Source organism: Mesoplodon bidens, assembly GCF_964165515.1.
Source record: "Mesoplodon bidens genome assembly, chromosome: 11".
NCBI lineage: Eukaryota > Metazoa > Chordata > Mammalia > Artiodactyla > Ziphiidae > Mesoplodon > Mesoplodon bidens.
The window spans coordinates 56,283,649-56,405,544 of NC_138167.1; the positions used below are offsets into that span (position 1 = coordinate 56,283,649).

Below are 121,896 nucleotides of genomic sequence, written 5' to 3' on the forward strand. Positions count from 1 at the left end.
GGGTGTGGAATAAGCTACCAGAAATGAAGAAATAAAGTGCTTGTAATCAGAAACGGAATGCTCTAAGTTTGAGAAGTAAACAGTAAAATTTTGAAGTAAAATAGTCCCAAATCAAGCTAATTATAATGCACTTTCCTCAGTTTCAGAGGTTAAATAAGGAACTATGAAGCCAAGGTATCAGACAGGCCAGAAGTAGACATAAATGAATGTGGCAGAGGATGAGAGGGATGAAGAAGGTGACTGACCAGGCATCAAGTGGGATAGGATGTTATGATGGAGGTCATAAACACAGCAATAAGGACAGGGCTTAGATGTCAAGGTTCAAAAATAGAGGTTGGTAGAGAGAAAACAATAGCCTAAAAAATGACAGTAAAGGATAAGAAAGTTTTTCAGGCTGATCATGTCTTCAGGTGCAATTCAGATTTCAATTAAGGTAACGAATTGGAAGTTCAACTTGAGAATCAGTCTAGAACAATAGGAGACTTTGCTTCCTAGTAGAACTAGGAAACAAAGTCAGCAGGGAGTGGCTGAGAGAGAAGCAAGTACACACAGCAGGAAAGTAAAGGGTTAGTTTGAATAAGAAATAAGCATTGCTCCCTGCCCACATTCCCCATCACCCCTTTCCAGGTGACCCTTCTAATCCCTAAAATTACCTGTTAGGCATTATACCCCATTTTACAGATGTAAAAAATCTGGTTCTGGAATTTGAATCTTGTCCTAACTGCAAAATCTAAAGCTTTCTACCACAACCTACTTACTCTCAGTGGTTTTAAACTGTTGCTGCGCCTTCAAGGACTACCTGGAAATCATATCTGACATATGAAATGGGTATGAAACACATTTTTTAGGTATATTTTACATATACAACATTATATTAGTTTCAGGTGTACAACACAATGATTCAATATTTGAATATATTGGCAAATCAACACAATAAGTCTAGCTAACATCGGTCACCACACATATTTACGTTTTTTTCTTATGATAACTTTTAAGATCCACTCTCTTATGCAATACAGTATTATTAACTATAGCTACCATGCCATATATTACACCCTCATGACTCATTTATTATATAACTGTAAATCTGTACCTTTTGACCCATTTTCACCTCACATTACCCCTCACCCCTGGCAACCACCAATCTGTTCTCTGTATCTATGAGCTCTTTTTTGTTTTTGTTTTTTTTTAAGATTACACATATAAGTGAGGTCATATGGTATTTGTCTTTCTCTGATTTATTTCACTAAGCATAATGCCCTCAAGGTCCATCCATGTTGTCTCAAATGGCAAGATTTCCATCTTTTAATGGCTGAATACTATATATATGTATATACTATATATATACACCACATTTTTCTTTATCCATTCATCCATTGATGGATACTTAGGTTGTTTCCATGTCTCGGCTATTGAAAATAATGCTTCAGTGAACATGGGAGTGCAGATATTTTTTCAAGTTAGTGTTTTTATTTACTTCTGATAAATACCCAGAAGTAGAATTGCTGGACTGTATGGTAGTTCTATTTTTAAGTCTTTGAAGAATCTCCAAGCTGTTTTCCATGGTGGCTGCACCAATTTACATTCACACCAACAATGCACAAGGGTTCCCTTCTCTCCTCATCCTCGCCAACACTTTTTATTTCTTGTCTTTTTGATGATAGTCATTCTAACAGATGTTAGACGATATCTCATTGTGGTTTTGATTTGCATTTACTTGATGAATAGTGATGTTGTGCACCTTTTCATGTACTTGGCCATCTGTATGTCTTATTTCGAAAAATGTCTATTCAGATCTTCTGCCCATTTTTCATTCAAATTGTTTTTTTTGCTGTTGAGTTGAATGCACGATGTGTTGCTCTTGAATTATATTCAGCTCTAAGAAGTTTTATGTGAGCTTACATATCTTATCCACCTGTTTAAATCTTAATTTTTTTTTCAAGAGAAACGTGTTGGATTCTTTTACTTAATGAGATTAAGGAACTTCCAAATACCTTCTAGATGATCACATTGAATTTCTGCAACTATACCCTAAAACCCTAAGTTAATATTTATATTGCACTATTTTTCAGGTGTGAAAATGAAACCAAATTCAAAACAGAAGAAGTATTTTGGGCTTACAATTTCTGCCCTACTCCATACTCCTGGACTGCACTTCTGGGCCTTATTTTATATCTTGTTTTCTTCGCACCTGGTAAACAAAGGCTTTGTCGTTATTATTGTTATGTTAATTAAATTGTCTCTATTTAGAGGAGAAAAACTCTTTTAAATTACTTACTACACTTACTGAAATTCATTTTGTATTTCTCAGGAATGGGACCAATGCCTTGGACTGTGAATTCTGAAATATATCCCCTTTGGGCAAGAAGTACAGGAAATGCATGTTCATCTGGAATAAATTGGATTTTCAATGTTCTGGTTTCATTGACATTTTTACACACAGCAGAGTATCTTACATACTATGGTAAGAGAATATTTTTTCCAGCTATAGTTTCATTTTTATTTTCCTCCTCTATTTTTAGATATTCTATCATTTGTGATTGAAAGATTAGATGGTTATATTTTTGCTATTATAAATTCTCTATATGGCTTTCTTATTCCCCGCAGTCCTTGGAAATGTTTCTGGGAAAAGATAAGAGGAACTCTCCTTTCCTAAGCAGTATTGCTTATAGCCTTCACCCACCCACCTACACTTCAGACCCAAACATCTCCCACCTATCTCCCCAGTTGGAAATCTTCACAGCAAGACCTTTAGTTTAATGAAAAAACATAAACAGAGAATGGTAGAAAACTGCAGGAGTCTAGGGCTAATGCTTGAAGATGTCTCATAACAGGGATGGAGTGGTATCCAAGAGTGGAAGTAGGGTTAAAGTAGCTCCCACAAATGTTGTGCTATGAGTTATGCCTTCCACTCTGTCATCTGTGCTGTTCAGGCCAAAGCATTTCAGGATCCACTGAGACCAGCACTTACCACTGCCAGAACTATAAATGTGGCAGAAGTGTTCAAGTGAAAATGTGTGGAGACCGTAACTCGAAGAAAACCATCTTGAGAAGTGACTGAGTTAGGAAAAAACTTTGGGAAGCTACTTCAAGTTTATCTTTCCTAAAATGAAATGATTTTGGCTTTTTAGCAAGAGGATTTCTTCACTGTATGAGTTTATAGCTGTGATTGGATTCTAAATGATGAAATAGGAGGTTTTCATTCTAATCTTCTCATGAGCCTCTGTGATTGTATATTGAATGCCTATTGCTTAGTCCATTCTCTGATTCCCTCCCCCATCACTCACCTCATCTCACCTCATCCCATGTTCTGGCTACTTATAATTCCTTTTTGTAAGAACAGGTTTATTTGTCAGCTCCCCTACCCCACCCCTCACCACTGGACCATAAATCCCTTGAGCTTAGGCCAGGATTATGCTTTGTTCACCGTTATATTCCCAGTGCCCTCCAGGGCATCCTATTCACTTAATAAGCACTCAGAAGTATTTGTCAAATGAATAAATACACGGATGAACTTTTAGATGAATGGTGAATATGAGGAAACATTATAAAAGTCTATTCCTCCTCTCTTCTGAACATGCTGAATTGATATTTACTTTTATTTAAAACTATTTATCTAATGCTTTTTTTATCTTTATAAAACTCCTCTCTCTGCCGATCACCATTTGGGACATTTAGAAATATTTATTTTCTTGGAAAGGGAATGTACTGGCATTTTTAACTGGATATATATTTAGTATATTCAGCCTTATCCCATTTGGCAATTAAAATGTTTTACATAAATGTGTAAGCTTATCTTCCTAACAGCATAAATATGAACACAATAAATATTTATACATATTTTCTGATTCTTGAGAACACTTAAATATTTGAAGATCTAAATATAGACTAATATCTTGAGAAAGCATTTTTTTAATGAAAGTCATAGACCAAATAATAAAAGTCTTTGTGGTAAGACCTTTGATAGCAAAGCACCTCTTCCTTGAATAAATTCTGTCAGAAAAACATGAGGCAACAGAAGCAAAATTTAAATATGGCATAGCCAGGCTTCTTTCAAAAATATCTCCTTGGGAGAAGCTTTTTGCTTTGCATTAAGCCAAGCTTCTATCAGGTCAGCACACTGTCCATTAGGTCCTCACTAGTGGAACAATATCTCAGCTCAGGTTAGATTTTCCCTGTTTATTGCTCTATATTTTAATCTATAGGTTACTGATTTATGTAAGGTATATGTTTATATTCCTGATTTAACAAATATGCACCATAATGATGTATTTCTCTGGAAATATTCATGTCTTCTTTTACTTCCTTTTTTGTTTCATAAGACCTCAAGTTTTTTTTTTTTGTTTGTTTGTTTTCCAACATCTTTATTGGAGTATAATTGCTCTACAATGGTGTGTTAGCTTCTGCTGTATAACAAAGTGAATCAGCCATATGAATACACATATCCCCATATACCCTCCCTCTTACGTCTCCCTCCCATTCTCCCTATCCCAACCCTCTAGGTGATCACAAAGCACCGAGCTGATCTCCCTGTGCTAAGCAGCTGCTTCCCACCAGCCATCCATTCTACATTTGGTAGTGTATATATGTCCATTCCACTCTGTCACTTCGTCCCAGCTTACCCTTCCCCCTCCCCATGTCCTCAAGTCCATTCTCTATGTCTGCGTCTTTATTCCTGTCCCACCCCTAGGTTCTTCAGAACCCATTTTTTTTTTTTTAGATTCCATATATATGTGTTAGCATATAGTATTTGTTTTTCTCTTTCTGACTTACTAAACTCTGTTTGACAGACTGTAGGTCCATCCACCTCACTACAAATAACTCAATTTCGTTTCTTTTTATGGCTGAGTAATATTCCATTGTATATATGTGCCACATCTTCTTTATCCATTCATCTGTCGATGGACACTTAGGTTGCTTCCATGTCCTGGCTATTGTAAATAGTGCTGCAATGCACATTGTGGTACATGACGTTTTTTGAATTATGGTTTTCTCAGGGTATATGCCCAGTAGTGGGATTGCTGGGTCGTGTGGTAGCTCTATTTTTAGTTTTTTAAGGAACCTCCATACTGTTCTCCATAGTGGCTGTATCAATTTACATTCCCACCAACAGTGCAGGAGGGTTCCCTTTTCTCCACACCCTCTCCAGCATTTACTGTTTGTAGACTTTTTGATGATGGCCATTCTGAAGACCTCAGGTTTTGATTCCTTCCTAAACTATACTGCCTAGAAAGGTCTGCCTTGGACCCCATTCAGTAATGTTTATTACTAAAAATTATCATTAAAATGTCACCAGTATATCACTTTATTTATAACACATGTGACTAAATAGATCCCTTGGTGAGCATTATTATTAAAGTTCCTGTGTTGAAGTACTGAAATTCAATCAAACATGGTCTTTAATTCCTCATTTTATATGATTCAATTAAATATTTGTTTTAATCTGAAACTTAATATAGGATTCTAATAAGATATATTTCCTTTAGAATAAAGCTGAGGAATAACTGCACTCTTTAACCATCCTGACAGACTTGTTACACACATTTTTTTCATTTTCATACCAAGGGGGCATAATTAAGAAAGTGAGTTACATAATTGACTTGCCCATTACATGGAGCAGGTCACAGCCTCCCAGGCCTGCCTACACCTCACCTCTGTGGCTTAACCACAAGTCTCACCAGTGAAGCCCATATATGAAATTTTGGCATTTGCCTTCTTTAGATTACTCAGATTTTTATAAAAGGAATAGAATTTCCTTAATGTTATTTGGCTTTGGGAATCTGGTTCACACACAAGAAACTTCATGGCCTTTAAGAATCTTCGTAATCCATGTAATTGTTTTTGACTGTATGAGTTTAGTGCTAACAGATTTGATTTGTTACTTCTAATCATGCCATAGTACCTAAATTGTGAAAGATGATGAATATTTCTCAATGTTATATTTTATAAAGCCAGACTATATTTACTCTGTTAGATATTTTAGAGTTTAGCGTCCTGATTTGGTCTAAAATGTTTTACCCTCTGCACTTATTTTTTTCTGTATTATCAACATGATTACGATCCTTTCTTTGCCCCTCCCCATAGAAGATTCCATTTCTCTTCTTATGTCCACAATTTTGCTTATCTGTATTCAGAACACAGGACTTCATCTCCTATCATTTTTTTCTCAAAATTCCACATTCTCCAAGAGCTAGCTTGCCAGTATCACCCTTTAGATGAAAACATTACCAATTTATTAGTCATGCTGATCTTACTAGCAACTATTCTTCCCTAGTCATTTAGTAGAATTTAATAATGCGGTCTATCACTCTTTTGAGCAACTAACATCCAAAATTCTAATAGGAATGTAACATACATTTTTTCTATTCTTTGCAGTTTAGCCAGGCAGAATTTATTTTCCCTGTCAGATCAGTAAACAAGATCAAGACAATTCAAGAAACTGCTCAAGGATTCAGCCTGCATCACTTTGTGACTTTCAGACCTACACTCTCTACAGAGACATGGTGCCTTTCTCTCACTATAACACTCAGCTATTCATTCCAGATGACCTATTATTATTTTCTGATTATTTATCAAGTATAAGACATAAAAATATATAAACTTGTAGTAAGTGTTTAATGTAAACCAAACTGAATGAAGTAATTTTATTTATTTATATTTGTAAATGGAATTGTATTTTTATTAAAGAAAGAATTTGATTTATGCAGGTCCCACTCCTTAAGAATTATATAGCTTCTGATGATTTAATCTAACAAATTATGTCTTGGTTTAGTCAACCCTTTCATATTTTTCCTAATGTCTCATAGTTTACCTCTGTTTCCCTTTTATTTTCTCATGGCTCCTCATTCCAAAGAGCAGATTCTTTGGAGTGGCCAATTCAGCAGCATTTTTCCTCTGTAGTTTTCCTTGAGTCTTCCCAAGAAATGTTTCTGTGGATAGTACTGAAATGGTTACTTATAGGCCTACTAAACTACTTTATAGGCCTAAAAACTACTTTAAGAAAGTAGTTTTAGTAATGTTTTTCCACATTCTGTAATTCAGCAGAACTGAGAAATACTATTCAGTTCTTTAATTGCTGTACTATTTAGCTTATAGCTTGACTTTCAAATATATCTTCATGACGTCTAGTATAGCCCTTTATTTCAGATCTGCTACCCAGTGTGTTCCATCTGGCAGTCAACAAGAGAACATTCATTCTCTAAACACTCCAATGTGTCCGCACTGTACTAGGAACCCAAAGACAAGCCATAGACTCTGTCATTGAGGAGACCACTTTTGCTGGTCTCTTCCTCAAGCAACTCATAACCATCTTTCCTATACCTGGTCCTGATTTGGGTTGTAAAACTTACAGAATTATAATTTAAACCATAAATATAAATAGGAGCTGAGAAATGATTTTACTTAATGAGGAAACTGAGGTCCAGGGAGGAGGTTAAATGACTATATAGAAATCACATAACAAGACTTAAGCCAGATCTTCCAACTCCCAATCTGATATCCTTTCTCCAGCCATTTGTCTTTTAAGACCAGAGATATCTAGGAATGGTGAGAGGTGGTCATCTTTGGATTATGATTGAAGGTAGATCCAACAGGATTTTCTAACAGAGTGGGTATTGGGTGGGAGAGTAAGAGAAAACTCAAAGTTGACTTCCAGACTTTGGGCATTGACCCATGAATTCAGCAATATCGTCATTGAATGTGGTTCTGGAAATACAAGACAAATGAGCAGGAAATTTCTCCCTCAAAGTGCCTCAAGTCTAGTAGACAAGACAGACAAATATATTCACATAATTATAATACTTCTTGGTTGTTATATACCATTTTGCCTCAGCAGAGTTTTGTGAAAACACAATTAACTCTAACCAGGGGAGTGAGGAAAGACTTCAAAGCAGAAGTTATATCTGAGCCTGGTCTGTCATTCTTCTTGAGTTTGATTACATGACTTGAGTTTAGAAAGACAAATTGCATTATATCCACAGCATTAGAACAATTAGAATAAACGAGGCTGGAAGCAATTTTTTGGTTCCGTCTGAGACCACAGTCATGCATGATTGACCAGAAAAAAAAGTTAAAACCAAGTACCCTTTCCAATGTAAACCTATACATATATATTATTTCCCATTGCAGGAGCCTTCTTCCTCTATGCTGGATTCGCTGCTGTGGGTCTCCTTTTCATCTACGGCTGTCTTCCTGAGACCAAAGGGAAAAAATTAGAGGAAATTGAGTCACTCTTTGACAACAGGCTATGTACATGTGGTGCTTCAGATTCTGATGAAGGGAGATATATTGAATATATTCGGGTGAAGGGAAGTAACTATCATCTTTCTGACAATGACGCTTCTGATGTGGAATAATTGTCAGCTGCTGATATATTTAGTCATTTAAACAAACTTGGGAGAGAAGAACAGCAATTGGTGACCTCACTGCCCTGCTTTTAATCTGGTTCTTTCCACAGTCTAGTTTTGAATGACTTCATATTCTAGAATATTTGATTCCAAGGAAGATACAATCACAATGACTTTTTTTTCACAAGCAGAGATGTAAAAAAAAATCTACAGAGATTTTAAACTAATAGTTATTGAGCAAATGTGTATAATTCCTTCCTGAGATAGTTTAAAATGAATATTGTACCCAGTGACTTCTGTGATAATCCTTTTTTCCTAAGACTATATATAATTATTAGTGGCAATTGAGTCAGTGCTAATCTAGCCAAATCATATATGTGTGATATACTTACAGCAAAGGATTCTGAAGTATGGTCCAAGGGTATTTTCTGTCAAAGCATGGCCTGTTGGCCCTAAATTCTCCTAAGGACACGGAGCTTACCTGTGATCAGCTATTAGAAAGTAAACTCCATTTAAACTTTCATCAACAAATTCAAAAGTGCGTCCTACAGGGGCACAGCTGTCCTTATATACTTTGGATCCCACATTTTGGTTTTCTCTCTCCAATTCATATCTGGAAAGTTCTTCAGAAGCTGACTCTGTATAGGATCATTTGAACATTATGAAAAGCAGGGCTTTTAGGGTTTATTTTCCTACATATTTTTTGCATCAGTGAGAAGTATACATTTGCACAGATTAGCTAGCAAGTTTTGATAAGTATATTTTATTGCTAGAAAGTAAGAAAGAAAAGATTTTTATGGACCTTAAAGACTTTTAACCCTGAGTTAGTCACTTAGGTATGCAACTGTAAACACAAAGTAGCACTAGGTCTTCAACTGTGTTTCAGGGTCAGTTTTTGTTCATGCCAAAATCACCAGATATTCACCAAGCCTTCACTCATCCACTCTGGAGTCCTACTATTTGTGCCTTCATTTGTGTGATATAAATAACTTCTAGCAGACTATCTTTCCCCTTCTTTTAATCAAATAATTTCTGAAACAAGAAAGGAAGGAAGAAAATCAGTGGCAGAAATAATCCTGCTGTTACTGATGTTTGTTTAATTAAGTAGTGGGACTTCTATTTTTCTTAACTTTTTATTAACTCTTCCTAAGGGAATTGTCACATTTTGTTACTTACGGTACTCGTCTTTTTTTTCTTTTAATTCTGAGAGCATAAACTGATTTTTATTTTGCACACCCTTTCTCATTTTACCTGACATTCTATATTAAAAGATACATAGATTTGTCTGTGGGTGTTTCCTTTGTCTCATGCTTGGCTTGGGTTTTTTTCCTCCTTGTCTAAAAATTGGGATTTTCTACTGGAACAGATTAATGGTTCTCATATAATACGTCTTTAAGAGGTGTTGACTTACTACATTTCTACAATATCTTTTCAAAGTGTTCATTGGTTTTTATGCTCATTCATCAATGAACTCTAATTTTCACTCGTATGTTAAGAACTATATAGTATGTACAAAATCACTCACAAAATTACTTGCTAGTTCCAGTGGAAATATGAATGACTCTTCTGTGGTCAGTTAAGAGTACGTACATTTGATGCATTTTAAAATAGCCCTAAATATCTAATAAGGTACTCTTTGGAGTGAAAAAGTGGCTCTCTCTAAATTCAGTATGTTTCTGCCAGTCTCCAAGATGGTTTGGTCTCTCTTGCTTGTTCTTATCACAATGATCACAGCTGAGAATGTAGCCAAGGAGGTTCATTCTCTAAACCTAAAAATCCTTCAGCCAAAAAAGAGTTTTCTCCCTTTGATAATTTCATGTAATTAAAAAAAATTAGAGAGCTTCTTTCCTTGAATTAGGCACTTTGGCAATTGATTTCTAAGGGGATATTGATTTTGATTTTCCCCAGAAAAGCAGATGTGCTTTGATAGAGAAAGTTATTATTCTATCAATATTTCTTATCCCATGAGAAATTTATTATCTGTATAATATTTCACAAGTGAAGCGGAAAATGAACTATTGTGTGGTAAAATATATCAGAATATAATGTGGAGAAAAATTTAGACCCATAAAGTGATCTCTTTAGAAGTTTGCTTTCCTGATTTATCCAAATAATTGCCTCAATTCTTCTCTTTATTGTATACATAGCCTTAACTATATGCTTATACTCAGCTGAGCTGAATGCACAGTAACTTTATTAAAGGAGCACCTGGGCTTATTATTTCCTAAAGCAGAACATAGCCTGTTCTCCTTTACGTAAGCAAATGGTGTTTTCAACTTTATATCCATAAATGCACATAATAACAGGGAAAAATAGCCACAGTTCTCTTTCTCTATTCTCCTCAATTCCTTCTATAAGGGACTACTTGTTATTTATATAGTGATAAAAATAATATTCCATATCTTTGAAGTATAAGACAGAGAGGCACAGTATAAGAATTATTTATAATTTTTTAATAACAACTACTTGAAAAGGAACCTTATACAATTAGGGTATTATTTTTAGATTCAGTGAACATTTATAGTATATTAAAAATTAAATGTTTGAATTTTGCAGGTTTTTAGTATTATGCACCTTTTAAGTTATCAAACATCTTTGGCTACCACTATCAACTTGAAAACATTCCATTTGAAATATCATCAAATATATATTTTGTAGGACAATTTATATATGGTATGATTTGACCTACCATTTTAAAACACATTAAGCATCATGCTTTTAGCTGAAATTATATGTTTCCTTCTGAACATGCTGCAAATTTAATAGAGGTATATTGTGATTTAGGAAAATATAGGGAAGATGGTCATAACCCCTACTGAGGCTTAGCTGGATGGCTGGTGAGATCTGCACCAGACTTGAGAGAATGTAACATTTCATCTGCATCTGAACACATAGGGCTGAATGTGATGTCAGATAGATTTTAAAGAATTGGTATTAATATTTTTCTTAAATATAAAATTTCTTATAATTTTGATTGTTGCACCTTAGTCAATAATTGTCCAAAACATGATTTTTAATGTATATGTAAAAGATCTAAATTAAAACTAGATTTAAAAGGTAATATTTCCATTTGAAATTTTGTTCCCAGTCATATGCAGTAGTTAGTTCCCAGATGGAAAATGCTATGAGAGTAATGCTATCAAGTGCTTTTCATATTTTTATTTTACCACTGAAGCATTTTAATATAAAAGAGTCTAAATATTATTTCTTAAGTTATTCACTCTAAAATAAGAAATCTGTTAGAGCAAAGAATTTAGAAATTGTTTACTATAATTTCAAAATCAGTTATATAGAGGAAGAATTAATAGGAAAAATATAAGTTGACAACTTATCCTTTTCCTTTTATATCAGAAAGTAAAACTGAAATGTACTATAATAATCCATAGATGTGGGGGGGGGGAGAATATTCTAGAAAATGCTCTTCACATGTTATCTAAGAAAGTCTCACTAGTATCATTAGTTTAATGACACTAATATATTTTATAAATACTGTAATACAGTAAGGGGAGTGGGAAATTTGTTCTGACTTTATTTCATCAGCACAGTAATTAAGAACAATAAAATAAGATGTTTTGTTATAATCAGATTTTTTTACTATTCTCTTAGTTATAATATCTCAAATTATACTAAGTATCTAACAACTGACATTTATACAGTTGTTGTATCATGTTTTAAGTTGCCAAATTCAGACATTTTCACTAACTACGAATAAAAGAATGACATACCATGCCGGAAGCAGAGAATTCATAATATGTGCTTTATACCAAAATGTATTGAATTATGGGTAAAATTTACAGCTCATGTGTAGCTTCTGCCTATTAAGAGACTCAGAACTGTTCTCTGCATTAGTTTTAACATCCTGTTTTCTGTCACTTTCTATCCATTTTCTTAGCCTCATGTACAGTAATGTTAAGCTAATTTGATGAAGTGATTCAGGTTGTAGCAATGTATCAGTTTTCAGTTCTTCTGGGTGAGCAATATTGCTGCTATTTTCTAGAAATAGCAATCATTTTAAAATGCCAAACAGCTTACTGCTACCAGCTTTCTTAAACATCATCTCTTAGAGAAGGAGATTTTCATGTACCAATAATCATCAGAGAGGTATTTTGTAAGTGTTAATGATGTTCAGAAGTACATGAAAGAATTTTATCTCATAATTTGCTTGTGAGTGTAAAACAATATAATTCTTATAAATCTTTACTTTGTATGTATAAAACACAGTCTGTTGCACTTGAGTGATTTGGTCTATGGAATGTTAAATATCTACCTTCATTTAGCAGTAATATTCAGGTTTTGATTTTAGACAGTTAAGTCCATGCACTTAATTTTATCATATCTATATAAATGGGAAAAAGAAATATAGCTTACAAGTTCTAAAAATTAAAAACCACCAATATTTTGTCAAGTTTTAAAATTTTAGAATATTTAACATTATTCCATCTCATTTGAAGGTTAAAAAAATGATACTTATATCTAGCCAAAGTTGAAATTTATATTCTACATGTCCAAACTGGTTCCTAGCAGCTTTTGGACTATATCTCACTTGATGTTATAGTATCTTCTATTTGTAATAAATGCTCAAATTTCTATTTAAAAGCTCTAATGTATGTCTAGATTAAATGAAAACACAGGTTTATGCTTTTAAAATGTTTTCAAAAGTATATTTTAATTTCTGAAAGTGCATGTTATATAGTGTTTAATACTCCACATCTTAGCAAATCCAATATAAATATTTATTCCTACATGTGACACATGGGATATCTCTTAAAAATTATGAATACGTATCATTTCCTTCAAAGTCATTGTAGCCTATAGTTGTATCAAAGTATTGTATATTTTATGGAGATTTAGTGATGTATATGTAAATGTTTTTTAAGTTATTTTATTGAAGTTCAATCTTTACATAAAATTTAAATCTTTTTTTAAAAAAAGTGTCAGTGCCAGAACTGTAAATGAAAATAGTCAAATAAAAGTTAAGACAATTCACTACTCATTTGTCTCCCTTGCAGTTTTGTATTTTATTTATTTATTTATTTTTTATTTTTATTTTTTTTTTGCAGTATGTGGGCCTCTCACTGTCGTGGCCTCTCCCATTGCGGAGCACAGGCTCCAGACGCGCAGGCTCAGCGGCCATGGCTCACGGGCCTAGCCGCTCTGCGGCATGTGGGATCCTCCCGGACCGGGGCACGAATCCGTGCCCCCTGCATTGGCAGGCGGACTCTCAACCACTGCACCACCAGGGAAGCCCAGCAGTTTTGTATTTTATCCAATTCTTTTCCTTGGATTTTAGGATCTAGGTAACAAAGTAAAACCATCTACAAAGATTACCTACCTCTATATATTTATGCAATGCTACTCATTTTAATGATATTTTACCTCTTTTTAACCATGGTTAAACTTAACTACCTTTAAAAATATTTTATAATACCTAAAAATTATTGCAAGGAGTTATTCTAAATAGTAAATATAAAACTTTGAAATGAAGTACTCAGAAATCTTTGAATTATTTCTTATTGTTGTCAGAACCAGATGTTGACATGAACCATTGTGTCAGATTGACAAAAATTGTTTATGGTTGTTTCTTTGTAAGTGAAAACAAAATACCTGCTGGATGACAAGTTGACAGTTCTTTTGGAATTCTGCTGCTCTCCATAGCCATTCTGCCCCAACTATAGCTTTTATTAGTAAGCATTATATTATTCTTTGATCTGGGCAGCCATCAGACTTATCTCCATAGTTAGGGTGTGCCATCCTGAGCCCAACTATAGAACTAGTCTGAGTAGATCCTCTGAAGACACTAGATCCACTGTCACTCAAAGGCTTACAATGGAGTTGCATCTTAAGCAAGGATTCTGATGTCAGCAGGTAAGGCAAAAATCCTACAGTCAAAATGACCTTTGAAAATCCCATAAGTTATGCATAAAGTGTCCACTCCTCTGAATACCTGAATAGTGCAGTTCATATCTGTATCAGTGGTCAGAAAAGTCTTCATTTAATTGTCTAATCTTGTGGGGTAAATGTTGTCATCCTTTTGTGGATACTAAAACTTAAGTTCAGAACATTTTGGTGATTTGCCCAAGATCACACACTAGGAAGTGTTTACAAAATTTTTCTCTGCAGTGACTACGCCACACTCTTTCTCTCTTGGTCCTCATTTGGAATGTCTTCTTGTCAGATCCAGGCAGAAAGATTAAAAAATAGACATCATGTTATTGCTGTATTATAACTTAAAGGGTGTGAAGAAAAAGAATCAGATACCTCATTTTAACCTGGACTATAGACACAAATCTTGAAAACCTTTAATTTGGAGATTCTTTTCCAAATATGAAGCAGTATACAAATGGTTTCCAACTTAAAGTGGTACAACTTAATTTTTCAACTATAAGATAATGTGAAAGTGATTCATATTTAGTAGAAGCTGTACTTTGAATTTTTAATTTTGATCTTTTCCTGGGCTAGCCACATGCAGTATGATAGTCTCTCTTGTGATGCTGGACAGGGCAGAAGCCACAGCTCCCAGTCAGGCACGCTGTCACCAGGGTAAACAACTGATACGCTTATAACCATCCCATACCCACACAACCATTCTGTTTTCACTTTCAAAACAGTATTCAATAAATTATACGAGATACTCAACATTTTATTGTAATACAGGCTTTGCGTTAAATGATTTTGCCCAACTGCAGGCTAATGTAAGTATTCTGAGCACATTTGAGGTAGGCTGGGCTAAGCTATGATTTCAGTAGGTTAGTATTAAGTGTATTTTCAATTTAGGATTGGCTTGTCAGGATGTAACCCCATCAGAATCAGGAAGATCTGTATAGTACATTGTTTTAGAGGTCAGACTGATACAAATTATCTAGGTTTGGATGCCAGTGTTTCCACTTACTGCTTGGTAACCTAAATCACTGAGTTACTCTTTGCCTCACCTTCTTATATATAAAATGGAGATGTTACTATCTACCTCATATAAGTGTTGTGGCAGGGAGGGGTCACATTGGTTAGTCATGTAAAGCACTTAGAGGAATGGCACATAGTAAGTGCTGGATAACTGTTAGCTGTTCTTAGTATCATCGTCCATATGCTATCCCTGATGCTAAGGTCATGATGTGCATAGGGACAGGAGCACATGGGTTTCTTTGACATGTCATGCAGGCTGTGTGAGTGTAACAGCCAGGCTCTCTGCTGACCAGAATGGTTTGAACTGATCTCACTGACTATCCTGATACCCCTCTTCCTTTCTCCACCTCTTTTCCATTAGCATCCTCCTGAATGGCACAGCTGATAAGAACACAACCTTCTCATTTTCTCCAGATTAACAGCATGTAATATATAATTTCTATTTATGTGATCTCCCAGCCATGAAAAAAATAATTTAAAAAAAAACCTCAGTTAATTATCATTTAAATTCTTTTCAGCATTTAAAAAATAATTTTGAAATCCTCTCTGACAACTGACATTAACACTTTTACCAATAGGCTATATTGAAATTAAGCTCATATTATTATAGATGCCATGAATTCAACATGAAACATTGAAGGTATTTTTTACCTCCAGTATTTCATGCACTTTTCCACTACACTTACAAAACTTAATTTCAGATGATCTCCATGCATGGTAAGTAAATTTTTTACATGAAAGAAAATATTGGCATGCTTTACTTTTATCAAATAGATATTAAACTCACAAGACAGATCTGATAGAACAGTGGTTCTCAAAGTGTTGTCCCCAGACTAGTAGCGCTAGTATCACCCATGAGTTTATTACAAATGCAAATCTGTGGACTTTACCCGACCTACTGAATCAGATTCTCTGGAATTGTAGCCCAGGAAATTTTTTTAAAATATAATTGGTATATATAACACTGTGTAAGTTTAAGGTATACAAAGTATTGATTTGATACATTTATATATTGCAATAGAAGTACCATCATAGAGTTAGCTAATACTTCTATCATATCACATAACATTTCTTTTTTGTGGTGAGAACAATTAAGATCTAGTCTCTTAGCAGCTTTGAAGTTTATAATACAATATTGTCTATAAAGCTCATCAGGCCTTATTTGTCCACTAATTCCAAGTTTGTACCCTTAATCATCTCCCCAATTCCTCTAACCCCCAGCCTCTGGTAACCACTATTCTACTCTCTGTTTTTACAAGTTCAGCTCTTTTAGATCAGGAAACTGTAATTTAACAAACTCTCCAGGTGATTCTTAAGCACATGATTGTGTGAGAACCATTGCATTAACATTTTGAAATCATCACTTTCTTTCAAATGGTAATAAGCTCATCTACTGAATATTGAACTAATTGAGCAGATTTATCTTCAAGTTACTTAGGAATTCATAAAGCTAAGTCACTGACACTTCAGGGGTGTTGCACATGGTTTTACCTTTGCCTGGTATGCTCATCACCCTATTTGTGCTTCTAATTCTTTTTTGTTATTCAAATATCAGCTCTAAATCATCTCTGAGGCCTACCTTGATTATACAACTTAATTACTCTCTTCCTCTCCATGACATTATCAGGTAACCTTGTTTTATTTTCTTCCAAGTGTTTATCACTATTTGAAAATTATTTTTCTTATTTCTTGTCTGTTTCTCCCACTAGAATATACACTGCATGAGAGCAGGGAACTTGTATTATTTACCACTGACTCTCCAGCACCTCATACAATGCCTAGCATATAATATGTGCTCAATAAATATTTGAAGAATAAATGGATGCATGCATCACAGGTGCTCCTGTGGTCCACAAAGGAACAGTGGAAGCTTTTTCTGGGCTAAAAAATGATGAAAATGACACCATGACACCAGGCCAATATCAACAAGCATGGTTTGAAAATGAACCTCCGTATAGGAAAGCTGTTTTAATCAAACAGCAAATTCTGTGTGGTATATGAATGCATGTGTGTTCACATAAACACATTTGGATGATAAATTTTGTTTGTTATGATTCTTGTTAAAAGAAGAGGAAATCTATTGATAAGAACAAAATTATTAAGTATTAGGATAGCAAGCTTGGGGTGGAATTTGCATGTTTTATAATAATCTGTTTCTATGTTTTCTTTATAGACAACAACTCATATGACACATACTTTGTATACATCATTTTATTCAATCCTCACAAAAACCCTATACAAAAAAGACTGTTATTACCACAATTTTATGAATGAGGAAATAATTGAGTCATAGGAAGTAACATAATATATTCAGTAGCATAACTTGTAGAGTCTGAAAGACCCAGGTCAGTTTCTGTCACTTTTAACCACTTCCCCTTATTGTTGTTGTTTTTTACAATGAGCTGTATCATGGAAAAATTGATACCTGCCTCTACCTGAAAATTTTTGTTCTATTTTCTTCCTGCAGGGTCTCTGGTTATGGATTTAGGAACTAAAACATAACTACTGGATAAAACTGACAGTATAATTTAGAGTCAAATGTGAAAGGATTGGGATTTAGTTAAAGTCAAAAATGATCAGTAATTTCTGAAAACATGCCCAAATTTACATTTATGAGTTGACCCTCAGAATCCTAATAAGTTTCCTTGCTCTAAACTGTTCTCTGTCTGCAATGAATATAGCTACTCCATCTTCTTTTAATTAGTGTTAGCTTGATATTTCTTTCTCCATCCCTTTACTTTTAATCTATATGTGTCTTTATATTTAAAGTGGGTTTCTTGAAGGCAACATATTTTTTGGTCTTATTTTTTGATCCACTGTGACAATCCACTTTTTAATTGGTGTATTTAGACCACTGACATTTAAAGTGATGTAATATCTATCATATTTATAACTCTTTTCTATTTGTTGCCTTTGTTTTGTGTTCCTATTTTTTCTACTTTTTCTGTCCTCTGTGGTTTTAATTGAACATATTATATGATCCCATTCCTCTTTGTTCTTAGGCTTATCAATTATACTTTTTTCCTCACTTTTTTAAAGTGGTTGCCCTAGAGTTTGCAATATGCGTGTGCAACTAATATAAGTCCATTTCAAATAACACTATACTCCTTCACAGGTAGAATAAGTACCATATAATAACAAAATATTCCTAATTTCTCATTTCTGTTCCTTTTATTTCTGCCCTCATTCGTTTCACTTGTACATAAGTTATACATTGAATGCTGTGTTGTTATTATTTTGAATAAACTATTTGTTCAATCAATTATGAATAAGAAAAATAAAAGTTTTTAATTTACCTTCACTCGTTCTTTTTGTTGTTGCCAGGTTTCTGACCTACATCATTTTCTTTCTCTCTGAAGAACTTCTTTTAACATTTCTTGCAAGTCAGGTCTTATGGCAACAAATTCCCTCAGTTTTCATCTGAGAAGATCTATTTCTTCTTCACTTTTGAAGGATAATTTTGAAGATCTATTTCTTCTTCACTTTTGAAGGATAATTTTACAGGATCCAGGTTGGTGTGTTTTTGGTTTTTTTGGTGTTTTTTTGGTTTTTTTCTCTCAACACTTTAAATATTTCACACCTGGTTTCTGAGAAATCAGATGTAATTCTAATATTTCTCCTCCATAAGTAAGGTGTTTTTTTTCCTCTGGCTTCCTTCAAGATTTTTTTCTTTATTTTTGATTTTCTGCATTTTGAATATGACATGCCTAAGTGTAGGTTTTTTGGCATTTGTCTGAGCTTCCTAGATCATTGATCTGTTATCCAACATAAATTTGAGGAAATTCTCAGTCATTATTGCTTCAAATATTTCTTCTATTTCTTTCTTCTCCTTCTGATATTTCCATTACACATATGTTACACCTTTTGGAATTGTCCCACAATTCTTGGATATTATGTTCAATTTTTTAAGTCTTTTTTTCTGTTTGATTTTAGTTTTGAAAGTTTCTGTTGACATATTCTCAAGTTCAGGGATTCTTTTCTGAGCCGTTTCCAGTCTATTAACGAACCCATCAAAGTCAGTCTTCATTTCTGTCAAAATGTTTTTGATCTTTAGTGTTTCTTTTATTGAAAGAATAGATTCTTTCTTAGAACTCTCACTTCTCTGCTCACATTACCCCTCTGCTCTTGCATATTGTCTACTTTTTCCATTAGAGTCTTTAGCAAATTAATCATAGTTACAACAAATTCTCAGTTTGATAATTTCAACATCGTTGGCCTATCTGAATCTGATTCTGATGCTGTTCTGTCTCTTTAAACTGTGTTTTTTGCCTTTTAGTATGCCTTGTAATTTTTTGTTGAAAGCTGGACTTGACATACTGGATAAAAGGAACTCCAATAAATAGGCCTTTAGTGATACAGACATATGGTGTGGATGGAGGAGAAGTGTTCTATAGTCCTGTGATTAGGTCTCAGTATTTTAGTGAGCCTGTGCCCCTGGGCTATGAACTTCACAAATTCTCAGTTGTTTTTTTTTCCCTTAGGTGGACCAAGATGACTATAGGGAACTAAAGATGTGTATTTCCCTTCCTCCAGGTAAATTAGATTCTGATATAGCTCCAGCAGGTTAGACTGTAGTAACTGAGTTTATCTTGACCTTGTTAAGAACAGAATGCTCTGGCCTATTTCAAAATGTTTCCTTTTTCTTCCTCTTGCCAGAAGCCTGAGAGATCTTCCCCAATCTCCACTGTCAGAACCTGGTAGAGCTCTTAGAAGTAAAGCTCAGAAAAGTGTATGGAAGCCTCAGTATGACTGTGACATCCTGGAATTTTTAACTCACACTTTTCCACACTGAGCTTCCATCAATTACAATTTAGTTTTCTCACCTTGGCACTGCTTCCCATAGAGGTTTCTGCTCTTGACTTTTTGCTTAAGTAAATTGTGATTCTCTGTGTCCTCCTGTCTCCAGTTTAGGGGGCAGCAATTTGGCCTGTGACCTCACTTCTCATAGGGAAGAATTGTTGATTTTCTGTTTGTTCAGCTTTTTACTTGTTATTAGGGTGGTGTATAACTCCCAAGCTCCTTACATGCCAGACCAGAAACTAATAAGCTTCTTTGGCTCTATAATATACAATTAGTTTTACTCCAGCTGAGGTAGACACAATACGTTTTTACACACTTTAAGAGACCTTTTTCATACCAGGAGGAACTACTGGGCAAGTGACCAGAAGACACTAAAGCCTTTTCAGAGGTTGTCACAGGCAGGGAAGTCCCTGAGCTCCAAGAAAACTGTAATTTCAGAAAACAAAAATAATTTATTACCTTTATTTTTGAGGTTTAATCAGGAATCTCAGGTAACCTGAAGGTGTCAACAAGGAAGTCCTCAAATTGCCAGATGTTGGAGCTCATGTATCAACACACTTAATAAACATAGCGTAGGTATAACTGGCAGTTACATGACCTCTTCCTCTCTCTCTCAAAAAAAAAAGACGTCTAACTGTGGAAAGGAACCTGAGAGAGTGGCCTTTTATAAAAAAGCCTCCAGCTGAGCACAGATCAGAAAACATTGTCACTCTACCATCACTCCAATTACCAAGCACTATGAATCACGTGATAAAATTTCTCTGTCCCCAGTAATACTGATTCTCCTCAGCAAAATGGAGATATAACATTATAATCATATTCCACAATAAGATGATGATCAGGCCGATTGAATTCTATTGAAATGCTTGTATGTCCCCAGTATTATAGTAGGTCCTATGTAAGGTATTCTTATAAAGGGAAGGATGTGACCCATGAGAAGTTCAAAGTCCAGTTGGAATGACAGAATAAGAGAGATGTAAATCTAATGAAAATTCTAAATGCATAAGACAAATAACTTTCCAGGGAGAACTATAGAAATGAATTTTGAAAGAACTTGAAATGTTTTCTATAAATTAAACATGTTTAAGAATGTAAAGGAGCACTTTTGTTCATGGAACAACTACTCATGTTACATTAATTTTTTTAGTTCATTCAGACAACACGAATCAGATTTCCTTTTACGTGGCTTTAATTTTATTATAAAAAAAATCATTGAATAGCTGGATTTTAAACACTATCCCTTAGTTTGGGGGAAGCAAAAAAACAAAATTTTGAAAAGAGAAAAAATAACCTTCTTAAAATAGCAAGAATATTGTATTTTATTAGCAGATATAGTTGTTTCAACTCCAAATCTCACTTTCTTTCTTTTTCACTATATTACTTCTACAGCAAAATAAGGGTCTCACTGATTCCATCTGGCAATTCATATTTCTAACCACAAGTTATCCTTGCAAGTTAACCCAGGATGCAAACTAAATAAAACCTTAATATTTTCCCCTTTGCTTGGTGAAGTGGCCCCCAAATCAAAACAGAACTAACATGCAAACAAAAAAGGACATTAAAAATTACAACAAATTACAACATTGTTTTAGAGAAAACAGATACCTATCTCCTATTAATTTGATACAAACATTTTGGAAAGCAATATAATTCACACATATTCTAATTCCTAATTCCACTTTCACTATAGGAAATCTGCCATAGGAATTCACCATAAGAAATAAAATTGGTAGAAAACTTATTTGAAGAAATTCTGGCTGAAAACTTCCTAAACCTGGGAAAGAAAAAAGAGATCCAGGTCCAGGAAGCAAAGAGAGCTTTAAACAAGATGAACCCAGTGAGATCCACACCAAGAAACATAATTAAAATATTGAAAATTAAAGATAAAGGAAAAATCTAAAAGCAGCAAGAGAAAAACAACCAGTTATGTACAAGGGAACCACCATAAGACTATTAGCTGATTTGTCAACAGAAACTTTGCAGGACAAAAGACAGAAAGGAAAAAAAACTCCAATCAAGAATACTCTACACAGCTAGGTTTTCATACAGAGTTGAAGGAGAGATAAGAGTTTCCCAGACAAGCAAAACCTAAAAGACTTCATGGCCACTAAACCAGCCTTATAAGAAATGTTAAAGGGACTTCTCTAAGCTGAAACAAAAGGCTATAACTAGAAATTTAAAAATATATGCAAGAAAAAATCCTCAATAGGAAAGGCAAACAAACTAAAGGTAGTGGATCAACCAGTTATAAAGCTAGTATGAAGGTCAAAAGACAAAATTAGTTAAATCAACTTTAACTACAATAATTAGTTAAGAAATGCACAAAATTAAAGTTGTAAAATAAGACAATGGAAACAAAATGTGGAGAAGAATAAAAATATAGCACTTTTGAAATGTGTTCTAACTTGACTGTTAAAATAGACTGCTCTCTCTCTCTCTCTCATATATATATACACATCTCATATACACATATATATACACATCTCATGGTAACTATAAACCAAAAACCTATAACAGATACACACAAAAAAATAATAGGAAAGAAATCTAAACAAAGCACTAAAGCAAGTCATCAAACCACAAGGGAAGAGAACAAGAGAAGAAGAAATAAACAGAGAAGAGCTACAAAAACAATCAGAAAACCAGGAATAAAATGGCAATAAGTACATACCTAACAACAATTATTTTCAATATAAATTGACTAAATGCTCCAAACAAAAGACAAAGCATGGCTAAATGGATTAAAAAAACAAGACCCATATATATGCTGCCTATAAGAGACTCACTACAGATAAAGACACACAGAGACTGAAATGGAAAGGATGGAAAAAGATATTCCATGAAAATGGAAACCAAAAAAAAGCTGGGGTAACAGTACTAGGCAAAATACTAGGCCTATTGGGAAAAATAGGCCTTAAAACAAAGACTCTAACAATGACAGAGAACAGCATAACATAATGATAAAGAATCAGTCCAACAAGAAGAAATAACATTTGTACATATTTATGCACCCAACATAGGAGCACCTAAATATATATAAAGCAGATATTAACACACATAAAGGGAGAAATTCACAACAATAATAGGGGACTTTAATACCCCATTTACATCAATGGATAGGTCTTCCAGACAAAAAATCAATAAGAAAACACTAGCCTTAAACAACACATTAAGAGCAGATGAATTTAATAGATATATAGAGAACCTTCCATCTGAAAGCCTAAAAATACACATTTTTTTTCATGTGCACATAGAACATTATCCAGGATAGATCACATGTTAGGTCATAAAACAAGTCTCAATAAATTTAAGAACATTGAAATCATAGCAAGCATCTTTTCCAACCTCAGTGATATGAAAGTACAAATTAATTACAAGAAGAAAACTTGTAAAACACAAGGAAAAATGCAAACACAAAGAGACTAAACAACATGCTACTGAACAACAAATCGGTAACTGAAGAAATCAAATTGAGAATAACAAATTACCTGGAGACAAATGAAAGTGGAAACACAACACTCCAAAGTCTATGGAATGCACCAAAATCAGTTCTAAGAAGGGAGATTATAGCATTACAAGCCCACCTCAAAAGACAATAAAAAATTCAAACAATCTAATCTTATACTTAAAGGAACTAGAAAAAGAAGAAACAAAACCCAAAATTAGTAGAAGGAAGGAAATAATAAAGATCAGAGTGGAAATAAATGAAATAGAGGCTAAAAAATTAGAAAATATCAATGAAACTAAGAGCTGTTTTTTAAAACAATAAACAAAACTGACAAACATTTAGCCTGACTCAGCAAGAAAAAAAGGGAGATGGGCCAAATAAATAAAATTGGAAATAAAAGAGGAGACATTATAACTTATACCACAGAAATACAAATGATTATAAGAGACTACTATGAACAATTATACACCAACAAATTGGACAACCAGGAAGAAATGGATAAGTTCCTAGAAATATACAATCTTCCAATTCCATGAATCATGATGAAATAGAAAATCTGAATAGACCAATACCTAGTAATGAGATTGAATCAGTAATTAAAAAATTCTCAACAAACAAATGTCTAGGATTAGACAGCTTCACTGGTGAATTCTACCAAATATTCAAAGGAGATTTAATACCTATCCTTCTCAAACTATTCAAAAAAACTGAGTAAGAGAGAATGCTTTCAAATTCACTTTACAAAGCCAGCATCACCCTGATACCAAAACTGAAGACACCACACACATTAAAAAAAAAAGTACAAGCCAATATGCCTGATAAGTACAGACGCAGAAATCCTCAACAAAATATTAGCAAACTGAATTCAACAATCTATTAAAAGGATCATACACCATGAACAAGTAGGATTTATTCCAGAGCTGCAAGGATGGTTCAACATTTGCAAATCAACCAATGTGATACACCACATTAACAAAATAAAGGACAAAAATCATATAATCCTTTCAATCGGTGCATTAAAAGCATTTGAAAAAGTTTCATATCCATTTATGATAAAAATTCTCAACATAGTGGTATATGCATCAACATAATAAATGCCACTTATGACAAACACACAGCTATCACACTCCATGGTGAAAAGCTGAAAGTTTTCCCTCTAAGATCAGGAACAAGACAACATGCCCACTCTCACCACTTTCATTCAACACAGTATTGGAAATTCTAACCACATAATCAGAACCATGGTCTTAAAACAAAGGCCTCCACTCCATCTCCTCCCTCAGTCAGAGGACTGCTCATTTCCCCCTCCTACCCCCAACCCCAACCCTAGGCACCAAGAGGATAAAAAAGGATCAGATCTGAAAGAACAAGAAAACTCCAAACCAAACAGCTATAACAAGCCTGAGTGCTATCTCCCTGTCTGCACACCCTGGGATCAATGATCTCCATGTAACATTGGATTCCCCACACCTCCTATGGAATAATGACAACAGATTTTAAGAAAACATGGATTGTAGTTTTTAAAAATGAACACTTCCATCTTAATTCTATGCAAAGAAACTTGATTAGTGAGTTTGTGCTTTGATGGAGTCCCCAGGACAACACCATGTCATGACGGGTAGAAAGAATATTTTTTACCCTAAAAGAAAAGAGATAGTAAATTTGCTCAAAATGTCACCCAGATTTTTTGAGCCCAGAGAAATTTGCTCTGGTCAGTGACTGTGCCAGACAATTAAAATCTGTATTGCTGGATTCCCTGGGAAGGTTAAAAATAAAGACAAACAGCACCCCCCCCCAAAAAAAAGAAGAAAGCCACAGCAATTAGGCAAGGAAAAAATAATAAATGGCACCAATTGGAAAGGAAGAAGTAAAATTGTCACTATTTGCAGCTGACATGACACTATACATAAGAAACTCTAAAGACTCCATCAAAAAGTTATTAGAACTAATAAATAAATTCAGTAAAGAAGAAAGACACAAAATTAATGTTATTATTTTTCTATACACTAATAATAAACTTTCAAAAAGAAAACCTAAGAAAACAATTCCATTTACAATCACATCAAAAAGAATAAAATACCTAGGAATAAATTTAACTAAGGAGGTGAAAAATTTGTACTATGAAAACTATAAGACATCGATGAAGAAAATTAAAGAAGTCACAAATAAATAAAAACATAAACCATGTTCTTGGATTGGAAAAAATAATATTTTCAAATGCTTCTACTACCCAAAGAAATCTATGGATTCAATATAACCCCTATCAAAATAAGAATGATATTTTTCACAGAACTAAAAACAATCTTAAAATATATATAGAAACACCAAAGACCCCAAGTAGCCAAAGCAAATTGAGAAAGAAGAACAAATCCAGAGGAATAATGCTCCCTGATTTCAAAATATATCACAAAGCTATATAGTGATCAAAACAGTATGGTACTGGCACAAAAATAGAGATCAATAGAGCAGAATAGAGAGCTCAGGAATAAACCTATTCTTATATGGTCAACTAATCTATGACAAAAGAAGCAAGAATATACAACAGGGAAAAGAGATTTGTTGTCTCTTCAACAATGATGCTGAGAAAAGTGGACAGCTACATGCAAAAGAATAAAACTGGACCATTATTTTACACCATATAAAAAATTAACTCAAAATGGATTAAAGACTTGAATGTAAGACCTGAGACCATACATTTCTTCAAAGAAAACATAGGCAGTAACCTCCTTGACATTGATTTGAGTGATATTTTTTTGAATCTGATTCCACAGGCAAAGGCAAAAGTGAAAATTTAAAATGGGCTTATATCAAACTAACAAACTTTTACACAGTGAAGAATAAACATCAACAAAATGAATAAACTGCCTACTGAATGGGAGAAGATATTTGAAAATCATACATCTGATAAGGGGTAAACATTCAAAGTATATAAGGAACTTATGCAACTCAACATAAAAAAATATCCAATTAAAAATGGGAAGAGCAACTGAATAGACCTTTGTCAAAAGAAGACATATAATTGGCCAAAAGGCACATGAAAAGATGCTCAGGGCTTCCCTGGTGGCGCAGTGGTTGAGAGTCCGCCTGCCGATGCAGGGGACGCGGGTTCGTGCCCCAGTCCGGGAAGATCCCACATGTCGCGGAGCGGCTGGGCCCGTGAGCCATGGCCGCCGAGCCTGCACGTCCGGAACCTGTGCCCCACAACTGGAGAGGCCACAACAGTGAGAGGCCCGCATACCGCTAAAAAAAAAAAAAAAAAAAAAAAAGATGCTCAGCTTCACTAGTAATCAGGGAAATGAATCCAAAACCATGATGAAATATCTCCTCACACCTGTCAAAATGGCTATTATCAAAAAGACAGTAAGTGTTGGCAAGGATGTGGAGAAAATGAAACACTTGTAAACTGTTGGTGGGAATATAAATTCATGCAGCCACTAAAGAAAACAATATAAAGATTCCTCAAAAAATTAAAAATAAAACTGCCATAAAATTCAGCAATTCTACTTCTAGGGACTTATCTGAAGAAATAAAAAACACTCATTGCAAAGATATACATTCCCTTATGTTCACTGCAGCATTATTTACAATAGCCAAATATTACAATAGGGATACAAACAGTGTTTGTCAATGAATGAATGGACAAAGAATATGCAAAATATTAGCCATAAAAAAGAATGAAATCTTGCCATCTGCAACAACATGGATGGAACTTGATGGTATTATGCTAAGTTAAATGAGTCAGATAGAGAAAGACAAATACTGTATGATTTCACATATATGTGAAATATAAAAAACAAATGGACAAATAAAACCAGGCTCATAGATACAGAGAACAGACTGGTGGTTGACAGAAGGGAGCAGGGTTTGGGGGTGGGCAAAATGGATGATGGGGATTGGGTGTTACAAATTTCCAGTTATAAAGAGAATGGGCTATGGGAAATCTAATGTAAACCATGGTGAATACAGTCAATAATATTGTATTAACTTTTTTTGGTATTAACTTTTTATAGAGATGGATGGTGACTAAATTTATTGTGATGATCATTTGATAATGTATACAGACATTGAATCTGTAAATGTGTAGACTGGTTGTAAACATTGAGTTCACCACATTGCAGAGGAGATAAAAGATAAATATGACCTTTTAGCTATAAATACAAAAAGTTATACCTATTCTGCAATAGCACTCCTACCTCAACATTACTGTTAGTTGTAAAGAGCTCTTTCATCAGCCATTTTACCATGGGAAAGGTTCATAATAACATCACCTTAAAAAATTATTTTTCATTTATTTATTTTTCAGAATTCCTGTGTTTTGCTTTGTTTTTGTTTTTATTCCACACCTCACATCTTAGTTCCCTGACCAGGGATTGAACCAGGGCCCTTGGCAGTGACAGCATGGAGTCCCAACCACTGGACCACCAGGTAATTTCCAACATCTTTTTATTTCATGTTATAAAAATATGAAGGTTAATGTCATTAGAGAGTATTTAATAGTAGATCTAGTAGAGGTTAATAGAATCTCATAGATTTAAATTAAAAGTCTGGTTTCTTCCTACTACATTGTGGATTCTAGCATCACAGGGTTTGGAGAAACTCAAAACTCTCTTGGGCTACAAATGCTCACCCCAGTTCAATAATAATATGGACTGATTAGCCAAAGATGACATATGCTGTGTAGAGCATATATTGATAATGAGCTGTGAAAGGAGTAGGCCTGGTGTGACAGCAAGGAAGGAACTGCTGGTTACATAAGGCCTTGAAAGTTGGATGGCTTGTATATATCTACAAAATGGTAAATAAAAACAAACCTAATCCATCCTAAAAACATGTCCATCTCAATGTAATTTCAGTAATTGCAAGGTGACCAAATCTACTGAAAAATAGAGTCCTAATAATAAGAACTATTACCACACTTTTTAGTTCTTTGGGTTTGATTGGGAGGATTAGAACATATCAATTAACAAGAAAGATATTCAGTTCTTTGGTTATGAGAAAAAGTAATGGTCCTTGGAGGAAGAAATTCATCTTGCTATTGTTTTTAAAAACTTTATTGTACCATTGATCCCTTGAGTCATTTCTTCAACAAAAATTTAAAAGGCACCTATTGTGAGATACACGCTATTCTAAGCATGTATATAATATATCAAAAACTATTCTACATATTGCAGTGAAATTCAATAAAGACTTCTAGATTAAGACATCTACTGGAGATTGGTTCAAGATTGGGAGTAGAAGGACGTGCACTCACTCCTTCTTGTGAGAGCACCAGAATCACAACTAACTACTGAACAATCATTGACAGGAAGACACTGGAACTCACCAAAAAAGATACCCCACATTCAAAAACAAAGGAGAAGCCACAATTAGATGGTAGGAGGGGTGCAATCACGGTAAAATCAAATCCCATAACCACTGGGTGGGTGACTTACAAACTGGAGAACAATTATACCAGAGAAGTCCACCCACTGGAGTGAAGGTTCTGAACCAAAACTTGGGCTTTCCAACCTGGGGGTCTAGCAATGGGAGGAGGAATCCCCAGAGAATCAGACTTTGAAGGCCAGCAGGATTTGATTGCAGAACTTTGACAGGATTTGGGGAAACAGAGACTCCACTCTTTGGAGGCACACACAAAGTCCTGTGCACACCAGGACCCAGGGGGAAGGAGTAGTGACCCCATAGAAGACTTAACCAGACCTACCTGTTTGTGTTGGAGGGTCTCCTGCAGAGGCAGGAGGGTGTCTGTGGCTCACCACAGGAACAAGGACAATGGCAGCAAAAGTTCTGGAAAGTACTCCATGGTGTGAGCCTTCCTGGAGTCCTCCATTAGCCCCACCAAAAAGCCTGTAGGCTCCAGTGCTGTGTCACTTCAGGCCAAACAATCAACAGGGAGGAAACACAGCCCTACCCATCAGTAAACAAGTGGATTATAGTTTTATTGAATTCTGCCCACCAGAGGAGCACCCAACTCTACTCACCACCAGTGCCTCCCATCAGGAAGCCTGCACAAGACTCTTAGATAGCCTTATCCACCAGAGGGCTGACAGCAGAAGCAAGAAGAATTACAGTCCTGCAGTCTACGGACTGAACACCACAATCACAGAAAGATAGACAAAATGAAAAGGCAGAGGATTATGTCCGAGATGAAGCAACAAGATAAAACCCCAGAAAAAGGACTACATGAAGTGGAGATAGGCAATCTTCCAGAAAAAGAATTCAGAATAATGATAGTGAAGATGATCCAGGACCTTGGAAAAAGAATGGAGGCAAGGATCGAGAAGATGCAAGAAATGTTTAACAAAGACCTAGAAGAATTAAAGAACAAATAAACAGAGATGAACAATATAATAACTGAAATGAAAACTACACTAGAAGGAATCAATAGCAGAATAACTGAGGCAGAAGAATGAATAAGTGACTTGGAAGACAGAATGGTGGAAATCACTGCCACAGAACAGAGTAAAGAAAAAAGAATGAAAAGAAATGAAGACAGCCTAAGAGAACACGGGAAAAACAAAAATGCACCAACATTTGCATTATGGGGTCCCAGAAGGAGAAGAGAGAGAAAGGACCCAAGAAATTATTTGAAGAGGTTATAGTGGAAAAATTCCCTAACATGGGAAAAGAAATAGCCACCCAAGTCCAGGAAGAGTAGAGAGTCCTGGGCAGGATAAACTCAAGGAGAAAAACGACGAGACATAGTAATCAAATGGACAAAAATTAAAGACAAAGAAAAATTATTAAAAGCAACAAGGGAAAAATGACAAATAACATATACAGGAGTTCCCATCAGCTTAACAGCGGATTTCTCAGCAGAATCTCTGCAAGCCAGAAGGGAATGGCAAGATATATTTAAATAGATGAAAGGGAAGAACCTACAACCAAGAATACTCTACCCAGCAAGGCTCTTATTCAGATTTGATGGAGAAATCAAAAGCTTTACAGACAAGCAAAAACTAAGAGAATTCAGCACCACCAGACCAGCTTTGCAACAAATGCTAAAGGAACTCCTCTAGGTGGGAAAGAGACTACCAACTTAAACCAACCTTGTTCATATATAGACTGCTATATCAAAACCTCATGGGAACAGCAAACCCCAAAACTACAATAGATACGCACACAAAAAAAGAAAAAGCAACCACAAAACAACACTAAAGATGGTCATCAAACCACAAGAGAAGAGAACAAAAGAGGAAGGAAAGAAAAAAGACCCACAAAAACAAACCCAAAACAATTAAGAAAATGGCAATAGGAACACACATATCAATAATTACCTTAAATGAGAACAGACACTATAAAACTCCTAGAGGAAAACATAGGCAGAACACTCTCTGACATAAGTTGCAGCAATATCTTTTCTGATCTGTCTCCCAGAATAATGGAAATAAAAACAAAAATAAACAAATGGAACCGAATTAAACTCAAAAGCTTTCTCATAGCAAAGAAAACCATAAATAGAATGAAAAGACCACCTACAGACTAGGAGAAAATATCTGCAAATGATGTGACCGACAAGGGATTAGACTCCAAAATTTACAAACAGCTCATGTGGTTTAATATCAGCAAAATAAACAACCCAATCAAAAAATGGGCAGAAGACCTAAACAGACATTTTTCCAAGGAAGACATTGGATGGTCAATGAAAAGATGTTCAATATCACTAATGATTAGAGAAATGCAGATCAAAACTGCAATGAGATAACACCTCACACCAGTCAAAACTGCTATCAGGAAACAATCCACAAAGAATAAATGCTGGAGAGGGTGTGGAGAGAAGGGAACCCTCCTACACTGTTGGTGGGAATGGAAATTGGTACAGCCACTATGGAGAACAGTAGAGGTTCCTTAAAAAACTAAAAATAGGGCTTCCCTGGTGGCGCAGTGGTTGAGAGTCCACCTGCCAATGCGGGGGACATGGGTTCGTGCCCTGGTCCAGGAAGACCCCACATGCCGTGGAGCGGCTGGGCCCGTGAGCCATGGAGGCTGAGCCTGCACGTCCAGAGTCTGTGCTTCGCAATGGGAGAGGCCACAACAGTGAGAGGCCCGTGTAATGCATAAAAAAAAAAAAATAGTGCAAAACAGTGTTCTACCTCTCAACAGTAAATGTAACGAGTGAGAAGAATATGATGTAAACACGAACTGCTCCAGTAATCTAATGTTGTGTAACAAATCACCTCAAAATTTTAGTGGCTTAAAACAACATACTTTGATCATAAATATTCAATCTGAGCAGGGCGAGCAAGGAGAGTTTATCTCTACACATCTTTGTCTGCGGCTTCTTGAAAGCAGGGGTCTAGCTCATTTACTCACACAATCTGGTGCCTGGGCTGAGAAGACTGGAAAGGCTGGGGCTGGGAAAACTGGGCTCCTCGTGCATTTTACTGTATCTCCATATGGTCGTTCCATGTGATCTCTCCAGCATGGAGGTTTCATGGTAGCCAGCCTTCTTAAATGGCAGCTCAGGGCAACGAAGGCATGTGTCCTGAAAGATGGAAGGAGAGAGCACTAGCTGGAAATATCACTTTTTATAACATAGTCTTGGGAGTCCTGCAACATCACTTACGCCTCATTCTATTTGCTGGATGCAAGTCACTAAGGCTCACACATATCAAGGGAAGGGCAATTAGACTCCATTTTTTGTGGAAGGAGAGTCAAAGAAATTGCAAACATACCTTTGCCTCAAATTATATTCCTTCTGCATGCAGAATACACTCTACTTCCCAAGACAGCACCACCTGTGCAAAAGTCTCATCTATTATGGCATCATGCATAGGTTCAAAGTCCAGAATCTCATCCAAGTGCATATCAGACTGTTCAGATGTTATTTATCAAGTGCAGCTCCTCAGGTATAGCTATTCTCAATCTGTAGACCTGGTGAACTAAAAGGACAAGTTATAGGTGTTCTGCACACCAACATACCACATTGAAAGAGGCATGAGATAATCATTGTAGACTTTTCCATTGAAAGGGAGGAAAAAACAGCAAGAAGCAGTCACTAGTTCCTACACAATTCTGAATACCAACCAGGGACATACTGATTCCATGCAACAGGCCTGGGAATGCAGCATAACATCTCTATATGTCTAAGTTCTACTCTCTGAGTTTATGGTTCCACCCTCTTAGTCATCCTTTTCCATAAATAAAAAAAAAACTTCTGATGTTTGCAGATTAAGTAGTTTTATCAGCTTGCTTCCTGCCAGTGGAAACTTCAAAAGTCCAAAGGCTTCTTTTCATGTTGTACTACCTCTGTCCCTTTTAGTCAAGCCTGGTAGTGTTTCTGCAAGTACACTTCTCTTAAAACTTTGTGGATTTCTTTTGAATAGCAGTGGGGTTCACCCCATCAGACAAGAGCCAAATGCACAAAATTCACCATGATAAGACTTTCTATATCCTTTGCTGCTTTAAGGAAAAGAACTTGGTATTCTTAAAAGCCCTATTGTTGAACAGAAACAATTTGCAATACATGCCTTTTAAACTCCTTAGAGATATTCATCCATTTTAGATACCACCTCAAGTTTTTCTGATGTCTTTGCAAAGAGTTGTAGTGTAATAACGCCCTTGATATCATCTTTATTCCCTATTTTCCTGACTGTGTCTTGGAATGATTTTTGTCCAAAAGTCTTTTCATAATTTCAGCATCATTTGTCATCTGAAGAAACTGAAACAAAAAATAGCTTTATTTTTGATTCCAGGAAGTCCTGGATCCATTACATATAAAGATTTTCCTTTCACTAAACACTCTCATCTTGCATTTTACTTATAGGCAGCTAGAAGAAGCTGGGTGGCATCTTCAACACTCTCCTTTGAAATCTCAATTTTTCACTTCTACTTCATTCTATTTCCCACATTACTACAGGTCATAGGGTTGCTTATTTTTCTGCCGCCACATAATGTACCCATTCTTCCAATTTTCAGTAACATTATCCTCAATTTCCTTTCAGCTCTCACTGACAAGCCACCAGAAGTTTCTTCAAGGGCCATTAGACTTTAATAATATTCTCAAGGTCCTTCCATCTTCAGCCTGCCACTCACTACCAAAGCCACATTTTCAGTTTCTATTATGGCAGCACCTCACTTCCAGGTACTAAAATGTGTTTCATTGATCAATTATTCAAAAACAAACCCCCCCAAAATAGTGGCTAAAAACAACATTTATTTTGTTCATGAAGCTGTGGTCTATGCAAAAGCTTGGTATAAGAAATTAAAGAAAACCTAACTAAATGGAGAGCTATAATATATTCACTGATTGTAAAACTCAATATTATGAAGAAGTCAATTCCCCAAATTACCATATCGATTCAACACTATCTGTATCAAAATCCGCCTACAATTTTTTTTCATGAAAATTGACAAGCTCAGGCCAAAATTTATACGGAAATGAATATAAAGCCAAATTCATTGTTTAAAAAACAGGTAGTAACACTATCTGAATTTTTCAAAACTTGCTAGAACACTACATTAATAAAGACAATGTATTATTTATATAAGAAAAGATACAATGGAATTAAATAGAGTTCAAACCCACACTTCATGGTCAATTTTTTTTAACAACTTTATTGGAGTATAATTGTTTAACAATGGTGTGTTAGCTTCTGCTGTATAACAAAGTGAATCAGCTATACATATACTTACATCCCCGTATCTCCTCCCTCTGGTGTCTCCCTCCAACCCTCCCTATCTCACCCCTCTAGGTGGACACAAAGCACCGAGCTGATCTCTCTGTGCTATGCAGTTGCTTCCCACGAGCTATCTATTTTACACTTGGTAGTGTATATATGTCCATGCCACTCTCTCACTTCGTCCAAGCTGACCCTTCCCCTCCCCGTGTCCTCAAGTCCATTCTCAATGTTTGCGTCTTTATACCTGTCCTGCCCCTAGGTTCTTCAGAACCTTTTTTTTTTTTTAGATTCTATATATATATGTGTTAGCATATGGTATTTGTTTTTCTCTTTCTGACTTACTTCACTCTGTATGACAGTCTCTAGGTCCATCCATCTCACTACAAATAACTCAATTTCATTTCTTTTTATGGCTGAGTAATATTCCATTGTATATATGTGCCATATCTTCTTATCCATTCATCCGTCAATGGACACTTAGGTTGCTTCCATGTCCTGGCTATTGTAAATAGAGCTGCAATGAACATTGTGGTACATGGTTCTTTTTGAATGATGGTGTTCTAAGGGTATATGCCCAGTAGTGGGATTGCTGGATCATATGGTAGTTCTAATTTTAGTTTTTTAAGGAAATTCCATACTGTTCTCCATAGTGGCTGTATCAATTTACATTCCCACTAACAGTGCAAGAGGGTTCCCTTTTCTCCACACCCTCTCCAGCATTTATTATCTGTAGATTTTTTTGATGATGGCCATTCTGACAGGTGTGAGGTGATATCTCACTGTAGTTTTGATTTGCAATTCTCTAATGATTAGTGATGTTGAGCATTCTTTCATCTGTTTGCTGGCAGTCTGTATATCTTCTTTGGAGAAATATCTATTTAGGGCTTCTGCCCATTTTTGGAATGGGTTGTTTGTTTCTTTGATATTGAGCTGCATGAGCTGCTTGTATATTTTGGAGATTAATCCTTTGTCAGTTGCTTCATTTGAAAATATTTTCTCCCATTCTGAGGGTTGTCTTTTCATCTTGTTTATGGTTTCCTTTGCTGTGCAAAAGCTTCTAAGTTTCATTAGGTCCCATTTGTTTATTTTTGTTTTTATTTCCATTACTCTAGGAGGTGGATCAAAAAGGTTCTTGCTGTGATTTATGTCATGGAGTGTTCTGCCTATATTTTCCTCTAAGGGTTTTATAGTGTCTGGTCTTACATTTAGGTCTTTAGTCTATTTTGAGTTTATTTTTGTGTATGATGTTAGGGAGGGTTCTAATTCCATTCTTTTACATGTAGCTGTCCAGTTTTCCCAGCACCACTTATTGAAGAGGCTGTCTTTTCTCCATTGTATATTCTTGCCTCCTTTATCAAAGATAAGGTGACCATATGTGCGTGGGTTTATCTCTGGGCTTGTTCCTGTTCCATTGATCTATATTTCTGTTTTTCTGCCAGTAGCATACTGTCTTGATTACTGTAGCTTTATAGTATAATGTGAAGTCAGGGAGCCTGATTCCTCTGGCTCCATTTTTCTTTGTCAAGATTGCTTTGGCTATTCGAGGTTTTTTGGGTTTCTATACAAATTGTGAATTTTTTTGTTCTAGTTCTGTGAAAAATGCCATTAGTAGTTTCATAGGGATTGTATTGAATCTGTAGTTTGCTTTGGGTAGTATAGTCATTTTCACAATGTTGATTATTCCAATCCAAGAACATGGTATATCTCTCCATCTGTTTGTATCATCTTTAATTTCTTTCATCAGTGTCTTATAGTTTTCTGCATATAGATCTTTTGTCTCCTTAGGTAGGTTTATTCCTAGGTATGTTATTGTTTTTGTTGCAATGGTAAACTGGAGTGTTTCATTAATTTCTCCTTCAGATTTTTCATCATTAGTGTATAGGAATGCAAGAGATTTCTGTGCATTAATTTTGTGTCCTGCTATTTTACTAAATTCATTGATTAGCTCTAGTAGTTTTCTGGTGGCATCTTTAGGATCCTCTATGTATAGTATCATGTCATCTGCAAACAGTGACAGCTTTACTTTTTCTTTTCTTATTTGGATTCCTTTTTTTTTTTTTTTTTTTTTTGCAGTACACAGGCCTCTCACTGTTATGGCCTCTCCCGTTGTGGAGCACAGGCTCCGGACATGCAGGCTCAGCAGCCATGGCTCACAGGTCCAGCCACTCTGCGGCATGTGGGATTTTCCCGGACCGGGGCACGAACCCGTGTCCCCTGCATCAGCAGGTGGACTCTGAACAACTGCACCACCAGGGAAGCCCTGGATTACTTTTATTTCTTTTTGTTCTCTGATTGCTGTGGCTAAAACTTCCAAAACAATGTTGAATAATAGTGGTGAGGGTGGGCAAACTTGTCTTGTTCCTGATGTTGGTGGAAATGGTTTCAGTTTTTCACCATTGAGGATGATGTGGGCTGTGGCTTTGTCATATATGTTCTTTATTATGTTGAGGTAAGTTCCCTCTCTGCCCTTTCTGGAGGGTTGTTATCATAAATGGGTGATGAATTTTGTCAAAAGCTTTTTCTGCATCTATTGAGATGATCATATGGTTTTTATTCTTCAGTTTGCTAATATGGTGTATCACATTGATTGATTTGCATATACTGAAGAATCCTTGTATTCCTGGGATAAACCCTTTTATGGTTTGATTATGATTATGGTGTATGATCCTTCTAATGTGCTGTTGGATTCTGTTTGCTAGTATTTTGTTGAGGATTTTTGCGTGTATGTTCATCAGTGAAATTAGCCTGTAGTTTTCTTTCTTTGTGACATCTTTGCCTGGTTTTGGTGTCAGGGTGATGGTGACCTCGTAGAATGAGTTTGGGAGTGTTCCTCCCTCTTCTATATTTTGGAAGAGTTTGAGAAGGATAGGTGTTATCTCTTCTCTAAATGTTTGATAGAATTCACCTGTGAATCCATCTGGTCCTGAGCTTTTGTTTGTTGGAAGATTTTTAATCACAGTTTCAATTTCAGTGCTTGTGATTGTTCTCTTTATATTTTCTATTTCTTCATGGTTCAGTCTTGGAAGGTTGTGCTTTTCTAAAAATTTGTCCATTTCTTCCAGGTTGTCCATTTTATTGGCATGTAGTTGCTTGCAGTAATCTCTCTTTATCCTTTTTATTTCTGTAGTGTCACTTGTTACTTCTCTGTTTCATTTCCAATTCTGTTGATTTGAGTCTTATCCCTTATTTTCTTGATAAGTCTGGCTAATGGTTTATCAATTTTGTTTATCTTCTCAAAGAACCAGCTTTTAGTTTTATTGATCCTTGCTATCATTTCCTTCATTTCCTCTTCATTTACTTCTGATTTGATTATTATGATTCCTTTCCTTCTGCTAACTTGGGGTTTTTTGTTGTTGTTGTTCTTTTTCTGTAATTGCTTTAGGTGTAATGTTAGGTTGTTTAGTTGAGACGTTTCTTGTGCCTTGAGGTAGGATTGTATTGCTATAAACTTTTGTCTTATAACTGCTTTTGTTGCATCCCATAGGTTTTGGGCCATCATGTTTTCATTGTCATTTGTTTCTAGGTATTTTTTAATTTCCTCTTTGATTTCTTCAATGATCTCTTGGTTATTAAGTATTGTACTGTGTAGCCTCCATGTGTTTATATTTTTTACAGATTTTTTCCTGTAATTGATATCTAGCCTCATAGAGTTGTGGTCGGAAAAGATACTTGATATGATTTCAATTTTCGTAAATTTACCAAGGCTTGGTTTTTGACCAAGATATGTTCTATCCTGGATACTGTTCCATGAGCACTTGAGAAGAAAGGGTAATCTGCTGTTTTAGGATGGAATGTCTTATAAATATCAATTAAGTCCATCTTGTTTAATGTATCACATAAAGCTTGTGATTCCTTATTTATTTTTATTTTGGATGATCTGTCCATTGGTGAAAGTGGGGTGTTAAAGTCCCCTACTATGATTGTGTTACTGTCGATTTCCCTTTTACGGCTCTTAGCATTTGCCTTATGTATTGAGGTGCTCCTATGTTGGGTGCATAAATATTTACAATTGTTATAACTTCTTCTTGGCTTGATCCCTTGATCATTATGTAATGTCCTTCTTTGTCTCTTGTAATAGTCTTTATTTTAAAGTCTATTTTGTCTGTTATGAGAATTGCTATTCCAGCTTTCTTTTGATTTCCATTTGCATGGAGTATCTTTTTCCATCCCCTCACTTTCAATCTGTATGTGTCCCTAGGTCTGAAGTGGGTCTCTTGTAGACAACATATATACAAGTCTTGTTTTTGTATCCATTCAGGCAGTTTATGTCTTTGCTTGGAGCATTTAATCCATTTACATTTAAGGTAGTTACTGATATATATGTTCCTATTACCATTTTCTTAATTGTTTTGAGTTTGTTATTTTAAGTCTTTACCTTCTCTTGTGTTTCCTGCCTAGAGAAGTTCCTTTAGGTTTTGTTGTAGAGCTGGTTTTGTGGTGCTGAATTCTCTTAGCTTTTGTTTATCTGTAAATGTTTTAATTTCTCCATCGAATCTGAATGAGATCCTTGCTGGTTAGAGTAATCTTGGTTGTAGGTTTTTCCCTTTCATCACTTTAAATATGTCCTGCCATTCCTTTCTTGCTTGCAGAATTTCTGCTGAAAGTTCACCTGTTAACCTTATGGGGATTCCCTTGTATGTTATTTGTTGCTTTTCCTTGCTGCTTCTTAATATTTTTTCTTTGTATTTAATTTTTAATAGTTTGATTAATATGTTTCTTGGAGTGTTTCTCCTTGGATTTATCCTGCATGGGACTCAGTGCTTTTTCCTGTACTTGATTATTTCCTTACCCATATTAGGGAAGTTTTCAAGTATAATCTCTTCAAATATTTTCTCAGTTCCGTTTTTTTTTCTCTCCTTTTCTGGGACCCCTATAATTTGAATGTTGGTGTGTTTAATGTGGACCCAGAGGTCTCTGAAATTGTCCTCAATTCTTTTCATTCTTTTGTCTTTATTCTGCTCTGCAGTAGTTATTTCCACTATTTTATCTTCCAGGTCACTTATCTTTTCTTCTGCCTCAGTTATTCTGCTATTGATTCCTTCTAGAGAATTTTTTATTTCATTTATTGTGTTGTTCGTCATTGCTTGCTTGCTCTTTAGTTCTTCTAGGTGCTTGTTAAACATTTCTTGTATTTTCTTCATTGTATTTCCAAAATTTGTAGCATCTTTTCTATCATTACTCTAAATTCTTTTCCAGGTAGACTGCCTATTTCCTCTCCATTTGTTAGGTCTGGTGGGTTTTTACCTTGCTCCTTCATCTGCTGCATATTTCTCTGTCTTATGTTGCTTAACTTACTGTGTTTGGGGTCTCCATTTTGGTGGCTGCAGGTTTGTAATTCCCACTGTTTTTGGTGTCTTCTCCAGTGGATAAGTTTGGTTCCATGGGTTGTGTATGCTTCCTGGTGGAAGGGACTAGTGCCTGTGTTCTGGTGGATGAGGCTGTATCTTGTCTTTCTGGTGGGCCAGACCACGTCTGGTGGTGAGTTTTGGGGTGTCTGTGAACTTAGTATGATTTTAGGCAGCCTCTCTGCTAATGGGTGGGTTTGTGTTCCTGTCTTGCTAGTTGTTTGCCATAGGGTGTCCAGCACTGTAGCTTGTGGTCATTGAGTGGAGCTGGGTCTTAGTGTTGAGATGGAGATCACTGGGATAGCTTTTGCTGTTTGATATTACATGGGGCCGGGAGGTCTCCAGTGGACCAACGTGCTGAACTCGGCTCTCCTACCTCAGCAACTCAGGCCTGACACCTGGCCAGAGCACCAAGATCCTGTCAGCCAAACAGCTCAGAAGAAAAGGGAGAAAAAGAAAGAAAAAAATATATAAAATGAAGTTATTAAAAATGAAAAAAATTACTAAAACTAAAAAAGTATTTAAAAAATGAAAGAATGAAAGAAGAGAGCAACCAAACCAAGAAACAAATCCTCCAATGATAGGAAGCACTAAAAACTATACTAAAAAACAAAAACAAAAAATGGACAGTCAAAACCCTAGGACAAATGGGAAAGGAAAAGCTATATAGACAAAATCACACAAAGAAGCATACACATACACCCTCACAAAAAGAGAAAAATGGGAAAATAGAAAAAATATATATATATAAAATTAAAAAAGGAAGAGAGCAACCAGATCAATAAACAAATCTACCAATGATAATAAGCTCTAAATACTAAAGTATGATAAACATACCAGAAACAAATTAGATGCAGAAAGCAAACCCCAAGTCTACAGTTGTTCCCAAAGTCCACTGCCTCAATTTTGGGATGATTCATTGTCTATTCAGGTATTTCAGTGATTCAAGTTGATTGTGGAGATTTAATCCACTGCTCCTGAGGCTGCTGGGAGAAATTTCCCTTTCTTTTCTTTTTTCACACAGCTCCTGGTGTTCAGCTTTGGATTTGGCCCTGCTCCTGCATGTATGTTGCCTGAGGGCATCTGTTCCACGCCAGACAGGATGGGGTTAGTGTAGCAGCTTATTAAGGGTCTCTGGGTCACTCAAGCTGGGGGGAGGGATGGCTATGGAATGCAGGGTGAAGCTACAGGTGGCAGAGGCCGGTGTGATGTTGAAACAACCTGAGGTGCACTGTGTGTTCTCCTGGGGAAGCTATCCCTGGATCACGGGATCCTGGCAGTGGTGGGATACACAGGCTCCTGGGAGGGGAGGTGTGGATAATGACCTGTGCTTGTACGCAGGCTTTTTCGTGGCTGCAATAGCAGTCTTAGTGTTTCATGCCCGTCTCTGGTGTCCGCGCTGATAGCCACAGCTTGCGCCCGTCTCTGGAGCTCATTTAGGCAGTGCTCTGCATGCCCTCTCCTTGCACACCCCGAATTATGATCTGTTGCCTCTTAGGCAGGTCCAGACTTTTTCCTGGACTCCCTCCCAGCTAGTGGTGGTGCACTAGCCCCCTTCAGGCTGTGTTCATGCAGCCAACCCCAGTCCTCTCCCTGGGATCTGACCTCTGAAGCCTGAGCCTCAGCTCCCTGCCCCCACCCACTCCAGCAGGTGAGCAGATAAGCCTCTCAGGCTGATGAGTGCTGGTCAGCACTGGTCCTCTGTGCAGGAATGTCTCCACTTAGCCCTCTGCACCCATTGCTGTGCTCTCCGACATGGCTCCAAATCTTTCCCCCACCCACCTCCCATTTCCAGTAGTGAAGGGGCTTCCTAGTGTGTGGAAAGTTTTCCTCCTTCACAGCTCCCTCTCTGAGGTGCAGTCCCATCCCTAGTCTTTTGTCCCTGTTTTTCCTTTTTTCTTTTGCCCTACCCAGGTACCTGGGGAGTTTCTTGCCTTTTGAGAAGTCTGAGGTCTTCTGCCAGCATTCAGTAGGTGTTCTGTAGAGTTGTTCCACATGTAGATGTATTTTTGATGTATTTGTGGGGAAGAAGATGATCTCCACGTCTCACTTCTCCAACATATTGAAGGTGCCCCCTCAAGGTGATTTCGGTCAATTAATTTTTAATTTAGTTTTATTTTAGGCTGAGTTGTGTCTTCGTTGCTGTATGCGGGCTTTCTCTGGTTGTGGGGAGCGTTGCAGTGTATGGGCTTCTCATTGCAGTGGCTTCTCTTGTTGTGGAGCATGGGCTCTAGGCACGCGGGCTTCACTAGTTGTGGCCCACGTGCTCTAGAGTGCAGGCTCAATAGTTGTGGTGCATGTGCTTAGTTGCTCCGTGTCATGTGGGATCTTTCCAGGCCAGGGCTCAAACCCGTGTCCCCTGCATTTGTAGGCAGATTCTTACACACTGCACCACCAGGGAAGCCTCTTGGTCATGTAATTTTTGACAAGGTTGTAAAGTCAATTCAACAGGGGAAAATTGTCTTTTGAAAAAATTCTACTGGAGCAACTGAATGTCTATCTATATACAAACAACAACAACAAAACTCTTACAACATTACCTTATACCAAAAAATTTAGCTGGCAATGAATTATAAATGTAAATGTCAGAACTTAAAATATAAAACTTCTAGAAATAAACACAGAAGAGAACTTTAGTGACAATTTTTCGATTTTTTGAAAAAGATAAATTAGATTTTATTAAAATTTAAAACGTTTGTTCTTCAAAAGACACCATTATGAAAATATAAAGACCCTTCTGTCTGGGGGAAAATAGAGTCAGTTTTGCTACAACAATTGTTTTGAGAAGGCAAATTTGTTCCCATATGATATATTAGGGGACAGTTTGAGAATGACATGAATTTCTTTTTTTTTTCTTCCAGTTTTATGGAGATATAACTGACATACAGCACTACATAAGTTTAAGGAGTACAGCATATGATAAGACTTACAGGCCTCATGAAATGATTAACACAATAAGTTTAGTGAACATCGATCATCTCATATAGAGACAAAATTAAAGAAATAGAAAAAATTTTCCATGTGATGAAAGCTCTTTGGATTTACTCTCTTAACTTTCATATGTAACATAAAACAGTGTTAATTATATTTATCATGTTGTATGTTATATCCCTGTTACTTTTTTATCTTATAATTGGAGGTTTGTACATTTTAACTGCCTTCATCCAAGTCCTCCTCCCCGCAACCCCAGTCTCTGGTAGCCGTAAAGCTGATCTCCTTTCTATGAGTTTGTTTGTTTCTTGTTACATAACATAATGATTTAATATTCCTATATATTTCAAGATGATCATCATGATAAGTCAAATTACAGTAGGTCACCATACAAAGATATTACATACTTATTGAATCTTCCCCATCTGTACATTTCATACATATGACTCATATTTTGTACCTGGAATTTTCTACCTGTTAATCTCCATCACTTGTTTCTCTCCTCCCTGCACCCACTTCCCTTCTGGCAATCATATGTTTCTTCTCTGCTGTTTTGTTACATTTGTTTTTTAGACTCCACATACAAATGAAATCATACATTATTTGTCTTTCTCTGTCTGACTTATTTCACTTAGCATAATATGCTCCAGGTCCATCTATGCTGTCACAAATGGTGAGATTTCATTCTTTTTTATGTCTGGTAATATTCCATTGTATGTATATATCACATCTTCTATATAGATCCATCTATTGATGGGCACTAAGTTTGCTTTCATATCTTGGCTATTGTAAGTAATGCTGCAAAGAACATAGATGTACATACATCTTTTCTAATTAGTGTTCTCATTTTCTTCAGCTAAATACCCAGGAGTGAAATGGCTAGATTGTATGGTAGCTCTATTTTTAGTTTTTTTGAGGAATCTCCATACTATTTTCCAGAGTGGCTGCACAATTTACAGTCCCATTAATAGTGCACAGGTGTTCCCTTTTTTTCCCCACATTTTTCCAATGCTTGCTGTTTATTATCTACTTTATAATAGCCATTATGGCATGTTTGAGGAGATAACACGTGGTTTTCATTTGCATTTCCAGGATGATTAGTGATGTCAATCATCTTTTTAAAAAATTTATTTTATTGAAGTATAGTTGATTTACAATGTGTTAATTTCTACTGGGCATCAAAGTGATTCAGTTATACATACATATATATGTATATATATGTATATATATATATTCTTTTTCATATTTTTTCCATTATAATTTATCACAGGATACTGAATTCCCTGTGCTATACAGTAGCACCTTGTTGTTCATCCATTCTTTATATAGTAGGTTGCATCTGTTAATCCCAAACTTCCAATCCACCCCTTCTTCACCCCCCCCCACCCCTTTGGCAACAAGAAGTCTGTTCTCTATGTCTGTGAGTCTGTTTCCTTTTCATAGATAAGTTCATTTGTGTCATATTTTAGATGCTACATATAAGTGATATCATATGGCATTTGTCTCTCTCTTTCTGACTTACTTCACTTAATATGATAATCTCTAGGTTCATTTATGTTGCTGCAAATGGCATTATTTCATTCTTTTTTATGGCTGAGTAGTATTCCATTGTATATATGTACCATATCTTCTTTATCCATTCATCTGTCTATGGATATTTAGGTTGTTTCCATGTCTTGGCTATTGTAAATAGTGCTTCAATGAACATTGGGAGGCATGTATATTTTTGAATTATAGTTTTATAGTTTTCTTGGGATATATGTTGAGGAGTGGGATTGCTGGATCATATGGCAACTATATTTTTAGTTTTTTGAGGAACATCCATACTGTTTTCCATAGTGGCTACACCAATTTACACTCCCAGCAACTGTGTAGGAGGGTTCCCTTTACTCTACACCCTCTCCAGCATTTATTGTTTGCAGATTTTTTGATGACGGCCATTCTGGATGTCAAGGATCTTTTAATGTGTTTGTTGGCCATCTGTATGTTTCCCTTGAAAAAAATGTCTTCAGGTGCTTTGTCCATTTTTAAGTTATTTTTTTCAAATAACTGTTAGGCAAATGACAGTTTAAATTTTATTTTTTTATTGAGGTATAGGTGATTTATAATATTTTGTTAGTTTCAAGAGTATAACATAGTGATTCAAAATTTTGATAGATTACACTCCATTCATAGTTTATATATTATAAAATATTGGCTACATTCCCTGTGCTATGCAATGTATCCTTGCAGTTTATTTTATACATGGTAGTTTATACCTCTTAATCCCCTGTCCCATCTTGCCCCTCCCTCCTTCGCTCTCCCTACTAGCAACCACTAGTTTATTCTCTATATCTGAGAGTCCGTTTCTTTTTTGTTATATTCATTCATTTTACTTTTTAGATTCCACATATAAAATATATACAGTATTTGTCTTTATCTGACTTATTTCACTAAGCATAATACCCTCCAGGTCCATCCATGTTGTTGCAAATGGCAAATTTTCATTCTTTCTTATGGCTGAGTAGTATTCCATTGTATTGGGATGTATATCTATATCTATCTATATATCTATATCTATCTATATATCTATATCTATATCTATCTATCTATCATCTGTCTATCTATCTATCTATCTATCTATCTCACATCTTCTTTACCCATTCATCTGTTGACGGATACTTAGGTTGCATCCATTTCTTGGCTGTTGTAAATAATGCTTCTATGAACATTGGGGTGCATATATCTTTTCAAATTAATGTTTTCGTTTTCTTCAGATATATACCCAGGAGTGAAATTGCTGGATCATACGGTAGTTCTAAGTTTTTTGAGGAACCCCCCTACTATTTTTCCACAGTGGCTGCACCAAATTTACATTCCCACCAACAGTGTATAAGGGTTCCTTTTTCTCCACATCCTCTCCAACATTTGTTATTTGTAGACTTTCTGATGATCGCCATTCTGACAGATGTGAGGTGATATCTCATTGTGATTTTGATTTGCAATGTTGAGCATCTTTTCACATACCTGTTGGATATATGTATGTCTTCTTTGCAGAAATGTCTATTCAGGTCTCCTTCCCATTTTTTTGATAGTGTTGTTTGTTTTTTTCAATATTGAGTTGCATAAGTTATTTTTATACTTTAGATATAATGCCTTGTCAGTCACAACATCTGCAAATATTTACTCCCACTCCATAGGTTGTCTTTTTGTTTTGTGGATAGTTTCCTTTGCTGTTCAAAAGCTTTTAAGTTTGATTAGGTCCCATTTGTTTATTTTTGCTTTTACTTCTTTTGCCGTGGGAGACTGATCTAAGAAAATACTGCTACGATTTATGTCAGAGAATATTTTGCTTATGTTCCCTTCTAGAAATTTTGTGGTGTCATGTCTCATATTTAGGTCTTTAAGCCACATTTAGTTTTTTTATGCATATTGTGTGAAGTTTTCTAATTTCATTGATTGACATGTAGCTTTCCAGCTTTCTGAGAACAGCTTGTTAAAGAGACTGTCTTATCCATTGTATATTCTTGCCTACTTTGTTGTAGATTAATTGAGCATAGGTGCATGGATTTATCTCTGGGCTCTGTATTCTACTTCATTGATCCATATGTCTGTCTTTGTGCCAATACCATGCTGCTTTGATTACTGAAGCTTTGTAGTATTGTCTGAAGTCTGGGAGGGTTATGCCTCCAGCTTTGTTCTTTTTCTCAGGATTGCTTTGGCAATTCTGGGTCTTTTGCAGTTCCATATAAATTTTAGGATTATTTGCCCTAGTTCTGTGAAAAATGTCATACGGATGACATTAAATCTGTAGATTGCTTTGGGTAGTATGGCCATTTTAACAATATTCATTCTTCCAATCCAAGAGAACAGGATATCTTTCCATTTCTTTTAATTATCTTCAGTTTCCTTTATCAATGTTATATAGTGCTTAGTGTATAGGACTTTCACCTCTCTGGTTAAATTACTCCTAGGTATTTTATTTTTATTTTTTTGATGAGATTTTAAATGGAATTATTCTTTACTTTCTCTTTTTGATATTTTATTGTTAGTGAAAATAAATGGAACAGATTTATTTATATTAATCTTGTATCCTGCTACTTTGATGAATTGATTTATTTGTTTTTGTGTCAAGACTTTAGGGTTCTCTATATAGAGTACCATGTCAACTGCAAAGAGTGACAGTTTTACCCCCTCCCTTCCAATTTAGGATACATTTTATTTCTTTTTCTTGTTAGGCTGCTGTGGATAGGACTTCCAATACTATGTTGAATAGAAATGGTGACAGTGGACATCTTAGTCTTGCTACTGAATTTAGTAGGAAGGCTATCAGCTTTTCACCATTATGATGTTTGCTGTGGTTTGTTGTAGATGGCTTTTATTATGTTGAGATATGTCCCCTCTATACCCACTTTGGTGAGAATTTTTATCATAAATGGATGTTGAATTTTATCAAAAACTTTTTTCTGAGTCTATTGAGATGATCATGTTTTTGTTAAGGTGGTGTATCACATTGATTTTTTTTTATGTCAAACCATTCTTGTGACCCTGGAATGAATCCAACTTAGCCATGGTGTATGATCTTTTTTTAAGTATTCTTGGATTTGGTTTGCTAATATTTTGTTAAGAATTTTTCATCTATATTCGTCAAAGATGTTGGCCTATAATTTTTTTTTTGGCAGTGTCTTTTTCTGGTTTTAGTATCAGGGTGATGGTGGCTTCATAAAATGAATTTGGGACTGTTCTCTTCGATTTTTTGGAATTGTTTGAGCAAAATAGGCATAAGTTATTTGTATGCTTGGTATTCCCCAGCTCTTAGCTTCATTGATCTTTTCTATTTTTTTAGTCTCTACTTATTTCTGCTCTGATATTTATGATTTCTTTCCTTCTACTAACTTTAGGTTTCACTTGTTCTTGTTTTTCTAGTTCCTTTGGGTATAAAGTTAGGTTTTCTATTTGAGATTTTTTGTTTCTTGAGGTAGGCTTTTATCACTATTTATAAATTTCCCCCTTAGAAACACCTTTGCTGTGTCCCATAGATTTTGGACCATTGTGTTTTCATTTTCATATGTCTCCCATATTTTATTTCTTCTTTCATTTCTTCAGTGATCCACTGGTTTAGTAGCTTATTGTTTAGCCTCCACATGTTGGTATTTTTTGCAGTTTTTTTCTTGTAGTTGATTTCTAGTCTCATAGTGTTGTGGTTAGAAAAGTTGCTTGATATTGTCTCAATTTTCTTAAATTTACTGAGACTGATTTTGTGGTCTAGCATGTGATATATCCTGGAGAATTTTCAACGTGGACATGAAAAGATTGTGTAATCTGCTGCTTTTGGATGGAATGTTCTATCTATATCCATAATCTACCTATCTATCTATCTATTAAATTCATCTGGTCTTAATGGGTCATTTAAGGCCAGTGCTTCCTTGTTGATTTTCTGTCTAGATGATCTGTCTGTTGACGTAAGTGGGCTGTTAAAGTCCCTTACTATTATTGTGTTACTGTCAATTTCTCTCTTTATGTCTGTTAATATTTGCTTTATGTATTTAGGTGGTCCTGCGTTGGGTGCATATATATTTGCAATTGTTATATCTTCTTCTTGGATCGATCCCTTTATCATTATGCAATGTCCTTCTTTGTCTCTTGTTACAGTCTTTGTTTTAAAGTCTATTTTGTCGATATAAATACTGATGCACCAGCTTTCTTTTGATTTCCATTTTCCTGGAATATCTTTTTCCATCCTTTCACTTTCAGTCTGTGTGTAGCTTTAGATCTAAAGTCAGTCTCTTATAAGCAGCATATATATGGGTCTTGTTTTTGTATCCATTTGGCCAGTCTGTATCTTGGGATTTAAGCATATTGTTCATGTAAATTTATAGTAATTATTGATATGTATGTACTGATTGCCATTTTGTTAATTGTTTTGGGGTTGTTTTTGTAGTTATTTTTTGTTCTTTTGTTCTTTTGCTCTCTTCCTTTATGATTAGATGGCATTCTTTAGTGTTATGTTTGGATTCCTTTCTATTTTGTGTGTATTTATCATTATAGATTTTTGGTTTGTAATTGTCATGAGGTATACATTATTATTTTAAGTTGCTGATCTCTCAAGTTCAAATGAATTTTAACAACACTGTATTTTTATCATCCCACATTTATTGTTTTTGACCTCATATTTTACATCTTTTTCTTTTGTGTATAGCTTAACTAGTTATTGTGGATATATATTTCTTTCTTTTTTTTTTTTTAAGATGTTGGGGGTAGGAGTTTATTAATTAATTTATTTTTGCTGTGTTGGGTCTTCGTTTCTGTGCGAGGGCTTTCTCTGGTTGTGGCAAGCGGGGGCCACTCTTCATCGCGGTGCGTGGGCCTCTCACTATCGCGGCCTCTCCTATTGCGGAGCACAGGCTCCAGACGCGCAGGCTCAGTAGTTGTGGCTCACGGGCCTAGTCGCTCTGCAGCATGTGGGATCCTCCCAGAGCAGGGCTCGAACCTGTGTCCCCTGCATTAGCAGGCAGACTCTCAACCACTGCGCCACCAGGGAAGCCCTGTGGATATATATTTGATTTGACTACATTTGTCTCTTAGCCTTACTAGCTTGTATGTGGTTGATTTACTGCCTTTACTATACATTGCCTTTACCAATGAGATTTTTTCTTTTGTAATTTTCCTGTTTCTAGTTGTGGCCTTTTCTTTTTCACTTAGAGAAGTCCCTTTAACATTTGTTGTAAAACTGGTTTGGTGGTGCCAAACTCTTTTAGCTTTTGCTTGTCCATGAAACTCTATCAAATCTGAATGAAAGCCTTGCTGGGTGTGTATTCTTGGTTGTAGCTCTTTGCCTTTCATCTCATTAAATATATTGCACCAGTCCTTTCTCACCTGAAGAATTTCTGCTTAAAAGTCAGCAGATAGATTTATGAGTTTCCTTTTCTGTAACTTGTTGCTTTTCTCTTGCTGCTTTTTAATACTCCCTCTTTAATTTCTGACATTTTAACTGCAATGTGTCTTGGTCTGGTACTCTTTGGCATGATCCTGTATGGGACACTCTGTGCTTTCTTAACCTGGATGTTTGTTTTCTCTTCCAGTTTAAGGACATTTTCATCTTTTATGTCTTCAAATATGTCCTCTGCCCCTACTCTCTCTCTTCTCCTCCTGAGACTGCCCTATAATGTGAATGGTAGTAAACTGTCCTCATTTCTTCTTATTCTTTTTTCTGTTCAACTTCAGACATTTCCACTATTCTGTCTTCCAGCTCACTGATCTGTTCCTCTGTATCATCTAATGTACTATTTGTTCCTTCTAGTGTATTCTGAAATTTCAGTTATTATTTTCTTCACCTCTGTTTGGTTCTTCTTTGTATTTTTCTTTGTTGGAGATTTCTAACTTCTTATTCTGTTCATCCAATGTTCTCCTGAGTTTTTGCACATCTTTACAGTCATTCCCTTGAACCCTTTATTGGGTAGATTGCATATCTCCACTTCACTTAGTTTCCCTTCTGGGTTTTACCTTGTTCCTTTTTTTTTTTTTTTTTTTGGAACTTATTTCTCTGTCACCTCATTTTGCCTAATTTGCTGTTTTTATATCAATGTATTTGGTAGGTTGGTTACACTTTCCAATCTTGGAGAAGGGACCTTTTGTAGGAGATGTTCTATGCTTCCCAGCAGTGCACTCCCATCTGGTTACCAGAGCTATATGCTCTGGGGTGCCCCCTATGTAGGCTGCATGTGTCCTTCTGTGGTGGTGGACTGACTACTATGGACTATCTAGCAGTTGTGGTTGGTTCCTGGTCCAGTTGGTGGCCAGAACCTGTCTTGTGCAGAGGCTGCTGGCCACTGGTGAGTGGGGCCAGGTCATGACATGGCTGGCTGTGGAGCCTCAGGGGGCTCCAGGGCTAGTGTTGACCTATTGGTAGGTGGAGTCAAGTTCTGGGGTGGGTGGTTGTTAAGCTGGGGTTCCTGGATTTAGTATCAAACTGATGGTAGGAGGGACTGGTTCCTGACATGGCTGGCTTCAGGGTCCAGGGTATCCTAAAGCTGGTGTCAGCTCACTTGTGATTGGGGCTGGATCCTGGTGTGGATTGCTGAGGGTTCCAAGGTGTCTTGGAGCTTGTGTCAACCTGCTGGTAGGCAGGCCAGGGCCCAGGATGTCCTGGGAGTAGTGCTGGCCCATGGATGGGTGGACCCAGGACATTAGGTGAATGCACAAAACTGCACTCATTTGAACTGAACCATATAGGTATACACAAAATGAACACACATCCATTAAAAACTTAGCAGTTACCTTAATTCACTGTTATCTTTTAAGTTTTCATATTTGTGGATATCTATATAAACAGACAGATATCAACACTCAAAACAGGTCTAAATATCTTGATTCAAAAAGGCCAAGCAGTGCATGTAAAAGTAAAGCTTTAAGTATTAAAGAGAAGTTTGAAATAATAGTAATTTTAAAGCAATGAGAGAACATGTGGTAGCTCCTCAGCAACAGGCATAAAGGAATATACATTGCAGACCATCAGAGAAAACACTGAAAAGATAAATAAAGTCCATCACTGGAACAACTTCAAGTGTTGCAAAGTCAATAAGAAGAGGGCCTAAAAAAATAGAAGCAGTGGAAAAATTGTGCATATGGGTTAAAAACCAAACAGTGAAAAAATTAGAAACTTTTTCCACAAAGAGAAATCACTACCTGTATTCAAAGAGCTTAAATATAAACTGCTGTAGCTTACAAAATTGGGTCCTTCGTGCTAGTATTGGCTAGTATGGTGGTGTCAAATAGTGCTAGATCTGTAGGGCTGGAAACACAATTCTAGAGTGACTTGTTATTTTTCTATCAGGATTTGGATGGTATTTTTACAGCCTTTTGGCATTCATTATTGCTTTTAAAAATAACCTAACAGTGCTGTCGTCCTTCTAGGAAGGTCATTTTCTCTCCAGTTGCTTTCAACATCTTGTCTTTGAGGTTTGCCATTTCACTATGCTGGGTCTAGACATGGATGTCACATTAGTTATACTACTTGGAATCTGTTGGCCTCCTTGAATTGTGGATTAATGTGACTGATGAATTCTGGAAAATTCTCAGCCATTATCTCTTCAAAATCCTATTTCTCTCCTCTGCTATTGATACTTCAATTAAACATATGTTGGAGTTTCTCATTATATCCTTGTTACTGTTTAACTCTCTTTCATATTTTCTATTTCTTTTTCTCTCCTGCATCTGGATAATTATGATGAATATTTCATTTCACTAATTCTCTCTTCACTTGTGTCTATATGCTTCTAGTCCCATTTACTGAGTTTTCAGCAGGTGGCAGAAATAGAAAACTGGTACAAGAGAATTGTAAAACCAGAAAATTATTGTTAACATTTGAGTGACACCAATAAAGACGATTCATTCACCTATTTGTCATAGTCCCTAACTTGTCAGTATGGATTACCTCAGAAGCAAATCATAAGCCAAGAATTTAAGTGCATGTAGTATGTTTGGGGTGTGATCTCAAGAAACACTGGTATGGAATTGAAGAAGCGAGACAGGAAAAGAAGGAACAAAGGGCTTACTATCAAGCAAGTTACCATTGAAAGCAACTGAAGCATAATACTTCTGAGGAACTCTGGAAGAATAGTGTTTCTCCAACTTTAGAATGTATAAACATCACCTATTTAAGCACAGATTCTTTGGCCCCACTCCAAGAGATTTTGATACAGTAATTTTGGAGTGGATTCTAAGAATTTGCATTTCTAACCAACTCTCAAGCAATGGTGATGTTATTGTTACAAGTCAGTGGATCACACTTTAAGCAGTGGTGTAGAACACACTTCTGAGGACATTATCCTCCTCAAGAGGCAAGAGAACTGGGGTGTTTATTCACCATCTACCATCAGTCATTGCTCTAAAAAGACTGCTTTCAGACAGTATTAATACCCTGGTACTTCCTGCCTGCCTGCACATAGGCCATACAGGTATCTGCTGCCAGGAGAACCCCCTCAGGGAATGAGTCAAATGTGCTGGCAATTGGAAATCAGGTTGGCATGTACTGAAATGGAAAGTGCCAAGGTAATGTGAACAGAGTACTGACATTTGCCATACTGCCATATATGGTGTCATGGGGAAAATAAACATTAAACAAGAAATTACACAAATAACTTACAATTATGATGTGCTGTAAAAGTAAATTACATGAGACTACCCCTAAATATAGCTTCATATTATTTCAGGTGGCAACTTTTCACAAACTGTTAAACACAAACTCCAGATTGATATTATATACAATAGCCATTATTGGATGTACAGTATTTTATTTGAAGTCACTGTGATCGACAGTTTATATTGCAAATGTGTGCAGAATCATTATTTTCCATTTTGTTTCATTTGGATAAAACTTAGCTAGGATTACTTTGTTCTATAAACCTTAAATTGCAAATATGGAAGAAAGCTATGTTTACCTCAGTTATTTTATTTTATTTTTTTTGCGGTATGCGGGCCTCTCACTGTTGTGGCCTCTCCCATTGCGCAGCACAGGCTCCAGACACGCAGGCTCAGTGGCCATGGCTCACGGGCCCAGCCGCTCCATGGCATGTGGGATCCTCCCGGACCAAGGCACAAACCCACGTCCCCCTCATCGGCAGGTGGACTCCCAACCACTAAAACACCAGGGAAGGCCCTCAGTAATTTTTTTCATTAAATTGTTTCACCAAGAGAAACTCTAAACTAGTATTTTGAGAAGTATGTTATAATCTATTCTGTTATATATGTCCTCTTTATTTTGTAAATCTTACTCACTTTCCTATCCAAATATATTTATTTCCCTAAAGAGTTAGCAACTACAATGTTAGGGAACAGTCCATAAAAATTCAGGGGTTCCAAGAGCACCTTCAGATTTGATAATTTGTTGGAAGGACTCAGAACTCACTGAAAGCTGTTATATTCACAGTTAATAGTTTATTACAAGGAAAGGAGACATTAAAATCAGCCCAGGTAAGAGGCACTTAGTACAGAGTCTAAGAAAGTAATACAGAGCTTCCAGTCTTCTACAAGTCATGGACAGTGTTATTTTCCTGGTATCAATGTGTGACAACACACAGTACTCCCAACCAGGGAAGCTCACCTGAGCCTTGGTGTCCAGAGCCTTTACTCTGGCTCTATCACAGTGGCACGACTGACAGCCCATATGGCTGATTTCAGTTTCTAGCCCCTTAGGAAGTTGAGCTGATATTGCTTGACCCAAAGTCCCATCCTAAATCACACTGTTAACTATCTGGCTTGGCCCAAGGTCCCAAGGCAAACAAAGACACTTCTATCAGCCATGACACTCCAAGAGCTTAGAGATTACCTCACAAAAGCCAAGGGTAAAAAACCAGATCTCTTTTGGGGCAAGTTTAAATTCTTTACTACACTGAACCTTACCCTGCTATCATTGTGTGCAGTCATTACACTAAATAGCTCCTATATTTTCCTTTACCTTACTAATCTTAACTGCCACATTATGATATTGATAAAAATGTAACTAGGTGTGAACTTCTGTAATGAATGTGCTTTTAATAACTGCTAGACTTTGATTTGTATTTGGGGAAAAAATCAGTTTACATGATATTTGAAACAACCCAAGATTCAAAGCTCAATCATATTCTAGTATCACCAGTATCATCTTCTTTTCCATATATAGGTCTTCATTACTACAATATGTCATATTTTACAAAACAATGCTCAGGATAATCAATCCACTATGGAATACTTTTTTTTTTTTTTTTTTTTTTTGCGGTATGCGGGCCTCTCTCTGTTGTGGCCTCTCCCATTGTGGAGCACAGGCTCTGGACGCGCAGGCTCAGTGGCCATGGCTCACGGGCCCAGCTGCTCCGCGGCACGTGGGATCTTCCCGGACCAGGGCACGAACCCATGTCCCTTGCATCGGCAGGCGGACTCTCAACAACTGGGCCACCCGGGAAGCCCTGGAATACTTTTTATTGAATATCAGAATGAAAATTTGGCCTTTTGAAAAACTATCAGTGTACATCAGATAATTATATTACCCTTTCATGAGATGATTACCCTACTTTAAGAAAATTATTTTAGAGTTCATTGTGCTCTCTCTGAGGCAGCAAAGAGAGCTTCCTAAAACTAGCTAAAAACCTAAAGATTGCTACTGTTTAAATATTAGCTATTGGTATTTCTAAATTGTTATGTTTCAGATCACCTCTGTAAAACAAACTATTGAGTGATATGTGTACATGTAAAAATGTAGCATCTAATCATCCTTTAACAGAAAGTCCTAACAATTTTATTTTTGTTACAGTTAGATATCAGAATGCCCCCTGCTGGTCACTTTGTAATATATCCATACAAATGTCCATTTTCTAAAATGACTAGTGTGAACATTTAAAATCTTGACAGAAAAAAATAAGTGTTATGTTGGAAACAAAGCCTATATTTTACAAATGAGAAATTCTGATGCATTATTTATGAAAATATTATGTAATATTAAAATTAGTAAACAAATTATTTTCCAATGTTGATCAATTCTTTTACAAAAGCATTAAAACATTTTTTTAATCTTGAAGAGAAAAAACATTCCTCTGAATTAATATAATAAGCACCAACAAAAAGTGTTCTCCAAATTAGAAAAAAATACTTTATCTAAAAATTAATGCCAGAATTTTTAATGATGGTATAATAGTTAAGTAGCTAAGAAAATTCTTATAATTAAGTTATAAAACATATTTAGTATTATTTAGTATTATTTTCTGTCTTAAGCTCTTGGGAGAGAACATTTTTGCCAAAAGATGCAATAGCACTAAATTTTAACATAAATGCAACAAAGAAGTAATTAAACATATTTTTAATCCATAAACAGCAGCATATCATAACGTAATGAATAATCACCATAAGAATGATAGACAGTAAATTTACATATATATTACTTTCTAAAAAACTTTGACATACTAAAGCTATTAAAAATACCTATGGGAAATTAAAGCATAAATTAATATTATTAAATTTAAAAATATATCTTCTGAATACTTCCACTTAGTTGCTTAGCTACAAAAATATTTTCATTCTTTATTATGTTTATAAAATTCTAAACATTAAACCAAATGCAAAATCTCAGGCTGAGGTTTTAGAATATTAGTTGTTTTTAAGGATTTCCTGCCCTCCAGTGGTATCTGCCTTAATATTTTCATTGCCCCTTTCAACATTACAAGAAGACACATCTTTTCTACATTTACATTTTGAAATTATATCACATTGTATGGCAGCATCTAATTTTTCTTCCATTACAGGTTCACTCTCCGTTTGTATCCATGCATCACACCTTGCAACCTGTAGAATGCAGTTATTATTGGTTACGTTTTGCAATATATGTGCTGAATTACACTGAGACTGTGGAAACTGATCTATATTACTATTCATTGAGAACTGGTTAAAATCCTCATTTTGTTTATGAAATTTGGCATTGTTTTTAATAATCCTATCACATGGAAGTTTCTCCATGCTTTCTAAATAAAAATTATTAGTTGTTTCTTTGGTTTGATGGATCTCCTATTTGAACCTTCAATTTGATCTTCACCTTCAGATGGCTAAAAGAAATTTAGTAATTTTGCTGTTAATGATGCTTAAATTAAAAAAAAATCATTTAATCACCTCAAAGCAGACATTCTTAAAATTCACATTATAGAAAATTTCAAAAAAAGAAGAGACTTTGGCAGGTGGCAAATCAACCTAGATTTTTAATTTTTTTTAATCAAGGTTATGGATTTTAAAATAGCGTGAAACAATAATAATAATCCTTATATTAAAGATGCAAAAGCACAAAAAAGAGAAGATTTTTGTCATTTATTAGTCTTCATATTCATAGGTGACATCACCCTACTACCTTTTCACAGAAAGGAAATGAAATACAACATATACTCTTCAACTACTTAAAAAGAGTGAAGTAGAAGTATAACTTTGAAAGAAAAGGCTAACACATACAGTTTGTTTTAATATTCACTCATTGAGTCATTAAGTCAAAAATATCTATATTGTATCTTTCACGGGCTCAGTCTCAAAAAAGACTCATTAAGAATGGTATCAGCTAACAGGAAATCAAATAGACAAAAGAAAGGTTAAACAGCAATAAATATCAAAACTGTTATATAAAAACTCAAATTTTAAGAACTTTTAATAGGTCTAGATTTCAATTTAGTAGTTTGAATTTTTCAACTTCAAGAAAAATTTATCTTTTAATTACTGAACTAACCAAAATACTGTTTTAATAAAAATCTTATATGAAAGTATTGATTATTCTAGCTAAAGATAAAAAGCAAAGTTAACATAAAAAAACCTAAAATGAGATATAGGCCTCAGCTGACTGGCACTAAAATAGGAAAAGTAAGCCCAAGAAACAGCATTAAAACTGGCAGGGCATAAATTAGAGAAAATAGGATCAGTACATTTATTTATTCAAGAAATAAATACTCAGCACCTGCAATGTGAGTGAAGCAGACATATTTGCTGCTCTCTATAGCACACACTCTTATGGGTGGAAATGACGTTAATCAAATAATTACACACAAGCATATGTAATTACAAGTTGAAAAAAGCATTATGAAGAGCAAGCATGAAGCACTTCAAGAGCATAACTAAGGGGCCTAATTTAGATTGAAAAGCCAAGGAGGGGCTTTCAAAAGAAGTGACATATTTAAGCTGTGACCTAAAGGATGAATAACAGTAAGGTAAGAAACAGAATATATAAATGTGCTGAAGCAGAAAAGAGACTTAATAAGCTAAGGAAGTGGAATGTCAGTATGTGTGAAGTGTGGTGAGAGAGGAATACTAGAAGTTGGAGATGTAGCCAGGGGCTAGATCACACATGGCCTGTCACTAGTGAAAGCAGTTTAGATTCTAAAGTAAAACAGGAATCCATTGAATAAACATAGAAGTAACATCATTCAGTTTAAGTCTTCAAAAGCCCATGATGACTGTTAAGTAGAGAAAAAGTGGGGCAAGAGTGGAAGTAGAGAGATCTCTTGGGCAACAACCATAATAGTTCAAGAACAAGATGATGGTACCTTAGATTAGGGTACTGACACCTAGTACCCTAGGTGAGAAGTAGATAAATATGCAATTTATTTTGGAGGTAAGAATGGATTGGATCAAGTGATGAAGTGAATATGGTTAAGGAAGGCAGATGAGACAGAAAGAAATGCCAAACTAAAGTTTCTGGCATGAACAACCAAGTGGATAGAAAAGGTATCTACTAATATGGGAACTATCAGAAAAACTGATATGGGAAGATCAGAAGTGTTCAGTTTTTTTGTGAAATATCCAAGAAGATATCCAATAAGAAATTGGACACCTAATTAAGGATCTAAGCTAAAGTCATAAAGTTGAGAATTGTCATCAACCAGGTAATAGTATAAAAAATCAATGGAGTATGTAACATCATCTAGAGTTTGGAGTGTAGGTTAAGAGAAGAATAGGCTCCTGAAGCAAACCCTAAACATTACAACATTTATATACAGGAAAAGGTGGAAGAGAAGTGGGCAAAGGCATAAAGTAGCATTCAGAGAGGTATGCAGGAAACTAAGGTAGTGTGTATCACAAAAGCAAAGAGAAGAAAATATTTCAAGAAAAGAAAAGAATAATTTCTACTAATATTGTTAGAAATTCTTGTACAATAAAAACTGAAAGTTGTCCAATGAATTTGGCATCGTTAGAGGTCACTGGTGTCCTTCCTCAGCAAGAGCAGTTTGGACAGCGAGCTAGAGACAAAAGGTAGATGAAACGAAGATGGAAGAATTAGTGGAGAATTCCATTTAAACGTGATTTGTGAGAAACTCACTCAGAATATAATGCCATTCCAATTATTCAGATTACAGTTCCCACTCAGCATTAAACATGTCACTCCAATTATTCAGATTCTAGTATTTTATAGTTTTCTTCACATAAGTCTTGAGACTTTCTTTTTGTGTGTATTATGGGTTGTTTTAGGTTTTCAATTATTGTGAATGGGTTCTTTTAAAAACTCTTTTAAAAGAAGAATGCATTTATCATATACACACACATACATCTCAGTAAGACTGGGTTTTGTAAATAACAATGAACACATTCATCATCTCATAAGCATGAATGAATGATGCTCACTTACATTTTAATTTACATTCTTCTTACATTTTTAATATTTTCACATTTTTGTTTACATTTATTTTCACTATTATCTCAACTATTTTTTTTCAGAATGAAAAAGTAAACTATGAGAAATACAAATCATTCTAAATTAGTATAGCATATATTAACAAGCAAAAAAAAAAAAAAGAGTATAACTTACCATCTCTGAACTAGAACTGAAACAACTATCTGCTGGCCTTGGGGAGCAACTGGTAGACTGACTACTCTGTGAAGAATCAAGATCTGAAAATAAAAATTTAATTTGTGAAGAATGGTACCTATTAATATGTACATAGGCAGAAGATAGCTGCTGGTAAATAAGTTTAGCTAACATACTATAGAGCATTTTAAAAGTTAAAATTTTGGATATGTGGCAGCTTGCATTTTTGACAGGGTATTATGGATTTATTCTACATGTAAAAGATGTGTATCTACAAGTAAAATGAGGGTACCTAACGTAAGGGAAGAAAGGAGAACAGAGGAAATTGAATTGATTTTTTCCAATACAATGAACCATTTTTTATGAGCAAATAATTTAAAGTGTCAATCTGTAGGAAGGAGAAATAAGCCAAGTTAAGGTACCAGATATTTGCTAATTGAGTAAATGAAGTTCTATCACACAATCAAAACTATATTTAACCTTTAATATGATTTCATAACTATAGAATTTTAAAGCCAGTTATGAATTCAAAATAATATAAGAAGATATATAATCTATTGAAATTTGATGGTGATTGTGACACTGTTAAATTTATTTTTTAAAAAGCTGTATGTAAAAAAACTCAACTCAAAGCAACCAGTATGTTATTCTTTCATTATCTGCCTAATGTGTTCTCTTATGATTACAAGTAAAGTTTAAAAATGGGCCTGAAAAGTAGGTCATGACTCCCTAGAATACATAAATACTATAGATCAACAGTAGCTTCAACCATTCCTCTTCTTTTTTGTGAAAATGAATTTGCTATCCAAAAAAAAAAAAGAAAAAGAAAAAGGTAATGGAATGTGGTGCAACAACACATATTAAATCACATGTCCTCCCATACACAACAGACCATGACTACTATTCATACCTCAGATCAGATCTGATGCCTTCTGTAACAGAATCTAACCGTCAGTCAGCTGAGAGGTAGAGAGAACTTAGGTAAATTCAGTTACCCTTAGTTAATCATTCTAGAAGGAATTTATACCCTACCAAAGCAGGCTCTCCTCAACAGTGGAAAGCAGAGAAAAGAAAAGTGAACAGTAAGATTTTACTAACAACATGATCTAAGGGCATTCCCCCACAACAAGGTTCATTCAGTTCATAAGTATAGTAAACCCATAGTTATTAGTAGAGAAGACAAATGTCTGTTAAATGAATGTCTTACCTCTAACAGTGTAAGAAAGGATATGTAGATTAAAATGGAAATTAAACACTTATTGAGTAATTACCTTATATAAGTCACTTAGTAGTTTTTAGGAATATGTGGCCATAATGCTCAAAGTATTCAGACTCTTGAGATGGAGAAAAAGACATTTACTTTTAAAAAATAGTCACAAAATTAAGCCCAACAATAGAAGTCATAGAAGGTACAAAAGTGGTAGAGACCTAAGTGTGATGAGCTCTAGGGAAAAAAGGTTTAGTGAAGAGTAATAGAGAAAGCACAAGATAAAGAATGGGTTTTGGAAGATGAATAAACAATTTCCCAAAAGACAAGATGAAAAATAGCATATGGGATGGGGGAAAAGAAAGTGTAGAGGTGCACTTTAATACAAAATCAATTTTAGACTGTCTACCAAGGCAGCTAATTGGGGATTAATTAAAGAAGGGTGAAACTATATGAAAGCAGATTGTTAGGAGATTAACTCAATAATCAAGTTATGAAGTGATGAGGATCTGCAATAAAACAGTGGCACTGTGTTGAAGAGGCAAGTGATTCAAATTTCAAGAAAGCTTTCAAATAGCCTCAATTTTTATGTGTATGAACTTAGAAAATTTTTTGTGAATCTGACATAACACTAATTACAAAATCTGAGAAAGATTAAACATGTACATACACACACACGTACATATTATAGGCCAATCTCACTTATAGGATCAATGCAAAAATTGTATATAAATATTAAAACATTTAAATTTAAAATTAAAGAACAAAAAATTTAAAAATTAAATAGAACAGCAAACTTAATCATAATTCATCATGACTTGGTGAGATTTATTTTAGGAATGCTAGAATGGTCCATGTCACAAAATCCATTAGCAAAATTCACCATTTTAAAAGATCTACACCACAATGAGATATCACCTCACACCCATTAAGATGGCTACTTATTGAAAAAAAAAAACAGAAAATAATGTGTTGGCACTGATTTGGAGGAGTTGGAACCCTGGTGCACTATTTGTGGGAATGTAGAATGTTGTAGCTGATATGAAAAACAGTATGAATTGTTCTTCAAAAATTTAAAAACAGAACTTCCATATGATCCAGCAATCCCATTTCTAGGGATATATCCAAAAGAATTGAAAACAGAATCTTGAAGAGATATTTGCACACCCATGTTCACTGCAGAATTATAATAGCCAAGAGGTGGAAGCAACCTAAATGTCTATCGACAAAAGAATGGATACAGAAAATGTGGTTTACACATACTATGGAATATTATTCAGCATTATAAAAGAAGGAAATCCTGTTGTATGCTACAACATGGATGAACCTTGAAAACATTATGCTAAGTGAAATGTCACAAAAAGATAAATATTGTATGATTACATACAATATTTGTATATTGTATGATTACACTTATATTCAAACTCATAGAAACAGAATAGTGGTTGTCAGAGGCTGGGGGGAAGGAGAGGTATACTGTACCCTTTGAAATTGTTGGAAGGGTGAATTTTATGTTATGTGTTTTGGGGTACAAAAAGAGATATATGAGGGAAAGATAATAATCATTTCTACAGATGCCAATAATCACTCTTCCCCAAATTACTAATTGCCTCAAAATCACCTCTAAAAAAACTCTCAATAAAACAATCAACACACACGTGCCTAAGTCCAAAATCCAGACTCTTACTTAATGTAGAAACATGTGATGTACATTCACACTAAAGTAGCAACAAAAACAACGAAAAGTATCTACAGCTAAATCTAATAAAGAACATGCAGAATCTGCTTGAGGAAAACGTTAAAGTGCATAAAGGCATTTTAAACAACTATTAAAGATATAAAATTAGACTGAATTAATAAAAAGGCATCCTTATTCTTATATAGGGCTACTCAACATCATTAGGGTGACAATTCACACTTAATTAATGTATACATTTAGTACTTTCCCAATAAAAATTGAAACGTTTCCTTGGCGGGACTTCCCCAGTGGTCCAGTGGTTAAGACTCCGCACTTCCACTGTAGGGGGCACAGGTTTGATCCCTGGTCGGGGAACTAAGATCCCACATGCCAAGCACTGCACTACCCCCACCAAAAAAAAAACCATTTCCTTGAAGTTACACAAGTTGACTTTAAAGTTTACATGTAAAATTAATCAAAAATAGCCAGAAAAATTCTTTAAGAAGTGCAAAGGGAGGTGTAACTCTTAGAAATTAAACATAGTATAAAGTAATCATAATAAAAATAATGTGATATTAGCACATGAAGATTAGGAAAGATCAATGGAATGATAAAGAAAGCCCCAGAACAGACGGAAGTATATATGGGAAGTTGATACATAAAAAGGTAGTATTACAAATACCTAGGGAAAAGATGCATTTTTAAAAACTCGAATCAGGATAAACTCCTAAAACAGGATAAACTCTAAGTACAAAAATATAAAATCATACTAATACTAGAAGAAAATATAAGTGAATTCATTTGCAACCAGGGAGTGTAAACAGTCTTCCTAATTAAATCCAAAGGTATAAAAGATTGATAATATTAGCTACATTAAAAATGTTAAGACTTTTGCAAAGCAGGAGACACCATAAGCAAAGTAAAAACAGACAAAATAAATCAAAAATTAATAATAAACTAGCAGAAAGTATTTGTGACACATTACAAAGAACTAAATCTCTTTAATATTAATATATAAAGAGCTCTTAACTATCAAGAAAAAGATGTAAAATCTCAATGGGCCTAAGAACATGAATGGAGAGTTCACAGGAAAAAAATCACAAATAGCCATTACACATTTTTAAAAGATGCTCAACTGCACTCATAGAAAAAGAAGTGCAAACTGAAACTTCTATCTATATATCTTTATAAGATTCACAAAAATTCCTAAGTTTGACCACAATCCCTGTTGGTGAGGCTGTGGAATAAAAAGCACATTTCCGGTAGGATTACAAAATGATGCAATGGGGAATTTGGAAATTTCTATCAAAATCAAATTTTGGCAATAACTATCAAAAAAACACCCCACAATGTATCTCTTTGACTCAGCAATCCCACTTCTAGAAATTACCCTGAAAATGTACCTCCACAGTTAAGAAATATGTGTCCAAAGTTGTTCACTGCACATTGTTTGTAAGAAAGATACTTGAAACAACCTAAATGTCCACCAACAGGGCACTGACTGAGTAAACTATAGATCATCCACAATGGGCATAAATAAAGGATGAATAAATGTCCAGTACTAATATGAGGAAATCTACAGAAAATTTATTAAATAAATCCATTTAATTCATCTATAAAATATACTGTATTAAATAAAATATCCTACATTACATTTAGAGTGCAAAGAGCAGGGAACTAAGACACAAATATATGTGCATTTATACACATCAGGCTTTATTTAGAAAAAAAGTCCACTGGAACGATAAACAGTAAACCAACAAAAAATAGCTACTCACATGAGGCAGAAGGAAATAGGGCAGACAGGAGAGGGATAGAAACCAAATTAATGCTTTACATCTTAAAAAAATTAAATTAAGTAAAAAAGGAAAAAATCCATACAGATTTCTAGGTATCCCAATAGACTAGATATGCTGAAGAATCATTCCACTGCAAAATATCTAAAAAGTGCCAGAAAGTGCTGTCAATAAAAAGACAATATAGAATAAAAAGACCACTCAAATATGAAATATCTGCTACTCAAATATGAAATATCTGCTACACAGGAGTCTACAAGCAATCTGAATCTAGGATATATAAAAGTTATAAAGGACTAAGATATACAAAAGACACATCCCATAAAGAAAGCCAAACTTCCTAAAAGAAACACAGACAATAGACATGAAAGACATTTCACAGATGAAATATGGGTGGCCAATGAGCCTAATCAATAATGGGAAATATAAATTGAAATTGCAATGAGATATCACATTGCCAACAATGATAAAAAGCTGACCCAGTGTTAGTAAGAATATGTAACAGCTAAGATTCTTTACCTATTGCTAGTGGGAGTTTAAACTGGCACATCTACTTTGGAAAACAATTTTGCATTACCTAGAAGAGTGCATATCATATGAACTAGCCAATTCTACTTCTAGAATTATATCCTAGAAGAAACTTTTATACATGTGTGCCAGGAGAAATGTCAAAAATTGTCAAAGTAGCATTGTTTATCATAGCAAAATATTAAAAACAACTCAAATAATCTTTGTCAGAAGATGCATACATAGATCGTGCTACATTCACACAATAGAAGGCTATATAGGTGAAAACAAATGATGAACTGTATTAGAATCACAAGTGTCAGGGTGATTGAACCTCAAAACATATTACTGGGTGAACAAAAAGTAAGTTGCAGAAAAATGTATAGAGTTTGCCTCAATTTGTTGCAGAAAGCTCAAAAGCAAGCAATTGGAAAAGTCTATATGTGCTATCACAAAAAACAAATTCGGGAAAAGAGTTACCACTAGGGGGCAGGATAGGAAATGCAATTGAGAAGATATTCAAAAGTACTGATTATGTATTATTTCTTAAACTACTATACAAACTAAGTACAAAGGTAACTGTTTATTATTCAGTAAGTTGTACATATATATAATATATCCTCATCATGTATAATTTTATAGAAGATAACATTAATTTTAAAGAGCCAATTGCATTATTAATATATTCTAAGATACTTATAAAATATATCTGCTGGCAAATCTCTAAAAAAACCTTAAAATTTAACTAATTTCTGTTAAAATGTTGTTTTTTAAAAGAATAAAATTCATTTATAGTTATACTGACAGGTTTTCTTAGTAGATGTTATCCCGCCTTTTAAAGAACACATTCCTCCTTCTTCCATCAGAATCTAGAAGAAAAACAAAATTTTAACAACTCCAAATAATATAAAATAATACCTAGTTATAGTTTCTTTTTAACCACACCAATTCATCTTATAGCATTCTTCTTTCATATTACTTTAATTCAACTAAGATGATTTTAAAATCGCAAAGAAAAATTTGCCTGTGATGAACAATAAAATGAAATAAAATATAAATTGGTTTAGAAGCAGCAAGCAACAGAATAGACATTTACCAAGAAATAAATTATTGACAAAAAGGAAAGGCTTCAGGTAACCTTAGCAAATGTAGTTGAAAAAAGACAAAGATATTAAAGCAATTTGAAGATCTATTCTGTTATTCTCTTTCTAATTTCTTAAGTTGGATATCAGTTCATTTACTTTCAGGTTTTCTAAATAATAAAAGCTCTTAGAGGTAAAATTTTTCTTTATAACACACCACTGGCTTTGATTTTCATCAATTTTTATGTAATTTGCTTTTTTTTTTTGATTTTTTCTTTTTCATTGTTAAACCCATAGTGTTTCTTAATTTCCAAGAAGGTAAGGGAGGTTAAACACCTTTTGCTGTTGCTGTTGATTACTACTTTAATGATTTTTTACTAGAGAATGTGGCTATAAATCTCTCCATAGATAAATATCTTATAGTTTCTTTATGGCTTATTATTATATATGAATTATGTTTATAAATGTACCATGGAGTCATAGAAAATAAATATTCTCTGTTGGTGGGATACAGTTTTTTAGATAGATAGTTAGTATAAAAGAGAAACTGTCTGGCTGCTCAATCAAACATGTTTCCCTTTCCTTTTAGTCATACAGCTAAACTACATTTCCTAGCCTCCCTTGTAGTTGGTTTGAACAAATGACTTAAGTTCTGGTCATTGGCAAATATGGTGCAGAACACTACCAGTCTTGGTCTATAAAAATTTTCTCCATAATCCCGCACTTCCTTTTCCCTCTGATTCAACATACATTGCAAACATGGAAAGCTACCAGATAAAAGACAGCAGAGTCCATAGCAGCTAGAGGTCCTGAATAACTTGATAGAGCAGAACCTCTTCTCTAACCCCATTATTCAACCATTTAAAAAGTATTGAATTTTCAGAGGACAGACAGCAGAAGCAAGAAGAAGTACAATCCTGCAGCCTGTGGAAAAAAACCCACATTCATGGAAAGACAGAAAAGATGAAAAGGCAGAGGGCTATGTACCAGATGAAGGAACAAGATAAAACCCCAGAAAAACAACTACATGAAGGGGAGATAGGCAACCTTACAGAAAAAGAATTCAGAATAATGATAGTGAAGATGATCCACAAGCTCGGAAAAAGAATGGAGGCAAAGATCAAGAAGATGCAAGAAATGTTTAACAAAGATCTAGATGAGTTAAAGAACAAACAGACAGAGAAGAACAATACAATAACTGAAAAGAAAAATACACTAGAAGGAATCAAAAGCAGAATAACTGAGGCAGAAGAAGGGATAAGTGACCTGGAAGACAGAATGGTGGAATTCACTGCTGCAGAACAGAATAAAGAAAAAAGAATGAAAAGAAATGAGGACAGTCTAAGAGAACTCTGGGACAACATTAAACTCAACAACATCTGCATTACAGGGGTCCCAGAAGGAGAAGAGGGAAAGGACCCGAGAAAATATTTGAAGAGATTATAGTCGAAAACTTCCCTAACATGGGAAAGGAAATAGCCAGCCAAGTCCAGGAAGTGCAGAGAGTCCCATACAGGAAAAGCCCAAGGAGAAACACACCGAGACACATAGTAATCAAATTGGCAAAAATTAAAGACAAAGAAAAAGTACTGAAAGCAGTAAGGGAAAATGGACAGATAACATACAAGGGAGCTCCCATAAGGTTAACAGCAGATTTCTCAGCAGAAACTCTACAAGCCAGAGGGAGAGGCATCATATACTTAAAGTGAGGAAAGGGAAGAACCTACAACCAAGACTACTCTACCCGGCAAGCACCTCATTCAGATTCGATGGAGAAATCAAAAGCTTTATAGACAAGCAAAAGCTAAGAGAATTCAGCAACACCAAACCAGCTCTACAACAAATGCTAAAGGAACTTCTCTAAGTGGAAAACACAAGAGAAGAAAAGGACCTACAAAAACAAACCCAAAACAATTAAGAAAATGGTAATAGGAACATACATATTGATAATTACCTTAAACGTGAATGGATTAAATGCTCCAACCAAAAGACACAGCCTTGCTGAATGGATACAAATACAAGAACCATATATATGCTGTCTAAAAGAGACCCACTTCAGACCTAGGGACACATTCAGACTGAAAGTGAGAGGATGGAAAAAGATATTCCCTGCAAATGGAAATCAAAAGAAAGCGGGAGTAGCAATACTCATATCAGACAAAATAGACTTTAAAATAAAGAATGTTACAAGAGACAAGGAAGTCACTACATAAGGATCAAGGGATCCATCCAAGAAGAAGATATAACAATTATAAATATATAGGCACCCAACATGGGAGCACCTCAATACATAAGGCAACTGCTAACAGCTATGAAAGATGAAATCGACAGTAACACAATAATAGTGGGGGACTTTAACACCGCACTTACACCAATGGACAGATCATTCAAAGAGAAAATTAAAAAGGAAATACAAGCTTTACATGACACAATAGACCAGATGGATTTAATTGATATTTCTAGGACATTCCATCCCAAAACAGCAGATTACACTTTCTTCTCAAGTGCGCACAGAACATTCTCCAGGATAGATCACATCTTGGGTCACAAATCAAGCCTCAGTAAATTTAAGAAAATTGAAATCATATCAAGTATCTTTTCTGACCACAGTGCTATGAGATTAGAAATCAGTTACAGGGAAAAAAACACAAACACACGGAGGCTAAACAATACGTTACTAAATAACCAAGAGATCACTGAAGAAGTCAAAGAGGAAATCAGAAAATACCTAAAGACAAATGACAATGGAAACACGATGATCCAAAACCCATGGGAGGCAGCAAAAGCAGTTCTAAGGGGGAAGTTTATAGCTATACAAGCTTACCTCAAGAAACAAGAAAGATCTCAAATAAACAATCTAACCTTACACCTAAAGGAACTAGAGAAAGAAGAACAATCAAAACCCAAAGTTAGCAAAGGAAAGAAATCATGAAGATCAGAGCAGAAATAAATGAAATAGAAACAAAGAAAACAATAGCAAAGATCAATAAAATTAAAAAGTGGTTCTTTGAGAAGATAAATTTGATAAACCATTAGCCAGACTCATCAAGAAAAAGAGGGAGAGGACTCAAATCAATAAAATTAGAAATGAAAAAGGAGAAGTTAGAACAGACACCACAGAAATACAAAGCATCCTGAGAGACTACTACAAGCAACCCTATGCCAATAAAATGGACAACCTGGAAGAAATGGACAAATTCTTAGAAAGGTATAACCTTCCAAGACTGAACCAAGAAATAGAAAATATGAACAGACCAATTACAAATAATGAAATTGAAATGGTGATTAAAAATCTTCCAACAAACAAAAGCCCAGGACTAGATGGCTTCACAGGTGAATTCTGTCAAACATTTAGAGATGAGCTAACACACATCCATCTCAAACAATTCCAAAAATTTGCAGACGAAGGAACAGTCCCAAACTCATTCTATGAGGCCACCATCACCCTGATAACAAAAGCAGACGAAGACACTACAAAAAAAAGAAAATTACAGACCAATATCACTGATGAATACAGATGCAAAAATCTTCAGAAAATACTAGCAAACAGAATCCAACAACATATTAAAAGGATCATGCACCATGATCAAGTGGGATTTATCCCACGGATTCAAGAATTCTTCAATATATGCAAATCAATCAATGTGATATACCTTATTAACAAATTGAAGAATAAAAACCATATGATAATCTCAGTAGATGCAGAAAAAGCTTTTGACAAAATTCAATACCCATTTATGATAAAAAAACTCCCCAGAAAGTGGGCCTAGAGGTAACCTACATCAACATAATAAAGGCCATATATGACAAACTCACAGCCAACATTGTTCTCAATGGTGAAAACCTGAAACCATTTCTTCTAAGATCAGGAACAAGACAAGGTTGCCCACTCTCACCACTATTATTCAACATAGTTTTGGAAGTTTTAGCCACAGCAATCAGAGATGAAAAAGAAAGAAAAGGAATCCAAATCAGAAAACAAACCCACAGCAAACATCATTCTCAACTGTGAAAAACTGAAAGCATTTCCTCTAAGATCAGGAACAAGACAAGGATGTCCACTCTCACCACTATTCAATATAGTTTTGTAAGTCCTAGCCATGGCAATCAGAGAAGAAAAAGAAATAAAAAGGAATACAAATTGGAAAAGAAGAAGTAAAGCTGTCACTGTTTGCAGATGACATGATACTATACATAGAGAATCCTAAAGATGCCACCAGAAAACTACTAGAGCTAATCAATGAATTTGGTAAAGTTGCAGGATACAAAATTAATGCACATAAATCTCTTGCATTCTTACACACTAATGATGAAATATCTCAAAGAGAAATTAAGGAAACACTCCCATTTACCATTTCAACAAAAAGAATAAAATACCTAGGAATAAACCTACCTAGGGAGACAAAAGACCTGTATGCAGAATACTATATGACACTGTTGAAAGAAATTAAAGATGATACCAACAGATGGAGAGATATACCATGTTCTTGGATTAGAAGAATCAATATTGTGAAAGTGACTATACTACCCAAAACAATCTAGATTCAATGCAATCCTTATCAAATTCCCAATGGCATTTTTCACAGAAGTAGAACCAAATATCTTAACATTTGTATGGAGACACAAAAGACCCCGAATAGCCAAAGAGGTCTTGAGGGAAAAAAACGGAGCTGGAGGAATCAGACTCCCTGACTTCAGACTATACTACAAAGCTATAGTAATCAAGAGAGTATGGTACCGGCACAAAAACAGAAATATAGATCAATGGAACAGGATAGAAAGCCCAGAGATAAACCCACCCACCTATGATCAATTAATCTATGACAAAGGAGGCAAGGATATACAATGAAGAAAAGACAGTCTCTTCAATAAGTGGTGCTGGGAAAACTGGACAGCTACATGTAAATGAATGAAATTAGAACACTCCCTAACACCATACACAAAAATAAACTCAAAATGGATTTGAGACCTAAATGTAAGACCCGACAGTATAAAACTCTTAGAGGAAAACATAGGAAGAACACTCTGACATAAATCACAGCAAGATCTTGATCCACCTCCTAGAGTAATGGAAATAAAAATAAAAATAAACAAATGGGACCTAATTAAACTTAAAAGCTTTTGCAAAGCAAAGGAAACTACAAACAAGACGAAAAGACAACCATCAGAATGGGAGAAAATATTTGCAAACAAATCAACAGACAAAGGATTAATCTCCAAAATATACAAACAGCTCATGCAGCTCAATATTAAAAAAAACAAACAACCCAATCCAAAAATGGGCAGAAGACCTAAATAGACATTTCTCCAAAGAAGACATACAGATGGCCAAGAAGCACATGAAAAGCTGCTCAACATCACTAATTATTAGAGAAATGCAAATCAAAGCTACAGTGAGGTATCACCTCACACCAGTTAGAATGGGCATCATAAGAAAATCCACAAACAACAAATGCTGGAGAGGGTGTGGAGAAAAGGGAACCCTCTTGCACTGTTGTTGGGAATGTAAATTGATATAGCCACTATGGAGAACAGTATGGAGGTTACTTATGAAACTAAAAAGAGAACTACCATATGACCCAGCAATCTTACTACTGGGCATATACCCTGAGAAAACCATCACTCAAAAAGACAACGTGCACCCCAGTGTTTACTGCAGCACTATTTACAATAGCCAGGTCATGGAAGCAGCCTAAATGCCCATCGACAGACGAATGGATAAAGAAGATGTGGTACATATATACAATGGAATATTAGCCATAAAAAGGAACGAAATTGGGTCATTTGTAAAGATGTGGATGAATCTAGAGACTGTCATACAGAGTGAAGTAAGTCAGAAAGAGAAAAACAAATATTGTATATTAACGCATATATGTGCAACCTAGAAAAATGGTACAGATGAACCAGTTTGCAGGGCAGAAATTTAGACACAGATGTAGAGAACAAATGTATGGACACCAAGAGGGAAAAGCGGCGGGGGGTGGTGGTGGTGGCGTGATGAATTGGGAGAATGGGATTGACATGTATACACTGATGTGTATAAAATAGATGAATAATAAGAATCTGCTGTATAAAAAAAAAGTATTGTAGGCTCAATCCTTAAAACATTCAAGTCTCAAACTTGTACCAGGAACCCACAAGCTGAGAAAGCTACACAGACCCCAAGGTAGACATATACTCCAATGCCAACTTCAGATCTTTTGATAGAGAAAAACAGAAAAAGAGCAGCCCAAATAGAAAAAACAAAACAAAACTGAATTATTCAAGGAATTTCCCCCATTCTCTAGGTTCAGCAAGTCTTCACAATGCCTGCTCAGCAGGATTTCATAATTGGTATGGATCAGTAACTTTCTATATCCTCTTCTTCTCTTCTCTAAATGGGCATTTATTGCATTTATACTGCCCTTAATACTATATATTTTCTTTATATACATATCTTTTGCTATCTTTTTATTTTCAACCTTTATTATTATGTTCTACATGTTTCCTGAAAAATATGTAGAGATATTCGTCTCCTCAATTTGATATTCCTCTAATCTTGATAAGAAACACCAGCCCTCTAATAAAATTTAATATATTGCTAAGCGGGATTCATTCCTTACATTTTACATTTATTGTTTATGTAGAAGTGTTCTCATTTTTTTCCCACCTTGATCAGGTTTCCTACTGTGACATCCCCACTGTTTTGCATTCTGAAGTTCTTCCATGTGTCTCCATTTCTCTAGTGATTATCCTCCCATTTTAAACAATCATATTTAAACTGTATTCCTCTACTATTTTAAAATTAAATAAGTTGCAGTTAAAGATGGCAATGTAGAGGTATCCTGAACTCACCTTCTCCCATGGACACACTGAATCTACAGCTACACACGGAACAATTTCTTCTAAAAGAACCTCCCCTCCCCCCAAAAAAACCCAACTAGCCAAGAGCCTCCCACACATTGGCCAAATTAGAAAAAAACCTACATTGAAGCAGGTAGGACAGGCTGAGACTCAATCTCAGATTATGCTGAGACACCATAAACCCCACTCCAGGTGCAGCAACCCACAATCAGGAAGGAACTTACTACAAGTTTCTCCATGAAGAACTAATGGTTCGAACCTCATATTTGGTTCCTGAACTTCTAAGACCTGCAACGGAGAGATGAGCCTCCCAAACATCAAGATTTGAAAGCCAGTGAAGCCTTTGTCCATGAGATCCACAAGACTATAGCAAACTGACAAACAGTTCTCAAAGTGTTTGCACAAGCTCCACAAGACTATTACCCAGGGCCTAGAGCAGAGGTAGCCCACTGACATACCCAATCTTTCTGTGAAAGAAGCCTATTAGTTTATCTTCATAGATGTGACCTGAACAGAAGGCTTCTAATTAAACTCATATCTAAGAGCAGACTGTAATCCTCTCCAGAGACCTCAGAGTCTAGGCACTATCTTCATGCTCTCCCTCTGCCTTGCTCCCAGAGATGAGCCTGTACACACATCTGTGCCCCAGTTTTTGTAGTTTCCACCCCTTGTCTGCCTTGCTCTGGTAGCCAATGGGTCTTACATTTGTAGGTCCTATAGCACTGTAACAAATGGAGAAAGAATTCTTAACCAGTTATTCCCCCAGGGCACAGCACAGAGGTAGCAGACTGAAACATACACTGAATGTTTCCGTGAGAGAGGCTTATTTGCTTATCTTAAATCTTCAGCCTCAGGAATAGGCTTCTTATTTGACACACATTTAGAGACAGAATGAAATACTTTTCAAAGACCACAGAGACGAGCAGGTGCCATCTTTACGCTTTCCCTCTGCCTTATTCTAGGTTGTCACAAAGAATATCACTTGTTAAATCAGTAAACAAAGGATGTTGCAGCCATCAAGCCGTCAGCTACTGCAGCCTCCCCAACCTCCTGCACCCACAGGTGCACCCTGAGGGATTCAGGATAGAGAAAACAGGATACTGGACCTAGACAGTTAAGGTGCATATCAAAGGAATTATTTCAATGAGCCCAGACACTTGCATCTTCCCACACATAGAAAAGTGTTATATTATTAACTTGAGATGTCTGTTTTTTCTTTAATTAACAGTAATCCTTTGATGTTCTGACTATCTGTTTGTTTGTTGTTTGTTTTTCCAAAAACTCCTATGTATCCTGGCTCTTCCCTTACCTCTAAAGAACAGTTCCTCAGAGCTATCTGAGAGGCTGTCCCCTGGGCTTAAGTCTTCAGTATGCCTGCTGTATAAAACATAATTCTCAGTTTTTAGGTTGTGCATTTTTTTCAGTTGACATTGGTATCTCCCAGAAAAGAGTTTGTGCACACATCTGAGATCCTGACTTTTGAGGCTGCTGCCCAAAGGACACATCCCTTGATAGCCTGGCTCTGGTGGTCAGCAGCGCTTGTTTTCACAGGTTCAATGGGATGGTAGCAAACAAAGAAACAGTTCTCAACTGGCTATCACAACAGGTCTCAGAGCAGAGGGAGCAGAAAGAAATTGCCATCTTAAAGTTTTCTCATGGAAGAGGCATATTTGTGTACTTTAAAAGCTGTTAGCAGAGGGTCCGGCTTCCAATCAGACTAAATCTATGTTTTGACTGAGATCTTCCCCTTTAGGAACCTGGTGGTTTTGGCACACCCTCAACTGGGAGCCACTAAAAATGAACTAGGTTGCTTGGACAATCACAAAGGTTTGAGAGACAACAAAGACCTAGGGTGAGGTCGAAACATAGTGATCATCCCCTGCATGTGGCCACTCTTTCAAGACTAGAAGAGGTAGCTGTTTTCTCTAATGCATAAAAACCAACAAAGAGTGTCAGGGAAAATGAAGAAACAGAAGAATCTTTTCCAGATGAAAGAAAAAGATAAAGCCTCAGAAGAAGACCTTAATGAAATGGAGATAAGCAATTTAGCTTATACCTTACAAAATAACAGCCATAAAACTGCTCGCTGAGGTCAGGAGATCAGCACATGAGCTAAGTGAGAATTTCAACAAAGAAACAGAAAATACAAGAAAATACCAAACAGAAATCAGAGCTGAAGAATACAATAAGTGAACCGAAAAATACAACAGAAAGGTTCAACAGAAGACCAGATTAAGCTGAAGAAGTGATCAGAAGATTCAAAATAAGGCAAAGGAATTCATCAAATCAGAGTAGCAAAAAAGATAAAGGAATGAAAAAAAGTGAAAATAGCGTAAGGGACTTATGGGACAATATCAAGTGGACCAATATTCACATTATAGGGGTCCAAAAATGAAAAGAAGAAGAAAAAAGGGCAGAAAACTGGTTTGAAAAAATTATGGCCAATAAATTCCCTAACGTGGGGAAGGAAACATACCTCTAGATCCAAGAAGACAATAAAGTTCCAAATAAGATGAATCCAAAGAGACTCTCACCAGGACACATTATAATTAACTTATCAAAAGTTAAAAACAAGGAGACAGTCTTAAAAGCAAGAGAAAAACAACTTGTTAAGTATAAGGGAAACCTCATAAGACTATCAGCAGGTTTTTCAGCATAAACTTTGCAGTCCAGAAAGGAGTGGCACAATATATTCAAATTGCAGGAAGAAAAAAAAAAAACTACCAACCAACAATACTCTACCTGGAAAATCTGTTCTTCAGATTAGAAGAAGAGATAAAGAGTTTTCCAGAAGGCAAAAACTAAAGGAGTTTTTCACCACTAGACTGGCCTTAAAAGAAATGTTAAAAGAACTTCTTTAAGACAAAATAACAGTAATTAGTAACACAAAAATATGTGAAAGTATAAATCTCACTGGTAAAGGTAAATATGTAAAATTTAGAATAATCTAATGCTGTAAGGATGGTTAATCACTTATAAAACTAGTATGAAAGTTAAAAGACAAAAGTAGTAAAAATAACAACTACAGTAACTTGTTAATAGATACACAAGATAAGAAGAAGTAAGGTGTGACATCGAAAACAAAATGGGGGAGGGAAATAAAAATGTAGAGCTTTTATCTTTAGCTCAAGATGGTGAAGTAGAAGAATGTGGACTCATCCCTTCTTACAGAAACACCAAAATCACAACTAATTGCTGAACAACCATGGACTGAAAAATGCTAGAACCTACCAAAAAAGATACCCTACAGCCTAAGACAAAGAAGAAGCCACAATGAGACGTTAGGAGGGGCACAATCACGATAAGATCAAACACCATACCAGCCAGGTGGGTGACCCATGGACTGGAGAGCAATTGTGCCACAGAGGCCCTCTTGCAGGAGTGAAAGTCCTGAGCCCCATGTCAGTCTTCCCAGCCTGGGGGTCCAGCAATGGAGGAGGAGCCCCAAGGGAATCTGGCTTTGAAAGCCTGTGGGGTTTGGTCACAGAAAATCCATGGAACTGGAGGAAACAGAGACTCCACTCTTGAAGGGGGCACAGAAGGTTCTGTGTGGAACAGAACCCAGGGGAAAAAAGCTGTGACCTCATAAATGATACGGCCAGACCTACCTGCTAATATTGGAGGGTATCCTGCAGAGGCAGGGAGTGGTTATGGCTCACTGTGGGGACAAAGACACTGGCAGTGGCAGTTCTGGGGAGTATTCTTTTAGAGAATACTCCCAGAGGCTGCCATTAGCCCCACTCAAAAGTGTTGGGTGCCCCAGGCCAAACAACAAACAGGGCAGGAACACAGCCCCATCCATCAGCAGACAGGCTGCTTAAAGGTTTCTTGAGCATGGCCCTGCCCACCAGAGGGACAAGACCAAGCTCCACTCACCAATGGAGTCCCTTTATCAGGAAATCTGCAAAACCTCTTACACACCCTCAACCACCAGAGGACAGACAGAAGCAAGAACTACAATCCTGCAGCCTGTGGAACAGAAACCACAATCACAGAAAGTTAGACAAAATGAGAAGGCAGAGGAATACCTCCCAGATGAAGGAACAAGATAAAACCCCAGAAGAACAACTAAGAGAAGTGGAGATAGGCAATCTGCTAGAAAAAGAATTCAGAATACTGAGAGTGAAGATGATCCAAGATGCTGGAAAAAGAATGGAGGCAAGGATTGAGAAGGTTCAAGAAATGTTTAACAAAGACTTAGAAGAATTAAGAACAAACAGAGATGAACAATACAATAACTGAAGTGAAAAATAGACTAGAAGGAATCAATAGCAGAATAACTGAGGCAGAAGAACGAATAAGTGACGTGGAAGACAGAATGGTGGAAATCACTGCTGCAGTGCAGAACAGAATAAAGAAAAAAGAATGAAAAGAAATGAAGACTGCCAAAGAGATCTCTGGGACAACATTAAATGCACCAACATTTGCATTACAGGGGTTCCAGAAAGAGAAGAGAGAGAGAAAGGACTCGAGAAAATATTTGAAGAGATTATAGTCGAAAACTTCCTTAACATGGGAAAGGAAATAGCCACCCAAGTCCAGGAAGCACAGAGAGTCCTGGGCAGGATAAACCCAAGGAGAAACATGCCGAGACACACAGTAATCAAACTGACAAAAATTAAAGATAAAGAAAAAATACTAAAAGCAACAAGGGAAAAGCAACAAATAACATAGAAGGGAACGCCCATAAGGTTAACAGCTGATATCTCAGCAGAAACTCTTCAGGCGAGAAGGAGTGGCACAATATATTAAAATGATGAAAGGGAAAAACCTACAACCAAGAATACTCTACTGAGCAAGGCTTTAATTCAGATTCAATGGAGAAATCAAAAGCTTTACAGAGAAGCAAAAGCTAAGAGAATTCAGCACCACCAGACGAGCTTTGCAACAAATGCTAAAGGAACTTCTCTAAGCAGAAAAGAATAAGCCACAACTAAAAATGGGAAAATTACTAATGGAAAAGCTCACTGGTAAAGGCAAACAAACAGTAAATGTAGGAAATCATCTGTACAAAATATGGTATCAAAACCAGAAATTGTGAGAAGAGGAGAGCACAAATGCAGGATATTGGAAAGGCATTTGAAATGAAAAGACAAGCAACTCAAAACAATCTTGCTTATATATACACTGCTATATCAAAGCCTCATGGTAACTGCAAACTGAAAATCTACAATACATACACATATAAAGCAGAATAAGCAATGCAAATACAACACTAAAGTTAGCCATCAAATCACAAGAAAAGAGAACAAAAGAGGAAGGGAAGAAAAAGACCAATAAAAACAAACACAAAACAATTAACAAAATGGCAATAAATACATATATATCAATAATTACTTAAATGTAAACAGATTAATTGCTCCATCCAAAAGACAGAGACTGGCTGAACGGATACAAAAACAAGACCCATATATCTTCTGTCTACAAGAGACCCACTTCAGATCTAGGGACACATACAGACTGAAAATTAGGGGATGGAAGAAGTGTTCCATGCAAATGAAAATCAAAAGAATCACAATACTCCTATCGGACAAAATACACTTTAAAATAAAGACTTTACAAGAGACCAAGAAAGACATTACATAATGATCAAGGGAACAATCCAAGAAGAAGATATAACAATTGTAAATATATATGCACCCAAATAAGAGTACCTCAGTATATAAGACAAATATTAACAGCCATAAAGGGAGAAATCGACAGGAACACAATATTAGTGGGGAACTTTAACACCCCAATTTCATCAGTGGACAGATCATTCAGACAGAAAATCAATAAGGAAACACAGGCCTTAAATGACACATTAGACCAGGTGGACTTAACTGATATTTACAGAGCATCCCATCCAAAAGCAGAAGAATACACATTCCTCTCAAGTGCACATGAAACATTCTCCAGGATTGATCACTGGGCCACAAAGTGAGCCTCAGGAAATTTAAGAAAACTGAAATCGTATCAAGCATCTTTTCTGACCACAGCACTATGAGATTAGAAATCAACAAAAAGAAAAAAAACTGTAAAAAAACACAAACACATAGAAGTTAAACAATATCCTACTAAACAACCAATGGAAAGAGGAAATCAGAAAAATATGTAGAGGCAGTTTAAAGGGTCTGGAGGAAAAAGAAGTTTGGCGGTCACAGAGAGGGGGTCTGGGAAGCACCTGGCAAGCAGCTCTCCAGATTAAAGAACTTGACTGAAGTTAAGGAACTTCTGGACAGAGAGGCTTAAAATGTGGATGCATATCATTTCTCTAAAAGGATCTTGGTTCACGAGCCAGGAGTTGGGCTGAAGCTCCTGTGATGGGAGCTCTGAGTCCAAACCACGGGACTAACAGAGAACCTCAGACCCCAGGGAATATTCATTGGAGTGAAGTCTCCCAGAGGTCCTCATCCCTGAACCAAGACTTAGCTCTACTCAACAGCTTACAAACTCCACTGTTGGAAGCCTCAGGCCAAACAACCACTAAGATAGGAACACAATCCCACCCATAAAGAAAAAAAAAATGAGACAGCAAAAAAATATGTCACAGATGAAGGAGCAAGGTAAAAACTTACAGGACCAATAAATGAAGAGAAAATAGGGAATCCACCTGAAAAAGAATTCAAAGTAATGATAGTAAAGATGATCCAGAATCTCAGAAATAGAATGGAGGCATGGATTGACAAAACACAAGAAATGTTTAACAAAGATCTAGAAGAACTAAAGAACAAATGAACAGAGATGAGCAACACAATAACTGAAATGAAAAATACACTGGAAGGAATGAATAACCAAGGCAGAAGAACAAATAAGTGAGCTGGAAGACAAAATGGTGGAAATAACTGCCAAGAGCAGAAAAACGAAAAAAGAATGAAAAGAATTGAAGACAATCTCAGAGACCTCTGGGGCAACACTGAATGCACCAACATTTGAATCATAGGGGTCCCAGAAGAAGAAGAGAAAAACAAAGGGTCTGAGAAACTATTTGAAGAGATTATGGTGGAAAACTTCCCTAATATGGGAAAGGAAATAGTCACCCAAGTCCAGGAAGCACAGAGAGTCCCATAAAGGATACACCCTAGGGCAAACACACCAAGACACATATTAATCAATCTAACAAAAATTAAATTCGAAGAAAAAAATATTAAAAGCAGCAAGGGAAAAACAAAAAAAATACATACAAAGGAGTCCCCATAAGGTTATCAGCTGATTTTTCAGCAGAAACTCTGCAGTCTAGAGGGAGTGGCAGGATATACTTAAAGTGATGAGAAAGAAAAACCTACAACCAAGATTAATCTACCCAGCAAGGATCTCATTCAGATTCAATGGAGAAGTCAAAAGCTTTTCAGACAAGAAAAAGCTAATAGAATTCAGCACCACCAAACCAGCTTTACAACAAATGTTAAAGAAACTTCTCTAGGTGGGAAACACAAGAGAAAAAAAAGACCCACAAAAACAAATCCAAAATAATCAAGAAAATGGTAATAGGAACATACATATCAATAATAACTTTGAATGTAAATGGATTAAATGTCCCAACCAAAATATACAGACTGGCTGAATGGATACAGAAACAAGACCCATATATATACTGTCTTCACTTCAGAACAAGGGACACATACTGACTGAAAATGAAGGGATGGAAATAGATATTCCATGCAAATGGAAATCAAAAGAAAGCTGGAGTAGCAATACTCATATCAGATAACATAGCCTTTAAAAAAAAGACTGTTACAAGAGATAAGGAAGAACATTACCTAATGATCAAGAGATCAATCCAAGAAAAAGATATAACAATTATAAATGTTTATGTACCCAACAAAGGAGCACCACAATACATAAGGCAACTGCTAACAACCATGAAAGGGGAAATCGACAGTAATACAATAATAGTAGGGGACTTTAACACCCCACTTACACCAATGGACAGATCATCCAAAGAGAAAATAAATATGGAAACACAAGGTTTAAATGCCACAATAAACCAGATAGGTTTAATTATTATTTATAGAACATTCCACCCAAAAGGGGTAAAATACACTTTCTTCTCAAGTGCAAACAGAACATTCTCAGAATAGATCATATCTTGGGTCACAAATCAAGCCTCAGAAAATTTAAGAAAATTGAAATTGTATCAAGCATCTTTTCTGACCACGATGCTATGAGACTGGAAATCAACTACAGGAAAAAGACTATAAAAAACACAAATACATGGAGGCTAAACAGTGCAGTATGAAATAACCAAGATATCACTGAAAAATCAAAGAAGAAATTAAAAAATACACAGAAACAAATGAAAACGAAAACATGTCCCCTAAAACCTCTGAAATGCAGCAAAAGCAGTTCTGAGAGGGAAGTTTATAGCAATTCAATTTCACCTCAAGAAACAATAAAAATCTCAAATAAACAATCTACCCTATACCTAAAGCAACTAGAGAAAGAAGAACAAAGAAAACCCAAGACAGTAGAAGGAAAGAAATCATAAAGATCAGAGCGGAAATAAATGAAATAGAAACAAAGAAAACATCAGCAAAGATCAATAAAACTAAAGCTGGTTCTTTGAGAAGATAAACAAAATTGAACCCTTGGCCAGACTCATCAAGAGAAAAAGGGAGAGGTCACAAATCAATAAAATTAGAAATGAAAAAGGAGAAATCACAACAGACACAACAAAACTACAAAGGATTATAAGAGACTACTACAAACAACTATATGACAATAAAATGGACAGTCACAAAGAAATGGACAAATTCTTGGAAAACTACAAGTTTCCAAGACTGAACATGGAAGAATTAAAAAGTATAAACAGACCTATCACAAGTAATGAAATTGAAACTAATTAAAAATCTTCCAACAAACAGAAGTCCAGGACCAGATGGCTTCACAGGCAAATTCTATCAAACATTTAGAGAAAACGTAACACCTATCCTTCTCAAACTCTTCCAAAATACTGCAGAGGGAGGAACACCCCCAAATTCATTCTATGAAGCCACCATCACCCTGATACCAAAATCAGAAAAAAGATATCACAGGGCTTCCCTGGTGGCGCAGTGGTTGAGAGTCCACCTGCCGATGCAGGGGACACGGGTGCGTGCTCCAGTCCAGGAAGATCCCACATGCCGCGGAGAGGCTAGGCCCGTGAGCCATGGCTGCTGAGCCTGCGCATCCAGAGCCTGTGCTCTGTAATGGGAGAGGCCACAACAGTGAGAGGCCCGTGTACCACAAAAAAAAAAAAAAGAAAGAAAAAGAAAAAGGTATCACACACAAAAAATTATAGACCAATATCACTGATGAACATACATGCAAAAATCCTGAGCAAAATACTAGCAAACAGAATCCAACAACATATTAAAAGGATCATACACCATGATCAAGTGGGATTTATCCCAGGGATGCAAGGATTCTTCAATATATGCAAATCAACAAGTGTGATACACCATATTAACAAATTAAAAAAAAAACATATGATCATCTCAATAGATGCAGAAAAATCTTTTGACAAAATTCAACACCAAGTTATGATAAAAACTCTCCAGAAAGTGGGCATAGACAGAACCTACCTCAACATAATACAGGCCATACATGACAAACACACAGCAAACATCATACTCAATGGTAAACAACTGAAAGTGTTTCCACTAAGATCAGGAACAAGACAAGGATGTCCAATCTCACCATTCTTATTCAACATAGTTTTGGAAGACCTAGCCATGGCAATCAGAGAAGAAAAAGAAATTAAAGGAATACAAATTGGAAAAGAAGAAGTAAAACTTTCACTGTTTGCAGATGATAAGATACTATACATAGAAAATCCTAAAGATGCCACCAGAAAACTACTAGAACTAATTAATGAATTTGGTAAGGTTGCAGGATACAAAATAAATAAACAGAAATCTCTTGCTTTCCTATACACTAACAATGAAAAATCAGAAAGAGAAATTAAGGAAACAATCCCACTTAACATTGCACCAAAAAGAATCAAATACCTAGGAATAAACCTACCTAAGGGAGACTTCCCTGGTGGTACAGTGGTTAAGAATCCACCTGCCAATGCAGGGACATAGGTTCGAGCCCTGCTCTGGGAAGATCCTACATGCTGCAGAGCAACAAAGCCTGTGAGACACAACTACTGAAGCCTGTGCACCTATAGCCCATGCTCCACAACAAGAGAAGCCACCGTAATGAGAAGCCCGTGCACCTCAATGAAGAGTAGCCCTTGCTCTCCACAACTAGAGAAAGCCCACACACAGCAACGAAGACCCAATGCATCCCAAAATCAATCAATCAATCAATAAATTTATTAAATAAGAAAAACATAAAACCCACATAAGGAGGTGAAAGACTTAGAAAACTATAAAAAACTATACTCAGAAAACTATAAAACACTGATGAAAGAAATCAAAGATGACATAAACAGATGGAGAAATATACCATGTTCTTGGATTGGAAGACTCAATATTGTGAAAATGACTATACTACCCAAAGCAACCTACAGATTCAATGCAATCCCTATCAAATTATCAATGGCTTTCTTCACAGAATTAGAGCAAAAAATTTTACAACTCATGTGGAAACACAAAAGACCCTGAATATTCAAAGCAATCTTGAGAAAGAAAAACAAAGCTGGAGGAATTTGGCTCCCTGACTTCAAACTATACTACAAAGCTTCAGTAATCAAGACAATATGGTACTGGCACAAAAACAGAAATATAGATCAATGGCAAAGGAAAGACCAGAGATAAACCCATGCACATATAGTCACCTAATTTATGACAAAGGAGGCAAGAACATACAATGGAGAAAAGACAGCCTCTTCAGTTAGTTGTGTTGGGAAAACTGGACAGCTACATGTAAAAGAATGAAATTAGAACACTCCCTAACACCATACACAAAAATAAACTCAAAACAGATTAAAGACCTAAATGTAAGACTGGACACTATAAAATTCTTAGAGGAAAACATAGGAAAAACGATCTTTGACATAAATCACAGCAAGATCTTTTTTGACCCACCTCCTAGGGCAATGAAAATAAAAATAAAAATAAACAAATGGGACCTAATTAAACTTAAAAGCTTTTGCACAGCAAAGGAAACCATAAACAAGACAAAATGACAACCCTCAGAATGGGAGTAAATATTTGTAAATGAAACAACAGACAAATGATTAATCTCCAAAATATACAAACAGCTCATGGAGCTCAATATCAAAAAAAAAACAAGTCTCAAATTCTTTTTAAAGACTGAAATAATATCAAGCATGTTTTCCAACTACAATGGTATTAAACTAGGAATCAATTACAAGAGCAAAACTGGAAAATTCAAATATTTGGAGATTAAACAAAATGTTCCTGAACAACCACGGGTTAAAGAAGAAATCAAAAGAGAAAAAAATATCTTGAGACAAATGAAACTGGAAATAACAACATAACAAGACTTAAAGGATGTAGCAAAAACAGTTCTAAAAGGGAAATTCATGGTGATAAATGCCTACATCAATAAACAAAAGATCTCAAATAAACAAAGGAACTTTACACTTCAAGGAACTAGAATGAGAACGAACTGAGCCTACAGATAGTAGATGAAATAAAAAAACAAATTTTAGAGCAGAAATAAATAAAATAGAAAATAAAAAGATAACAGAAAAGATTAATAAAACTAAGAACTGCTTTCTTGAAAAGATAAAACAAAATTAACAAACTTATTTAGACCCAACAACAAAAACAAAAGAGAGGACTCAAATAATAAAATCATAAATGAAAGAGGAGACACTACAACTGATACCACAGAAATACGAGTGATCATAAGACAGTACTCTGAAAACCAGCAAAGTGGACAACCTAGAATTTAGGGAAAATTCCTAGAAACTACAACCTACAAGACTAATCCATGAAGAAATAGAAAATATGAACAGACTGATAATTGGTAAGAAGATCAAATCAGTAATCAAATACTCCCTAACAAAGAAGTCTAGGACCAATGACTTCACTGATGAATTCTACCAAATATTTAAAGAAAGTTAATATAAATCCTTCTCAAACTCTTCCAAAAAACAGAAGATGAGGAAACACTTCAAAACTCCTTTTATATAATCAGCATTACCTTGATACAAACACCAGACAAGAACACAACAAGAAAAGAAAATTACAGGCCAATAACCCTGGTGAACATAGATTCAAAAATCCTCAAGAAAATATTAACAAACTGAATTCAAAAATACATTAAAAGAATCATACAGCATGATCCAGTAGGATTTATTCCAAGGATAAGGATGGTTCAACATAACACAAATCAGTCAATGAGTTATACCATATTAACAAAATGAAGGGTAAAAATCATATAATCATTGATATGAATACAGAAAAAGCATTTGCAAAAATTCACATCCATCTATGTCTATACTTTTTTAACAAAAGGGTATAAAGAGAATGCACCTCAACATAATAAAGGCCATGTATGACAAGCTTACAGCTAATATCACATTCAATGATGAAAAGCTGAAAGCTTTTTCTCCAAGATCAGGAACAAGGGAAAGATACCCACTCTCACCACTTTTATTCAACATAATATTGGTAATATTTGCTAGAGTCAATGGACAAAAAAAAGAAAAGCAAAAGAAATAAAAAGCATTCAAAACTGAAAGGAACTATTAAAATTGTCTTTATCTGCTTATAACACAATATTTTATACAGAAAACGCTAAAAATTCCACTGTTGCCAAAAAAAACTGTACAATAAATAAATTCGGGTAAAGGATACATAACCACACACAAAAGTAAGTTGCATTTCTATACACTAAAAATGAACTATCAGAATAAGAAATTAAGGAGACAACCTTGGGCTTCCCTGGTGGCGCAGTGGTTGAGAGTCTGCCTGCTGATGCAGGGGAGGTGGGTTCGTGCCCCGGTCCAGGAAGATCCCACATGCCGCGGAGCGGCTGGGCCCGTGAGCCATGGCCGCTGAGCCTGCGTGTCCGGAGCCTGTGCTCCACAATGGGAGAGGCCACAGCGGTAAGAGGCCCGAGTACCACAAAAAAAAAAAAAAAAAAAAAAAAAAGGAGACAACCTTATTTACAATTGTATCAAAAAGAATAAAATACCTAGAAATAAGTTTAACCAAAGAGGTGAAATACCTGTACACTAAAAACTATAGAACATTAATAAAAGAAATTGAAGACACAAATAAATGGGAAGATAGTCCATGATAACGGAATGGAATAATTAATATTGTTAAAATGCCCATTCTAGTCAGAGTCATCCGCATATTCAATGCAATCCCTGTGAAAATTCCAATGATATTTTTCACAGAAATAGAAAAAAAATCATAAAATTGGTATGGAACCACAACAAAACCCGAATGGCGAAGACAATATTGAGAAAAAAGAACAGAGCTGGAGGCATCATATTTCATAATCTCAAACAATATTAAAGATATAGTAATCAAAACAATATGATATTGACATAAAAACAGACACATAGGCCAATGGAACAGAAAAGAAAGCCCAGAAATAAACCCATACATATTTGGTGAATTAATTTATAACAAAGGAGCCAGGAATATACAATGGAGAAAGGACAGTCTTTTCAATAAATGGTGCTGGGAAAACTGAACAGCCACACACAAAAGAATGAAAAATGGACCCCTATCTTATATCATACATAAAAATTAACTCAAAATGGATGAAAGACTTGAATATAAGACCTGAAACCAAAAAACCACTAGAAAAATACACAAGTGGCAAAATCTTTGACATACATCTTGGCAATGATTTTTTGAGTTTGACACCAAAAGCAAAGGCAACTAAAGCAAATATAAACAAGTGGGACTACATCGAACCGAAAAGCTTTTCACAGAAGAGGAAGCCATCAAAAAATTGAAAAACTAACCTATTGAATGGAAGAAAATATTTGTAAATCATGTATCTGATAAGGGGTTAATAGCCAAAATATATAAACTACTCATATAACTCAAAGTGAAAAAACAACAATCCCACTAAAAAATGGGCAGACAACCTGAACAGACATTTTTCCAAAGAAGATCTACAGGCAGCCAACAGGTACAGAAAAAGATGCTTAACAAAATGAATCATCAAGGAAATTCAAATCAAAACCACATCTGTGAGAATAGCTAGCATCAAAAACATAAGCAAAAACAAGCCTTGGCAAGGATGTGGAGAAAAGGGAACCCGGGTGCACTATTGGTGGGAATGTAAATTGTTCAGCTGCTACCGAAAAATAGAATGGGGTTTCCTCAAAAAAAATTAAAAATAGGGTAAATCCTGAGTTCTCATCACAAGGAATTTTTTTCTATTTCTTTAATTTTGTATCTATATGAGATGATGGACGTTCACTGTACTTACTATGCTAATCATTTCATGATGTATGTAAGTCAAATCATTATGATGTATACCTTAAACTCATACATGCTGTATGTCAATTATATCTTAATAAAACTGGAAGAAAAAATTAAAAGTAGAACTACCATATGATCCAGCAATTCCACTTCTGGTATTTTTCCAAGGAAAAGAAGACACTAACTCAAAAAGATTATCCTCACCACCATGTTCACTGAAGCATTATTTATAATAGCCAAGACATAGAAACAACCTACATGTCCATCAATGGATGAATAAAGAAGATGTAGTATATATATCTATATATACACACACAATGGAATACTATTCAGCCATAAAAAGTAAGGAAATCCTGCCAACTGCAACAACATGGATGGACCTTGAGGGCATCATGTTAAGTGAAATAAATCAGGCAGAGAAAGAAAAATACCATATGATCTCACTTATACATGTAATCTGAAAAAAAAATCATAGAATAGATTAGTGGTTGCTAGTGTTCGGGGGTGGGGTATGGGCAAAATTAGGGAAGGTGGTAAAAATGTAGAAACTTCCAATTATAAAATAAATAAGTCCTGGGGATGTAATGTACAGGATGGTGACTATAGTTAATAATACTGTATTTTATATTTGAAAGTTCCTAGAGAGTATATCTTAAAATTTCTCATCCAAAGAAAAAGAATTGGTAACTGTGTAGTGATCCATGTTAACTAGACTTATTGTGGCGATCTTTTCACAGTGGGTACACATATCAAATCACTATGTTGTACACTTTAAATAACTGTTATATGTCAATTATACCTCCATAAAAATAATAAAGTAGTTTCCTTTTCGAGGGTGGCAGCGAGCACGGATAGAGCACCATGAAGGCCTCGGGCACACTTCCAGAGTACAAGGTAGTGGGGCGCTGCCTGTTGACCTCCAAATGCGGCATGTCTCCCCTCTACTGCATGCACATCTTTGCGCTTAATCATGTTGCCAAGTCCTGTTTCTGGTACTTTGTGTCTCAGCTGAAGAAGATGAGAGAGTATTCAGGGGAAATTGTCTACTGTAGACACGTGTTGGAGAAATCTCCCCTGCGGGTGAAGAACTTTGGCTTCTCGCTGCACTATGACTTCCGCAGCACTGAGAGTACCGGGACCTGACCACAGCCAGTGCAGTCACCCAGTGCTACCGAGACATGGGCGCCTGGCACCGCGCCTGGGCCCACTCGATCCAGATCACAAAAGCAGAAGAGATTGCAGCCAGCAAGTGCTGTCGACCAGCAGTCAAGCAGTTCCACGACTCCAAGATCAAGTTCCCACTGCCCTACTGGGTTCTCTGTTGCCAGCACAAGCCACAGCTCACCACTAAGAGGCCCAACACCTTCTTTTAGATGCAGGCCCTCCCTGTCCCCAGGTCTGCCCAAATAAAACTCACTGGGAAAACTGGAAAAAAAATTATTATATCCTCCAAGATGTTCTGCTTTCCTATTCCATTCCACATAAAACAAAAGGATCTTGGAACACCCCTAATTACCCATACCCTACTATCTGCCATCCAAGAGGAGTCTTTGTTTGGTTTGATTTTTGGTTTTGGTTTGCTTGTTTGCTATCTCTTCATTAATTCTGCCTCAGTAGGAATTACCTGTCCCGAAGTTTCCCAACCAGTAGGCAGGTATAGCTCAGTTCCTCTACTGCTCCAATCCCTTTCTTCCTCTCTTATTATGACTCCTGCCTTGGTCTCTCTTGTAAAATTTAAGATTTTAGCCAGGGTTCCACTATGCCTTTAGCCCTGTCTAGGCATCAAAAATTAAAAGCTGATACCTGCTCTACCTAAAGAACTCATACCACCTGATACCCTTCAGGTTCTACCAGTGAGCTTATTTTCTTTTCTGACTTGCTCTAGACACATTCAAGCTGCCATAGATGTAGAGATAGTTTTTTAAGGATTCTGACCTGCTCATGATTCATTCTTTAAGAGGATATATCTATATTATTCTTATTTAGGAAATATGAGTTATTTAAAGGAGTAACAGGATAGCATCTAATATTACTGACCACATTCCCTTCCTTGAAAATCTCTCCCATTTTTCTTTCCTATGATACCATTCTTTGAGTACTCCCAAATCTCTCTAGCAGCTCATTCTCTCTCTCTTTTTTGATGGTAAACAATATTTATTTTCACTGACTAGCAAACAAAAGGAAAATTAATACATAATTCAGTTTTGTTTATTCCGATTTTATTTACTGTATTAATTACTGAAACCTAACAGAATCTTGGAAAGCAACTTTTAATGGAAATACAGTTGATTTACAATATTATTTAGTTTAGGTGTACAGCATAGTAATTCAGTATTTTTGCAGATTATACTCCATTATAAGTTATTACGAGATAATGGTGCTAATTACCTGTGCTATACAATACATCCTTGTTGCTTATCTATTTTATACTTAGTCGTTTGTATCTCTTAACCCCACACCCCTAATTTGTTCCTCCCTGCTTTCCTATCCTCACTGGTAACCACAAGTTTGTTTGCTATATCTGTGAGTCTATTTCTGTTTTGCATATGCGTTCATATGTATTATGTTTTAGATTCTACATATAAATGATATCATACACTATTTTTCTTTCTCTGCCTGACTTATTTCAGTAAGCATAATATCCTCTAGGGCCATAGGGTCATCAACATTGCTGCAAATGGCTAATATTCCATTGTGTGTGTGTGTGTGTGTGTGTATATCTCCCACATCTTCTTTATTCATTACTTTGTTGATGGACACTAGGGTTGCTTCCATGTCTTGGCTAGTATAAATAGTGCTGCTATAAATTTTGGGGCACATGTAACTTTGCAAATTAGTGTCTCCTTTTTTTCCTGATATATATACTAAAGTGGGATTGCTGGATCATATGTTAACTCTATTTTTAGTTTTTTAAGGCACTTCCATAGTGTTTTCCATAGTAGCTGCATCAATTTACATTCTCACCAACAGTGTACAAGTGTCCCCTTTTCTCCACATCCTAACATTTGTTATTTGTAGAATTTTTGATGATAGCCATTCTGACAGTTGTGAGGTGATATCTCATTGCTGTTTTGATTTGCATTTCTCTAATAATTAGTGATGTTGAGCATCTTTTCATGGGCCTGTTGGCCATCTGTATGTCTTCTTTGAAAAAAAAAGTCTGTTCAGGTCTTTGATCATTTTTTGATTGGTTATTTGGGTTTTTTGATATTGAGTTGTATGAGCTGTTTACGTATTTTTTGATATTAATCCCTTGTTGATTGCATCATTTCTAAATATTTTCTCCCATTCTGCTGGTTGGCTTTTCATTTTGCCAATGGTTTTATTTGCTGTGGAAAAGCTTTTAAATTTAATTAGGTCCCATTTATTTATTGTTGATTTTATTTCTTTTGCCTTAGGAGACAAAGCCCCCAAAATATTGTTACAAGTTATGTCAAAGGGTATTCTGCCTATGTTCTCTTCTAGTTTTTTTGTTTCACGTCTTATAGTTAGGTCTTAAACCATTTTGAGTTTATTTTTGAATATGGTGTGAGGAAATGTTCTAATCTCATTATTTTATGTCTAGTTTGGCCAGCACCACTTGTTGAAGAGACTCTGTTTTCTCCATTGTATATTCTTGCCTCTTCTGTCATAGATTAATTTACCATAGTTCTGTGGGTTTCTTTTTGGGCTCTCTATTCTGTTCCATTTATCTATGTGTCTGTTTTTGTGCCAGTACCATGCTGTTTTGAATACTTCAGTTTTATTGTATTCTCTGAAGTCTGAGAGGGTAATTCCTCTGGCTTTGTTCTTTTTCTCAAGATTGCTTTGGCAACTCAGGGTCTTCTGTGGTTCCATATAAATTTTAGGATTATTTGGTCTAGTCCTGTGAAAAATATCATGAGTGTTTGATAGGGATTATATGAAATCTGTAGATTGCTTTGGGTGGTATGGCCATTTTAACAATATTAATTCTTCAAAGCCACAAATGTGATATCTTTCCATTTCTTTGTATCATGTTCAATTTCCTTCATCAATGTTTTATAGCTTTCAGAGTATAGGTCTCTCATCTTCTTAAGTTTATTCCTAGGTATTTTATTTTTTTGGTGTGATTTTTAAATGGGATTTTTAAAAACTTTCTCTTGTATCCCACCACCTTGCTGCATTCACTTATTAGTTCTAGTAGTTTTTGTGTGAGACTTTAGGGTTCTCTATATAAAGTATCGTGTCATCTGCAACTAATGACCATTTTACCTCTTTCCTTCCAATTTGGATAACTTTCATTTCTTTTTCTTGCCTGATTTCTGTGGCTAGGGCTTCCAGTACTACGGTAAATCAAAGCAGCAAGAGTGAACACCCCTATCTTGTTCCTGAATTTAGTGAGATGGCTTTCAGTTTTTCACCACTGAGTATGACATTGGCCATAGATCTGTCACAAATAGGCTTTATTATGTTGAAATATTTTCCCTCTATACCCACTTTGATGAGCGTTTTTACCATCAATGGATGTTGAATTTTATCAAATGCTTTTTCTGCATATATTAAGATCATGTGGTTTTTATCTTTCCTTTTACTAATGTGATATACCACATTGGTTGATTTGCAAATGTTGAACCATCCTTTTGACCCTGGAATGAATCCAATTTGATTATGGTGTGTGATCCTGTTTATATATTGTTGGATTTGGCTTGCTAATGTTGTGTTGAGGATTCTGCCATCTATATTCATCAAAAGTATTTGGCCTGTAATTTTCTTTTTTGTACCGTCTTTGTCTGGTTTTGGCATCAGTGTAATGGTGGCCTTGTAGAATGAATTTGGGAGTGTTACCTACTCTTCCATTTTTTGGAGTAGTTTGAGAAGGATAGGTATTAGTTCTTCTTTATATGTTTGGTAAAATTCCCCTGTGAAGCCATCTTGCCCTGGACTTTTATTTGTAGGGAGTTTTTCAAGTTACAGATTTTATTTCACTCCTAGTGATTGGTCTGTTAAAGTTGTTTCTTCTGGACTCAGTCTTGGCAGGCTGTATGTTTCTAGAAATTTGTCCTTTGAGGTTGTCCAATTTGTTGGCATATAACTGTTCAGAGAATTCTAATTTCTTTGTATCTCTGTGGTATCAGTTTTTATTTCTCCTGTTTCATTTCTTATTTTGTTTATTTCAGTCTTCTCTCTTTTCTTGGTGAACCCAGCTAAATGTTTATCAATTTTGTTTATCTTTTCAGAAAACAGTTTAGTTTAATTGATCTTTTCCATTGCTTTTTTATCTCTATTTTCTCTCTGATCTTTATTATTTCCTTCCTTCTGCTGACTTTGATCTCTGTTTTTCTTTTTCTAATTCTTTTAGGTGATAGGTTGTTTGAGATTTTTCTTGTTTCCTGAGGAAGTCCTATATTGCTATAAACTTCCTTCTTAGAACTGACTTTGCAATATCCCATGTATTTTGAAAAGTTTTGTTTCCATTTTTATTTGTCTCAAGGTACTTTCTGATTTCCTCTTTGATTTCATTGTTGATCCATTTGCTTTTCAGTAGCATGTCATTTAGTCTTCACGTGTTTGTTCTTTTCACATTTTTCTTTCTGTAGTTGATTTCTAGTTTCATACAGTTGTGTTCTGAAAAAAATGCTTGATGCAATTTCTATCCTCTTAAATTTGTTGAGGTTTGTTTTGTGGTCTAGTATGTGATCTATCCTGGAGAATGTTCTGTGTTCAATTGAAAGGAATGTGTATTCTGTTGTTTTTGAATGTATTGTCCCATAGATATCTACTAAGTTTAACTGGTCTAGTGTGTCCTTAAGACCACTCTTCCTTTATTGATTTTCTGTATGGATAATCTGTCCATTGATGTCAGTTGGGTGTTAAAGTCCCCTACTATTATTATTTTATTGTCCCTTTCTTAAGTGTTAGTATTTGATTTATATATTTAGGTGCTCCTGTTTTGGGTACAAATATGTTAACAAGTATAATATCCTCTTCTTGCTTGATTCCTTTATCATTATATCTTTCTTTGTCTTTTGTTATATCCTTTGTTGTGAAGTCTCTTTTGTCTGATATGAGTATTGCTACTCCCACTTTCTTGTTGTTTTCATTTGCATGCAATATCATTTTCCATCCCACTTTTATTCTGTACATGTCTTTTGCCCTAAAGTGAGTCTCCTGTAAGCAGCTGTAAGCAGCATATTGAGGGTCTTGGTTTTTACCCAATCAGCCACCCTATGTCTTTTGATCAAACTCTGACATTTAAAGTAATTATTGATAGGTATGTACTTATTGCCACTTTATCACTTGTTTTCCAGTTGTTTCTGTATTTCTTCTCTGTTCATTTTTTCTTTTTGTTTCTACCATTGTGGTTTCATGAGTTTCTTTAGTAATTCCTTGGTTTCCTTGCTATTTGCTTTTTGTGTAGCTATTATAGGCTTTTGACTTGTGGTTTCCATGAGGATCATATATGTTGACCCATAATTATATCTACAGTAAGTCCCCTACAGACGAATGAGTTCTGTTCTGAGAGTGCATTCGTAAGTCCAATTTGTTTGTAAGTCCAACAAAGTTAGCCTGGGTACCCAATTAACACAGTCAGCTATATAGTGCTGTACTGTAATAGGTTTATAATAGTTTTCACACAAATAATACATAAAAAGCAAGCAAACACAAAAGAAAATATTTTTAATCTTACAGTACAGTACCTTGAAAAGTACAGTAGTACAGTACAACAGCTGGCATACAGGGGCTGTCATCGAGTGAACAGGCAAGAAGAATTACTGACTGGAGGAGGGAGAGGAGGTGGGAGATGGTAGAGCTGAAGGATCATCAGCAATGAGAGATGGAGGGCAAGCTGCAATTTTACACACGCCTGACGTTGATGACAAAAGTTCTGGTTCCTTGCTGGATTCAATTCTATCTACCCTCTTGAACAAAAGATCCACTGATGTCTGGGGGGTAGTAGCTATTTTTTTCTCATCATAGATGACACAGTAGCACTGGATTGCATTCTGAACGGCTGCTGCAACTTTCATGTACTAAGTTCGGGTCCTGTGCCTCAAAAACTAACAGTGCCTCCTCAAATAAAGAAAATCCCCTTACCAAATTTCCTGCATTGTGAATCTCTTTGGTTCTTTAGTTACTTCTTCTTCCTCTTTTCTCTCTTCATCCTTTCTCTGGGCTTTCAATTCTATTGTTATCAATTGGTGCTTCTTAGCAGTACCAGCTACATCACCACTGCTTTTACGCTTGCTTCCAGACATCCTGGGCTTGAAATAAAGACACTGTACTACTATACTCTATACCGTACACACGTAAAGTACACAAAAGCACAACCACTTTTAGAAGACGCATGCGACAATGTATGCCAGATACATGAATTAATTTATGTGATTGGACATGTGAATGCATATTTGCATCTTCGAAAGTTCTCAACTTGAAGGTTTGTATGTAGGGGACTTACTGTACTTGTTTTAAACTGATAGTCATTTAATTTTAAACACATTTTAAAATATCTACATTTTTTACTCCCTTCTCTTAGATTTTGTGGGGGTTTTATATTTTACAGCTTTGTGCTTATTCCTTAACTGTTTATTGTTTTGTGTCCCAGTATGTGGCCTATCCTAGAGAATGTCCCATGTGCTCTTGAAAATAATGTATATTGTTTTTTGAATGACTGAATCATACACCCTTATTATGAGCAGGGATTACAACTTAGGTAACCAATGTTTATATATGTTTTAGTATTCTTAAATATATAACTATTTTCACCCATAACACAATTAAACCTAAAGAAATTTCATCTTGGAATAAATTTTATAGGACTTATAGAAAGAACTTTAAATGCATCTATATTGGTTTGACTAAAATAAGGCACATTACAGTTTCTGAAATGTTGTTAATTTTATTTCTCAATCTAAGCTATAATTTCCCCAGAGTAAAAAAGTATATTTAAAAAAAGTTACCCTAAAAAGAAAATCTTCAGAAAGAGCTAACCTTAAATCAAAGTAAATTTCAAGTACTAAAATAAGACATGATAATACAACTTACTTAATTGGAAAGATAATGTAAGATGTACTTTACCTCACCAATTCCAAAGTCCCATGATTGCTTAGAACACAATTCTTCCAAAGGGATATTACCCCTAAGGGTTTTAAATAAGAAAGTATTAGAGTGTGTTTATTCCCTCTGAAAATTATTGTTCTAAATTATGATTCCCAAAGTTGGTTAAAGATCAGAATTATAAGAGAAGTTTTTTTAAAAGATAAGGATTCATAAGCTCTATCTTAAGGAGCCTATTTATTTTGTGTAGGTCAAACGTGACATTTTGTATTTTAAAATCACCTCTTGGGCTTCCCTGGTGGTGCAGTGGTTAAGAATCCACCTGCCAATGCAGGGGACATGGGTTCGATCCCTGGTCCAGGAAGATCCCACGTGCCACAGAGCAACTAAGCCCATGCGCCACAACTACTAAGCTTGCGCTTTAGAGCCCACAAGCCACAACTACTGAAGCCCTCATGCCTAGAGCCCAGGCTCTGCAACAAGAGAAGCCACCACAATGAGAAGCCTGCGCACTGCAATGAAGAGAAGCCCCTGCTCACCGCAACTAGAGAAAGCCCACGTGCAGCAATGAAGACCCAATGCAGCCAAAAATAAATAAATAAATTTATTAGGAAAAAATAAAACCCTCAAGTGATGAGGATCTTCACACAGGTTTGGAAGCCATATTCTAAATCACTTTCATAAAATATGTTTTAAAATTCAAGTTTTAACATCCTGTTTTTCATTCATAAGTTTCTGAATATTTGGAGGTTTGACAACAAAGAAGCTAAGTTGTTGATTTTATTAAATAAGTGGTGAATCTATTTTTTAATTAATTTGTTGTTCCAATGCCATAAAAATGGCATTGAATAATTCTTTGTATTAATAGATATTTTACATATTTCCATAAGAAAGTACTTCCAAAATAAAAATCTATTCTAATTCATGATTTTCAATTACGAAGATTTGATTAAATCATAATTATTACTGAGAAAGTTAGGCATATTCTGAAACTACAAGTTTTCTTTAATTTCCTATAATGTCAGTCCCATAAATTGTTGATATGCTTGTTTACGCCATTAACATTTGAATTCTATTACTCCCTTGTTCTGATTCTATATTAACCAAGCAACCTTCCCATGGCAAGCTGCCAAAAGGTAGAAAATATTCAGTAAGAAAATTATGCCAGTAAGCATTCCTATATATGTCACCTTTCTATTTCTTATTGTAAATTAATAAATTGACATTCTGGTGGGTAAATAAATTTCCTGAACACATAAGTCAGTTTTCTCAAATCTAATTAACACTATGATTCAGATAAGAAGATATTTTTGCACTGGTGAATATGAGGACCAAACTCTCAACTAGGGTGATATTACCAAGGTCTGACAATTGATTTTTGTGGCCAGTCTGTCCACCCTCAGACAGCATTATGCCTACCTCACTTTGCATCAGTTTAACCCCTAAACATGCATTACATTAGATCCCAATTTGCATTCCCCAAATTTACCTAAAAACTTACATATGGTTCACTGAATATTTCTGGGTTTTTTTCTGGGATGTCTTCTCTTGGTAATCACTTTCAAATTTTCCTTTAAAAATAAAAGTATGCATTGAAATAAAACTTTAGCATAGACAATTTCTATTTTTTAATTTGAAGCTTATTATCATGACCCATATAGAGGGATGCCACTGGTTCACACTGTCATATAATAGAATGTCATTCTATTTTTAATTTTATGTTCCTCCAAACACACACACACACACACACACACACACACACACACACACGGATATTCATTAAAACTGAAAACAAACAAAAAGCCCCAATAGATTATTACACTTTCCATCTATAACACCAACCTTTTTTATCAGAGCTGGCTGGGTAAAAATCCTTCTCAAAAGGTGTACTAAAATTCTTTCTTTCATTATTGTTGCACTCTTTCTGACAATTCTTGTTTGGTCGACACTTTTCTGGAAAACTTGATTTATTAAAAGTAGAATTACTAGAAGTCAACTCTGGATCTGTAAAAATACTTCTAATGCATCTATCAGTGAAATGGTTTTTAACAGAACTAATGACTGCACTGTCATAACCACACTTGTCAAAGGTTTTCTTTATCTTCTGTTGATCTATGTTTAATAAGTTGATCATATTTTCACTAATAAAAGAGTCACAATTATCTGATAGAAGGCTTGGGGTTTGCTGGTTCATATCTTCATTAGAAAACATTTTTCTATTTTCTCCCCAAATATTTTGTAATGAATTTTTTTCAGTAATGAAGTCTGACTGTCTTCTTTCATCCATGCTTCCACAATATTCACCTACAACTATAGCAGGTCTCCTAGTAAGGAAATTTCTATTTTCTGGACTTTAGGATAGATAAAAACATATTTAGCAAGAAAAGCATAGAGCATTCTTATTTAGAAACAGGTGAAGTTAAATTCTTACAGAACATATTAAGTAGCTGCTAACATTTCAGTAGACCATGTTTATTTTTAAAATTTAAATAAATAATACTGCTTTGGGTGGAAATTTGTCTAATATCCTCTTCTAATACCTTAGTGAGTATAAATATAATCTACACTTAGTTTAGTACTGCAACATGAAAAATTAGTATGTGGTTCAATTTACTGTTTTATTAACAAAACAAAATATGACCAATCTATAGTGTCTTCCGTAATAACGTCTAGAGAATTACCTAGACAAACACTGTACATAAATGCCACTCCATTTAACCAGAGAAAGACACTTTGAAGACTGTTCAGAGAAAATAATTACTCTTAGTGTTAAAATGTCAAATAAAATTGTTATGAGAACATTAAATCAGATATTTCTCAACCTAACAAGGAACTCAACCTAACAAACTGTCTCTGAAGTTCCCAAGGAATAGCAATATAACTACAAATGCATACGTAAGTAATAAAGCCAAGAGATAAGATGTATTAGATGAAAATGTTAGACAAGATAGCTTGCAAATTCCCTTCTAATGCATAATTATTATAAATTATTATAAATCATAATTCTAAGTTATGTCCAACTTGTATTAAAGAATCAAAGTTATCATGGAAAGTAATTAGAAATCAAGGTATTATGAATTTTGTTGCCTTTGACTATCTACAAATTTACTTGGGGTTGGTTTTGTTCCAGAGATGGGAGGTACCAAAGAAATTTAGAAAAAACATAGACTGCTGAAACTCTGATTGAGTTCCAATTTTATTTATAATTAATTTATTAAATATTTAATAAGTGAGTACACCTACTCTGTTCTAGGCAATGCACCATGTGTTGCGGACAGAGAGATAAAATATTTCAGTTTGGTATTAAGGAGAGAGAGATGTTTTATCCATGAATGCACACAGATCATGATCCTACATTATTTCTCAATACGGGTTTTATTGGTATTTTGGGCAGAAAAATGCTACTCTGTTATTACCAAAAGGCATAACCTATAGTATGCAATAATATACACCATTAACACCAGAGAAATTTCTATTACTCTAAATGAGAAAATAAATTTAAAAGCACTTAGTAAGTTAGAAAACATACTACAAAATGTAAATCATCATTTTAAAGGGGTATATTAAGCATTCAGACTCAGGATAATCACTAACTCAAAAGATGTGGGCAATACAGAAGTGTATAGTGCACAGTCATTGCTCACAAGAAATAGTCTAGAAGAGGCAAGAAAAAATTAGAAAGTGAAAAGTGCTATCCTACAGTAAATTGTTACTATAGTACATAGAAAGAAGAAATTCTTTTGATTGAGAAAAATCAGGCAGGTAGCATTTGAGTTGGGGACCAAATGTTGGGAAGAATTGTTACTTGTACAAATGACAGAGGGAAATGATGCTAAAAATTTTAAAGTCTTATTAAGATAAATCCATCCAGTTTCTTTAACAATTTAATTTTTCCTATAGATAAATATAAAATTCATGAAAATTATGTACCAAAATAGGGATAAATTTATTATCTAAATAAAGAGTATCCAATAGATATTTAATGTATGCCTACTATGTGGTAAGGAGACAATACAGCTTATATTCTAGAGAACAAATATATTAAACAAATAAGATAATTAACCATGAATAAGTACAATGAATAAAAGAAATAAAGACTTAAACAAATAAAGATAATTATAGTGCCTTTACAACTGCTACAAAATCACGTGATGGAATAACATGTTGGAGGTCCTGTTTCAGATAGTTTGGTCAGGAAAGTCCCTAATAAGGAAGTGATAAATAAGCTAAAAGTACAGAATGGTTACACATGTGAAGAAAGGAGTAAGCACACCCTGGGGAATGGAATAATAACAAATGCAAGGTCTGCAGTATGTTTGGGAAATGAAAAGAAGAGGAATAAAAGCTAGATTAGAATCAGTAAAAGAAAACTTATGACTTAAGGCTTAAAAGGTACAAAAGGGCCAAAAATCATGCAAAGCTTTATTTCTGAAAAGAGCAATAAGAAACATTCAAAGGTTCCAAGTACAAAAGTAAAATCAACTGCTTTCTGCCTTGGAAACTATCCGTCTGGTTGCTGGGTGCATATGAATTTCAGGTCTTCTGACTACCCAAATGAAGTGAAAAGGATCAGATTTATCCTCCCAACTGACCAAATTAAAGAACTAGACAAAAATACATGAGACAATGATTTTCAGACATGGTCCATCAGGTAGCACCGGATAATGATCCCTGAGAGAGAGAAAACAAATCAAATGAAGCCTATAACTGCTCCTAGCTTAATACCTTGAGAGTGTATCTAAGCCACAGAATACTTGAATACTTGTAGGGGAAACCTAGTCAGAGCCCACAGATTACCCTTCTTGAGGAAATAGGGCTGGGGGTTCAGGGAGACTACAGAAAATAGAGTTCACAGGGCAGAGTACCATGAAGGAGGGTGTTTCAAAAAGAGGAAGCTCCAGGGGCTTCCCTGGTGGCACAGTGGTTGGGAGTCCGCCTGCTGATGCAGGGGATGTGGGTTCGTGCCCCGGTCCGGGAGGATCCAACATGTCACGGAGCGGCTGGGCCCGTGAGCCATGGCCGCTGAGCCTGAGCGTCTGGAGCCTGTGCTCCACAGCGGGAGAGGCCACAGCAGTGAGAGGCCCGCGTACCACAAAAAAAAAAAAAAAAAAAAAAAAGAGGAAGCCCCAGAGATCTACAGAGAGTTCTCAAGTACTGACCAGCACATATATATGAAGCAATTAGTCAAGGCTGGGAAAAGAACCACCCAACATGAGAACATGGAACAATTCCAGGAACTCACACAAGGATGGGAAAATTTTGTGTTCTCATCAACCAGAGTGGAAAACCTTGTAATTCAAAGGAAACTGGAGAGGACTCAGAGGAGTATAGCCTCAGCAGAGGGCAAATTAACCATAGACTGAAGGTGTATCTGGTCCTGCTTAACAAAGTTTAAAGCAACCCTCAATAAAATCATACTACTTCCAAGTAACTACACTGTATCCCAGAACAAAGCTTAAGATGATCTATAGGATTACAAGATTTCCAGAAACCAAAAAGATAATTCACAATGTATAGAATCTAAACAAAATTCTCAAGAATGCAAAGAAGCAGAAAGTTACAATCTGTAATGAGGAGGAAAATCAGTTATTAGAAATAGACTAAGAAATGACACAAAATGATATAATTTATAGACAAAGACATTAAAAGAGTTATCCTAACTATATTCCCTATATCAAGAAGCTAAAGGAAAGATTGAACATATTGAATAGATACAAGGAAAATAAAGAGTTAAATCAAACTTCTAGATATGAAAAATACACTGAATAAATTTACAAGTATTAGATACCAAAGAAGATACAATTAGTGAATTTGAAGATCTAACAATATATATAAAATGAAAGGAGAGGAAAAAAATGGAAAATAAACAGAGCATCAGCAAACTGTTACAAAACTTCAGTTGGACTACTTTACATATTATTTGGGATCCCAAAGAAGAGAGGAGAGGCATCAGAAAAAATATTTGAAAAATTAATGACTGAATTTTTTCCAAATTTTGTAAAAACAATAAGTCCACAGATCCAAGAAGCTCAACACAGCCCAAACACAAGAAATAGGAAACAAACATCCTAATCCTAATGGGGAGAAATCCACAGTAGAAAATCTGTAGTAGAGAATCCATGATGAAAAATCTTAAAAACAGAGAAAATTGTATATTATATATACACAGATATTAAGATAAGAATGACAGCAAACTTCTAGTTGGAAACAATGGTACTCAAAGACATTTTTCAAAAAGAAGAGAACAATAAAGACTTAAAAATATACAAGAGATGAATTAATCACCAGCAGACCCACACTATAAAAAATGTTGGGCTTCCCTGGTGGCGCAGTGGTTGAGAGTCTGCCTGCCAATGCAGGGGACGCAGGTTCATGCCCCGGTCCGGGAGGATCCCACATGCCGCGCAGCGGCTAGACCCGTGAGCCATGGCTGCTGGGCCTGCGCGTCCAGAGCCTGTGCTCCGCAGCAGGAGAGCCCACGACAGTGGGAGGCCCGTATACCACAAAAAAAAAAAAAAAAAAAAAAGTTAAAGAAAGTCTTTTAAACAGAAGGAAAATGTCACCAGATGTAAATCTAGATCTGCACAAAATAATGAAGACCACAAAAATGATAAATTTGAACTAAATATAAAAAATTGTTTTCTTATTTTTTAACTCTCTCTAAAACAAAAAGAATAATGGATTTATAACATATATATATATATAAGTAAAATGTATGAATACAACAACACAAAGGCTAAAGGAAAGAAATAGAAGCATACCATTATAAGTCTCATATTATATTTGAATTGGCATAATATAACCTGAAGACAGTCCATGATAAATTAAATATATACTATAAAATCTAAAGCAATCACTGAAAAACAAAAAGCAGAGTTATATCTAATAAGCCAACAAAAGGGATAAATTAAGTGACAGAAAGCAGATCAGTAGTTGTCTTGGGACGAGAGTAAGGGATGTGAAGTGACCAGAAGAAGCGATTACAAAGGTGCCCAATAAACTACTGGAGATGATAAATAAGTTCATTATTTTTAACACAGGTCAAAACTTATTGAAGTGCACATTTCAGATAAGTTCACTTTGCTGTATGTTGATTATACGTTAATAAAGTTGTAAAAAAAATTAATCTCAGGACAAAGAGAAAACAAAAAGAACTGTTTTGTAGCTATTACAATTCTCCAGGCAAGAAGCAGTGGTTGCTTAGACTGGGATGGAACCCTTTGAGATGAAAATGTTAGTAAATAATTTTAAAGTTTATTAGGATACAGAAATGACAATACTTTGTTGGTGAAGTGTATATTGGAAGATGAAGAAAAGGAAGGAATCAAGGACAACTTTTATTTTGGCTTAAGCAGCTGAGTGAATAGTGTTGCCTTTTACTAACATGAAGAAGACTGGGGTAGGATTACAGAGTCAAGGTTTCTCACCACAATTACCAAGAGTAATTCAAACTGGTTTAACAAGTTCAATGGATTTAAAACAAATAACTAGGGTTTATATACAGACATCTAGAAAATAAAAATAAGACACTGATCAACTATCATAAATATGAAAAAGAAATTAATATGATTACGGCACAGCAAAAGAAACAAGTAATTCATGGAGATTATAAAACAGGTACAAAACACTTTGGCCCCAAATATGTTTTAAAATAAATAAATGAAAGGTAAATGTGCACATTAGAAAATAATTACTTATAAGTGTTTTAGTGAAATGGTACATTTTACTGATAGTGTTTTTTTTCTAGAAGTAATATTTAGGTCTGCTTACATTTCTAACAAAAAATATTTGTATCTATTAAAAGTTAAATTAATAATTCAAGGAAAGAATGCTAGAGATTCTTTATTACATTCAACATCTTTGCTTACCTGTTGAATCTTTCAAGTAATGGTCCAAATTGTGCTGTTTCATATGATGGACTGAAAGTATCTTGACTTTCATTTAATTTAGAAACCAAGGAATTAGAATAATTAACATTACTGAGCTGCAAAAAGAAAGGAAGAGCCTGTCAAAGTGGTAAATGTACATATATACAAGTAAAATTATTTATCACAAATGCCATTTAAGTGAACATATATATACGAAAATGTATTATTTTAGTCTAAAAGAAAGTAATTGTGTCCTAATTGAAAACAAAATAAATACTGTTATAACAATGAAAGCAATATCAGTATTTGAGTAATTATTGAAATAACAGGGTTGATACTATGGTGAGCTAAACATTTTCTCAGAGATTAAAAAAAAAGATTTAAAAAATACCCAGTACACCAGGATCTTGAGTAAGTAAAAGTTAAATTTCTCTGACAAAAAATACATTATCTCTCCCAAGAAAACAGCTGTACTTATCTGTTTTTCCATTTACTGAGTAATTTTATACTGCTACTTTAATATTTCCAAATATCAATATCATTGAATACAAAATGGGGAAAGTGTTGGAAGACTATTGTGAAAAGCAGTTGAGATAATCCATTTATTAATGTGGAAAGTACCATATAAATACATTATATTGGCTCAGCACTAATCTATCCAGCAATAATAGTTTATATCTGTGGTATATATTTATCTACAAGTTATCAAACATAGAAATGACGAGTCCAAAGACAATCAGTGACAGAAATAGGAAAAAAAGAGGGGGAGACAAAAAGAGATACTGAAAGTCTTAAAAAAAAAAAAAAAGGACTGAAGTGAGGGAGAGCTGAAAATAAAGTCTGATAATACTTCTCACATCTCAGCCTCAGAGAGACAGTGACAGAGATGCAGAGACAAAGGTGCATCCCTTGAACTCAGAAACAAACAAATCAAAAGAGAAGGGAATATTATATATGGGCTCAAATACTACTTCTCTAGGGAAGTGAGAAGTGAGCCCCAGACCACTTTTTTTTCTAACATGTTTTTTCAACTCATTTTCTTTTGTATCATATAATTTCATTTTAATTCTTCTCACTTTTCTTGAAATCCCTCCAAATAAACTATTAAATACTTCATTAAAAGGTCACAATGTGGGCCTCCCTGGTGGCGCAGTGGTTGAGAGTCCGCCTGCCGATGCAGGGGATACGGGTTCGTGCCCCGGTCTGGGAGGATCCCATATGCCGCGGAGCGGCTGGGCCCGTGAGCCATGGCCGCTAGGCCTGCGCGTCCGGAGCCTGTGCTCCGCAACGGGAGAGGCCACAACGGTGAGAGGCCCGCATACCGCAAAAAGAAAAAAAAAAAAAAAAAAAAAAAAAAAGGTCACAATGTGACAATATGCCTTGGACAGGACATTAAACTCTCTTTTTCTCTTCTGTCATATTAAGAATAACATTATTTACCCCTCTGAAGATAATCACTAACCTGCAGTCTATAAGTAGGAGATTACAGAGTATTTCATTCTCTAGCCTATAAACTATTTCACAGAATAACGATGAGTTATAAGCTGATCTAGGATGCAAGTTTTAGTCTTATAAAATACAAACTGAATGGGTACTTGGATGTTTTTCACTGCATCTTTCAAAAATTATTGGGTGCTCAAATTAAAAAGGCTAACACATATCACTGAAACATAATACTTCATTTTCTCTCTTCTGAAAAACAGAAAACATACTTTAATAAAATTGAATCATGTTATATATTATATATAACTATAATATAGCATGATATATAACTATAATTTATAAATTTATAATTATAAATTAATTTAAAAATAACTACATAAACATGGCATAAAACTACTGCATGCTAAAAATGGGAGAAATTCAAAACTAAATATTCCTGTTAATAAGACAGTGTTTATATAACCATTTTCCTATCATTATACATTAGTAATCTTTAATAATTTTATTTTTAAACTCTATATAAATTTAATAAAAAATTATTTCTTGGTATGTTCTATGGCAGATATAGTTCAGAATTTTAAATTTTGGACATTTTCATATTTTTACTTTAGAGCACAATGATTGAACAATATTTTAGCACTATACATCTTTATATAAATATATTTGTATAATTATAATTGAAGTGCATATAACCAGTTGTCATCTGACAAATCATAAAAAGAATCAAGCCATCACAACTCATACTTTAACAGGCTACTATGATATCACTGAGATTACGTACTGTTATTCACAAGAGCCTTTCCATAACATGTCTACCGGGCCACCATGACATCACCAACTAGCTGTTTACTGTGATTACAATCATACTACTATATAACACACTGAACGATTTTCAATTTCACTATCAATTTTATAAAAAATGATGTTTTTCAAAGATTTTTAAAGAACACTCCAGTTTTTCATAATCTTCTACAGTGCAGAGAATTAAGTTTTTGACATTTGAGGAACTATTACACTTAATTTATATGTTATTTTAGCTATATCTATAGCAATTCACAACTAATATTTTTAAATCTATAAAAAGAGAAAGGAATATATCATAAAAATATAATAATATAAAAATGCTAAGAACTCGTGATCCAAAGATACCTGCTTCTCTTCATATGCAACTTTCTGAAGACTAGGTGCTATTCTGGGAATTAAACTTAGTTTTGTAATATTTCTATTGGAAGATAATTCAGCTGAAAAAGATGGTGGAATGAAACTGCAGTTTTCTGTTCTGTTGAATTGAGGTTCAAACATTCTATATGAGCCCATGACTTGTGATGACTATTTGAAAGAAGATACAATCACTTGATTTGCCAAAATGTAAAAACCAGAGAAGATGAAAGTGAAAATAGAAGTGCAAAAAGATCATGGGTTGCAGAAAAAGTCCCAAGGAAAGGCAAGCCCATCAGTAATGGACAAGACTTATTAAGACAAGAGAGGTTATCAATTAAGATTATACTTAAGAGCTCCTTTTCATTTGCCTTTATCACACTTGGTCCCCTCCATCCTCAAGCCCCATTCTCCTACATGCCATCTCCTAAAGACGGGAAACCTGAGTTTCATTAACCCACATTACAGGTGAAAAGATTTTCAAGAGATTTTAGTATCACTGTTGTTACCTTTCTCTAGCATAATTTTAGCAATTCAAAGGAAAGAAAGGGTAATTAATAATATAGCCTTAGACCTTAATATTTCAAGCTTTAATCACAATCTGTGCATTTTCTAATTCATTAAAATTTTATTTGCTAAAAGTAGTTCTAAGAGGGAAGTTTATAGTGATACAAGCTTACCTCAGGAAACAAGAAAAACCTCGAACAACCTAATCTTACACCTGAAGCAACTACAGAGAGAAGAACAAACAAAACCCAAAGTTAGTAGAAGGAAAAAAAATCATAAAGATCAGAGCAGAAATAAATGGGATAGAGACCAAGAAAACAATAGAAAAGATCAATGAAATTAAAAGCTGGTCCTTTGAAAAGATAAACAAAATTGATAAACCTTTAGCCAGACTCATAAAGAAAAAGGGGAGAGCACCCAAAGCAATAAAATTAGCAATGAAAAAGAAGTTACAACCAACACCACAGAAATACAGAGGACCATAAGAGACTGCTACAAACAACTATATGCCAAGAAAATGGACAACCTAGAAGGAATGTACAAATTTTTAGACAGGTACAATCTTCCAAGACTGAGCCAAGAAGAAACAGAAAATATGACAGACCAATCATAAGTACTGAAATTGAATCTGTGATTTAAAAACTCCCAACAAACAAAAGTCCAGGACCAGATGACTTAACAGGAGAATCCTGCCAAATATTTAAAGACGGGTTAACATCTACCCTTCCACAACTATTCCAAAAAATTGCAGAGAAAGGAACACTTCGAACTCATTCTATGAGGCCACCATCACCCTGATACAGAAACCAGACAAAGATACCTCCAAAAAAGAAAATTACAGGCCAATATCACTGATGAACTTAGATACAAAAATCCTCAACAAAATATTGGCAAATCGAATCCAACAACACATTAAAAGGATCATACACCATGATCAAGCAGGATTTATACCAGGGATGCAAGGATTTTTCAATATCCACAAATTAATCAGCGTGATACACCACATTAACAAACTGAAGAATAAAAACCATATGATCATCTCAATAAATACAGAAAAAGGTTTTGATAAAATTCAACATCCCTTTATGATAAAAACTCTCCAGAAAGTGGTCATAGAGGGAACATACTTCAACATAATAATGACCATATATGACAAACCCACAGATAACATCATACTCAACAGTGAAAAGCTGAAAGCATTTCCTCTAAGATCAGGAACAAGACAAGAATGTCCACTCTTGTGGACACAGTTTCTGTCTTTTTTTTTAAAGTTCCAAACATAAGCTATATCATATGATATTTATTCAACACAGTTTTAGAAGTCCTAGCCATGGCAATCAGAGAAGAAAAAGAAATAAAAAGGAATCCGAACTGGAAAACAGGAAATAAAACTGTCACTGCACATGACATGACACTATACATAGAAAATCCTAAAGATGCTACCAGAAAACTACTAGAGCTCATCAGTGAATTCGGTAAAGTTGCAGGATACAAAATTAATACATAGAAATCTGTTCCATTTCTATAGGCTAACAATGAAAGATCAGAAAGAGAAATTAAGGAAATAATCCCATTTACCATTGCATCACAAAGATTAAAATATCTAGGAATAAACCTACCTAAGGAGACCTGTACTCTGAAAACTGTAAGACACTGATGAAAGAAACTCAAGGTGACACAAACAGTTGGGAAGAAACACCGTGTTCCTGGATTGGAAAAATTAATGTTGTTAAAATGACTGCACTGTCCAAGGCAATCTACAGATTCAATGCCATCCTTACCAAATTACCAATGGAATTTTTCACAGAATTAGAACAAAATTTTTTAAAATTTGTATGGAAACACAAAAGACCCCAAACAGCCAAAGCAATCTTGAGAAAGAAAAACGGAGCTGGAGTAATCAGGCTCCCTGACTTCAGACTACAAAGCTACAGTAATCAAAACATATGGTACTGGCACAGAAACAGACATATAGATCAATGGAACAGGATAGAAAGCTCAGGCACCTATGGCTAATTAATCTATGACAAAGGAGGCAAGAATATACAATGGAGAAAAGGCAGTCTCTTCAATAAGTGGTGCTGGGGAACCTGGACAGCTACATGTAAAAGAATGAAATTACAACATTCTCTAATACAATGTAAAAAATAAACTCAAAATGGATTAAAGACCTAAATGTAAGATTGGATACTGTAAAACTCCTAGAGGAAAACATAGGCAGAACACTCTTTGACATAAATCACACCAATATCTTTTTGGAGCCATCTCTTGGAATAATGGAAATAAAACCAAAAATAAACAAATTGGATCTAATTAAACTTAAATGCTTTTGCAGCAAAGGAAACCATAAAAAAATCAAAAGACAACCTACAGAATGGGAGAAAATATTTGCAAGTGATGCAACTGATGAGTGATTAATTTCCAAAATATACAAACAGCTCATACAACTCAACAGCAAAAAAAACCAAATAACCTATCAAAAACTGGGTAGTAGATCTAAATAGACATTTCTCCAAAGACATACAGGTAGACAAAAGACACATGAAAAGATGCTCAACATTGCTAATTATTTGAGAAATGAAAATCAAAACTACAATGAGGCATCACCCCAACACTGGTCAGAATGGCCATTAAAAAGTCTACAAACAATAAATACTGGAGAGGGTGTGGAGAAAAGGGAACCCTCCTACACACTGTTGGTGGGAATGTAAATTGACACAGCCACTTTGGAGAACAGTATGAAGGTTGCTTAAAAACTAAAAATAGAGCTACCCTATGATACTGCAATCCTACTCCCGGGCATATATCTGCGGAAAACCATAATTCGAAAAGATACATGCACCCAAATGTTCTTTGCAGCACTATTTACAATAGCTGAGATGTGGAAGCAACCTAAACGTCTACCAATAGATGAATGGATAAAGAAGATATGGTTTATAGTTAACAATGGAATATTACTCAGCCATAAAAAAGAATGAAATAATGTATTTTGCAGCCACATGGATAGACCTAGAGATTACCAGACTAAGTGAAGTCAGACAGAGAGACAAATATCGTATGATATAGCTTATATGTGGAATTAAAAAAAAAAGATACAAATGAACTTATCTACAAAACAGAAATAGACCCACAGACATAGAAAACAAACTTACAGTTACCAAAGTGGAAAGGGAGGGGGGGATAAATTAAGAAGTTGGAATTAATGTATACATACTAGTATATACAGAATGGATAATCAACAAGTCCTACTGTAGAGCACAGAAAAATACACTCAATATTTTGTAATAACCTATAAGGGAAAAGAATCTGAAAGAGAATATATATATATACACATACATACATATATATATATATAACTAAATCACTGTGTTGTATACCTGAAACTAACATGACATGCAAATCAACTATACTTCAATTTAAAAAAATAAAAATGTTTAAATTAAAAATTATTTGCTAAAAAATAATCATTTGCAATATTTTAAAAAATAATCTTAGGAACAATGTGAATATTGAAAATCACAATTTGATGTAAAATAAAATAATCTGATCACTATGTTTGAAGAGATGAATTGCTCGATGATCACATGAACCCAAAGTAGGAATCTCCAAATGAATTATCCTTTGCAGTCTGTCAGTAACAAGCAGAATCAAATGTTATGCACACGTAGGCCTAGTCTACCTTACCAGAACTCCAAATTGTTTCTCATAAGCAATCAGTTAAAATATTCTTAATGTATAGGTTCCTTACATTAAAAACTTTTAAAAGAATAATTTTAAGGACTATAATTTTCTCCAGTATTTGAAAAATTTGTATCATTTGGTGGCATGTCACAATTGTCAAAATAATTAATAAAATTTAAAAAAAAAACTCACCTGAACTGGATCAAATTCTTCCTTGCTGCTTAGTCTTTGATAGTATATAGTAACGAAAATAAAATTTTAAGGTTAAAAATATAGCTGGCAATAAAATTGACCATCTTTGTATATCTACTTAAAATTCATACTATTCTACACAAATACTTGAAAACATATGGAACTCTAAGTAACTCTCTTCATTCCAGGGTTATGATATTACTGAGTTTTCTAAAAATTATATTATTACAAGAGAGACATTTTTATGATAAAGAATGTGAAACTGTGTACAAAAAACTCAGCGTGGACATTTGGTCATCTGATAAAGGTCTTAATAGTTTAATAATATTATAATAGCCAAACAAATAAAAACTGAAGCTTAGAAGGATAAATTCTTTGTACATTTTCCAATGAATAAAAGAGTGTAAATAATGACCCAGTTAAATACCTAATAATATACAACTTAGCTAAAACCTACTTGTTTTCTACATCATCAATGCAGAGGTTAGATGGTACAGAGGGAGGCGACATTGGAAGTTCTATATCATGCTTTCTTAGGGGCATTTTTATGTCTCTATTCATATTCACGTGGATTGGTTTTCTCACAGTTTCTATAATGAAAATAATTACAATTACAATTTATAAAAATTTATAAGAATAATAAAATCTTTTAAAAGCATTGTTTGATATACTATGTTCATTAAATAAATGTACATTTTAGAAATTTACTGAAACCACCTATATTCTATTGATATATATGCTAGAAGTCATTACAATACTATCACAGTAAGTCAAATCATCTCTTTTTCTTCATCATCTTATATATTCCTCCTGAAAGAGGCTCTACTCACTTCTACTTTTTTCTTCCTCCAAGACTTCCCTGACCCCCAGACTATATCAGATGTTGTCTGATACATTCCCATAGCGCTATATAAGTTCTCTATTATAGCACTTACCATAGTTTGTAGTACTTGATTAACTCTATTTCCCTCACTAGATTTTTAAACTTTATAGAGCAGAATCCTTGTCTCTCTTTATAGAAGAAGTCTCTATTTTGTCTGTTCAGTACTTTTGACAACTCTTCTTTTCTGTGAAATGCTTTTACACATGCACCAACTATGTAGTTCTAGTGGAGACTTTTTATGTTATAAAACCCTGCCTTTCTGGAAAAAATAATGGGTACTCATCTGACCCAAGAAGAATTAATAATTGTTCCCTCTGGTTATAAGTAATTGCTCCATGGCAGCGTGGATGGGACGGGAGCCTGGGGGAGAATGGATACATGTATATGTAGGTTTGAGTCGCTTTGCTGTTCACCTGAAACTGTCACAACATTGTTAACCGGCTATACTCCAGTATAAAATAAAAAGTTAAAAAAATAAGTAATTGTTCCAGTGCTGGGCCCTGGCACCAGTAGGGCAAGGCAACATCCCTCCAGTGGAATTTTTTAAAGTTCAGAACCAGAGAAACAAATCTCAGTATTTCCCTGGTAGCAAAACTAGGAGAGATGAGCAATATTAGTTTTTTAAGGTAATGGGTTTTTTTGTTTGTTTGTTTTGTTCTTTTTGCGGTACACGGGCCTCTCACTGCTGTGGCCTCTCCCGTTGCGGAGCACAGGCTCCGGACACACAGGCTCAGCGGCCATGGCTCACGGGCCCAGCCGCTCTGCGGCATGTGGGATCCTCCCAGACCGGGGCACAAACCCGTTTCACCTGCATCGGCAAGCAGACTCTCAACCACTGCGCCACCGGGGAAGCCCCTAAGGTAATGTTTTAAGCCTCAATGATGAAGACAGTCTGAGAGAATGAAGCTAATATCTGAAGTGAGAAAGAATCTTGGCTGTATTCAAGTCCCTGATTCAAGCAGTCTCTGAGGCCCGGCTGCACCACAGCCCTTCCTTTTAGTTAAGTGCCTTGGTCCATTCAAGGCTGCTGTAACAGAATACCATAGTCTGGGTGGATTATAAACAACAGAAATTTATTTCTCAGTCTGGAGGCTGTGAAGTCCAAGATCAAGGCGCTGGCAGATGTGGTGTCTGGTGAGGGCCTGCTTCCTGTTTCACAGACAGCCATCTTCTCACTGTGCCTTCAGATGGTAGAAAGGGAGAGAGAGCTCTCTGGGGTCTCTTTAATAAGGGTACGATGCTATCCATGAGGGCTCCACCCTCATGACATTATCACCTCCTAAATGTCCTTCCTGAACCATCACATTAGGGATTGAGATTTCAACATATGAGTTTGGAGGGGGGGGACACAAACATTCAGTTCACAACATTAAATAAGTATATATTTTTAAATGTCTGTTGTTTGCAGCCATGAGTCCTCACTAATAAAGTCTTGCTTTTGTAGGAGAGTAAAAATATCTCTATCCTCTACCTTTCTAAACTCCCAGCTGGGGCCCCTGTAACAAAACAGGGATTAACAAGAGGAAAGCATACAAATTTACTTAATATAGGTTTTACATAGAAAACTTCAAAAGAAAATGAAGACCCAAAGAAGTGTTTAAACCTGAGCATTTTAATGCTAGGTTTGATGAACAATGGAAAGTCATGAAGAATGTGATAGGACAAAAAAAGGGTATGAGCAAAGTGTAGTAAACTGGGGAAAACAGCAGTCCTGTTCATTTAGATTCCTCTCAGTGCTCCTCTGTCTGGAGATAAAGATGTTCCTTTCCTCCAGGTATAGGGTACCTCTCACATGAGAATCCTTCCTGCACATGCTGCTTCTCAAATTCCTTCAGCTTAAAATATTCAAAATGCCAAGGTGCCATATTTTGGGGTATCATGTCCCAACCTTGTCACTTTCTATTCTATTCCCAGCATCCAACACAATACTTATGGTAGGTATTCAGTAAACATATGTTGAATGCATAAGTGAAAAGAAAGTAAGGGAGAAAGAAAGTACATAAAGATAAATTCATCATTGGACAGCGCATGCAAGAGAACAAAACTGGAACCTTATCTTACACCGTACACAAAAATCAACTCAAAATGGATTAAAGCCTTAATTATAAGACCTGAGGGACTTCCCTGGCGTTCCAGTAGTTAAGACTCCGCACTCCCAGTGCAGGGGGTAAGGGTTCGATCCCTGTTCTGGGAACTAAGATCCCGCATGCCACACAGCATGGCCAAAAAAAAAAAAAAAAAAAGTAAAAATTATAAGACTCGAAACCATAAAACTCCTAGAAGAAAACATAAAGGTTAAGCTCCTTGACATCCATCTTGGCAATGAGTTTTTGGATTTGACAGCAAAACAAAGGCAACTAAAGCAAATATAAACAAGTGAGACTACATTAAACTAAAAAGCTACTGCACAGCAAAAGAAACCATCAACAAAATGAAAAGGCAACCTATGGAATGGGAGAAAATATTTGCAAATCATGTATCTAATAAGGGGTTAATATCCACCATATATAAAGAACTCACATAACTCATTAGCAAAAAAATAAACAATCTAATTCAAAAATGGGCAGAGGACCTGAATAGACATTTTTCCAAAGACATATAAATGGCCAACAGATGCTCAACATCACTAATCATCAGCAAAATGCAAATCAAAACCACAATAAGATATCTTCTCATACCTGTCAGAAGGACTATTATCAAAAAGAGAAGAGATAACAAGTGTTGACAAGAATGTGGAGAAAAGGGAACCCTTGTGCACTGTAGAATCTTAAAAAAAAAAATGTAGAATCACTTACATGTAGAATCTTTAAAAAAAAATGTCAAACTCATAGAAACACAGAGTAGAAAAGTGGTTTCCAGGGGCTGGGGACTGGAGAGTAGGGGAAATAGGGAGAGGCTGGTGAAAGGGCACAAACTTTGAGCTGTATGATGATTAAGGTCTGAAGATCTAGTGTAAAATGTGGTGACTATAGTTGATAACACTGTATTATATAAGTGAAGAAAATAAAAGGTAAATTCAACAAACAGATTTACAACAAAAGCTTTTATTCCCAAAGTCCATGAATAATGTATTTACTTTTACTACAGTAAAAGTTTTTTACTTGTGTAAACTGCCATCTGTGGAGGGAGAAACAAAAATGGCAGAGAAAGGAAAAGAGGGGATACTAAGAACAGTATGATCAATTTCTATCCATCATTTATGAACTCTCTTACTTCTTTAAGCTCTCATTTTAGCATTTATTTTAAAAATTAAATATCAGACACAAGTTCCCTTCAGAGAGAAAAAACATAATCTGATTAAACTTTTTATTTACTTAAAGAATCAAAGTGCATGCAAAAAGGAATTTTATTTTGAAGTATTAGACTACCATAGTTAATACCCCAGGAATGCCTACGAAATTATTCAGATTGCGAGATAGGAAACTGATCATTGAGACAAAAATCCTTTCAGCTCTTCCTTTCAAACAAATTCTCTAAATAGTATAAGATAGTAAATACATTTATTTCCTTCTCTTTAGCTAAACTTTGATAACTATCTGCTTAGACAGAATAATGTAATAACTGAAACAGCTGCACTGTAATAAGTCTAGCCATACCTTAAAAAATAAATTTTATATAACACTTAACCTAAAAATAAAAGTAAATGGATTAAACAACAACAGATTTTAAGCAAAAATTAACAAATCTTGTTTAACCAGGCAACCAAGTTTTAAAATTAGTTTACTTTCCACATCCTTTGAGTTCTAAAATTATACTTATTAGAGAACTAAATCTTATAATCACATCAGAATCAAAACAAAATGGTATTAGAAAAACTTACTTACCAGGTGTTTTCTTCTGGCAAGATATCTGATTTACCATATACAGATTAAGGAGGTCTAAACTGACAGTAGAATTTTTGACAGGGGATGAAACTCCCAGTAATTCCATTTTTGATTTTAACCTTTTCTTTTCAAAATATTCCTAAAGTAATTATAAAAAGTTATTGCAGCAACTATATGGTTTCAGGCAGAATCATAAATAATAAAAAGCAATAATACAATCAAGTAATTGACTTGATTTTTTTCTTTTTTTTTTTTTGCAGTACGCGGGCCTCTCTCTGTTGTGGCCTCTCCCGTTGCGGAGCACAGGCTCTGGACGCGCAGGCTCAGCGGCCATGGCCCACGGGCCCAGCCGCTCTGTGGCATGTGGGATCTTCCCGGACCGGGGCACGAACCTGTGTCCCCCACATCGGCAGGCGGACTCTCAACCACTGCGCCACCAGGGAAGCCCTTGACTTGATATTTTTATATTCTTGTGACACACACTTTATATGTTTACAAATTAAAATCAATCATGATAACTTGCAGTTTGCCTAAAGAGTCTAAATTTCACAGCCTCTTATAATCTTTCTTTTGTTAAATGTAATACTTTTAAAACAGAACTTTATAAAGCCATTCACAGGTATCAAAATTATCTGAATGTAGAAAGCTTTTAAAAATCTGATAAAACAAATCTGACAGGCTACAAATTTGTTTTTCTACAAAGTGTGCTATTCTATAGATATAAATATCCTTAAAGATATTCTCAGCTGGGTGCCATTAAAAGTCAGCTGAGATGAGAAGGGGGGGGAAGCAGCTATGTGAGAAATAATCTGCAACCAAAGCCAATTTAATTCCCTTTGTTATACCTCCATGACTATAATTTTTTTTAAACCAGACTTGTACATAATTATCTTTTATCATCCAGCATTTATCCTCTTCTTGGTTGTCTGAACTTAATTATTCTTCCTTATCTTCATTCCTTTCTTTCAGATTATATCCTTAATTTACCAAGTTCAAAGGGATTTATTTGTTTAAAACTTATTTATTGAGCAACTACTATGTATTAACACTATAACAAATTGTGAAAACATCTTCTCTTCCATTAATAATTCATAATACACTGCCATAAACATGATTATGTGAGATATCAAAAATGAGGAAGGTCCAAGATGGCAAAAAAACTAAAGAGGAAGTATCGCTTTTCCAAGAAATTAAAGCTCTTTCACATTAACCTTTCAGAATATCATTAATTATAATAGACTTTCATACTGTAGACTTAGACTTAAGATTGTAAAAAACTTGTAAGAATTGTAAGAAACTTACCAGTTGTCAAGCAACAAAGTAAATGTCATGTTGTTATGCAAAATTAACCGTAGATAAACATATCTGTTTATAATTTGTTTCAGTGATTTGCAATCCCAAATTGGACTTAAATGTCTTAGAAAAGATCACACTATGGTTCAGCGATGAAATGACAGTACCTTTAGGATGTAAATATTTTTTCCCTTGAAAAAACTGACTATGGATCTTACAATTAATGATATCTTAAAATTAAGATGTTATTTCTTAAGGCAGTATACTTTGTGATGAATAAGACTATGGTGAGAGAGACAGTGACACAAATAATTACAACACAATGTAATAGGAGATGTTATAGGATCTACCCCAAAAGGGTAGTCAACCTGTGGGTAGGTGGTGGGAGGTCAGGCAGAGGAGGAGAGGGAAGGTTTCTTATGAAATTATTTCTAAGGTAGATGGATGAGTCAAGAGTAAGCCAGAGGATAGAAATATAAGGTTCTAGGAATAAGGAAGAACAGTACAACAACTATCTACAAAGCAAGTAAGTCTTTATTTCAGGGGACACGGTGCTGAAGAGAATGGATCCTCATACTCTAGATATCATGATAGCCTCTAATCTTTGTGTTCCCAGAAAGAACAAAGGCATGTGACTAACTGATTTACCTGACAAGGTTAGGCTCAATTTTTCTATCAAGTTTCATTTGGTAGAGCCAAATAGAAAATTATTAGAAGATAATTAGAAAACTTCAGGAAATAATCAATTTTTAACTTGATAATAGCCATTTAAAAGAAGCAGCTAGAGAGACAGGAATAGAATCTGGAGAATGTGTTAAAGAAAGCAATGTAAGAGCTTGTTTCAAGATAAAGGGAGTGTGCAGTTCTCCAAATGGAGACTGTCCACTTTATGAAGTGTTGAATGGTTTGTTTATATCTCACACACCTACAAAAAGAAAAGATGGAGGTAATGGTAAACTGCAGGAGATAATGACATATTAAAGTAAGTTGGACTGAAAAATATCCTTTGAATTGAACAACATGAAGTTCAATTTCAGCATTAGCAAGAGCTGTATAGTGGAGTGTTCTGAGAAGCGAACGGGAGGTAAGTGGGAAGGGGCATAGCAGAAAAGGGAAAGGATCCAGAGAGAGCTTTTACTTGTTTCAACAGGAGAGAACTGAGTATGTATGATATTGATGCAAAACCTCCAGTTGACCCAGAATGGTTGAAGATACAAGAAAGGGGTGAAGTAACTGATGCAGTGAGGTCCCTGAGAAAGCAGAAGTAAATGGAATCCAGATCACAGATAGAGAGACCTTGACAAAAGGAAACTACTTCCTTAGTTACAGGAAGGAAAGAGAAGATGGGTGAAGATATAAGATGGTTTATAGAACTGGTGATAGAAATTTCAGATAATTCTCATCTGATAGCTTCTATCTCCTTTGAAATATGAGACACGGTCATCTAATGAGTATGAAGTGATAAAGAACAGGGTTGGGGAAGAGAGGCTTGAGGAGACAAAGGAAGGTATGACATTTTCAAAGAATAAGAAAGTGACATGACTAGAGATCAATACTTTGGGAAAGGGCCATGAGTCTTTTTCTTTCTTATAAATATTCAAAAGAATGATCCAAATAGAGTTAGATTATTTTTTGAAAAATAGTCTGGGGACAGATTACATTCATAGATTATTTAGTTATTGAGTGCCTATGTTACACACAATTCTAGGCACAGGAGATACAGAATGAATAAAAGTGATAAGATCCTTTTTTTATGAATATATGTTAACAGGGGGTGGGGGAAGAGAACAGAATCAACAAATTTATAAGAAAATACCAGACTTTGAAAAGAGTGATGAATAAGAGAGTACTGAAGAGAGAGTAACTGGAGGGTGGGGAGCTATTTAGATATAGTGATCAGAGAAAGCCAGTCTAAGAGATACTTCAGCTGAGACCCAAGATTGATAAGCCAGACATAAAACTATCTCAAGGGAGAATATTCCAGAGAAAGGGAAGAAGAGTGGCAGAAGGAGGCTCAGTGTGGTTGAAATACAATGAACAATAGGGCGAGTAGTAAAAAATAAGGTCAGAGAAGCAGGCAGCATGCAGAACCTTCAGGTCCTCTTAGATATGTTTAAATCAGATTTATTCTAAAAGCAATGAAAAGTAATTGAGGCTTTTAAGCAGGGAAATGATAAATTCTGGCTTGTGTTTAAAAAACATACTAACTGCTGTGTGAAGAATAGAATACAAAAGAGTAAAAGAAAAAGCAAAAAAAAATTTTTGATAAATTCAATGACATTAAAAGTAAGAACTTTCCTTCAAAGATATCATTAAGAAAGTAAAAATAAAAGCTATGGAGTACACATATAACTGACAAAGAATTCCTAAATGTATAAAGACATAGTAAGAAAAAGACAAAGAACCCAAGGAAAAAAATTTTTAAATACTTGGAAAAGCACCTCATTAAACAGAAAACCTGGAGACACAAGAGGGAAGAGACATGGGGATATATGTATATGTATAGCTGATTCACTTTGTTATAAAACAGAAACTAATACACCATTGTAAAGCAATTATACTCCAATAAAGATGTTAAAAAAAAAACCCAAAACAGAAAACCTGAATGAAAAGATAGCCAGCTTCATTAGTAATCAAGAAAATACAAGTTAAACTTACAATAAGGTATCATTTCACTGAGTTAACAAATATCCTGCTTACATCATAATCACTCCCTTGCTTTTCTTTAAATTTTACTACCTTTGAACATATTTTTACTGTTTTGGAACTTTTTGTAAATGGAATCTCACTGCTGGTATTCTTCTGTGAGTTGCTTCCCTTGCTCAATGTTCTGTTTCTGAGATTCATCTACATTAGTTACATTCAGATGATACATTTCATGGCTATACCATTACTTGGGTAGGCCACAATTTGCTTAACCATTCTACTGATCCTGAAGGTTTGGGCGCTCCCTTTTCTCTCCCCTGTACCCTGTCCTTCTTCTTCCTCTCTTTCTCCTTCTCTCTTTCTTTTTTTTTTTTTGTTTGCTACTTAACAACAACAATTCAAACAAGCATGTACATAAAGTGCACTTGTGGAAGTTTCTCTGGGATATATACTGCTCAGTTGCAAGGCATATACATGCTCAACTTTACTATGTAATACAATCAGTGTAATAATTTTAAAAAAACACTAAGAAATGTAGGAAATAGGTTATAAGGTCATTATAGTTCTCTGGGCAATAAATGATAATGATGTGGATCAAGGGGCTAACAGTACAGTTAGTGAGAAGTGATCAGACTTGGGATATATTGGAACTAGATGACAACAAGAATCAACATGATCCTTAACTCTCTGCCTGAGCAAAATGGGTAGCTAATTAAGCTATCTACAAGAAGGAAGAAGACTAAAGAAAGATGGTCTTCCAGTTTCACTCAGGTGAATTTATCAACCTTGGAAAACTGTTCCAAAAGATTACTGTTCTCATAAGGCTATGAGACACAATAAAAATATTTTTTCTTTACCTTTTGCTTTCTCCTTTCCTGCTTGATCAGAACTCTGGTCCTGAAAAGGGAAGCATGATAAAACATATAATGATTAAAGAAATAGTCTCGAAAACAATTGCCATTTTAGCTGAATTGAAGACTTGGAATTAAAATCTAAAAGTTTAGTGACAACTGTGAAAATGTTCTTAAATTATTTGTAAAGTATATATACTGCTTCACAAAATTTTCCCAGATAGAAAATCCAAGAACTAATAAAAAAGGCTCTAGACCTATGATGAATAATTAAGCATAAAATAAACCTGTTATAAAAAAACAAGATAAGTAGAGAAATAAATGCACTGGAAAGAATGTATCATTGAAACATTCTCATCTGATAGCAATATTCTTGGTCAACACTGCTATTTTCTTCACCTTGTATTTCAATATTCTACTGAAATCAACATGGAATAGAGAGAAGATCAAAATCTATATAGGATCTAAGGAAATGTTAAGTTTATTATTAGAGCAACTTCAGTTACATTAATATATCAGCTATGTGTACCTGAAACCTCACAACTTCTTTATTTTATTTATTTATTTATTATTATTATTATTTTTTTGATGGTACGCGGGCCTCTCACTGCTGTGGCCTCTCCCGTTGTGGAACACAGGCTCCAGATGCGCAGGCTCAGTGGCCATGGCTCACGGGCCCAGCTGCTCCGTGGCACGTGGGATCTTCCCAGACCGGGGCACGAACCCATGTCCCCTGCATCGGCAGGTGGACTCTCAACCACTGCGCCACCAGGGAAGCCCATAACTTCTTTAAAAAACAGCTATTCATTATGGATGTGCTTCAAACCACATAATCTTTGTGCCAAAACTGCACTGAATCCCAATGGTAATGCAGTATTTAACAGTTATAAAATATTTGCTCTATTAATAATAGCAGAACACTATAAAACATTGATAATATAGTCAGATCTACACAATATATCTTTTGGATATACATGAAAGTATGCTCTCAAATTCAAGATTTGTGCAAGAATTATAAGTAAAATAACAAAATGTATTTTAGCTATATGAAATTATGTAATAATAACATGAAAATAAAATTGCTAATAATGAGTACCATAAATCTTGTACCATTCTAGATACTCCAGAATCTTTACATGTATAAACTCATTTAATCTTCATAGCAACTCTGTAAGGTAAGTTCTATTTTTATCCCCATTTTACTGATGAAGAAATAAGACACAGAGAAGTTAAGTAATTTGCCCAAGGTCATACTGCTAATAAGTGGTAGAACCAGGATTCAAAGCCAAGAAATCTAGCTTTAAAATTTTTAACCAGTGCCTTTTACTGCCTGCCAAGCATGCCAACTGTGAATATACAAAGCTGTTCATTTTTCCAAATGATTTTCATAAACTACATGAATGACAGTTACTGAATATCCCCAGACTCTGCCACTTTATTTTTTTTAATAAATTTATTTATTTTTGGCTGTGTTGGGTCTTCATTGCTGTGCACAGGCTTTTCTCTATTTGCAGTGAGCGGGGGCTACTCTGCGTTGTGGTGTGCAGGCTTCTCATTGCGGTGGCTTTCCTTGCTGCAGAGCATGGGCTCTAGGGCGGGTGGGCTTCAGTAGTTGTGGCACATGGGCTCAGTAGTTGTTGCTCATGGCTCTAGAGTGCAAGCTCAGTAGTTGTGGTGTATGGGCTTAGTTGCTCTGTTGCATGTGGGATCTTCCTGCACCAGGATCATACCTGTGTCCCCTGCATTGGCAGGTGGATTCTTAACCACTGCACCACCAGGGAAGTCCTCTGCCGCTTACTGAACTTGTTCTTTAATATATTTCCCAATAGTGTGTCTTAAATTGACCATTTTGAGGTCACTGAACAATAAATCCAATCTATTCTGCTCCATGCAGCATAAGTGCACTGTTGGCATTCAAACTTTAGAAAAGGAAAAGGAAACAAATTACACTTCATTAACTCATTAAATGCTAAGGCTAGAGAGGACCTTTGGGATTAGTTTATTCTCCACCATTTCAAAACTTAAAAAACTTTGGCACAGAGAGAAAAGTGACTTTTCAAAGTCAGAAATGTAAGAAGTATGATAGAGTCTGCAATAACACTAAACAATCCAGATTATAAAGAGAAAAAAGAAATATCAATTGTATAAGCAGTTCCCACATTATAAAGATCAATAGAATTAGAGATAAGTCAAAGTCTAAATACAGTCTTAATATATGCATAAACCAACTGAATTTATTCCAGGCTGATTTTCCATTATCCAGGACATTATCTTATGACTTTCACCAAATTCTATGTACTACATGAACCCTGTTCCTATTTGCCTAAGAAAAAATTAATTAGGAATTCAAGACCAATTGCTAGATCAGCTTACTAATCACTAAACGACAGTGAAAGTAAAAAAGGATCCTTATGTATAAGTCAAAGGTAATTTCTTAAACAGAACTTTTTAGACTATTATTAAGGTACCCAATGCTAGTAAACAGTAAGTACTCTATGTCTAAATGTTTTACTGGATATAGTCACTTTCAATTACCTATATTAAAGAAGAATATTGCATCAGTTAGGATTCTTAGTTAAAAGAAATGAAAGCATCTTTGGTTAATTTAAACAGAAAATAAATTAAAAGGAAATTGGATAAAACTACAATGAGATATTATCTCACACCGGTCAGAATGGCCATCATCAAAAAATCTACAAACAATAAATGCTGGAGAGGGTGTGGAGAAAAGGGAACCCTGTTGCACTCTTGGTGGGAATGTAAATTGATACAGCCACTATGGAGTACAGTATGAAGGTTCCTTAAAAAACTAAAAATAGAACTACCATACAACCCAGCAATCCTGCTACTGGGCATATACCCTGAGAAAACAATTATTCAAAAAGAGTCATATACCACAATGTTCATTGCAGCTCTATTTACAATAACCAGGACAGGGAAGCAACCTAAGTGTCCATCAACAGATGAATGGAAAAAGAAGATGTGGCACATATATACAATGGAATATTACTCAGCCATAAAAAGAAACGAAACTGAGTTATTTGTAGTGAGGTGGATAGACCTAGAAACTGTCATACATAGTGAAGTAAGTCAGAAAGAGAAAAACAAATACCTTATGCTAACACTATATATGGAATCTAAAAAAAAAAAAAAAAAAAGGTCATGAAGAACCTAGGGGTAAGATGGGAATAAAGATGCAGACCTACTAGAGAATGGACTTGAGGACACGGGGAGGGGAAAGGGTAAGCTGGGACAAAGTGAGAGAGTGGCATGGACATATATACACTACCAAATGTAAAATAGCTAGCTAGTGGGAAGCAGCCGCATAGCACAGAGAGATCAGCTCGGTGCTTTGTGACCACCTAGAGGGGTGGGATAGGGAGGGTGGGAGGGAGGGAGACACCAAAGGGAAGAGATATGGAGA

General features: G+C 35.2%; 2 protein-coding genes and 1 pseudogene across 4 annotated transcripts in view; 2 read left to right on the forward strand and 1 right to left on the reverse strand.

Annotated features, from left to right (window-relative positions):
* The window catches only part of SLC2A13 (solute carrier family 2 member 13), a 470,241-nt gene extending 456,950 nt beyond the window's left edge, over positions 1-13,291 (forward strand). For both annotated transcript variants that reach the window (XM_081248366.1, XM_081248367.1), the window contains 3 exons: positions 2,073-2,194; positions 2,312-2,464; positions 8,128-13,291. In XM_081248366.1, the coding sequence (XP_081104492.1) occupies positions 2,073-2,194; positions 2,312-2,464; positions 8,128-8,354 (502 nt within the window). In that variant the 3' untranslated portion in view covers positions 8,355-13,291. The remainder of the gene's footprint in view (positions 1-2,072; positions 2,195-2,311; positions 2,465-8,127) is intronic.
* Positions 13,292-55,483: 42,192 nt separating this feature from the next.
* Positions 55,484-113,803, reverse strand: REDIC1 (regulator of DNA class I crossover intermediates 1; the record flags this gene model as incomplete). Its single annotated transcript, XM_081248142.1, is given in 11 exon segments — positions 55,484-55,887; positions 55,890-55,935; positions 58,668-58,750; positions 64,661-64,724; positions 94,148-94,208; positions 95,628-95,697; positions 95,969-96,477; positions 101,995-102,110; positions 108,976-109,024; positions 109,433-109,565; positions 113,683-113,803. Coding segments are annotated over 11 exon segments (1,641 nt in total). The 5' UTR covers positions 113,789-113,803.
* LOC308624665 (large ribosomal subunit protein eL20-like) lies at positions 86,972-87,517 on the forward strand (annotated as a pseudogene). The gene has a single exon. The product of its transcript is annotated as a large ribosomal subunit protein eL20-like (transcript).
* Positions 113,804-121,896: the final 8,093 nt, after the last annotated feature.